This window comes from Armigeres subalbatus, chromosome 1, assembly GCF_024139115.2.
Source record: "Armigeres subalbatus isolate Guangzhou_Male chromosome 1, GZ_Asu_2, whole genome shotgun sequence".
In the NCBI taxonomy this organism is placed as follows: Eukaryota; Metazoa; Arthropoda; class Insecta; order Diptera; family Culicidae; genus Armigeres; species Armigeres subalbatus.
In genome coordinates this window covers 9,619,053-9,763,231 of record NC_085139.1, presented here as the reverse complement: position 1 = coordinate 9,763,231, position 144,179 = coordinate 9,619,053, and the positions used below count along the sequence as shown (strand labels likewise).

General features: G+C 42.0%; 1 protein-coding gene and 1 long non-coding RNA gene across 2 annotated transcripts; both read left to right on the top strand.

Annotated features, from left to right (window-relative positions):
• Nucleotides 1-35,613: 35,613 nt before the first annotated feature.
• Nucleotides 35,614-143,952, top strand: LOC134221144 (uncharacterized). Its single transcript, XM_062700337.1, has 6 exons — nucleotides 35,614-36,935; nucleotides 141,697-142,050; nucleotides 142,109-142,604; nucleotides 142,669-142,830; nucleotides 142,986-143,299; nucleotides 143,373-143,952. Exons 1-6 carry the CDS (start codon nucleotides 36,854-36,856, stop codon nucleotides 143,924-143,926), a joined length of 1,962 nt encoding a protein of 653 aa, XP_062556321.1. The 5' UTR covers nucleotides 35,614-36,853; the 3' UTR covers nucleotides 143,927-143,952.
• LOC134208078 (uncharacterized) lies at nucleotides 88,325-89,606 on the top strand. The gene is made up of 3 exons (XR_009978490.1): nucleotides 88,325-88,353; nucleotides 88,413-88,572; nucleotides 88,843-89,606. It is a non-coding gene; the product is annotated as an uncharacterized LOC134208078 (long non-coding RNA).
• Nucleotides 143,953-144,179: the final 227 nt, after the last annotated feature.

The following is a 144,179-nucleotide window of genomic DNA, read 5'->3' as shown; positions in this document are numbered from 1 at the left end:
ACCAATCTATTTTACATTTTATTTACTGCTACTAAGTAACAGGCAGCTTTTTATAACAATTCTATATTTAGAATCATACTTGCTAGCAATGAGAATTTGATTTGCAAAGAGATTGAGTTATATGATTAATGAAATTATCTAATAGGATATTGGAAAGGGCCAGGGATCAAACCCTTAATCTCCTGTTTATGAGGCAGAAGCAGTGACACAAGGCCACCAAGCACCGTATTTCAATCTATTATATTCTATTCACAAACCTTAATACGATATACATGTTAAGGTTATCGTTAATATGTACAAATGAATGACACATTAAACACTATGCTGGGCCTCAAATCTTATGTTTCAAGTGAAGGCCAACGTTTTGTATAATTTTAGTTATACAGTTGTAGCTTTGTGTAACCATACGTGCCTCTCAATGCAGATGTCGAGGGTTCGAGTCTCATGGAAATCATATGTATACTTCTTATATGAAAATCAAAAATTAAAAATTTAAAATCTTCGATGCTAAAATTGAATTTACCAAGTAGAATGAAAATTATAAAAGCTAAAATTTTTATTTTTTTTAATTATTTTTTTCATTTTCGCCAAATCGTATATAATTTACAAAAATCTTATATGAGTAATTTCATGATAGTTGTATATGTGTTTATGCAAAATCGGTGAAATTAAAATCTGTCGTGAAGTCGTAATAATTGTAAAAGATTATCGTCAATATCGGATTATATGATGTAAATGGCCTCCACTTTGGTTTGTATATGGCTTTTTGAGCAGTATATCCGATTTCGTCATAGGTATATCATGCTGTAATTTCAATTTATAACTTCGCTTTACCAACTAATTTGTTGACTGGGTTGTTATGTTCACACTATTTGGAAAGGGCACTGGTGAAAAAGGACAAAAATTGGTCTATTTTTGGTGGTCTATATTTTTAGAACTGTTAGAAAAATAGACCAGAAAAATAAAGCAGCGGTGAAAACGTCCTCAGAATGAAAACAAATAACATTCTTCTTTATTTTATTTATTTTTTGTTAATTTGGAGCAGACTGAATTTCTAGTCCAAATGTGGAAAAATTGAAACGAAAGTGTATGACAGATTCATTTATTTGAAACGAAACTGTTCGAAATACAAATTTTGACCGCCCCGATGAAAATGGTAAATTTAGATTTGGTCTATTCAACTGTCAAAATTTGGAATAGAACACCAGTGAAAACCTTCAAATACCTGAAATAATTGAAAGAGAGTTTCTATAGGAATATCTGAAAGTAAATACCACTAAGGCTAACACGATGATACGTTTATGCCCAGGGAAGTCGTGACAATTTCCAAACCGAAAATTGTCTGGGAATTAAACCTAGCCCCGTGCATCTTACCGCTAGGCTGAGGAGGGCCCCTATAGACGAATCCAAGTAAAAATAAGAAGAAGACACACGACGGTGTTAACTTTGACAGATCCTACAGCACAGCATAGGAAGATCATTTTAAAATGCTTATTATAAATTCTAGACAAATTGTAATTAAAATCTGATTGAAGTATGATACGGAAAAAGTTCCGAACTATATGATAGGTACATTTTTGGAAAATATTCAAAAAATTGAGATAAGCTTCCGAACATGTAATTCAGAACTTTTTCCGTATCGTACCTCAATCAGATTTTAATTACAATTTGTCTAGAATTTATAATAAGCATTTAAAAAATTATCTTCCTATGCTGTGCTGTAGGATCTGTCAAAGTTAACACCGTCGTGTGTCTTCTTCTTATTTTTACTTGGATTCGTCTATTCTTTATACTGACGCCAAATCATAAATGAACCAATTACGGCAAAAATGCTGGTGCCCCACCTTTACCAGAACTCTGATGCCGCCAGTGGTTACATCCAGGGCCAATATTACCTACGGTTACCCTTATCGCTAACAATAAATTATGTTACGCGTTGAGCAGGAAACGTCAACTTGCCGAACAAGGAGTTTTATTTGCAAATGGATATTTATTTTGCTTGAACAAAGTTACAGATATAATTGTGGAAATTTTACTGTATGTTTCTATCTACAGGGCTGGCTAATCACACGAATCAGTCCAATATTCGAAAGCTTCCCTGAACCCTGAACGGTATGACGGTCTTAATCAACGATAATCGCCGTTTATCGCGATAACTTACATAGGTACATACCAAGCTTTATCAAATAATGGCGCCAAAGTGGTTATCTTCGTAAATTCTTCAGATTCCCGACATTCGTACTCTCAATTAAAAATAAAGTAAGAAAGGGTGACTTTTTGAACGAAATTATTGTTATCACGCACAATCACAATCACTGCAAGCACGCGCTGCAGACGTATGATGTTATAAATGCAGGCCGACAGATATATGTATCTGCGTCACTGAAACACAACTTTTACCATTTACTTTTAGTTGGCGATACTGCCAATCAGTTTCGTTATAACTTTTGAATGCATTGCCCGATTTTGATCTTTTGCAGTGGCATGCGAAGCGACAATCTTCCTCTCTAATGCAACTTTTATTATGTCAAAAACAATTAACGTGTAATTTCCAGACCGTTTTACGGAGGTGTTCCTACGCATGCATTATTTACCATTGAAACCATCCTTCGCAGGGACGAGAATTGCGCTGGTTCAAGAAATCCACCAACCGACACTGCTTTCGAATCCGTTCCATGGCCTGCTTTGCGCCCCAAATCAACAACGACTGTCGTTGGGGCGAGTGAATGCGCTTCGTCGGTCGCGAAGGTGCGGCAAAGAACGCGATTCCCGGATTGAATGTTCATGGGAATTTAATTGTTTTACCTCCTCTTACTTATTGTGTGCGCTGCTGCGCCGTACCACGCTGATGGTTATGACGGCTTCGACTGGGCGACCACGGACGGAGCAGATCGAGCAGATAGACAGACCGCCGCGTGTGTGAGGGAATTCCGGGTCGGATGGAGCGCGTCGAACTGGAAAAGCGGATTAATGTCACATTGGAGGTTTCGTCGGACGGTTTTGGAGTGTAGGCGACTGGCTTCACCTGGAGGCAATCGGGGGAAAAAGTGGGAGGGGAGTCAGTTCATGATCTCAGACTATGATTGAATGTTTGTTTGCCGTTAACTAGCGATAGTCTGGGTTGTAATCGGTTCCCTAAGCTTATTAGGCGAATGTGCAGAGGAAAGATCAAACGATACGATGAATGGGAGAACAATGAGCACAACAAGCAATCGGGAACAAGTTCAAGAAGAACGGCAGGGTAAGCTGCGGTTTACGTAAAATAGGTAAAATGTTTATCATCTCTTCAGAGACAGAAATCGCTGGAAAGATGGATGGAGTCTTGGCTTGCTTGGATTGCGCTCGTCGGTAAATGGGTTTGCGTTTCGCATGGATTGTTTGGATGGCGAAGAGGAATGCGAGATGACGACATGAAGATATCTGTTCAATACTGCGCCAGGGCAAGGCAAGATGAACAGTTTTTTGCTTATTGGTGACGATTAGAGTATACGGTTTTTGTGGATTATTCCGGATTGAGCAGCTTCTGGTGCGGACTTCTAATAGTTTATTAAAATATTGATCATAATTCCTTTTTGGGACAATATCTACTGTTGTGAAGGTAGAGGATTGTCAACCTTAGAGAAAGTAATGCTCAGCTCTGGCAGTTAAGCCGGGTTAAGTTTCCTTTTTGTAGGATAAAATCATTGTTTGTCAACCTATGTATGTCGGTCGTGTTTTCTTGTGCAAGATCACGCACATCGATAAAGTGATACTTCTGTTCCTCCTTTCAGATTGTTAAATTTGAATCAATTGTTTGAGAAGGTTTTGTTGAGTTGAAGCAATTCAAACAGGAGATCCAATCTAAAATAAAAATCGAGACCCCTTCAACCACAACAGCAGACCTAGACAGAGCCATAAAATATCATAATTCACTCCACTTCTTTGAATTTGGGATGAACGACTGTGTAGGAAAAGGAATGCATCGAGATCGACTCAAGGTTTAATCTCTTTAGCACTTCCTCTCGACAGTAGTGCACGTCCGCCGGTCCGTATCCAATTCAATGCTGGTTCCATTCTACCGGGGAAATGCAATGCAGCAAGCAGAGAGGACAGAAAGCCCAAAATCGTCCGCTCGACTTCCATGCACAAGTGTGTCGCTCGGTGGTGCGGAGAAGAGCGAAAAGGTAAATAAGATGCAGTAAAACGATGAAAATAAACAAAAATATGAAAATTAAAAAATAACACCAAACTACCTACCTGGTGGATGATGCACCGGAGAGATCAACAGGTCGTTCGGCGCTCGCGTCCTTTTGAGAATTGAGAAAGTGAGAAGGGCTTCGCAAACAGAGGTGCATATTTGTGTGTTTGCTAACTATGGGCGACCGAAAGGAAGACCCGGAACCCGGAAAACCGATTTCTTCTAGACCAGAAGAAGATTGCTCTATCTCTTTTATCGTTTATTTCGAATCCGTTTTTTTTTTCTCATTTGCACGAAGGCACTTGATGTGTTGGGTACTTTGGTTTTGGGGTGCCAGATGCGAAGACTAGATATACTTTCAGGTCAACAAAATTCACGATAAAATTATAATATAAATTATGCATTTTTGTGTAAGGTACACCGAGGCAAGTTGAATCATATCATAAGAGTCACATGTAATTTGTTGACGATTTTGATTTTCTTCCAGAAATCAGCTTAAAATTGTCTCCTATTGGTAATCCGAAATTCATGCAGACATCATTCCGGAAATTTTGTTAAGACATTTTTTCCACAAATTTATTAAAGAATTAAATGGGAAATAGCGAACGCATTATCGAAAGAGTTTCTAACGAAAATTTTGAAGGAATTTCCAGATGAAATTTGAGAAAGAAATTCATAAAGTTACTTCCGGAAGATTCCTGAAAGAATTTCTGTAGTGATTTTCGAAAATTTGTTCAAAGGAATATCCGAAGGTCTAAAGAATTTCTAATTAAATTACCTGAAGAATGAAAGTATTCCAGGATGAAATTCTGAAGAAATTTCGAAGGAATTCCAAGAATTTCTTCCTGGAGTTTCCAAAGGGATTTCTGAAGGAATTACTGGAAGATTTTTTTTTAATTCCTGAAAAAAATTCTGAAGAAATTTCTTTAAAAAAAATGTATACAAAATTCCTAAAACAATTTCCAAAGCATTTTATAAAGAAATTTACCTAAAGTAATTTCGGAAGGTTTTCCTGGAACAATTTCTGTAGGTATTTTCGAAGAATTCTCCATAGGAATTCCAACCGAATTCCTAAAAGAATTTCCGAAGGAATTTTTTGAAGTTTTTCCGAAGAAAAATATTTTAGGAATTTTTAAAGGAATTCCTGGATAAATTTCCAAAAACATTTTTTGAAGGAAATTTCTTAGAATTTTCGAAAGAAACATCCAAAGAAATTCTCAAAACGCAAAGATTCCTTAAAGAAATTTTGAAAGAATTTTATGAATTCCTTCTTTTTTAAGTTTTATATAATTTTTTTTTTCTCTTCCTTCAAGTTTTATATAAATTTTTGAATCGATCTTCAGAGTAATTTGCTGCGAATTTTGCCAAAGACTGCGAGGAAGTTCCTAAGGAATTCTCGAAGGAATGCCAAGAGAAATTTTTTCGGGAGTTTGTTTGGAAATTTCTTTAGGAATTGGTTCGGAAATTCCAGAAGAAAATTACGGAAGCCGAGGGAATGGAATTTCTGATGGAATATCTGGAAGAATTTCTGAAATTATTGCTACAAGGATTCTTGAAGGAAATTCCGGAGGATTTTTTAAAATACTTCTTATAAAAACTTTTGAAGGAATTTCCGAAAGAATTCATTAATGATTTTTGAATGTATTTTCTAGATTCATTTGCAGAGGTTTTAAAAGAAATTCCATGAGGAGTTTTGTAATGAATTACTGGGATAATTTTTGAAGGCTTGAAATATGACTAACCGAGTTGATTCCTGGTGGTATTTTTTACGAAATAATGTCTGGAGAATTTCTCGAACGCACTTTTAGATGAAATCATGAAATATCACCTGGATGAATTAACTACCAGCTTTGTCCTCTAGTAACTATTTCTGGCTCGACTCGGAACACTGATCGGAAATACAAATACGGTCTATGCTTTTTACAAAATTTGTTGTTACTTACAATGGTAGTGTGAGTGTGTAGTGTAAGGGTGGTTGCCGGTCGGGGCGTGGGGATCACTAGTGATGGGGAAGGGGACCATGTGTTGGTGTACGTTACGACGCGGACGATCGGCTGATGCAGACGACGATAGAACTTCGCCTCTCTTGAGCTCCCAAGCTGTTCTTGGACGGAGGAATCGAGGACTGCGGACGAAAGCTGGTCCCTATAGGCTTTGGTGCACAAACCCAATTTTCTGAGCCTATGTGGATGGGGAGGGTGCGCGCCACACCTATGCAAGGAATTCGAAGATGTTCAGCTCTTCGGGTCGACTTTTCGAGACCCTCGGATGCTCGGGGCTGGCCACGAGGGCTTAGGTAGTAAATACCTATGGGTCTTGATTCTTGCTTGTTCTCTATGCAAGCAGACTTTCACCACAAGCCTATTTGAAGCACTATAACACGGCTTCACTTTGTAGACTTCCAGAAACATCTATCCAGCTTACTTGTTGGCTTGGGAAAGAAATTTCGTAGGATTGGTAGCTGACCCACGATTTCCCATCCCTTTTCCAAAAGTTCCTTGCACATACTCCGTCGTCTAAATTTCCTTTTGAGTCACAGATCCCATGTAAAGCTTGTATTTGTTTAGTGTATGTCAGACGTAGCTTATTTTTAATATGACCGTTTTATCGGAGTGCTGTTTTAAAAAATTATTAATGTCCTAAGCTAGTTGTTTATATATAGTTTAATCCTTATATAGTTTTAAGACTTAACTAAAAAATATTCATTATTCCACTCTATGCTTAATTACAGTGAACTCTCCCTAACTCGATGAAATTCAAAGTTCCTGGAAATTTGCAAGTCGATACCTCCCTCACTCGATATTCTCTAAGTAATTTTCTAATGCATTTTCACCTCGCTAACTCGATGTTGTCAGAAACGGTTCACAAGCACGATATACACAGTCTTGAACCATTTGGCCGAATTGTGAAAAATAAACTTAAATTGTGAGTAGTGAAAAGTGAGAAATGAGAAATGAAATGTTGATGTGAGAAACTCGAAGTAAAAAGTGCAAAGTTCGAAGTGGAAAGTGAATAATGAACAGCGAAAAGTGAGAAATGAAAAGTGAGAAGTATGGAGTGAGAAGTATGAAGTAAGAAGTAAGAAATGAAAAGTGCTAGGTAAGAAGGGAGTAGTGAGCAGTGAAAAGTGGGAAGTGAAAAGTGAAAAGAAGAAAGTGAGAAGTAAGTAGACGTAGTTAGAAGTAAGAAGTGAAAAGTAAGATGTGAGAAGTAAGAAGTGAGAAGTAAGAAGTGAGAAGTAAGAAGTGAAAAGTAAGAAGTGAGAAGTAAGAAGTGAGAAGCAAGGAGTTAGAAGTATGAAGTGAGAAGTAAGAAGTAAGAAAAGTAAGAAGTGAGAAGTGCTAAATGAGCATTACTCTTCTTTATTCCCTCTTCCTTCTACTTTCTTTCTTTCTTTTTCTTTTTCCTCTACCTATTCATTTATTCCTCTTTCTTTCTTTCATATTTTTTTCTACTTACTTCCGCTTTCTCCCTTCCTTCCTCGTTGAAAAGAAGTGAAAATTAAAACGTAAGAAGTGAGAAGTCAGAATTGAGAAGTGAGAAGATAGAAGTTAAAAAATGGGAAGTGAAAACTGAGAAATGAGAAATTCGAACCATGGAGTGAGAAATGAAAAGGTAAAATTAGACGTGAAAAGTGAGAAGTGAAAAGTAAAATGTGAGAAGTAAAAAGTGAAAAGTAAGAAGTAAGAAGTTAGAATTGAAAAACGAGAAGTGAGAAGTGTTAAGGGATATGTGAGCAGTGGGCAGTAAAAAGTGAGAGGTAAATAGTCAGGAGTGACGGGTAAGAGGTGAGAAATGAGAAGTACGAAATGAGAAATGAGAACATAGGACTATGGAATGAGAAGTGGTTTGTGAATGGTTTGAAGTGAGACATGAGAATTGAAAATTGTTAAATTATCCCTTATTTTTTCCAATTTACTTCATTACTCTTTTAACTATTTCCTTCTTTATTCTTTCTTATTCCCTTTTCCTTCTACTTTCTTCCTTCTTCCTTTTCGTTTACCCTTTCCCTTGTTTCTTATTCTTTTTGCCTTTCTCGTATACAAAGGCTATATGTTCGCTCCAAAAACGAACTTTTTATTGGAGGCACGGAAACCCATAGTGTTATACACCCAATATTTTTTTTACACGGTTGGTATTCTTTAATTTCCCAGTTAACCTGATTTTTAACAGCTTTTCAAATACCACTTGAATTTTCTTTGATTTTTTGTGAATTTTTCATGGGGTTAACTCATAGTTTCATCAACGCTAACGGTCGTAATCAACTAAAACCCACCCGTGTAAAAAAAGAATCAGGTGTATACCGATCGACTCAGCTCGACGAATTGAAGTGATGTCTGTGTGTGTGTGTGTGTGTGTGTGTGTGTGTGTGTGTGTGTGTGTGTGTGTGTGTGTGTGCGCAATCTACGATATTCGACGCGCAATCTGTTTCGTATTGAAAATTAGCCCAGAATCGGACTATGGGATTCGGAGTTACGGCCAAAATATTTTTTTTACAAATTAAATTGTCACTCATTTTTAGGCACTTACTTTTAGCTGATTTGCTCGCAACAAATTTCAGTCGATGCAGAATCTTGTCCCATTGTTTCATATTGAAAATTGGACAGACAGGTCTATGGTTTTCGAAGTTATGGCCAAAATTCATTTTTTACATGAGAAACACTCATAAAATTCTCACTCATTTTTAGGCACTTATCCTAAACCGATTTGCTTGCAACAAAATGCATTCGACGCGGAACTGTAGGACTATGGGATTCGGAGTTATGGTCAAATAACATTTTTTTACAAGAAAAAATCTCACTCATTTTTAGGCACTTACCATTGGCCGATTTGCTCGCAACAAAATTGGTTGGATCTGACTGCGGGAGTTATGACCAAAATATTTTTTTTTCATATCAAAAGTGTGTAGAAATTATTCACTCAAAAAAAAAACGCGAAAGGCACAATCACTGCTAGGTGGATTAATCTGGGTTTTTCCCTCTTCCTTCTACTTTCTCCCGTTATCATTCTTCTTTCTCCTTCTATCTTCCTTATCACTTCTTCCTCCTTTTTTTCCCTATTCCTTCGTCCCTTTTTCTTCCTATTTATTTTTTCTGAACTCTTACTTTATCCTTCTTCCTTCTTACTTCTTACACCTTCCTCAGTTCTTCTTCTTTCTGCCTTATATCTAACCACTCACTTCTCATGTCACAATTATCATTCCTCACTTCTCGCCTCTTGCTTTTGTTTTCCTCACTAATCCCTTCCTGCTTATCACTTCACAACTATAGCTTCTTACTTCTCACTACTCACTTCTCACTTCTCATTTGCTATTGCACACATCACACTACTAAGTACTCACTTCCATTTTTTAATACTCACTTATCATCTACGCAATCAACGTTAGCGACAACATCAACGATCTATGGGAGTCGATCCATGGAGCGGTGAGCACAACAGCACGAGAAGTGGTAGGCACTGCACAGAGGCGACCCAGGACAGGTTGGTTCGATGTGGAGTGTCAGAGAGTGACAGACGAGAAGAACGTTGCCAGAAGCCGGATGTTGGTGTCGGGTACCCGATCGAATAGAGATCGGTACAAGGAAGCAAGAGCAGCTGAAAAACGAACCCACCGCAGGAAGAAAAAAGAGTACGAAGAACAAGTTATTAGTGAGGCGCAGGAAAAATGGAGCAGAACGATATGCGGAGGTTTTACGAGTCTGTCAATGGCGTGCGGAGAAAGACAGCGCCATCTCCCGTCATGTGCAACGACCAACAAGGGAATTTGCTGACAGATAAAACTGAAGTGGCTGCCAGGTGGAAGCAACACTTCGAGACTTTGTTGAATGGAGGAAGTGACTGTGCATCGGTGAACAGAAGGACAAGCTGTGGAGTCACCTACACTAGATGAGGTTAAAAAAGCTGTCAAAGAGCTGAAAAACAATAATCCTGCGGGGAAGGACCAGCTCCCGGCTGAACTTCTTAAACATGGCAGTGAGCAGCTTTATGAAGTTCTGCACCATATTATGTCAAAAATATGGGAAGACGAGGAAATGCCTGCTAGCTGGTTGGACGGCCTCATTTGCCCTCTCTTTAAGAAAGGGCACAGACTGGAGAGCGCCAATTACCGAGGAATAACCCTCCTTAATTCGGCGTACAAAATTATGTCCCGTATTCTGTTCAACAGATTGAGACCGCTTGAAGAGTCCTTCGTCGACGAATACCAAGCAGGTTTTCGTGAGGGCCGATCAACGACGGATCAAATGTTTACCCTGAGACAAATCCTTGATAAATTCCGGGAGTACATCTTGCAGGCGACGAATACAGGATCACGATTGGAACCTTGGAACATGGAATTGCAAGTCGCTAGGTTTCGCAGGTTGCGACAGGATGATCTACGATGAATTACATCCCCGCAACTTCGACGTCGTGGCGCTGCAGGAGATTTGCTGGACAGGACAGAAAGTGTGGAAAAGCGGGCATCGAGCGGCTACCTTCTACCAAAGCTGTGGCACCACCAACGAGCTGGGAACCGGCTTCATAGTGCTAGGTAAGATGCGCCAACGCGTGATTGGGTGGCAGCCAATCAACGCAAGGATGTGCAAGCTGAGGATTAAAGGCCGTTTCTTCAACTATAGCATCATCAACGTGCACTGCCCACACGAAGGGAGACCCGACGACGAGAAAGAAGCGTTCTACACACAGCTGGAGCAGACATACGATAAATGCCCACTGCGGGACGTTAAAATCGTCATCGGTGACATGAACGCACAGGTAGGATGGGAGGAAATGTATAGACCGGTCATCGGACCGGTCATCGGACCGGCACACCGTATCGGATGACAACGGCCAACGATGCATAAACTTCGCAGCCTCCCGCGGAATAGTAGTCCGAAGCACCTTCTTTCCCCGCAAAAATATCCACAAGGCCACAAGGAGATCACCTAACCAAGAAACGGAAAACCAAATCGATCACGTTCTAATCGACGGTAAATTCTTCTCCGACATCACGAATGTCCGCACTTACCGCAGAATATTGAATCCGACCACTACCTCGTTGCAGTATGCCTGCGCTCAAAACTCTCGACGGTGTACAACACGCGTCGAAATCGGACGCCGCGGCTTAATATTGGGCGGCTACAAGACGGTAGGCTAGCCCAAGAATACGCGCAGCAGCTGGAAGTGGCACTCCCAACGGAAGAGCAGCTAGGCGCAGCGTCTCTTGAAGATGGCTGGAGAGATATTCGATCCACCATTGGAAGCACCGCAACCGCTGCACTAGGCACGGTACCCCCGGATCAGAGAAACGACTGGTATGACGGCGAATGTGAACAATTAGTAGAAGAGAAGAATGCTGCATGGGCGAGATTGCTGCAATACCGCACGAGGGCGAACGAGGCACGATATAAACAGGCGCGGAACAGACAAAACTCAATTTTCCGGAGGAAAAAGCGCCAGCAGGGAGATCGAGACCGTGAAGAGACGGAGCAACTGCACCGCGCTAATAACACACGAAAGTTCTATGAGAAGTTAAACCGTTCACGTAAGGGCCACGTGCCACAGCCTGATATGTGTAAGGACATAAACGGGAACCTTCTTACGAACGAGCGTGAGGTGATCCAAAGGTGGCGGCAGCACTACGAAGAGCACCTGAATGGCGATGTGGCAGACGAAGATGGCGGTATGGTGATGGACCTGGGAGAACGCGCGCAGGACATAATTCTACCGGCTCCGGATCTCCAGGAAATCCAGGAGGAGATTGGCCGGCTGAAGAACAACAAAGCCCTTGGGGTTGACCAACTACCAGGAGAGCTATTTAAACACGGTGGTGAGGCACTGGCTAGATCGCTGCACTGGGTCATTACCAAGATTTGGGAGGAGGAAGTTTTGCCGCAGGAGTGGATGGAAGGTGTCGTGTGTCCCATCTACAAAAAGGGCGATAAGCTAGATTGTAGCAACTACCGCGCAATCACATTGCTGAACGCCGCCTACAAGGTACTCTCCCAAATTTTATGCCGTCGACTAGCACCAACTGCAAGGGAGTTCGTGGGGCAGTACTAGGCGGGTTTTATGGGCGAACGCTCCACCACGGACCAGGTGTTCGCCATTCGCCAAGTACTGCAGAAATGCCGCGAATACAACGTGCCCACACATCATCTATTCATCGACTTCAAAGCCGTATATGATACAATCGATCGGGACCAGCTATGGCAGCTAATGCAAGAACACGGTTTTCCGGATAAACTGACACGATTGATCAAAGCGACGATGGATCGGGTGATGTGCGTAGTTCGAGTTTCAGGGGCATTCTCGAGTCCCTTCGAAACCCGCAGAGGGTTACGGCAAGGTGATGGTCTTTCGTGTTTGCTATTCAACATCGCTTTGGAAGGGGTAATACGAAGAGCAGGGATTAACACGAGTGGTACAATTTTCAATAAGTCCGTCCAGCTATTTGGTTTCGCCGACGACATAGATATTATGGTACGTAACTTTGAGAAGATGGAGGAAGCCTACATCAGACTGAAGAGGGAAGCTAAGCGGATCGGACTAGTCATCAACACGTCGAAGACGAAGTACATGATAGGCAGAGGTTCAAGAGAAGACAATGTGAGCCACCCACCGCGAGTTTGCATCGGTGGTGACGAAATCGAGGTGGTAGAAGAATTTGTGTACTTGGGCTCACTGGTGACTGCCGAAAATGACATCAGCAGAGAAATTCGGAGACGCATAGTGGCTGGAAATCGTACGTACTTTGGACTCCGCAAGACGCTCCGATCGAATAGAGTTCGCCGCTGTACCAAACTGACAATCTACAAAACGCTAATTAGACCGGTAGTCCTCTACGGACACGAGACCTGGACGATGCTCGTGGAGGACCAACGCGCACTTGGAGTTTTCGAAAGGAAAGTGCTGCGTACCATCTATGGTGGGGTGCAGATGGCGGACGGTACGTGGAGGAGGCGAATGAACCACGAATTGCATCAGCTGTTGGGAGAACCTTCCATCGTTCACACCGCGAAAATCGGACGACTGCGATGGGCCGGGCACGTAGCCAGAATGTCGGCTAGTAACCCGGTGAAAATGGTTCTCGACAACGATCCGACGGGCACAAGAAGGCGAGGTACGCAGCGGGCAAGCTGGATCGATCAGGTGGAAGATGACTTGCGGACCCTCCGTAGACTGCGTGGTTGGCGACGTGTAGCCATGGACCGAGCCGAATGGAGAAGACTCTTATATACCGCACAGGCCACTTCGGCCTTAGTCTGAATAAATAATAATAATAATCTTGCAGACACATCATCTGTTTATTGATTTCAAGGCGGCGTACGATTCAGTGAAACGGAATGAATTATGGCAAATTATGCTTGAACATGGTTTTCCGGCGAAACTGATACGGCTGATTCGTATAACGTTGGACGGATCGAAATCAAGTGTAAGGGTTGCGGATGAAATATCGACGTCATTTGTTACCTTAAATGGATTAAAGCAGGGCGATGCACTCTCGAACCTACTGTTCAATATAGCGCTCGAAGGAGCGATTAGGAGAGCTGGTGTGCAAAGAAGCGGTACCATTATCACAAAATCGCATATCTCCTGGGATTTGCGGACGATATCGATATTATCGGAATTGATCGCCGTGCCGTGGAAGAGGCTTTTGCGCCTTTTAAGAGGGAGACAGCGAGGATTGGACTTACGATCAATACCAGCAAAACGAAGTACATGGTCGCTGGCAATCAACGTGGGTTCATTAGTGGTGGTGGTAGCGAAATAGTGCTGGATGGTGAAAAATTTGAAGTGGTAGAAGAATTTGTGTATCTTGGAACATTAGTGACGTGCGATAATGATGTTACCCGCGAGGTGAAAAGGCGTATTGCAACTGCAAGTAGGGCTTATTACGGACTTCGTAACCAGCTTAAGTCCCGTAGTCTGCAAACGAAAACAAAACTCGCGCTGTATAGTACTCTGATTCTTCCGGTGGCTTTATACGGCCATGAGACATGGACGTTAAAGGAGGCTGATCGAAGAGCTCTCGGGGTGTTTGAGCGTAAGGTGCTGCGGACAATACTCGGCGGTAAACAGGAGAACGTCAAGCGAAGATAATATTTAGTAGAGAACCCGGAAGAGGCCGCAGGCTTCGTGGAAGGCCGCGTACACGATGGCTTTTTGCAGTTGAAGAGGACCTGAGGGCGCTCAATGTTCAGGGCGACTGGAAGCGATTGGCCCAGGATCGAGTCCAGTGGAGAAGGATACTCCATTCGGCGTAGGTTCATCGAAGAGCTGTAGCCCATCAAGTATCAAGTAAGTATCATCTACTCATCCCGAACATCTCATTTCTCACTTCTTAGTTCTCACTTTTAACTTTTCACCTCGAAAATCTCACTTCAACCTTTATTTAATTAGGATGCAATTTTAACTATTTGGCCAAATGGTGTTTGCCCAAATGACCCTTTCATCCAAAAATGATCCTTTCGTCCAAATAACCTTAAGCCATATTTCTACATGTTATGAAAAGTATTTGATATTTTGAGAAAAGAAAATACAAATGTGTTCCCTATCTCGATACCTCCCTAACACGATGGTCCCTTAAATATCGAGTAAGAGACTGATCACTGTAATATTCAATAGTTATAGTTTAGTAAGCAAACAATTATAAATGACATATTTTAAAAGATAGCTCATTCTCTTTAAGACGAGCAGTAGTATGCTGTTCGTCTCTGGCTCTTTTTTTGTTGCCTATCTCGCTCTGTTTCGACTTCTTCCCTAGGGTTAACAAACGTTAATAAATTTTTGGAAAAATATCGGAAGCATCTCCAGAAGTAAATTCCCAAGAAATTCTTGAGGATGTTTGTAAAAAGTATGATGATGGATCGACTGCAATCCCATTTTCTTGGCAAGGTATAAAGCTGAAGCAAGGTATAAAGCTAAATTCCACATTCGAAACAGGGATTTGTTTTACTACTTTTCAAAAGAATTCTTTCAGATGTTCCTGAAGAAATTTTTTGAAGAATTTGTAAAACCATTTCAGATGGAATTTCAGTAGAAATCTCGAATTTTTATGAAAATTCAATTTGGTATTTAATTGAAAATTGGTATTTGATTGAAAATTCTTTTGGGGTTTGTTTCAATGATTCGTTGAGAAATTCCTTCAATACTTCCTTCAAATTTATTGTAACATTGTATCGAACTAATGGAATGTGCGATCGATCGTGTTGATGCTGGGTACGCCAGCTTGTCCGGTAAAACACGAAGTAAAAAAATTATAATTTCTGCATCGAAGAGCAGAAGATTTATTAGACGCTTACCAACGTGACTTCCCATGAATCATCTTAGCTAAGCTTAGCTTGATTGACTGTACCCATCGTAGCTGCTAGTCGTGATTGGCCGAGAAACAACAAATAATGCACAGCTTACCAATTGAATAGTTTTCTCGGGACTAGAAAGCTATTCTCACTGTACATGCTTCGGAGTTTCTTTAGTTCAAGCCCAATGACGATGCCGGCCACGTTATTATTATTATTATTTATTCAGTCTAAGACCACGTTCTCATAGTCAATTAGGATAAGGGTAGGAAAATTAGTTCGACACTCATTGCTACAAGAGACCGAGGAATCCTCTGCATCTCCATGAGCGCACTGGACAGAAATACATAGCTAACATACTATTGGGAAGGAAATATATTGGAAATTGCCTTGGTAAGCGACTAATTATTTCTTTTGAACGACGCCATATTCATGATGATACAAAAACGGAAAAGAAACGCGTGTCTTCCGTATGTTCCCGAAGACTGATTCGATATCTCAACTACTTCGCGACGACTAAAATACGCACTGCCTAACGTTTGCTCGAACCAAACTGCAAACCATTGAAGATCGCGCTTGTTTCGACCGGAGCAAAGCACAATACATGCACATAAGCCACCGAAGGATTTGAGATTAGTTTTCGAATCCCAAGAAGTTCAATTGGTGAGTTGTGTACATTTGTTGTCTCTCGGCCAATCACGACTTGCAACAACGATGTGTACAGTCCCTCAAACTAACTTAAACTAAGCTAGAAAATTTATTCAGTAAAACCTTCAAAAATTAAGTTAGAAATTCTTTTTAAAAATCTATTCAGATTATTTTTTGGAAATTCCTTCAAGAATACATTCGAAAATTTCTCCAGAATTACGTTTGGATGTTTCTCCGGGTTTTTTTTAGAATATTTCTGAAAAACCTACAGAAAATATTTTAAGAACTCCTAAAGAAAATAATTTAAGAAATTCCTCTTAGTTCCTTTGAACATTTATCCAGAGATTCTTTCGAAAAACCTCCCGAAAGGCCTTTGTAAATTCTTTCGGAAATTCCTCTAGGTATTCCTTTGAGCTTTCCTTCACGAATTCATTTAGGATTTTTTTCGGAAGTTTTTTTAGAAATTCCTTCAGAAAATATTTTAAGGAATTCCCTTGTAAATTCCTTTGGAATTCTGATTGAAATTCCTACGGAAAACGCTTTGTAAATTCCTTTAAGAATACCTACAGAAATTATATCAAGGAAACCTTCCAAAATTTCTTTAGAAGAATTCATTTTTCGGTTTGCATTCCCTTGAAAATTACTTTAGGAATTCTTTCGAAAATTGAATTAGAAATTCTTTTTTTTTTAATATTTTTTTTAAATTCGTTTCAGCAATTATTTTAGGATTTGCTTAATAAATTTTTTCCACTAATTCCTTAAGAAATTCCTTCCGCAACTCTAGGAAGAAATTCTTGGAACTCCTTCGAAATACTTTTCAGACGGACGCAATGAGAAAACAGAACTGTGCAATAAAACTCAAAGGTGCAGCCCAATCGGGTTGTACGCAAAGGTGACGTTGAACTACGTAGCTGTATGAAATGTACAGGTTTTCGACTATTCTTTGCAATGAGACCAAACCAAGCGTTTTTCAATCTTTGTTGTTTATCCTATGCTCCTGAGATTGAGTGAGCATTACGAAAATTGGTGATGTATATAATTTTTGGACCAACATTTGAAAAGGAAGATAAAAATAAAAATAATTGAGGATGAACAACACGTTCACGATGAAAGCGTTCACATATTCAAATTACCAAATGATAAGAACTCGTTAGAGAGTAAGAATCGTTCGATAATTGTATCTCGATTCGAAGCATTGGTAAATTTTACTTTTGAACTTATTTTCCTACATAACACCAAAACACAATGCCAAACATCCGAACTTCATTGTTGACGTTAAATTGGTATTACATTTAATTACATTTGGTTTAAAATTTGAAAAGCACAACACTGGCTGATAGTGTACAGCTGCAACTTTCGCCGACGCAAACTGGAACAGAGACTAAGCACCCGTCACTAAGTCTGTCTAAGCCCCTGGTGGCTCATTACAAAAAAAGCCCTTCGCGAAAGCTGGGCTGTCAACGGCGTTTGGTGGTCATTCTATGCAGGAAGTCGGAGTAGACGCGACAAAGAAGTTTGACAGTTTATTGATAATAATTATTATTCCTTCACGTGAGTTGCGTCGGACTTAGCGTTTATTCCGGCAGATACCTACGAATCAGCAAAAACGAGCCAAAGAAAGTTTACCAGAACGCATTCACTGCAGCAGCGAAGAAGATTCTGGTCCGCGACGTTAGGTATAATGGACGTTAGGCATAACGGACGTTAGGCATAATGTATGTTAAGCCTAACGTTCATCATGCCTAACATACTTACTTATGCCTGACGTATTTATTCCTAACGTACTTATGCCTAACGGGGCATATCCGAAGATATCCGAGCTCCTCTATTGGCATCAATAGACGTAAGCAAGAAGGTGGCGTCAAACGCCCCAAGCTTTCAAGAGAAAACGCACGTTTAAGTTAGCAGAAACGAACTGTACCAGCTAAAAGCCCTGCAATGGCGGACATAAGAAGCTTTCAGTTAATAACTAAAGAAATGCTAATAGATTGCCAATAGAATAGTTGAAAAGCAGGCCAAGTTCCAGTTGGAATGTAGTGCTATGGAAGAAGAAGTTTGCGATGCACTTACGAGATTGACTGATTCAACTGTTAGCAAGTTTTTAATAGTAAACATTATCATATATAGATATTATAACACACTAGAGTCAGTTTTTACGCGGAGAAAATGGGCCGCGTAAATTAAAACAACGTAAAAGAACGCGTAAATCCCAAAATATGTCTGAATGAACCGCGGAAATCCAGAAATTCGAATGAAAAAAATCGCATAAAAAGCGATGCCTGTAAAAATAACCGCGTAAAAAACGACTTCAGTGTACATCGGGTATGAAGCGTTGACTCATCCTTGATCCAATGGTCGAAGAAAATTGAAAATCCATGGAGAAACGGCTGAGATATTAACGATCAAAGTCTATCATATTTTCGTGACGTTTTTCAATTTTTTGCAATCGTAAAGTGTACCCCAATATTGAAAAGACAGACGTAGTTCTACGTCAAAAATCCTATTCGACTAGATGCTGATGTCATATTAGAAATTTGGAGACAGTACTCGTCGATAGAAAATCCTTCCGCACGCGATGGCATATGAGCAAGTCAAACCACCTTCCTTTCTGTCATTGGAGATATATCAGCTTCCACACTGATATTCTTCCCTCCCCCTTCATACGGGAGCTTGGCAGAAGGAAGGTCGTGTGATAGGTGCCATCACAAATATTGCCCTCCGCTCGCTTTCAAATCGACTTCTATAAAAACATTTTTCATGCCTGTCGTATCCTAACGGAACTATCAAATCTATACTTTCGCCTCTAAATCTATCATGAACATGTACGTCTAAGTTTGGAAGATGATATTAGATTAGTATTTCCATATCACTTTTCAATATTTTTTCAGAACTTCATCCAGAAATTCTATCAAAAATTCCATAGGTTCTTCCATCCGAAATTTAATTATAAATTGCTTAAAACCTTCAATTAATCCTTTAGTATTTTTTTTTTTTTTTTTGGATTCTCTTCAGAAATTTATTCAAAAATACTTTTATGAATCATTCGTAAGTTTTTTTATGAATCATTCGTAAACATTTCTTCAGATATTCCATCTGGAAATTCCTTTGACATTTCCGTTAAAAACACTTTCGACAATTCCATTAGGATTTCTTTTTACATTTTTTAATCAAATGCATAATTTAATAAATTTCCGGAATAACCTCTGCAGGAATTTCGGAAGAAATTATGTAAGGAAGAGGAATTTCCAAAAGAATGTCCAGAATAATGTACACAGGAAGGAATAGTTCTGGAGGAATCCCTGAAGAAATATCAAAATAACTTCTTTTTAAATTACTTCCTGGAGTGAAAAGATTTTTTGAAAGAATTTAAAAGCAGAAAGAAAGAACAGAAATTTTCAATAAAAGAATTTGAAAAAAAATTCTTATCCAAAAATTCTTTCGAAAGAAACTTCAAGAATTCCTTCGGAAGTTACTCCAGGATTAATCGAAATTCTACCCCATTCTATTCCAGGTCAACTCCGCTAGTGATTATAAAAATAGGTGGAAAAGCATTTCTTTTTTTTTTTCAGAACAATTCACGCCAAAAATTGTATTATTAAATTTTAGAGATTTTTTTTTTTATTTGGGGGTCACGTGCTCCATCGTGCTCCAGCTTAACTCCACCAGTGATCAAAATTCACGCATGTACATGAGACATATACGAACGGTTATTTTATCAAAAAACCGAAATGAGGAAGTATTTTTATAACCAATTTTTTTGTTCGGAAAACTTAAATGTCGAAATTTTTACTAAGCGATGCGTAATCTATGCATGATTTCTACACAATATGGAGCACTAGTTTTGGGATGGAACAATTTGCAATTATAAGATATGGAGATTGTTCAAGGTAGATTCATAATAGAATTCCACAACTAGCATACTTTCGTACTATTCAATCATTTTCGCATGATTTTTTTTTTTCATAACAATAAATTATCTGTACGAAATACATCTGTTAATCTAAATTGTCATGACCACCTTCCCCACTAAAAGCAAGCAAAAATGAAGATTCGAAAGGAATGCAAATGTTCTCAGTGTGTGGTTTTCAACCACTTGAGCAGAAGAGAATCGTAAGAACTGAGAACGTTTCAGCACACTCAATCAAACGTCTCCCGAACCCGGTACCTGGTGCAAGCGGTTGCGCTATATTTACGGTTGACATCGAACCAGTAGCACGGCGATGGTAAGCGAAAGACTCCGGCAAGACCCGGTCACATTCCAATCCTATCCTCACCGCTGCTGTGGTCGTCATCGACCACGACGTTTGTCCTCACAAATCGCTCGATAGCCACTTAAGCTTAATTGATCGAATTCCTTGAACTCAACCCCCGCACGGCGATGTCGAGCTCGCCCTGTGTGAGCCGAGACACTGTTTGAAAAGAGGAAAAGTTACAGAACGAGGTGACACACGTAGAGATATGGCCTGAGCACACTTTGAGTGTGCGAGCAACAACAAAGTGCTATCCATCCCTTCGATGTGTGTTCCGTGGAGCGGGTCAGGTTGCTGCACATGCCGACCGGAATGAATGGGAACATCTTATCTAATCGGAACCACTCTACCCCCTGCTGCCATCTCCACCGCCGGCACCAACCTGCCGAAGGTGAGCCATCAAAAGAGGAAGTGCGTCCAACTAAACATATTCTAAGACCATGCGCTTCGAACAGCAAACAACATCATCATAGCAGGCAAGGCTAGAAAGCCATTCTCCGGCATCGACAATGCCATTAATGTGTATGGATTCCCTATCTGTCTCTTGTTTACCCAAGGCTGACTCGATCAACAGTTTCAGACATTCAGACAGACAGTCATACCTCTACAGAATGTATGCACTACTGAGAAGTTGATGATCGAAGTAAACACGCTTCGATACTCGGGGCAGGCTATGCTGCTGCTATTCAAAGAATCGGATTCCGTCCGGTGCGGTGCCATATCGACACGGCATCAACAACCGGTAACCGACAGCCGGCATTTCATTCATTCATTCAATTTGCATACACAATACCGCTAACAGAAGTACCTCGCTCACTGCACTACCCAACCATCGATTAGTGCCTTAATTGAGTCTCTAATATTTACACTGCTAGATTGGAACCCGGCAGGTCTAAAGATAGCTGCTGCCTTCTCCACATCGCAATCATCATTCTCATCGTTCATCCGCCTTGCCTCGCTCCTCCATCCATCCACCGGGTGTGTAAGTGATAAGTTCCTGCAGCAGATAAATTACACATTTATCACGCACTTCTTCCTCCCGATGCTTCGCTATTCTTATCTCTAGGCGAAAGCAATCGACAAACAGCACGCAGTTCATTCAACAAAAAAAACGATTTCTCAATCACTGCTGCTGCTGCTGCTCCACCGTCATTCGATTCTTCACTCAGCTATTCAAACCGCATACATTGTTCCCCCTCATTGCCCATTACTCCCCGCAGCAGCTAACAATCGTTCTCTGCTTACCCGGGAAGAAGCGTGATGATCGATGAAAATGAGTTTGCCAAATTGGATGCATTTTAGAAACACATTAAAAAGCGAAATTAATCCACGTAAAGATGCTGGAACTTATTTCTATCGTGGGTTAGATTGGAGATGTATGTGAGCATTGGATTTAGGAAGTTATGGTCTTGTTACGCTGCATTGTTAACGGTTGCATACTGATGGCTGTCATGTACATATACACAAAATGGAATATTCTTAGAAATTTACACACCAAATTAAAGTCATAATATTTGGGAGATAAAAGAGATTCGGAGGGCCAGCGTGATAAAGCATGAAATCCAAATTGGGAGGAGCCACGTAAGGCACGTACGATAGACATTATGCATTTTTATGAGTCATACTATGATGGTTTAATTTTAATTTCTTATTCTTCATATCAAACACAGATCTTTGGGATTTAAAATACCATGATACTCTACTCTAACAGTATATACGGACAGTACGATACCAGCACCCAATGTAGCACTCCAATGGGTCTATATAGGTCCTTAGAGTCCATGGATATTGTATATGATTAACGATGTAGATATGGGCAAATCGGATGTTCGAAGTTCTCCAAATCACCCTGGAGTTTGGACCTAAATGGACTAACATGCCAAATACGAACAGTATGATACCAATAACACCCCAATGTGTCCATTCAGTCTTTAGTGGCCATGCGTATGATCTACGATTTAGATATGTTCAAACCGGATGTTCTAAGTTCTCCTAATCATTACGGAGCTTAATCCTAAAGGTTGTACAACGTCAACTATGCTCGGTTAAATGCCAATAGCATCCCGGTATGTCTGTTTGCACTCCGGCAAAGTTTTTGGACTAGCAAGATCATGCAAGATCATGGATATTGCGGGCCGGTGGTGCCCGTTGGCCGATCGATATTGAACTGATTGGGTCAAAATAATACGATCAATTGCTGATGGTCTTTCTACCTGCTGACTATAGTGATAGAAAGGCACGATTGCCCTCTCGTTGTGTGGTAAGCTCGTTGTCCAGTCCAAACTCTCCTCAGTGTGGTGCAATCATATTCGGCATGCAGAAGGAAGGGGTACTTCGATTGTTGGATGCGATGATCATTCGTAGCTTCACCGCTGCGTATATGACAATGATTCACATGAAGGCCACAGAATTGAGGACAGATGAAGAACTTATATCAAACATCCTTCCCTCCGTAGAAATAACTATTTCTGGACGTCGATGAAAAGTAGTTACTCACATACATGAAAAGAAATAAAAATCCGGTAGGCCTTCCTACAGATTTTAAATTGTTGGACAGGTCCACACCTGGATCTCTCGAGAACCTTGTAAAGTGCATGCTTTGATGCCTGATGTTGATGCTTGTGCCTACGGTTGTAGCGATTTCCGTTGCGAACCGACGGTGTTGAACACCAAAGTTACATGAAATAATAAAAAGACCCAGTAGCCGGCTTCTAACTGGTAAAGGGTATTGGAAAGGTCTTTACCTGGACCCTTCAGACAAAGGGCCTTGAATTATAATTTCCAGCTTGACGAATCTGCTGCACAGTTACAGGAAAGATGACCACGGTGATTCTTAAGGAAACCTCTAGCTCGATTGCGATGCTGCCGATGCAGTTGATTGATCGTCGACCGTTGCCAGAATTGGCAAAATACAGATTTTCGCCGTAGCAAACCGGACATAGTTTGCCACTCGCACTACTCCATCCTTCCCTGGATGCAGCTCCTTGACACGTGCAATAGGCCAACGCATTGGCGGCTGGTTATCATCAACGATGATGGCTAGCTGATTCCTCTTTCAGCTGAACGGATTGTTTCAGCCACTTACTTCGAGGCTGCAGAGATTGTAGATACTCCACGTGTCAGTTAGATCCGATGAGACCACCCATCGTCCGTCTGACTCAGCAATCCACCGAAGGAGACGGCCGTTTCCTTAAAGCCAGACTACGTGACCCGAGGATTATGAAGGTTGTCCGGTTGTTTTTGGCATACATGAAGGACCAGTCTGCTAATGTATGCGTCGAGGGAATGACTCCAACGAGCATCAGGATGCTCCTTGCATCTGAAGGACTGCCGACTGCACCAGAACATCTACATCAAATATTCATCCAAGTACATCAGGAATACGGAATTGGGCCAGCAGAAGCTGCAGCTGATCTACAGTCATACCGACAATACCTGTCCAGCGAGCGGACACATCGCCTGCAGCAACTACGGGAGAGCACAACGAGGTACCACTCTCCTTCCCCCGGAAATTTTCGCAAGTAAGGACGCCTTCTTCGGCTGAAGAAAATAGCACTATCTTATCGACCAACGGGGTAAATATTTTAACAACCAACGTGCTTCCAACAAGTTCTTCATCAAAACAGAATGCCACTGAAGTTTTGATCTACTGTCAAAATTTCAATCGCATGAAAAGCCCAGCTAAAATGAAGGAAATTCATAATAACATCTTAAGCTCGTCCTTCTCGGTTATTTTGGCAACTGAAACCAGCTGGGATGAAAGCGTGAACAGTGAAGAACTTTTTGGAAGCAGCTTTAACGTATTCAGGGACGATCGCGATTTCTTAGAATCCAAAAAAAAAGTCTGGCGGTGGAGTTCTAATCGCAATCTCTAGCAATTTTGATTCAGAAATAATAACTACAAAAAATATAAGAACTTTGAGCATGTTTGGGTGAAATCTAACATTGCAGGAGAAACCCATGTTTTCTCCTCTGTGTATTTCCCACCGGAACATGCGCAAACAACATCTTATGAAAGTTTTCTAAAAACTGCAGAAGACATTTTATCGGGACTTCCACCTGAAGTCAAAGTACATATTTACGGAGACTTTAACCAACGTACCGTTGACTTTATTCCGGATTCAGAGAACGAACAAATTCTACTTCCAGTCGCTGGGGAAAATGAAACACTTATGTTTATATTTGACAGAACTGCTAGCCTAGGACTAAACCAAATCAATCACATTAAAAATCAACAGAACTGTTACCTGGATCTCCTACTAACCAATATTCAAGAAGATTTCTGTGTGACTAAATCATTGAATCCCTTATGGAAAAACGAAACATTCCACACGGCAATCGAATACTCTGTGTTCGTTCATGAATATAAAAAACCCAGCGACTGTGACTTTGAAGAAGTCCTTGAATACAACAAAGCAAACTATGACAACATAAGACATAAGCTAAGTAGATTTAACTGGAAGCAAATTTTAGAGAATGAAGGTAATATTGAATCTTCCGTTGATGTCTTTTATAACATTATTTTTGATATTATTATTGACGAGGTCCCAAAAAGAAGAAAACGACGGAGCGGAAATTCAAAATATCCAATTTGGTACAATAGGCAAATAAAAAATTAAAGAATCGCAAACAAAAATTACATAAAACTTACAAGCTAGACAAGACGAATGAAAATTTGGAAAAATATTTGAACATCTGCGATCAATTAAAATTAGCAATTGATGTAGCATTTGAAGAACACAACACGAAAACAGAAAACGAAATAAAGTCATGTCCAAAGAACTTCTTCAATTACGTAAAATCAAAATTAAAATCAGACAATTTTCCGTCAACCATGTATTTAGACGAACGCGTCGGTAATTGCTCGGAAGATATCTGTAATCTTTTTGGAGACTTCTTCCAAAAAATATACACCACCTTTTCGGAACAAGATTGCGACCTTGATTTTTTGCGCCTATCCCAGAATTTGCTAGGGATATCGGTGTTAATCAGATCATGGTAAACGATATTTTAAACGCCTCAAAAACTTAGCTGCATTTAAAGGTCTTGGCCCTGACGGTATTCCACCGATATTTATGAAGAGTCTGGCTAAAGAGCTGACGGTATCTTTGTCTTGGCTCTTTAGATTGTCATTGGAATTCGGAAATCTTCACAGGGTATTAAAAAACTCCTATCTTGTGCCCATCTTCAAATCAGGCAAAAATCTGACATTCGTAATTACCGTGGAATAGCCATTATCTCTTGCATTCCCAAACTTTTTAATCCATTATCAATGAAAAATTATTTTCACAACTTAAAAACAGAATTACGAATAAGCAGCATGGATTTTTCAAAGGTCGCTCTACCGCTACAAATTTAATAGAATTCATTGACTATTCTCTTAATGCAATGGATAATGGTAACTACGTGGAAGCTCTATACACTGACTTTAGCAAGGCGTTTGATCGTATTGACATTCCAATGTTACTCTTCAAATTGAAAAAATTGGAATTGAGCCAGGACTCCTTAGATGGCTTGAATCTTATCTCACAGACCGGCAACAAATAATAAAATTTAACGGAAAGAAATCCAATCCCATTCAAGTCACTTCAGGAGTTCCACAAGGCTCTCATCTTGGCCCTCTTTTATTTATATTATATGTAAATGACATTACCTTCATTCTCAAAAATATAAAGATTTTAATTTATGCCGATGACATAAAGCTATTTATGGAAATAAAAATGAAGACGACATAATCATATTCCAGAATGAAATACACATGTTCTATACATGGTGCAGAAAAAGCCTATTGCAACTGAATGTTAAGAAATGCAACATAATATCATTCAGCAGAAAAAGAATAACACCAAATACACAAATTGTATTAGGGAACAATACTGTAGAAAGACACGAAAGAGTTAGGGATTTAGGAGTGATTTTAGATTCGAAACTAACTCTTGTTGATCACTATAACACAATCATCCACAAAGCTAATAATATGCTAGGCTTTATCAAGCGTTTTTGCTTCAACTTTCAGGATCCCTACACAATCAAAACACTATATATTTCATATGTACGATCTATACTGGAATATTGTAGCATTGTATGGTCGCCTTATACAACCACACATGAAGAAAGAATAGAGTCAGTACAAAACAATTTCTATTATACGCTCTTCGTAAATTAGGTTGGACGTCATTTCCTCTTCCATCTTATGAAGCACGTTGCATGCTTATAAATATACAAACTTTGAAAGAGCGTCGAGAATGTGCAACGGTTTCATTTGTTAACGATATAGTTTCTCAACGTGTTGATTCAACTGAAATTTTATCGAAATTTAACTTTTACATACCTTCTCGGCTACTTCGACATAGAACATTATTTTTAACCAACCACTGCCGAACAAATTACGCCAAATTTGGGCCTCTCAACCGAATGATGGCCGTTTACAATCAACACTGCGAAACTATTGACTTAACAATGTCTCGGCATAACATTAGACAGTATTTCCAAAGAACAAACATTACAAATTCAGCAATATAAATTCAAAATCAAAATTATACATCACTTTTCTAAAAAAAACCTATTATTTAATTATACTATAGCATTACAAAAACAAACATGTATATGTATATGTACTAGTCTACGTTGGTTGACGAAATAAAATAAATAAATAAATAAATAAATAAACGTTTCCAAACATCATGGAGTAATTTCTAGATTTGCTGCCACGAGTGTACCCGGTATTGGTATTGATGTAAAAGTCGCCATCTGGGACGGATTGAAGCGATGAACCGACGTCGGAAAGTTTCGTTAGAGAACGTGAGCCGAGACAAGCCTCTATCTGGACGAGAAGTGTTTCCATGTCGTCGAATGGTAACTTGCGATCTCCAAAAACTCTGACAAAATATTTCTGGGCAGAGTTGATTGCCGCTTCCCATAAACCTCCGAAGTGAGATACACGAGGCGGGTTGAAATGCCAGCGAATTCCGTTATTGGAGCATTCACTGGCGAACGATTGCCGTGCTGTGCCTCAACTGCCTTCAGCTCTGTCAGAAATAAATCTTTCTGTACTACCCGGGTAGAACCCATTAGCAGAATAACAAAACATGATATGGACTTGATTGATATAAGAGATAAAATAGCAGGCAACAAAATCAAAAATTTGCACCGAAATATCATATTAATATCAAGATACGCTATGAATAAGACCAAACTAATGGCACATGATATTGATCACTTCTTACAAATAGCATAACTTGGCCTCCTCATGATATTCCAGTGCAAAATTTTGATATTGTCGTCTGATCTTTTATCTCTTCTATCAATCATGTCCATATCTCATTTTGCTATCTAATCAACATTTGATATTATTGAGATAGTTTCGTCTACTCGGGTAACCGTATCAATGCTAACTCCGCATCTTGTAGTACAACTGTAGTTAATGGCGAAGAAACAACTCGTTCGGTCCTTGGTAGCCGTAAATTAGCAAAATAGAGTAACCAATATGCGGTTATGCGAAGCATGTGCTGGAACTGGTTCATATAATCTTCGTCGAAAGTTGGCGATGGAGAAGTGGTTATGTGTGACGATTTTCTTGCTTCGTTGAAAGCTTCCTGACCGATACTGCCATCTACTGGAATTGGCCACGCATCATTAACGCAGCGAAGCCACGAAGAACCTTGCCACCACCTTTCACATTCCATTAAGTCTGCAGCTGAAAGTCCTCTGGAAATAACGTCAGCTGGGTTCTCACGACCCGCCTCTTGATTCCACTCGCAGTTCTGTGACTTGGATTTTCGACACGTGATTCCCAACGAACGTTGACCACGTTGACGGAGTAGCCTTCAGCCAACTCAAAACCGTAGTGGAGTACATCTAAGTTTGCGTTGGATGTTATTCGCAGCTCCGCTGCAACCTTCACGTAGATTTCAGCAGACAGAAGAGCACCACAGGACGTAAGAAGTGCGACTTTCACTTCACCGGACTAATTTGAAGATCGCATGTACGCTCATGGCCGCAGCGATTGACGCATCGATGAAGAAATGCAGTTCTATAGAAGTGGCCTCATGAAGCACAACGAATCGTTCAATGCGAAGCGTGTTGAGTCGAGGTAGTTCGGTGTAGTGGGCCAGCGGGGAAGGGTCTTCTTCTTCTTCTTCTTATTGGCATTACATCCCCACACTGGGACAGAGCCGCCTCGCAGCTTAGTGTTCATTAAGCACTTCCAAAGTTATTAACTGCGAGGTTTCTAAGCCAGGTTACCATTTTTGCATTTGTATATCATGAGGCTAACACGATGATACTTTTATGCCCAGGGAAGTCGAGACAATTTCCAATCCGAAAATTGCCTAGACCGGCACCGGGAATCGAACCCAGCCACCCTCAGCATGGTCTTGCTTTGTAGCCGCACGTCTTACCGCACGGAAGGGGAAGGGTCATTTGGCCGAATGCCACTAGACCAAAAGCTGTCGTTTGGCCGAAACAGCGAGAAGTGATAAATGAGGAGTGAGAAGTGAGACATCTCACTTCTCACTCCTCATTTCTGACTTCTCGCTGTAAAAAGTGAGAAGTGAGATGTCTCACTACCCACTGCGCACTACTCACTTTTCACAGTGAGAAGTGAGAAATTAGCGATGAGAAGAAAGACGTCTTACTTCTCACTCTTCATTTTATTCTTCTCACTGTAAAAAGTGAGAAGCCTGAAATGAGTAGTGAGACGTCTCACTACCCACTTCGCACTACTCACTTTTCACAGAGAGGAGTGAGAAATGAGAATAGAGAAGTGAGAAGTGAGAAATGAGGAATGAGAAGACATTGAAAAGTGATAAATGAGAAGTGATAAGTGAGACATCTCACTTCTCACTCCTCATTGCTCACATTTCGCTGTAAAAATTCCAAATCAATATCTTCCACATAACGTACATATTCACATATGAGTTTTCATAACATTGTAAATTAACGTCCAAGTCGGGTGGTTTAATCCCCGGAAATAGTCAATTAATTTTGATTGAACATTTTTTTATGTAAAAAGTGAGAAGCACAAAGTGAGTAGTGAGACGTATCACTACTCACCTCGCGAACCTTTTTTTACAGTGATAAGTGAGAAATGAGGATTGAGAAGTGAGACGTCTGCGAAGTGGGTAGTGAGACTTCTCACTACTCATTTCGCGCTTCTCACTTTCTACAGTATGAAGAGAAAAATGAAGAGTGAGAAGTGAGACGTCTCTCTTCTCATTCCTGATTTCTCTCTTTTCAAATAAACTATTCGGCCAAATGACCTATTCGGCCAAATGTCCTATTCGGCCAAATGAACCTTTTGACCAAACGACCCTTTAAACCAAATGACCCTTTCGGATGGGGTCTCCAGTAGCCTAGCGAGCTAAGGCGTGGGATTGCCAATCCGGAGATGGCGAGTTCGATTCTCGGTCCGGTCTAGAATGTTTTCGGGTTGGAAACATTCTCGACACCCTGGGCATAGTGTATCCATTGTACTTGCCACACAAGATACATACTCATGCAATGGCGGGCATAGAAAAGCTTTCAATTAATAACTGAGGAAATGCTAATAGAATACTAAGTTGAAAAGCTAAGCCAAGTTCCAGTTGGAATGTAGAGCCATTGAAGAAGAAGAAGAAGAAGAAGACCCTTTCGGATAAATGACCCTTTCGGCCAAATGACCCTTTTGGCTAAATGATTCTTTCGGCCAAACGACCCTTTCGGCCTAATGACCCTTTCGGTCAAATGACCCTTTCGGCAAAATGACCCACTCGGCCATACGACCCTTTCGACCAAACGACCCTTTCGGCCAAATGACCCATTCGGCCAAATGACCCATTCGGCCAAACGACCCATTCGGTCAAACGACCCCTTCGGCCAAACGACCCATTCGGCCAAACGACCCATTCGGCCAAACGTTCCTTTTGGTCAAATTACTTTCGGCCTTATGGTCTGTTCGGCCAAATGGTATATTCGGCGAAACAACTTTCGGCCTAGTGGTGTTCCATTCAAACAGCTTTCCAACAATTTTGAAACCACCCTAAGGAAATTTAGTTCAGTCGGAGCTAAGTCGGACCGTTTCTAGGCAAGTTGTACGACTGTTGGACAGTACATCTTGCCCACTGACGGTTCGACTTTGCTCTGACTGAACCAAATTACCTGAAGGCGAGGTCAAAGTTATACAACATGTCGAACGCTGTATGGACCCCCTAAGGATCTAAACGGATTCAACTGGGTGCTATTGGTATTGTACAGAACGTAGTTGACGTGGTAGCTCCTTTAGGTCTGAGCTCCAGAATAATTTGCAGAACCTAGAACATCTACAGGAATATTGGCAGCATCAGACATTTTCGCATAAAAACAATAATAAAAACGCCATGAGGATGCTGCTGGTTAGTGAGAGCTGCTTGTTTACCCGGATTTTGATGGCATCTAACCTGTGAAAGAGGGTTGATGGGTGGAGCAAAAAGGTGTCGTGTGTCGTGTCGTGAAAGAGTGGGGAAAAGCACCCGGAATGGAAACAAGAAATGCTGTGCTGTCCACTGGGTTAAAAGCCGTATCCCCAATTACAAAAAATACATAGATGTAGAATGCACCAACGTAAAAGGGATAACCCTTCTTCTCAAATCGGCGTATAAAACATTATTACGTATTATGTTTAACAGACCGCTTGAGAAATCAGTTAATCAGTGAATATTAAATAGGTTTTGTGGGGAAGATCAATGACTGATCGGAAATTGACCGTTCCTCGTTGGACCGTTGACCGTTCCACGTTCTAATCGACGGTAAATTCTTCTCCGACATCATGAACGTCCGCACTTACCGCAGTGCGAATATTGAATCCGACCATTACCTCGTTGCAGTATGCCTGCGCTCAAAACTCCCGACGGTGTACAACACGCGTCGAAGTCGGACGCCGCGGCTTAACATTGGGCGACTACAAGACGGTAGACTAGCCCAAGAATACGCGCAGCAGCTGGAAGTGGCACTCCCAACGGAAGAGCAGCTAGGCGCAGCATCTCTTGAAGATGGCTGGAGAGATATTCGATCCGCCATTGGAAGCACCGCAACCGCTGCACTAGGCACGGTGGCACCGGATCAGAGGAACGACTGGTATGACGGCGAATGTGAGCAGTTAGTTGAGGAGAAGAATGCAGCATGGGCGAGATTGCTGCAACACCGCACGGGCGCGGAACAGACAAAACTCGATTTTCCGGAGGAAAAAGCGCCAGCAGGAAGATCGAGACCGTGAAGAGACGGAGGAACTGTACCGCGCTAATAACGCACGAAAGTTCTATGAGAAGTTGAACCGTTCACGTAAGGGCCATGTGCCACAGCCTGATATGTGTAAGGACATAAACGGGAACCTTCTTACGAACGAGTGTGAGGTGATCCAAAGGTGGCGGCAGCACTACGAAGAGCACCTGAATGGCGATATGGCAGACAACGGTGGCGGTATGGTAATGAACCTAGGAGCACGCGCGCAGGACATGCGACTTCCGGCTCCGAATCTCCAGGAAATCCAGGAGGAGATCGGCCGGCTGAAAAAAAGCAAAGCCCCTGGAGTTGACCAACTACCAGGAGAGCTGTTTAAACACGGTAGTGAAGCACTGGCTAAAGCGCTGCACTGGGTGATTACCAAGGTTTGGGAGGATGAGGTTCTGCCGCAGGAGTGGATGGAAGGTGTCGTGTGTCCCATCTACAAAAAGGGCGATAAGCTGGATTGCAGCAACTACCGCGCAATCACATTGCTGAACGCCGCCTACAAGGTACTCTCCCAAATTTTATGCCGTCGACTAACACCAATTGCAAGAGAGTTCGTGGGGCAGTACCAGGCGGGATTTATGGGTGAACGCTCTACCACAGACCAGGTGTTCGCCATACGTCAGGTATTGCAGAAATGCCGCGAATACAACGTGCCCACACATCATCTATTTATCGACTTCAAAGCCGCATATGATACAATCGATCGGGACCAGCTATGGCAGCTAATGCACGAAAACGGATTTCCGGATAAACTGATACGGTTGATCAAGGCGACGATGGATCGGGTGATGTGCGTAGTTCGAGTTTCAGGGGCATTCTCGAGTCCCTTCGAAACCCGTAGAGGGTTACGGCAAGGTGATGGTCTTTCGTGTCTGCTATTCAACATCGCTTTGGAGGGAGTAATACGAAGGGCAGGGATTGACACGAGTGGTACGATTTTCACGAAGTCCGTCCAGTTATTTGGTTTCGCCGACGACATTGATATCATGGCACATAACTTTGAGAGGATGGAGGAAGCCTACATCAGACTGAAAAGCGAGCTAAACGGATTGGACTAGTCATCAACACGTCGAAGACGAAGTACATGATAGGAAGAGGCTCAAGATAGGTCAATATGAGCCTCACCACGAGTTTCTATCGGTGGTGACGAAATCGAGGTGGTTGAAGAATTCGTGTACTTGGGCTCAATGGTGACCGCCGATAAGCAGAGAAATTCGGAGACGCATAGTGGCTGGAAATCGTACGTACTTTGGACTCCGCAAGACGCTCCGATCGAATAGAGTTCGCCGCCGTACCAAACTGACTATCTACAAAACGCTTATAAGACCGGTAGTTCTCTACGGACACGAGACCTGGACGATGCTCGTGGAGGACCAACGCGCACTGGGAGTTTTCGAAAGGAAAGTGTTGCGTACCATCTATGGTGGGGTGCAGATGGCGGACGGTATGTGGAGGAGGCGAATGAACCACGAGTTGCATCAGCTGTTGGGAGAACCATCCATCGTTCACACCGCGAAAATCGGAAGACTGCGGTGGGCCGGGCACGTAGCCAGAATGTCGGACAGTAATCCGGTGAAAATGGTTCTCGACAACGATCCGACGGGAACAAGGAGGCGAGGTGCACAGCGGGCAAGGTGGATCGATCAGGTGGAGGACGACTTGCGGACCCTCCGCAGACTGCGTGGTTGGCGAAGTGCAGCCATGAACCGAGCTGAATGGAGAAGTCTTTTATGTGCAGCACAGGCCACTCCGGCCTTAGTCTGATGATAAATAAATAAATCGTTGGACTCTAGGATGCTATTAGAAGGCGAGTCTATTATGACGTGGTCCCAATTCAATTGTAAATTCAATTGATCATAATTTTTGAATTTCTACTTACTGCTGTCATTACTTATTTTAATCCAAAGTCCGAAGGTATTAACCCCATACCCTTTTAAGAAGCGAACATTTAGCCTTTCAGTTGATCCTGATGTCCAGTAAAGGTAAAAATCCATCTCACTATCGCTTTACGCCGATGTTGCTGCTTATGAGTCGGAAAGTAATTTGAACCGAATTTCGGAGGTTCTTCACTTTTCGACTACTTTCATCCCATTCCTCGTCGCCTGTGCACCAGAGAGCAGATTGTTTTTTTTTTTCGTCTCGTACTGAGCAGGTATTGCTCCTGAACTCAGCATTTCAAACATCGCATAAGAAAGCTCCGTCATCGCAACTAGGGGGAATCGAACGGGCGGCTCTCGATTATTCCTAGTATTTTGAAAAGCATTGAAAAATCGTATCCATCAATGAGCTCTCAAGTAGGCTTCCTGATGGATGGCGACGGCAGAGCCGGAATAATGCTGACGATGTGTTCTGGGACGGTACGGTGCAGTGGTGGTGCTGACGGGGAAGCTGGCCCTTAGGATAAACATCTTTGTGCGCCGCGATCTTGCTGTTTTGGATGCGGCTCACCGAGGTGAAAGAATGATGGAATTGGGAAGCGGAGAGAATCGGCTAACCGCTTACCGAGTGTTGACCAAGATGCTGATTACAGTTTGATGATGTCTCGCGAGGTGAGGTTTTCTTTTCTTGTTCGGTTTGGATGCCAGCATGGAGCATGGCGAGAGAAAGATCAGATCAGGTGGGAGAGTGATCGTAATTCGCTCTTATGCTGGCGAGATTTATGGTGGAGAGAAGAGCAACAGCGGAAGCGAATGGTGCAAGATGGAAGAAATGAAGCGTTGATTTTGACCCGAATGAAATATTCAAACAACACCTTCGAATCGGTAGGCTGACGTAGTAAAATAACACATGAAGGGCAAATAGAGCACAACTAAATTCAATAACCCGAATCGTGTGCCCACCTGTAGACTTCTTCAACTTCAAGTTCTATTTCGATTTTAAGTCATGTTTGTAAACTTATAAACCTCTTCGGATCCGCAATCCCATTCCAGCATATAAACTTGCTTCAGCCCTCAGATGTGTTCCGCTTACAGCACTGTTCCTGCCGGGCAACACAGTGTTTTGGTATAAAACCTCGTTATGGCCTACAAAGCTCAGTTTACAGATCTGTTCAAGGTCGATACTTGTTCCTGCCTAGGAAAGGCCTGTTTTAACGTCAAATATTACACGATACGTATTTCCACCTCTATAGTGAGGCCATCTTCATTGCTTCAAATTTGACTAATTATACAGACAACTAAGGTAATTTCAGTAAACGAGCTTTATTTCGGCACATAATGCAAGTGCACCTTTATTATCATCCTAAATATTGTCCTCATTATCATCATTACCTCTAACCATAAGCCATACAATAATTCCATAAACAAATCCAAACCCATTAGCAAATCATAGGTTAATGCATCGCAACTATCCCACGATGACTCACCCGTCAGGTCGTTTCGCAACTCAAACTACTCTACGGTAACGTTCATCGCATTAAAAGTTTTCCAACGCGAGAAGGTGCATTCAAATCAAACCACCCCATCGCAGTAGGCCTGCACCGGAATAAACCACACGACCTGACGGTATGCGCGGCTATCATTCTCCGTTTTGCTCGGTCCTTCCCACCCAATCTTCCCTGCCCTAGGCCTCTCCGCTCCTTTCCCGCGAACAAACGCAATCCCAAAATATATGACTGGTGTAGTAAGTAGTAATATGCGAATTGAATGAGCTAGATGAGCTCTCAACGTAAATGATGTACCTCGCACCAGGTCCCAACCTAACTGCACCGTTTTCCAAGAAAACGGAGCAGCCAGGTATGTGCATGCTCTGATGACGGAGAGCGGGCCCATCAGGAGAGAGGCGAACTTGAAACCACCGCCCGTCGCGTCGCCGTCATCATCGTAGTAGCACGCCATGACGAGAACAAAAAATCACTTTTCATTCATTTCTGTAAAAACTTTTTCATTCTTAAACTTGGAATTGCGCGAGCGGGAGAGTCACGGCTAAGGTGAGAGCGAAGCAACGTTGGTTGAGATGAGAGTGTGTTGGATACCTCCCAAGCAGCGGAGGTACCCGCCGTAGCTATGCGACGACTTGAGGACTTCAGTTCCTAGCAGTTCGTCTTCGAAGGTAGATTGTTGTTTGTGAACGCGAGCGTGGAAAGTGCGATCGCACGTCGACTGCGACAAGAAGATTCGTGTGGATTCTTGATCTTGAGCACGCTGGATTCTGCACTGCGCGCGCGAGAGAGTTATTAATCGGAAGCAGGAAGAGAAGCGGTGTGGTGTTACAAACCGGCACTGCACTGGGGGGAAGGTGGTACCGGCTCGCCGTTTTTCGGTAGTGAAGTGTGCGGCTTTCGTTCATTCATCGATTCGCCAGTGCGAGGAGTAGTCGTCACGGACGCCCGCTCGCAGTTCATTCATTAACCGGATCGTTTGACTTTTTGACCCAAGGCCCATCATCATCATCAACGCCTACTGCTTTTTTATCGCGATTTTCAAACAGTGGTGAAGACTTTTGCGCCCGTCGGACTGCGATTTAGAATGTAAGCTGGATATCTCAGCGGTGCTGCGTGGAATGCTCTAATCGTGATCTTGATCGCGTGCGCTTAAGTCGCGCGAAGTTGTGCAAGCATTGCGGAGGCCGTCACTTGCCGCGAGCGCACTCTGTCAGGTTATTAATTAGCCTAACGGATAAGATAAGCGATTGTTTTGCATCCAAAAGATTGCCATCTATCTTAATTAACGCCAAGCGAAAGGGGGGTGCTCTCTGCCACTGGACGTTGCATGGCGATCGCCCGATGATCAATGCAGAGAAACGATAAAAACAAACAAATCAAGTGAACGGACATTCGAGAGCTGGCATCGGCTCATCATCATCAACATCATAGGGTTGTGCGGGGAAGAAATGTATCGCCTAATGAGATTTACTTAATTTATGTATTAAGAGAGCTGGTTGTTAGAGTCAGTCATAAATATTTCCTCAATTGGCTCGGGGAGAAGCAAGAGCACAGAAGTTGGCTTTGAAGACGCGCGCGGTTTATTGAAGTGTATTCGGTGGCTAATTATTCGTTTGCGCACCCGTTTCTGTTCAAAAACTAGTGGAAACATTAATTTCCCAAGTCCCGGGAGGGACCCGAGAAAGAGTTAGTGAAGTGAACGCCGCAATAAAAATTGTGTAAAAAGTCGTAAAAAAAACCTCGAAAAGCCTAAACAAAAGCTCCGGTAACGAGCAACCGCTGCCGTTCATCGGAAGAAGCAGATAAAAACCCGTCATCATCATCATCATCGTCGCCTTGGCCGTCACCGTCTTCGTCGTCGACATTCGTCATCATGGGGACCGTTGCCGGTGGGATCCGTCAAAGGTCGCTTCTGTATCTGCTACTGGCGCTGCTGCTGATAACAATCGAACAATGTGAGTACAACATACTTTCCCGACTTCTCTGACCTACAGATCCGATTCTGTCAACCGAAAAACAAATTGTCCACTTCCTGCGGCAACTTGAGTGAGACCCTTGAGGCCTGATGTGCCGCGACGACGATTTCTCTTTCTCTCAGTTTCCAAATCATTGCATGCGTGCAGATGAAATTGCGTGAATCACGAAGTCATCTTTGCGGAGTAATTGGCAATGGAAAAGAAAAACAATACGTAAATCAATCAACTGAAACAGTAGACGCATTTTGGTTACATAGGTTACTGCAACTCATATGTGACCAGATTTAGTCACAATCAAGTTTTTTCGTTTTGTTGATTGCTGACAGCGATGTTAAATGGAGAAAATTTATTCAGTGCAACCTCAACCTACTTTACATAGGCTCATAATTTTGAATGAATCATCGTTCTAATTTTCTTCACTGCATTTCTCAATTGAAGAATTATCACCTCTATCGACTGGTTTCTAAGCAGTAGAGCGAGATGTATGACTATAGTTAGATATTCCGGGTCCAGAGTGCAACACTTTGCAATACCTTATCGGGATATGAGCTCAGTCACCTGCGGCTTGGTGGCATTCAAAGTGGCTTATTTGGCTTTGGATTTAAAAAATACCGCATGTCAACGAATTCGCACATATTCAATGATGAATAAATAATTGGCCATTGTCTCAATACACAAATTTATATTGATCGATTTGTTATCAGCTCGATGGCACGCAGATTATGCGTACCAAATGAGTATCTTCAAATAAAATAGGCTTGGAATAATTACACTGGAATATGGTCTGGTCATACATTTGAATACAGTGAACTTTCCTTATTCGAATTTCTTTAACTCCTGACTACCTCGATAGGGGTTTTTAATAATACCTAACTGTCTTTATTCTACTGTTTTACTCGTCATCATCCCTTACCTGAATTTCCATATCAATTTTACACATATTTATCGATTTATGTTTTAGTTTTAGAAAACTTTACAAGCAAACTTTTTGAATACCAACCAGTAAGAAATCCCCTATCCTCAAGTACGTAACACCAATTTAGGTATCACGCCATAACTTGGTGTTAATGGCTACTCAACTCACTCATTATTCCCAATAAGAAGCAATTGGTATAGCAATAAGGCAAACCAACATAAATTCGTCTCTTTCCTATTCTCCAATGACTGTATTTTAAGTGCGCTTTATTTTCGTTTACAAGAGCGAGTGTCACTCCCTGCTTTATTTTTAAAAAAAGTGAAGTGGGGAAAGTGCAAAAGAATGACAAATGATTGTTAAAATTAGGCCAACCATTTTTTTTTATTAATTATGTATTTTCCTCTTTGAGATTTTAATTAAAGGGCAAAACGTAAAATATGATAGAGACCCACTTGACCAACCCAAAAATTACAAGCCGTTCAAATATGTTTGTCGTAAAGTGATACAAGTGCGATACAATTGCATCTTATTAGTCGGCACTTATGAATTTTAATATGTAGCTAAACATGCTTAGAAGTTTGCCGAAATCTATTAACTTGAGGACAAGTTATTAGGACAACTTCACAATGTGCCCAATTTGTGCAATAATTTGAATAATTTCATCTGTAGGATTTGTGATTCAAAAGCGTTTAGTTTGATACGTCACAAATTGGATTTCTAAATCAGTCGAAATTTGTACACTACCCTCCTGAGGGATTTCCGAATATAGGAAAAAAATGTTTAAAACTATCGAAAATTTATCTATTGAACTTTCACAATCGTGAGGATTGATGCGCCGAAAGGTGGGCTTCGAATGTAATCAAAATTTTGTCCACTTCCCAAAGATAGCCAGGTTCTCAGCAAGGTGTGTGTGTGTTTGGTAAATGTGTCCAAAAACTTTCAAAATTCCATCTGTTGGGCTTTTTTAATACCATGAATTTTGTTGTGTCGCAAGATGAGTTTCGGCACGTTTCGGAGCTATTTGAATCTTATCCACTTCCTTGAGAGAACCTGACTCCCAAAAACACTTCCGGACTTGGCCAATGAAGAAAGCTGTCTGTAATAAAGCCAGCCCTAGCCCGGGAGTTAGAAGGTGCTATGTCTACTGCAGCTCCAGCGACCCATTTCAGACTGCCTAATAACCCACGTCCAGTCCGAGGTCACTTTCACTTCCAATTAGCCTCGCCTGTTTATGCTACCATTTGAAATGGGAAAAGGATCCATAGACAAACTTTCGGATTTTGAAATCCAACGCGCATTTAGTTTGGGAATCATATAAAAAACATATTGATACAATCTCACCAAATTAATCCAATTTCGATTAAATGAACTGAGGAAGCAAAAATCACTTCTAGTGTCCACGAACAATTCACTTCACTCTTCCAGAGCTATTCTGAGCAATTCGTTATTCATCCATGTATTTCTGATATTATCATACAGTCACACATATTTCACCAAAGACTTCCCTGTATACAAACTGTTGAACTTTAAACTTTTAATAGATCACTTAAACTTGTTTCTTAAACTAGGTTTTTCCTACATATGCAAAATATCAACATCAACCGAATCTATTTCTTGCGGGAACGAACAAAAATGTAACAGCAAACTCAAATGCAACCATCCGCACGCATGGCTTGCTGCGATCCCTTCCGGACTTTGCCAATGTGTCCGGAAAATACAAAAAATGCGTCTTTTAGGCCCGCCTTTCAATCCACTTGTTCCAAAATAGACTTCTGATGCCAGATATTGATAAATTGAGCACATTTACGTTAACCGCACCTGATCCTGGAACCTTTACCCATTCTCACTAAATCCGACCGGATGTGCACCACGATCAAATCAATGAATGTGGTGGCGATTCTTATAGGAAAATTTCATTGAAATCGAACGAAAAATGCCCACACCCCGTTTATTTCGATATCAATTTTAAGCACTGACCGAAACGCGGTAAAGAGGAAAGATTGTTTATATTCGTTCCGTAATCGACCTGGTAGCCACGTTTATCGCTCTGAAGCCAAAGCAATAAATATTAAGCTATGATGACATTCCCGTTCTTATTAATTTTTCTATCGGACTTCATAACATTGCTACTCAAATAACATTTATCAACTTTTATAATACATCCGCGATTTCGCAAGCAAGCCGTCAAATTGATGCATTTGATGCATTCGATACATAGATGATAAGCTCCATGGAAAGTTCTGTACTCGGAATGAATCATACGCAGGGCTGACAATAGTTATTCTCGTCGTATGAAGAAAGCGCAAAAAAATATAGTCTTCGTCATAACATTGCACGACGCAACGCCTAGATTCGGTGTCTTTGCGCCACATGCATACCACGAAGATGCAGCGTGCAGTCGTGCAGCGAAAAGTTATGACGATTTCCGTCGTCACTTCTTCACATAGGGTTACTGCTCCTGGACTTCATCTCATAGCTCCGATATTGGTCTCACGAAAAACAAAGCAATGGAAAGGTATTTGGTTTGTTTATTATTTTTGTGATTTTTTTCAGCAGTGAGCACGCATGTTAGCAAAAAAAAGCGACGAGATTGGTGCCGTCTTTCTTTATTTCGCGATGAGATGAATATATGTTCAGTGAGATGGAAAATGGAACAGTTCCCCTAATTGATTGCTATTACAGACGAACTGGCTAAAACCATAATGGCGTCTAAAATAAACAAATAGAAGGAACTTTGGTAACATAAATGTATCGATAATCGCCTTCATACTTTACTTCAGATCCATTATTGCAAAGGATTGATAAAAATCTCGATTCCAACTGATTTTCATTAAAAACGGGACAACCCAAAATTTGAGTAAAAGATACTACTTCAATAAAATGACGACTGCACTTAAACTAGGAATCTGTTTACCGTAAAATGCACTCAGATACATAGATAAACTTATTTCCAGTCAAAAAATGTAAAAATGTAAATGTATCAAAAAATTATGAAAGGCCATTCTTAACTTTCATGAAATCATCATTTTATGGAAGCAGTATCTTTTACTCAAATTTCGAGTTGTCCCGTTTTTAATTAAAATGAGCTGGATTCCACTCAATTTTGAGTAGTTCTTTTTTAGCATGTTCGTTGTTTGATGAAGATTTGGTTGCGCGACGAGAGCTAACGTCGTGCGCGTCATCGACGATGCGTCGAGTAGCAATGAAGATGTCGAGTAGCAATGAAGACACTACAACTCGTCGCTACTATGACATTGTCAGCCCTGATAATACGCTCCATAATCTGACATTTTCTATGTCCTATTCATGGAATAGATTTCAGCTCCTGTAGCCAAAGATTTTCGCATAATACACGGATCGCCCAACTAGCAGGGACAGGGACTAGCCCATTAGAACCAGCAGCGACAGAGTTCTCAGCCGTTTCTTCGTCGAATAGTGGTTGAACAGTTTCATTTCTCGCTGCTCATATTGTCTCATTGTTTGATCAGGCATGCAGGCATGTTTGATCGTTGAGAACGAACCAGAGCAATATGATTTGAATATCAATTGATTATCCAAAATCACACCGAGATCTTAGACTTTCTCCAGAGGCCTCACTACTCTAGTCATACTGAATAGGAGATTCGGGTGAGTTTTTGAAAATGAACAACTGTTGGAGTGAAAAAACTTCGAACTCGCGCTCTTTTTACATTCAATTACTTCACTTTATGACATTTTGAAGAAGTTCAAAATAGCTTTCGAGTTGTTTTTCTCGTAAAAAAGACAGTTGTCAGCATGACAGCATCTTTTTTTCTGTCAAAAGATGCATACGGATACCCACGACCGAACCACTTCTAAATTAGATTACTCTAGTCAACAGTGTTTCACTTCCTTCAAACATTTTCACAAAAGTACGTATTTTCATAGAGATTTGGTTTCTCTACTCTGCAAAGCTGAATTTCGGCTTTTCACTTTGAAAATAAAGTTTGAGTTTTGTAGAATGGGCCTTGTAGAATGCATGTGGGTCAGGGATTGAATCCTAAAGAGAAAGAACAAATCTCTCACTTATCATCTCTGTATACATATATGATATGTAGCATAACGCGAGAGACTTTTTTCGCAAGCTGCCATGATAGAGAACTGATTCGGGATGATATACCCCATGATAAATTTCTTTTAGAAAGCTCCAAATTCGAGGAGCACTGGCTCTAATGATTCATTTCAACTTGTTTTACACAGCTGTGCAGTAACCAACACAAAGGGAGCGAAAACAAAGCGAGAATAACCATTTTTCTGTGGGGGCTGCCTATCCGATTCTGTTTTTCGCATTTGTATACAAGTTTGATAAGTTTGTAATCATGGCTTGTTATGATTCGGAACAGTTTCTGCCTCTCTTTTATCATTGTTCGTTATCTGTTGAGAGTGATTTCTGCAAACCCTGATGTGGGTTGTTAGGTTGTGCAAGGTTTATTATACGAAATTCAAACTGTATTCTATAAGTGAGAAGCCGAAATTCAGCTTCGCAGAGCTTGGAATCCAAATTTCTATGAAAGTACGTACTTTTGTGAAATAAGTTCCGTTATTCACATCGTGTCAAATAAAATCCAACAATTCACATTCCTTCTACAACTTCCATTCTACAAAATTTAAACTTTATTCTCAAAGTGAGGAGCCGAAATTCAGCTTTGCAGAGGAGAGAAACCAAATTTCTTTGAAAATACGTACTTTTGTGAATTAAATTCCGTTTTTCACAACACATTGACGTGCCAGATTAAACTCAACAACTCACATGCCTTCTACAAGGCCTATTCTACAAAATTCAAACTTAATTCTCAAAGTGAGGAGCCGAAATTCAGCTTTGCAGAGGAAAGAAACCAAATTTCTATGAAATACGTACTTTTGTGAATTAAATTCCGTTTATCACAACAAATGAATGTGCCAGTTGAAACCAGACAACTCCAATGTATTCTACAAGGCCTATTCTACAAAATTCAAACTTTATTTTCAAAGTGTCAATCAATTATCCAAAATCACACTGAGGTCTTCGACCTTCTCCAGAGGCTTCTCTACTCTAATCGCTCTGAATAGAAGATTCGGGTGAGCTTTTAAAATGATCAACTTTTGGAGTAAAGAAAACTTCGAACTCGCGCTTCTTTTAATTCAATCACTTCACTTTATGACATTTTGAAAGAATTTTATTATAATCTTTATTAACGATAAAGGGTACAGTGGACCCCTAACCAATAGTGGACCCTCAAACCATTTTTGCATTATTACAGCACAACGAAGACATTTTGCTATGGAATTCCATCGGGAGAACCTACCCTACAGTCCTATGATTTGATTACATGCATTGGAAATGCTATGGAAAGTAAAATTAGATGATTTTTTTACAATTTTACAACTATTAAAAATAAACACGAGAATGTTCATTATAAGAATTTTGGAAGGGGGTCTATAATTGGGATGAAGAACGTCCTGAACCGGAACATAAAAATCAAATAAAGTTACAACTATAGGGAAGCAATTTCCTATTGTGGACCCCCAGGGGGTCTACTATAGGGCGAATTCAGTCAGACTTTAAAATGTTAATTTCAACAAATACCATCGTGTATTTGAGTGTTTTATAGATGTATCATGAAGAGAAGATGCAGAACTTGGTATTAGATATCAAGCAGAATTAATATGTTGAAAATGTCTACTCCTTATGACTGGAAAAGCAAAATCCCGCTACTAGGAGGTCCACTATTGGGCATTTTACCCTATTCGGCCCTTGGCCGGTTCATCTCGTAGGATTTTGAAATAAGTTCAAAATAGCTTTCGAGCTGCTATCAGAATAACACAAACAGTTTTTTTTTCCAAAAGATGCGACCACTTCCTTTTATTCGTGACTCTCTGATGTTAAATGAGTTTGGGTTTCATTACTACTTCCATTCTCACAATCGCTAGAACTTGAAACGGTATTCCTCCAATACAGTTTTCATCTGTTCTATCCTTTATCCACTTGATGATTTCTTACTCAAGCTATACTGGCTGAGCAAATTACCTGCTTCAGAACGGCGCTCCAGGAGTTAACATTTTTGAATGATTATTGCAAAAGACATTCAAAGTGAAACTCACCAAAACGAAACAATTTCATCGGAAAAACATTCGGTAGTATTATATGTTTACGTATGAGTTGATTAATCATTCTCCTAAGCAAAGAAATTTGATTCGGCGAATTCAATGAATTCAAACACGTAGAAATCATGCAATGATGTAAATCGTGAGAAGAACCACGAACGATTCTTGATTTGAATCGTAGATGAGATTTGAGAATCTGAGTTTTTTCCAACATTGGTACTGTTGGCGACATTCGATCACTAGCGGTAGCATGTGTGATATCCAGCATTTCGCGCGTTGTAATGGTTGCCGTTTTTTGACACTTGGCTGCCTAAAAAAGTATCAAAAAACGGCAGCCATAACCGCGCGCGAAATGCTAGACTGGGGAAACCATCGACATAGGGAGAGATATCGAGATATAGAACATCGAGATGTGGAGAGTCGACTGTAGATGAAAATGTATGAAATCCAAACTATTAGCAATCTCAAAACAAACTCGCATTTGCAGCAAAAAAAAAATATCAAGAAAGTTTCGATGAATCCCTTGTTAATGGTTTGGAGAAAACATTTGTTATGTTAAAAACTTTTAATTACATCTTTATATAAAGCAAGCGAACCTGCCCGATCCCGCTCGGGTTTTATTTATGTTCGATCTGTCAATCATTTAGTCGCACTCTAGATCGATTTCAGTTCGAGCTCGATGGTTTGCTTCAGACCTAATGAAACCGTTGCATTTTGACAATTTCCCAACTATCCCCGTCAAATCAACACAGCTGATCCCAAGACGAATCGATCAGTGGGGGAAATCTTGAAAATAGGTCCATCCGCTCGAAAGTTAAAATGCGTCATAGGAAAATCTTTTTTTATATATTGCCTGGACCTGCCCAATATCGCTCGTGGTTTTATTTTATCTAATTGTCAGTCATTTGTTTCATTGTAGCGTCGTACTCTGGATCGATTTAAATTCGAGCTGATGGAAGTCTTCAGAACCTTTAAATTCGTTGTATTTTGACCTGAGTTTCAACTTTTCGTTTCAATGACACCAAGCGTTTTTCGGGCCAAGGGAAAATCTGTTTTCGTTGTTTATGTTGGGGATCATCTTTCACCCATCAATCTTTTCTCTAGAATCAGCCTTGAAAGATAAACGAAAATCTTGCTTATTAGATGAAAATCCTTTTTCGTTTCATCACTTTTACCGCTCATTCACTTTTCCCGAGAATTATCGCAGAACAATTATAAAATTGTATGGCCGCGCCGGGATTCGAACCCAAAATAGTAACAATAATAGCTGTGGGGATGTGCTTACTCTAGCCACACCACCACGCTATCTGTATGAAAATGATAAGTTATTTGTTCCACATAAGCTACTACCATTTGCATTTATGATGCCACGAAAAGACTCGAATATGAAAGAAAAGAGCAAACCACCGTTTGGCGGCAATCGAAGTGAGCGAAAAATGGTTATCACTCTCCAGGCAGTTCTTTCCAGAAAAGTGATTTCTCCCCGAAAATTTTCGTGATGGAGCATCCTGTGCTTCTGAAATTGAGTGAGCATTACGAACCCTGATTTTGACAACTTTCGCTTCCAATGCACCAACTTATTGCATATGTAAACATTAGAGTGGTCAGTTTTTCAAATCAATGGTTTTTCGAAACCTTCGGGGTCCCAACTAACTGTGCAGAATTTGGGACCGATTAGTTGCTTCCTCGCTTTCCGCATCGCGTTAGAAGTTTGTATGGGAATAAGTATGGGAAACGTACATTTTTGCATTTTTACTCCTAGTGGTTTCAGTTCATCGTAAACCAGGTGGCACATTGCGGTAATTTATAACCCAAACAATGCCGAAGAACTTCGCTGAAGACGTTGCTGGAATGTCCACAAAAAAAGTTATAACGCTTCGAAGCTTGGCTGCTTCAACCATGTGCAAAAAATCTTTTATTCTGCCAGCACTGCCGAACTACGTGGAACAATAGTTTAACAAGGTTTTTCAGCAATTGTATGTAAGGAAGATGAGCCAAACGGAACGAAAATGCAAATTTCCCGGGAATTGCGATAGAAATTCCTTTGCTCTGACGCAGTTCGAGACAATTACTATGCAAAATATGCCATTTGCGATAGCCACACTGCTGCAAGCAACCACAATGCGGAAAATATTTTACCAGTCGTTATCCAATACTTTAAATGGAAATGCGGCAAAGTAAGGACCAAATTGATGAAGAACTGTGATAAACCTGGTATCTGCTGGAAGGGTATACCAATTGTATGTAAAATCTGTATTCGAAAACAGTAAAGCATACAAAGATGGTTCCAAAGAAAGGGAGGATGGGCCGTTTTACCGAATATACCATTTGGCCGAACAGATCATTGATAATTAATTGCATATTATTTGGCAACTCGGCCGTGCTGGGGGGCATGGAGTGCGATCCTCTCGTTTAATAAACAATGTGCACTCGCTTGACTGTGGATATACAACAGTAAAGCACATGTGGAGATTGGACAAATCAAGCATCCGAAAGATATTCAATTTGCAAAAAAGAGAGCTAACCGCGGTGGAGGTTGGTACTCGGATTCTGATGGCTTTTCCGCAAACGAGACCTTTAAGTGGTCTTGTTGCCTATTTAGAGAGTAGGAGGTTGAGGGTTCGAGTCCCTCCAAGACACGTGGATTCTTTTTCGCAAATTTCATATCAATTTGTCCATTTCGAAACATATGCTGTGTATATGCACAGCCAAGATATTTAACAAAAGATCATTGATGATGATGATGATGATACTATCATCTAATGTGGCCGAACAGATCATTAGGCCGAAAATCATTTGGCCAAATAGGTCATTCAACCGAATAGGACATTTGACCAAATAAGACCCTTGGCCAAATAAGACCTTTGGCCAAATAGGACCCTTGGCCAAACAGGACATTTGGACGAATAGGACATTTGGTCGAAAGGTCATTTGGCCGAATGGGACATTTGGTCAAAAAGAACATTAGGCCGAACAGGACATTTGGCCGAACAAGACATTTGTCGAATAGGTCATGGTAGTGAGAAATGAGGTGTGAAATGTGAGATGTCTCACTTCTGATTCTTTATTTCTCACTTCTCACTGTAAAATGTGAGTTGTAGTGCGAAGTGAGAAGTGAGACGTCTCACTACTCACCTTTCACAGTGAGACGTCCTATTCGGCAAAATGTATTGTTCGGCCAAATGTCCTATTCATCCAAATGTCTTATTCGGTCAAATATCCTTTTCGGCCAAATGTCCTATTCGGCCAAATGTCCTACTCGGCCAATAGCCTTTCGACCAAATGACCTATTCGGCCGGATGATCCGTTTGGCCAAATGACCTATGTGGCCGGATGGGTTTCGGCCTAATGGTTTGTTCGGTCTAGTGGCTTTCGGCCGAATGGGTTTCAGCCAAACGACCCTTGCCCCCGCGGATAAGAGGCAGTCGTCCCGGCAAATTTTCCCGGTTTTGGTACCTGTCGGAATGCTAAAGCAAGAATGTTTCTGTAAATGCGTCCACTTTTTTCAAAAAAAAATTCTGAGGTAAGGTCCACCTTGTTGTGGCAACGTTAAACTCCTGCCTCAAAAACTAATCTTATGCGCTTTGGTGTAAGTCTAATATCGTCCTTCATTACGACAACTCGATAACCATAGACTGTTAAGTCCAACAAATATGAGAAGTGCATTGCACTTTTTGTTCATTTCAGTCAAAATTTTAAACCCACTTAATTTCATTTGGAGAAAAGTGAGAAGCAGGCAACCAGTTTTTCGGTGGTATTTTATATTATTCTTTCGATTTATCCCCTTTATCGACTGAACGTTTCTCAAGTGCTCATGATGATTATTGAGAAAGTTAAAGTTTCAAAACCACGTGGATGAAAACGAAAACGAAAGCTAGAAAAAATAAAACACAATGTCGTGATTCACCTTAAACATCGCGTGTGCTGCTGCTGCATCACATCCCGAGAAGGCCTTGAGCTGTTCCATCATCCAAATCCAATAAGCAACTTTACGTCACCCCACGATTCGTCACACGTTGCATTTTTTTTTCTTTTCGCCCAAATATAAATGATTTCGATTTCAAATCCAAATGATGCGGCAATCGCCGGGCCGATTCTCTCCGCTCTTTATGTCCATTTTTATCGATGAAGTAACGACACGAAAATCACTGTTTAGTAGAGGATAGGAGCCAATTACGGCAAATCTTTTTACGGTGTAGAAAAATCATTTCAATAAAATCGCGAACCAATGATACGATATTGTTTTCGCTTCTCGACTGTCATCGTTTGGTTACGGATTTTTGAACAGTAATGCCCCCCGAGGTGTGTTCGTCGCACTGGAACAGAAATAAGGCTGAACCACAGATTGTCAGACGGCTCAAGTATTATTGAAACCGTGAATAATTAAGTGGTCCCTAGGAAGCGACAATACACAATCGGAAAAAGGCGGATGTAAACGTTGGACATCCGCTTGTCTGTGCCCAAAACTACCAAAGGGGGGCAATCATCAGGCAATTCGCACACAAAACTATTGAAGAAGCTTATTTTCCACGCGCCGACCGACCTGTCGTCGTCGTCATCGGCAAAAGTGAACGTGCGACTCTCACTCCAGTTGATTGCACTGCGCCGAATACTTGCGGCAGTTATAATTAACGGGCTCATTGTTTTCGGCGGGGTATGGGAGTCTGCTTTTTTGTGGAATTTTATAACTATGCCACAATAGTGGATTTATGAGTTGAAGAATGGCATTCGCGCGACGAGCAAATGTTGGTGCTTTTGATGACGCTTTGTTGACGTTTCGAGATGTGATTATTGAGGGGTTTACTATGGCCCGAATTTAGCTCATTATCTGCTAAGATGTAACAGAGATTGAGGCAGGAAAACGAATAAATTTTCCTAAAATCACGGCTGCGTAATTAACGTTTGGGGAATTTCACCTGATGCTGGTTCACCCAATCAAATTCCAACGGTTGTTCATCATTCGATTCGTCACTACTGCCATTGCTATTTCCATATCCTCAATGACCGGCACGGAAAGCCCAACACGCTTACCTTAGCGGCGGAACACTAAATTGTCTTCTGGTTAGTCATAATTGATGTGTATAACCGCGTGCTGAACGCGACGTAGTACTATGTCTTATTCATAGCGCCTCTTAATCAATTAGCCATTCCGGTCAATATTTACACTTCCCAGGCCAGTTGGGCCTTGTCTACGTCTATGAACTGCTGCGCCATTGAGTGCTGAATGCTGATACTCTGCTGCTCACCAGCTATCTTGGATCGAACGCACGCCGACCAGCCACTCGCCTACTGCGTTTTCTCCCTATTCAAGCGGCTCTAACTCAATCACGCCACGTGCTCTTGCATATTGCCGCTCGTTTGTGCATCCACATCAGAGGAGCGACATCCAATTTTTTTACTATGGATTTTGACAGGTTTGCCTGTTCGTTCTTTTTTGGGGGATAAATTTATCCCCCAGTGTCAAATTACCCCAATACTGATTTAATTTGCAATAGTATGTGCGTGAATTTTGAATGTTTACGTTTTTACAGGAGAATATGATGCAAAACGCCCATACCACTCAATAATGCAACATGATACAATCATGAGAAAATAGAGAAAATTTTAACGAATTATTAATTAAAACAATTTTACACTCGATTCCATGCTTCAAACGTAAGAATGTTCAACTTATTTGCTCAATTATTTAGAATGCTAGTTGCACAAGGTACTGTCTATGCCTTTGTTCGTTTTATATCATTTTCACCCTCGCAATTGTTTATGTTGCATTCGCAGTGCACTCTTATTGGTGATTCAGAAAAGATGTGACAAAGATGGCGTAGCTTGTCATCCCCGTGATCCACATCGACTGAGCAAGTGAGTGGTAATCTAATTATTTGTAGAAATAATGTTTTAACATAAATTTTGCGCCCTAATTACCGCCGGTCGCTTCGGAATGTGCCCATCCAAGCGAGCTCGTTTTGCTAATTAGATTGGCGCCGTTACTGAGATGGCATTTACTTCAGCTTCACTCACTGACTCGCTTGCTTTATACCTTTCCAGTGCCGAAATATGAAGACAGCCGGAGCGCTTTCGCATCGGGAACTGAAAATGGCATTAATTTCGTTGCCCCCTCAAAAGTGCACCAGTTGTCTTCGCTTGATAAAGGTGTTCCTCCTTTTCGCGAGGAATGCAATTAAGGCGACAGACGGCTGTTCGCCGCCTACTCGGTTCGATATTCCCACGCGCGCTTCGCTGGCTGCGATTGCGACCGAGCGCAGCGTGCGAGGACAGCCACAAAATGTCCTTTCTTTTGCGCGAAAGCTCGTTAACAAAAAAATAATAATAAATGACAGACGCACTCCTGGAGCAGCTCCGACCTGGTCCCGAATAAAACGACTTCCAACGCTGATAAGTCCCAGTCGTTGCAGTTCGAATCCAAAGCGTTGCAAATAAAAAGAAAGAAAAAAAACTGTCGAGGAATGTGCAGTCCGCCACCGCAAAATACGCCACCAATGAACGTCTGCTGTCTGATGCTGCAATCTGGCGGTCTTTGGGGCTGGGTACCGATCCCTGGCCCCATCGAGATCGAGCAAAACGGAAAATTGAACCCACGAGAGCTGAGCGGAGGAGCGCAACTCTAACATGACACTTTTCTCAATTGCAATCTCATTTATCACACGCCATACCGCGCGGCACAGTAGTTCGGTGTGGACGAAATGTGCGGTCATAATTCGATATCCACAGATGGAAGTTAATCAATTTCGTTCTAAAGCTAAACACAATCCAAATAACTCGAATGAGTGGAAAAAATCAGTTGAACTCCTAAACAGTATCTAATTAAACGCCTGAATTATTTTTGTGCGATTTTGAGAAATAACTACGCCCAGCTCTTGCATTCCAATGCACGGAAATGGCAGTAAAATGCAACTGAATGCAACTCTGCTCATATTTCTGTATGGAACAAATTTGCATACCAGATTCATCCATTATTCCAATTGGGGATATTGATCTCCCCTGTCAATTCGTTTTATATTTTCCTAATCGATACCTTTATTTATTTAAAGCCAACTTGCTTTCTTCTCCACATTTGTCAAAATCTTTAACTTCAAATCAAAAATGAACAAAAGTTATACATTTCAATTTTGGATTGAATTTGGGCTGATTTCTATTCAAATCTCTGACCCGATTCGTACTTCAGTTTTTGTTTTTAATTTCCAAAATTACTAGAGACGTCAAATTCATTGATTCTGCGGGAAAGTTGATTCCAAAAATAAGTTAAATAGGGCAAAACGGTTTTTAATAATTCGGAAAACACTTTTTAATAATTCGGAAAAAAATAATAAAAAAAAACTTATCTCGAAAATTATTAAAACTCAACCAAATTCGCATAAAACTAAAAGTTTCTGTCTATTCTGATAAACTATTACTTCTAATGGCTTCATTCTAACCATCATCTTCTAGTTAGCTCGCGTGAACGCTGACCAATAGTACCTAGTCTCAAAATCGTGGAAAACAGCATTGTTTACAACTAGGTGTTAAGCCTCAAAAAAGCCGTCACTATTAACATCCGGCGATTATAGAACACCGCGCCGTGGTTTGTTTATTAAGGCTCAAACATTTTCTAAAAACTTTACGGAGCCGAATGCTATAGTTACAAAAATATCATTTATAGTTCAGACGAGAGCTTTTTCGCCGAGGAACATGTTCGCTAGATCCTGTTGAAGCAAATTGGACTCGACATTAGCCTGCCCTCTAGCTACCGTGTCATCTTTTTTCATCACGACTTTGAAATCATCCACCAGCCGTTAGGAACGTCCATCTAACCCAGTGAAAACATGATCAAACCTATGTTTGCAGGAGACCTCTCATGAATAATGCATTTTAACTTTTCGTATTTGTTAACCACCAATAACAAATCATCATCAGCAATTTCCGGTGGGAGATCGAAATTTCAAACGTGGCGAATACTCTGTCCAGCAACCATAATGCACACTTTCACTGTTTTTCCATTGGCATAATTAAAATTTCTAGGCTTTGCATTCTTCCGTGGTAATTCAATCATTGCTTCTCCCGATTTGTATTTGATACAATCACTCCTGTTTTTCGAAGTTTTGTAGACGAGTTATCACATTCAAGTCCTTTAGTGAACTCAGCCATCTCACTTTTTTACAGAACATTAAATAATTAAACTTTCCTTCCGAAAGAAGCTGCGGATACACATTTCTTTTGAAATAATTTTAGCGGACGGACATTATTCTTAACAGTTTGCTGCTGGCTTTGAACTTCAAAAACTGGTACTGAATCTATAAATAGAAGAAGTCAGAAGTACTACACACTTAAAATAAATCGTCGAATTCGGTAAAATTTTACCGAAATCTCAACAGCAGAACTGTTCGGTAAATAATTTAACTGATTTTCGGTGATTTTGACAGTTGAGCAATGGAAAAAATTACAAAAAATCTGTAAAATAAATTACCGAACAGTTCTGCTGTTGAGATTTCGGTAAAATTTATCGAATACGGTGAAATGAGTTAAGTGTGTAGAGATCCAGGAAATGGTACAGAATCAATACAAATAGCTTTTCTACTAGGCTGAAATTCCTTAAGAGGTTTTGTTACCCGCTTGGAGCCGCCACAAATTTTACTGACTCTATGGATACTGACTCTATATTGGCACGGCAAATGCTGGGTAAAGCGTACCATTGGTACTTCGCGTACCTGAAGGAATAAAATAGACCCCATCTCGCGGTCCTTAGCCTCTTACCCAGCAACTCCTATCCCTACCTCCCCGCGGTGCTGGCCGGGATACGAGCAACCTTAGGGAAGATCGGGTAACCAACCCCGGTGAGAACTATGGTCGTATGCTGACAGGGAAGGGGGGGGTTCGCTCCTCTCCGGAGGTGCAAATCTTATTGAGCGTCTGTTCTCCATGTCAGGATCGGCTTACAACAGCGACTGTGCTCCATGTTAGGGACGGGTGATCTTCGTCTGAGTGCCAGCGCGGGACTCTAAAGTGAAACTGTGCACCATGGTCCACCGGAAATAAGGAGGAATGGTCCTCCGGAAATTTAGGGGTTTGGTGTCAGGCCCTGCAAGCCAGCCTTTAAAAATCATAAGCAACGAACAATCAACAAGAGAGTACGGACCGGAACCATCGGCGAAGACCACTGCGACGAAAAGGGACTAGCGATTGGAAACTCGGTTCGTGGAACTGCAAATCTCTCAACTTCATCGGGAGCACACGCATACTCGCCGATGTGCTCAAGGACCGTGGATTCGGCATCGTAGCGCTGCAGGAGGTTTGTTGGAAGGGATCAATGGTGCGAACGTTTAGAGGTAATCATACCATCTACCAGAGCTGCGGAGCTGGAACGAGCTGGAAACAGCTTTCATAGTGATGGGCGACATGCAAAGGCGCGTGATCGGGTGGTGGCCGATCAACGAGAGAATGTGCAGGTTGAGGATCAAAGGCCGGTTCTTCAACTTCAGCATAATCAACGTCCATAGCCCACACTCCGGAAGCACTGATGATGATAAGGACGCATTCTACGCGCAGCTGGAACGTGAGTACGACAGCTGCCCAAGCCACGACGTCAAAATCATCATAGGAGATTTGAACGCTCAGGTTGGCCAAGAGGAGGAGTTTAGACCGACTATTGGAAAGTTCAGCGCTCACCGGCTGACGAACGAAAACGGCCTACGACTAATTGATTTCGCCGCCTCCAAGAATATGGCCATTCGCAGCACCTACTTCCAACACAGCCTCCCGTATCGGTACACCTGGAGATCGCCACTGCAGACAGAATCACAAATCGACCACGTTCTGATTGATGGACGGCACTTCTCCGACATTATCGACGTCAGGACTTATCGTGGCGCTAACATCGACTCTGACCACTATCTGGTGATGGTTAAACTGCGCCCAAAACTATCCGTCATCAACAATGTTCGGTACCGACGACCGCCGCGGTACGACCTAGAGCGACTGAAGCAACCTGATGTCGCCACTGCATACGCGCAACATCTCGAGGCAGCGTTGCCGGAAGAGGGTGAGCTCGATGGGGCCCCTCTTGAGGACTGCTGGAATACAGTCAAAGCAGTCATTAACGACGCAGCGGAGAACAACGTCGGGTATATGGGTCGAAGTCGACGGAACGATTGGTTCGACGAAGAGTGCAGACAGATTCTGGAGGAGAAGGACGCAGCGCGGGCGGTCGCGCTGCAGCAAGGTACCCGGCAGAACGTGGAACGTTATAGACGGAAGCGGAGACAGCAGACCCGCCTTTTTCAGGAGAAGAAACGCCGCCTGGAAGAAGCGGAGTGCGAGGAGATGGAACAGCTGTGCCGTTCTCAAGATACACGCAAGTTCTATCAGAAGCTCAACGCATCCCGCAAAGGCTTCGTGCCGCGAGCCGAAATGTGCCGGGATAAGGATGGGAGCATCTTGACGGACGAACGTGTGGTGATCGAAAGGTGGAAGCAGCACTACGAGGAACATCTGAATGGCGCTGAGAGTACAGGCAATGAAAGTCAAGGCAGCGGAGGAGATGACTACGTCAGTTCAGCGGACGATGGAAGCCAACCAGCCCCCACCTTGAGGGAAGTTAAGGATGCCATTCAACAGCTAAAGACCAATAAAGCAGCTGGTAAGGATGGTATCGGAGCTGAGCTCATCAAGATGGGCCCGGAAAAGCTGGCCACTTGCCTGCACAAACTGATAGTCAGAATCTGGGAAAACGAACAGCTACCGGAGGAGTGGAAGGAAGGGGTTATATGCCCCATCTACAAGAAAGGCGACAAACTGGAGTGTGAGAACTTTCGAGCGATCACCATCCTTAATGCCGCCTACAAAGTGATATCCCAGATCATCTTCCGTCGTCTGTCACCATTAGTGAACGAGTTTGTGGGAAGTTATCAAGCCGGCTTCGTTGACGGCCGCTCGACAACGGACCAGATCTTTACTGTACGGCAAATCCTTCAAAAATGCCGTGAATACCAGGTCCCAACGCACCATCTGTTCGTTGATTTCAAGGCGGCATACGACAGTATAGACCGCGTAGAGCTATGGAAAATTATGGACGAGAACAGCTTCCCTGGGAAGCTAACCAGACTGATCAAAGCAACGGTGGATGGTGTGCAAAACTGTGTGAAGATTTCGGGCGAACACTCCAGTTCGTTCGAATCGCGCCGGGGACTAAGACAAGGTGATGGACTTTCGTGCCTGTTGTTCAACATTGCGCTAGAAGGTGTCATGCGGAGAGCCGGGTGTAACAGCCGGGGAACGATTTTCAACAGATCCAGTCAATTAATTTGCTTCGCGGATGACATGGACATTGTCGGCCGAACATTTGCAAAGGTGGCAGAACTGTACACCCGCCTGAAACGTGAAGCAACAAAAGTTGGATTGGTGGTGAATGCGTCAAAGACAAAGTACATGCTTGTGGGTGGAACCGAGCGCGACAGGGTCCGCCTGGGAAGCAGTGTTACGATAGACGGGGATACCTTCGAGGTGGTCGAGGAATTCGTCTACCTCGGATCCTTGCTAACGGCTGACAACAACGTTAGTCGTGAAATACGAAGGCGCATCATCTGTGGAAGTCGGGCCTACTACGGGCTCCAGAAGAAACTGCGGTCGAAAAGATTCGCCACCGCACCAAATGTGTCATGTACAAGACGTTAATAAGACCGGTAGTCCTCTACGGACATGAAACATGGACAATGCTCGAGGAGGACTTGCAAGCACTCGGAGTATTCGAGAGACGGGTGCTTAGGACCATCTTTGGCGGTGTACAAGAAGACGGTGTGTGGCGGCGAAGAATGAACCATGAGCTCGCCCAGCTCTACGGCGAACCCAGTATCCAGAAGGTAGCTAAAGCCGGAAGGGTACGATGGGCAGGGCATGTTGCAAGAATGCCGGACAGCAACCCTGCAAAGATGGTGTTCGCTTCCGATCCGGCAGGTACGAGACGACGTGGAGCGCAGCGAGCGAGATGGGCAGACCAGGTGCAGAACGACTTGGCGAGCGTGGGGCGTATTCGAGGATGGAGAGATGCGGCCTCGAACCGTGTATTGTGGCGTCAAATTGTTGATTCAGTGTTATCTGTATAGATGTAGACTAAATAAATGAAATGAATGAATGGATGGAAAAATTGCCCCACAAATTTGCGATGTACTGCAAATTACATAAACAAAATTACCTTGGTTTAAGTCAGCAGTCCAAACTAAATTTGCAAAATAATCAAACTAACAGACACGGACAACAAATCTCCGGAGAATGTAGATGAAGATAAACTGAAGAGGTCAAACAGGAACCATTCATTGCTGATGGACTCTCTGATGGTGCATGAATTAACCCTCAAAGACCCAGGATGAACAGATTTTTTTCAAATGTCTCGCATTCGGCACCCGTAGGAATTCCTCGCGGTTTTGTTTGTGCTCAATGGGAATAGCTATTGTTCAGATTCGAATGATTGCCAAAAATAAGTGTGTGCGGGGGTCTTTTTTCCTATAATTCGAACATCACCTCAATGTTCTGGACGTGTTCACGCCCGAAATTTATCAAATCAACCATCAAAATATATTTGTAAAGATTTGTGGTCGATTCAGATGGTTTCACCATTTGAGTAGGGCAAAATTGATTGAATTCAGGGCCGGATTCAGGGGTCACAATGGTAGAGTATGGGCTACAAAATCAATTACAATGAAATATGCATGCGGAAATGGGCATGTGGCTGTTCAAACTTTACAAATCAGGAGTTTTAAAAATTTTATTTTCAATTGACATTGACCTTCTGAAATTCTTACCAGGGCCGGATCCGAAAGTCAAAATGAGGGAGAGCAGGGCAACAATTGCAATGAAACTGGGCATGCTGCTGCTCAAACTTCATGAAAATACATCAGGAGCTTAAAGAATTCTGTATGCAATACAAATTGACCTTCTGAAATTTTGGTTAGGGTCGGATTCAGGAGTTAGGATGGGGAGAGCAGGAGCCATAACATCAATTACAATGAAATTGGGCATGCGGCTGCTCAATCTTCATGAACTCGCGTGAGGAATTCAAGGAATTCTGTTTACAATTGAATTTGAGCTTCTAAAATGCCAGCCAGGGCCGGACTCATTACAATAAAACTGATCAAGCTACAGCTCTAAATTTATGAAAATACATCAGAAGCTCAAAGTATTCTGTTTGCAATTGAAATTGACTTCCTTAAATTTCGACCAGGGCCAGATTCAGGGGTCAAAATAGGAAGAGCATGGGCCATAACATGCATGCCGGACATAACATGAGGATATAAATGATCTCTTCGGATTCCTCATTTTCTATGTGTATATTTGGTCGGGGTTCAGCCAAATCGCACCAAGCGCCAGTGAAAAATTACCCATTTTCTTGCACATATTTCCGTGTAGCAGATACAATTGATCACAAATCGCATCGGATATCCTTCTACCCTATTACTGAGGATATTCTTCAACAAATGTATGAATGAATTGGTGTGAATTACTTTCGGTTTTCATTCTACGAACAAAATATCATAAGTCAGTCAAAAAGGGCGCTTGGTGCGGTTTTCTGAACCCCGACCATTTATTCTTGTATATATTGGACGTTTGGCATGGTATGAAAAGGCTCCCGATACAATCAAACTTCCACCCCCAAAGTTTCGTTCAGATTCGTCACTTGGCTTTCCATTCCATGTATTTTCTCGCGAATTTGAGACGGTTTTCTTTATGGGACTTCGTCAATTTCGGCTTCCTCTTCAGTTTCGCCCATTTTATGTTCGCCAATTCGTCCATAATGCGAGTGACGTATCTGGGCGTTACTGAAACATCCAACTTTTTCTTAATTTGTGAGCAAGCTTTTGGTTGCTAAGCGTCCTATCTACTCTTTAAGCCGCAGATACACCTTACTTCGTCCTTTTGTGTGGGGCGTTTTACGCCATAATTATCACCTTTTTCAAACAAGTTTCGAATAACTTTTTCGGAACATTTTTTTTATTGCAATTGACCGGTTTGAGTACTTTTCATTCTTGAACAGGGTTTTGATTGCCATTCCTCCTCCTGATGAAACAGGTTCCTTTTGCTATTTCTGTAATATATTCGCAGTAGGGGAAATGACGGCTTTGGCAGGTTTTGTTCTATTATTGTCAGGGTTTTTTTTATGACTGATTATGCTCAAATTTGGCCTAAACATTCTTTGCATATCAAAGAATATTGTGGCCAAATTTCATAAAACTCGGTCGACAAAAACCCCCCTGCCAATAATAGAACAAAACCTGCCAAAGCCGTCTTTTCCCCTATATTAATTTTTTTTTATACTGCGTCTAAACGTACCGTTTTGACTCAAATCCCAAACAAACTCCTATTCCGAACAATTGTTCCATGGTGTTTATCTGAAACACTTCGCTATTATTACATAAATGGACAAATTTCCTCGGCAGGCGTACAGATCAAGGACATTATAATTGTTCAACAATGAGACAACGTTGAAATTTTGCGTTTTAGTGCTTTTAAGGCGGTGTTAGGAAATTTAATTAAAGTTTTCGGAATTTGAGACAATTTTTACTATGCATGTTCGACGGTTTGGCGGTTTGTTTTAAAACCTTTTAAAAACTTTAAAGTTTTTCTGTTTCCATTTTGTAATTGTCCTTGAACTGAAACAAACTAAACAAACGAAAGATAAAATGTGTAATCATTTGATTTCTCGAAAGAAAGAATAAGTTTTCAAAAATTTTCCATATTTGGTTTTTGTCTCAGTTCTGTGAAACGATATGAAAAGAAATAAATAAGCCAGTTCAAAGCGGCCCATTAATTCTCGAGGTCGTAGCAACATGTCACCATATGGCTACTTCTTTGCTTTAAGGTCACTCCTGACGGAATCCAAGTTTCAAAGTGCTCGCGTTTTCGGGGGCACACCACTCGATACGGAAGCAACGCACAACTGTCATTTTTATTTTTTCACGCATGCTGCGACGCAGCAAAACTAAATCAACAAAAATGGCAGTTGTGCGTTGCTTCCGTATCGAGTGGTGTGCCCCCGAAAACGCGAGCACTTTGAAACTTGGATTCCGTCAGGAGAGACCTTAAAAATTGTTGCATTGATCTCACCACGATACGACTTGTTTCGGCGCTCGTAAGATCTAAACAAAACAAAGCTAAACAAAAAAGAACAGACATTTTAAATATCTTAAAAGTACTTTTGATGATGGATAAAATTCTCAGGAAGAAAATTGAATAAAAATACATTGTTAGACCTATTGTGTGATTTTCAATCAGCAGTAGACGATAGTCGTTTCAGTTAAAAAAAAAAAAAATATTGGCTAGCGCTAATGCCTTGGAAAGACAATATTTCCGATATGAAGCGTCCTCATATTTACGTGTTTTGTGCCTATCGTACTGATATTGACAATGATTCGAAAGGCAAAAGTACTCTAATAATGCATTCTAAGTCAATTCTCTCAACGAAAATATGTTTAAACAGATAAATATCTCAAATTCATTGGATAAGAAATGCATCCTACGGAGATTGTAAAACTGTGTATTTTGGAAGAACAAAATTCTTCCGATAAATAATTCACTCGATTTCCCAATATGTTATTCTAGGAATGTAAAAATTGTTAGGAAGAAAATTGGAAAACACTGTACAGCTGCAATGCATCAGCAAAGATGTTGAATCTGCAGGGCAAAAGTTTATGGAAATCGCCTTCCTAAAGAGAAAATTTCTAGTCTGGGATGGTGACAAATTTAATATATCCTAATCATTGGCCGAAAATTTCTTTAAAAGTTTCTTCTGGAAAAACAGATAATTATACTCGAAAAAAAAGGCAGACAAAAATGATCACCAAAAAATTTAATTTAAGTAAAAACATTTTAAAACGCTCGGAAATGAAGAAAACACTTCTTGAAGAGTTGGTCATTCAACCTCCTTTGTGCTACCCATCAAATCAAGTGAAAAAATTTCTTACACATTCTCATCGGCTCTTTCTTCAAATTCTTGTCGTTCTCGAAGGACTTCCCTGTTTTCCGACGCTTGCCCATCATAATCGCCCAGAATTTTTCTATTAGGCGAAATTCTGGCTAGTTTGGCGAATTTGCCTTCCTCGGCACAAAAGCAACATCGTTGGCTTCGTATTACATCGTCACCGGTCACTTCGGCCAATATTTGGCCAATGACCATAGATGGTACCGGTCCTCATGTATGGCTTGCTGAATTTGCCTCATCCACAGATCGCCTGACACATCAAGTGCTTCTGGACAAATATGTCGACCATCTTCTTCCGGAACTTCTTCGAAATATTCAGGTGGGACTAGATCCGCTTCAATGTACGCCGTCCATATGACGATGCATTTCGGTTGCACCAACCACTCGCAGTACAACTTCCTGGCGTGGGATTTGGCCACCGTCTGTGTGGCAATTCATCTTTGGGATTGGCCTAGATTTTCCACGTCCGCGCTCAAATTTTCTTTCTTCTTCCCTCTAAGTCATCTCGGTAACCACTTCACAGATTGTGACAAAATGTTGTACTTGTAAACATTACACTTGAAACTAGTTTTACTCAAAATTTCTACAATAGTTCCTGTTCTTTTTGCGAATCCTCCTCGGTGATTCCTTCGAGATTTTTTTTTAGGAACTCATTCGAGAATTCTGTCCGGGATTCCTCCGGGAATATCGAGAATTCCTCCGAAAATTCCGATGGGAATTTCCGTACGGAATTTCATCCAGGATTCCGTCGGAAACTCTTTCAGGAACTCCATCGGTTAATTAATCCAATGAGAATTTTGACGGGATTTTTCCGGGGATTGTATTGGAAATTTCTCCGGAAATACCGTTGAGAATTCCTTCGGAAATTCGGTCAGAATTCCTTCGTGATTTACTTCCAGAAATCCATCGGCATTTTCATAGGAAATTAGTACGGTATTCAACCGGTTTTTGACTTTCTCGTACAACAAAGTTGTACCAGAAGGCTATAATTTCACTCCAAAAGCCAAATTTTGATAGGAGGCTCGGAGACCCATAGTGTTATATACCAATCGACTCAGCTCGAAAAACTGAGTAAATGTCCGTCTCTTTGTGTGTGGATATGTGTAGCCCCGGAATTTTTTTTTTGTTAAACACGTTTCATATAGAAAGACTTGACCGATTTGAGTGCAACTAGTTTCATTCGACGGAGAAACTTTCCTAGTTGGACACTATTGTTTTTGTTTGCTAATAACTCATTTTTCTTTCAACAAATACGCTGTTTACATGCATACTTTAAATCATTAATCCATTTAGCCGTGACGCAATCCATTACTCTCATAGTTGAGTAATTCTTAAGGAGCGTGATTGTGATATAATCGCATCAAAGCTTTTAACCGCCAAAATGTAGGCAATTTACGTTGCATTTACCATACTAATACTAATTATGCTACGTTTAGACAAGGCAAGTGAATTGAAATAGTCGCTTGAATCGAACGCGAACTGAACGTGTAAACACCTTAATTCAATTCACTTGAACAAAAAGAAAGTTGAACATATTCAACTTTTGGCAAGTCAATTGATTCAACTGAGTTGTTCAATTCACTTGCCCTGTCAAAACGTAGCATAATTCGAATTCAACACATTCAATCGAGAAAGGCATAATCACCACTGGTGGATAAATTTGTTTTTTTTTTGGGAATTCGTCAAATTCTCTGCCAAATTTCGTTCAGAATTCCGCTGAGAACTCTTTCGGGACGTCGGGAATTTTGTCGGGAATTCTTTGGGTTAAAAATTCGAAAATTCCGTCAGTTATTCCTCCGAATATTCCATTCAGAATTCCGTCGGGAACTTTTTCGGGAATTCCAATGGTTATTCCTTCAAAAATTTCATCGAGAATTTCTTCGGAAATTCCATCGGCTTTTCCGTTGGGAATTCCTTCAGAATATCCGTCGGGAGTTTCGTCCACATTGTTTTGGGAATAGTTTCGTGGAGAAAGTTACTTCAGGAGCTACATCGGGAAGTTCGTCGGGAATTTTGTTAAGAATTCCTCTGGGAATTCCGTCGGGAACTTCGACAATAATTCCTCCGGGAATTCCGTAGGAAATTGCGTCAGGAATACCGTAGGAAGCTTTTCCGTGAACTCCGTAGACAATTCCTCAGGGTATTTCGCCGAGAAAACCTTAAGAAATTCTTTCTAGGAATCCGTCGAGAGTTTCTTCGGGAATTCTCGAGCAGCACACATGTTACACAAAGATAACAGTAACTTACATATGATGAGATTTATTCACAATTAATTTGCTGCAACAAAATTTTCTAAAGAAATAAAAGAAGTCGACCGAAATCTAACCTGGCAACAGGTTAAAGCCAGAGTCTATATATAGAGTTGCGCAAAGAGGATCTGCTTACACTGATGCTGAATGATGCTCATGTTATTATGATGGCAACTTGCATTTTTGTTCAACCCTCCAAGTGACTTCATGGGAGTGTTCACTTCTAAGGCTTTCAAATTCGAAAATCAGGCTTCCTACAGAGGGCGAAGAAGTTAGTTTCTTGTTGCTACTTTATTAGGGGGTATATTGAAGTGTTTTTACGCTGCTTTTAAAACAAACCTAATATATTTTACTTCTTGTGTTTTAATTTGCCATAATAATCATTAGGCGATAACAATACTTCCGCCTTACCAACTAGCATTTGTTTACTTTGCTCGATAGGTAGACGGTTTGACAGTTCAATAGGTAGATTTGGCTTCACTCTTTGCGCAACTCTATATAATTGACTCTGGTTAAAGCGATAGCCGGGCAACGCTCAGGATGGAGATCTTTCAAGTTGGCCCTTTGCAATACCGGAGGTGTACAGGATCCATAAGTAAGTAAGTAACCAAATTTTCTCGGGTTCCGTCGGGAATATCATCGACATTCTATCGACAATTCCTTCTAGAAGTCCACAGGGAATTTATTCCGGAATTTCGTCAAAGATTCATTCCGGAACCCTGTCTGAAATTCTGTAAGGAAATCAGTCTGGAAGTCTTCTGGACTTACTTCGGAAATTGAATTTCGTCAGTAAGTCCGTCAGTAGTTCCGCCGGCAATTTCCTCAAGAATTCCGTAGAGAATGCCTCCGGAAAGTCAGTTGATAATTCATTCGGGCATCCCGTTGGGAATTCCTCAGATATTCCGTCATGAACTTCTATGGGAATTCCAACGGGCATTCCTTCAAGGATTTTTTTCTAATTCATTCTAGGATTCCGTCGGGAATCTCATCGAGAGTCTTTCGGCAATCTTTTCGTTACAAACTAATTACGAAATCCTTTCGAGAATTTTGTGGGAAATTCCGTCTGGAAGTCCGTCGGGATTACCTCCGAGAATTCCGTTGGCAATACTGCCAGTAATTCCGTCGGGAATATCTTCGATAATTCGATAGAGAATGCCGTCGAGAATTTCGTCGGGATTCCCTTCGAAAATCCCGTTGGGAATTGCTCCTAGCAGAGATGTGCCTGCCTAGAGCTGCAAGTCTCTTCAATAAAAACAATCAATCCTTCTGGAGCTCTGTCGCGAATTCCTTCAGAAGTTCTTCAAGCATTACTCTTGAAGTTGTGAGATTTTTTTTGGTTTTTATGGAACTTTCGAAGTTAATGAATGAATGATGGATAAACCCCGGTTGAACTTCGTCCACATCTTAATTCGACATTCGACTGTTGAAACCAATAATAATATAACAGTCAATCTTTTTGAACCACAGTGCAGCCATAGAACCCTTCCTCGTCGAAGCCGCAGCCAAAACCATGGCAACGAAGCACACACTTTGGCATTCCTTTCGTTGCCTTCGTGGTCGTCGTCGTCGTCGCCGGTGCTGTCGTGGCCGACTGCGATATTCATGTGAGGAGTAATGTGCGCGCGCGCTCGCGTAGGTGTCACAACACGGCTCTGCTCAAGATCAAGAAGTCGCGATGACGATGGCAAGACGACGACGAATGCTGGGTTGGGACCTCTTCTGGATCTCGTTCACCATCGTTGAAGTACCCCTTCGATTCGATTCGAGATCTCGAAAAAAAAATTGCTTTTATTTCGAACTGTACCAAAGTCGATGTTCTCTGGGGGAAGATTTTTTATCCATCCATTTGGAGATTGTCTCCTGATGACGATGGGAACGGGTTCTTCGGGCTGTGGTCCCGCAGAGTGATCATTAGCGATTTGCGCGATCTCTTACCGCGAGGTAGCCGCCGCGTGGTTCGGTTCGGACATCATCTTGCGGTTTCAGTCCCCACCACCGCACCGACCGCGCGCGCCGCTTGATGGCAATGTTATTGGTGGAGTGGTTTTGCTCTGTCAGCCTGTGTGTGGGGCTGTTTGTCATCGTAATGATCGGGCGGGAGAAGCGGCGATCGAGTGCGGCTATGGCTGACTGCTTCTGGTGCTGCTCTGAACGTAAGAAGTGAAGACCCCTTAGAGGTAGCAATTTAGGTGCGCTTATTAAATCGTTACCATTTCGTGTGCTGAGGGTGTCATTTAGCCGGCTCGAGAGGGAATTAATCACACGCTCGGAGTTGTTCGTGCGGTTTCCTGCTCGTTTTTCAGTTGACAAATGCCATTGGGGGAATGGGATCCGGCAGACGCGACACAAAGCTTTCGAAGAGTGATTAATGCGGGTGCAAGCTTTATAATGGCTGTATTTATCATTGGATATAGGAATTACGGCAAATTACAGTAGATATTGGTTCAGCAAGAGTCATTAGATGATTCAAATGTAAATTCATTAGTGATGAATGCACAAGTGATGGAGAGAACACACATTTTTACCACGAAAGGTTTATTCACGTCTCATTGTTTAGGTAAAAAACCATAATCGATTCACGATAGGCAAATTTAAACAAACAAATCAATTCCGTTGTTTGACATATTTATTTGATCTTTTATTAGTTACTAGCAGAACGTACCCTGCTCGAGTTCGTAACATTTACTTTCCAAATGTCATGTTTTTTTACAGCGCCGCACTGCACAATCCTTCTAGATTTCATCACAACTCATAAACTTTTTCGCATTTTTGTGGTGGTCGAACTTTTCGGGGAAATATTTGTCTTTCTCAATATACAAGAAGAATCGATTAGTAAGGAGATCTCGCAAATCGGTCCATCCGTTCGTGAGTTATATTGTTGCAATGGAAATCATTTTAACTCATTTTTATACATAGAGATAAAACGGCTCCCTCTTATCGGCAACTGCTGACTTTGTTACGCTTGTAAACATCCACTGTTTGTATTCATATTTACCGGAAATCTTATCGAATTGTGCTGACGAGGTAAAGTTTATTTTCTTTCATGGGATAGCCGATGCCAGCAGCGATTAGCAAAGGCGTTAAATCGCCAATCCAAAGATTTCCAATTGTCGTTCCAAATCAGAGATTAGAAACTTGCTAAAATTTGCAAACTTGGTTATGTGACGAGTTTACTTAAGTTTCATATTCGTCTCATTGGCCAAAGGAGATCATGTCAACATTTGTAATATTATGAAAATTCCAACCGACTCGATCAACTAAATTCTATTTCAAATTCCATATGATAGACTTTTCAACACTCACCTAGTTCTCCGACGACGCATTGTACGTCTTCCCTTTTCAGAGACCCTTCCGCCTTATCTACCATGTGTTATCTTTCCACCACCGACCGGGATGGAATTTCATTCGGTGCGCGGTTGGACTTTCAACTGGTAGCAGAGCGGCTCGTTGCCACGCAACCTATCGGACTACTTGAAAGCGCGCTCACTTCGATGGCTTCTTTCCGATAATGCAAAACCCGTAACACCAATCAGTAGGCGGATGCCTCCGACGACGGAGACATTTAACCCTCGTAAAAATCCTTGAGTTACGACGGTACTGCCCGCTGCTCCGGTGGATTGGGACGCACGCGTCGCTTAATTGCGTCTGTCTTGTCTTGGGAAATGGAATACAAGCAATGATAGGAATCCTGTTCAGGACTGTGTTGTGCGACGTCTGGCTGGGCAACGTTTAATTGCGGTTTAATTGACTGTCCACCTGTCGCCTGTTTGTCGTCCTCGCCGAGACAGGTAGAGGCTCTCCCGGCTGCGAAACATATGGTTCACGTTCCAAGACTGAACGCCGACGACGACGACGGTCGGCTGAAGGCTTAGGAACGATTCCGAAGAACGACTTCTCGGTTTCTCGCGCATTGGTCATGCTTCTTCGCATTCTTCGTTTTAGACACAGCCGTCTTTTGTTACCAATACTGTCTGGTCTGCAAAGAGGGGAATAAGAAATGGAAGCCAGGAATTTCTCATCACTCGCTACTACTTATTTATACAACACTCCAGCTCCGGAGGCGCTGAGAACGAAAAGATGAAATTTAATCAATCTTCAATGGCTAATGATGCCCGTTCGCGCCCGAGACGGTACTTGCGCTTCGCTGTGACCGAGAGGGGCTTAAGTCACCTCGCTCGCTAGCGGTCCTCCGCCATTAAAAAAAAGCCCCGAAAAATGTAGCCGTCTTGTGGAGCAGCAACAAAAAAAACGTACACCGGGTGAGGTGTTCCAGATCAATGCTCCTGACGTTGCCGGCCAGACTGAACGCAACCATTGCCGTCATCATCAAAGCAAGCGGGGGCAATCATGTTCTAACTTCGAATCGGGATGCGCCGGGGTGCCAGAATAAGTCCTTTCCTAATGCTGAGATTTTGCAACGATTGCATAATTTTTAGAAATTTTGTAAAAGTGTGACTTTTTGAAAAATATGAAAACGATTTTTTGTTGTTGTGAAGATTTGTGATTTATCCTGGCATCCCTGGTGAGCAAGGCAGCAGCAGGGAGTTACGCAAGTGAACGCGGCGAAGCTAATTTGGAGCTCTTCGTAGAAGAAAATTATCGTTATTAAAAAATACCTACCTCCCGAAAAAAAAGAAAATAAGCCAAACACGCACACAAGCGATGACCAGAGAAAGATCTGAGATAGGCATCGCATCAACGCCGGAGGGGGGCCATCAACAGCTCCGGCTGGAGACCGAGAAACGGACACGTGTGTGTAAAAGCTAATCGGTTTCATCCATCTGCTCATGCCAACCGCCGCCGATGTCTACATGATGACAATTGTCAACGCGAAACGATGCGAACGAAGTGGGCCATGACGGCTTCAGGCACGGGCAATCAGCGTTTTTTGATTGGATCCTAATCCAGCGCAGAAACCAGGAGTAAATCCACTAGCGGGAATATTATCTGTCTCGAAAACAAAAACAGAATGAGACTCACAGATACCGATTCAAAAAAATTTTTAATAATAATTGACAGAATTTCTAAGAAAATTATCAAGCTGTTTTAGATGAATGTTTAGTACTGTTCCATTATATTCCATTATTACAATAATACTCTATTGATACAACAACCTTTCTGCAGATCCTCAAATTACAAACAAAAAGCATAAAAAAACGATACTGCCGAAATAATAAGGCGAACTGATCATAATGATATTTAATGACCGTAATCTATTTGCCCGTCGCGAATGCCCGAAATGGAATTCCCCGGTCTCGGCGCTGATCGCACGGAAATCGCGTGCAGTGCGCGATCAAGCGGAGCGAGAATTAGTAGAACAAACGCAACCAAAACTACGCGAATTGTTTTGTAAAACCTCGGTCACTGCTGGATCGACCAGCAGTTCCCGTGCGAGGTCCCCCCTGATGCGATAGACAACAAAAAAACAGCCAATTCGTCGGAGGTTAAACCAATCGAAACCAATCGGTGATTGGATTGGACGACGACACGGGCGGGAGGAAGCATCGGGGGCAGCTTTGGGCCCCCAAGGAGCCACAGATTTCGGAAGTGACTACTTTGGGGCATCACCACACCGAGACAGCCCGAGAGGTCCGTGACTAATGCGAAGATTTGAATCGATTTGGGTACTTTGTTGGGGCCCTCACTGTGGCAGGAACCATGGCAGCAGAACCGTGGGATGATGTTTGTAAACGAAAGCGATGAACCGGCCCCGAAAGCGAGGCACAAACAGTAGGCTTTGTGTTGTGAGAAAAATGTTACAAACTTTACAACGGCACAGAGAGGGCCAAGCGAACGCGAACGGAGGGCAATCTGCGTTCGTTTATGCGTTCATCATCGAGCGTATATTATTTAGCTAAACTGATGTGACGAGCGATCACTGCGGGTACGGTGGATGCGGAATTTGGAAAGTGGCGGAATAGGTCCGAAATTCCAGTTTCACGTGTGAGATCGACGATGAATGAAAGCAAGCGGTTATTATTGCGGAGAGATGCGTACGGCAGTCAGTCGGACCTATTCGTCACGGTTTCGATATCCGCCGGTTGCTGTTGCCCGTGGAACGTTTCGAATTTGAGTATCAGTCAAAACCAGGCTGCACGGATGAAAAACACTAAATTGTAAGAGAAGCCGTTTGAGCGAATGCCATTTGTTCGAATTAAACGTTTGACCGAAACGGATGGTCGAAAATGTTTTTAAATTCGCCATTTACTTTATTTATCCGCCATCTTTCCAAACAATCCATACGGTTGAAAATGTCGTTGGGCCCTACGTGTAATTTACCCAAAAAGGCTGTTTGTTCGAAAATGCCGTCTCTCGCCCCATTTCTTGCATTTTTTACTACTGTCGCGATTTGATTCGAATCTCGACGGGGTTCCATTCGAATCCTGTCGGGATTCGATCAGAATCCTGTATGGAAGCGATTCGAATCCTGTTGGGTTTTGATACGAATACTGATTCGGTCAGAATCCTGTCGGGATCCGATCAGAATCCTGTCGGGATTCGATCAGAATCCTGTCGTGATTCCATCAGAATCCTGTCGGGATTCGATCAGAATCCTGTCGGGATTCGATCAGAATCCTGTCGGGATTCGATCAGAATCCTGTCGGGATTCGATCAGAATCCTGTCGGGATTCGATCAGAATCCTGTCGGGATTCGATCAGAATCCTGTCGGGATTCGATCAGAATCCTGTCGGGATTCGATCAGAGTCCTGTCGGGATTCGATCAGAATCCTGTCGGGATTCGATCAGAATCCTGTCGGGATTCGATCAGAATCCGGTCGGGATTCGATCAGAATCCTTTCGGGATTCGATCAGAATCCTTTCGGGATTCGATCAGAATCCTGTCGGGATTCGATCAGAATCCTGTCGGGATTCGATCAGAATTCTATCGGGGTTCGATCAGAATCTTGTCGGGATTCGATCAGAATCTTGTCGGGATTCGGTCAGAATCCTGTCGGGATTCGATCAGAAACCTGTCGGGATTCGATCAGAATCCTGTCGGGATTCGATCAGAATCCTGTCGTGATTCCATCAGAATCCTGTCGGGACTCGATCAGAATCCTGTCGGGATTCGATCAGAATCCTGTCGTGATTCCATCAGAATCCTGTCGGGGTTCGATCAGAATCTTGTCGGGATTCAATCAGTATCTTGTCGGGATTCGATTAGAATCCTGTCGGGATTCGATCAGAAACCTGTCGGGATTCGGTTCGAGTCCTGTCGGGATTCGGTTTGAATCCTGTCGAGATTCGGTTCGAATCCTGTTGGGATTCTGCTCGAAACCTGTCGGAATTCTGCTCGAATCCTGTAGGGATTCTGCTCGAATCCTGTCGGGATTCTGCTCGAATCCTGTCGGGATTCTGCTCGAATCCTGTCGGGATTCTGCTCGAATCCTGTCGAGATTCTGCTCGAATCCTGTCGGGAATCTGCTCGAATCCTGTCGGCATTCTGCTCGAATCCTGTCGGGATTCTGCTCGAATCCTGTCGGGATTCTGCTCGAATCCTGTCGGGATTCTGCTCGAATCCTGTCGGCATTCTGCTCGAATCCTGTCGGGATTCTGCTCGAATCCTGTCGGGATTCTGCTCGAATCCTGTCGGGATTCTGCTCGAATTATGTCGGGATTCTACTCGAATCCTGTCGGGATTGTGCTCGAATTCTGTCGGGATTCTGCTCGAATCCTGTTGGGATTCTGCTCGAATCCTGGCGGGATTCTGCTCGAATCCTGGCGGGATTCTGCTCGAATCCTGTCGGGATTCTGCTCGAATCCTGTCGGGATTCTGCTCGAATCCTGTCGGGATTCTGCTCGAATCCTGTCGGGATTCTGCTCGAATCCTGTCGGGATTCTGCTCGAATCCTGTCGGGATTCTGCTCGAATCCTGTCGGGATTCTGCTCGAATCCTGTCGGGATTCTGCTCGAATCCTGTCGGGATTCTGCTCGAATCCTGTCGGGATTCTGCTCGAATCCTGTCGGGATTCTGCTCGAATTATGTCGGGATTCTACTCGAATCCTGTCGGGATTGTGCTCGAATTCTGTCGGGATTCTGCTCGAATCCTGTTGGGATTCTGCTCGAATCCTGTTGGGATTCTGCTCGAATCCTGGCGGGATTCTGCTCGAATCCTGTTGTGATTCTGCTCGAATCCTGTCGGGATTCTGCTCGAATCCTGTCGTGATTTTGCTCGAATCCTGTCGGGATTCTGCTCGAATCCTGTCGGGATTCTGCTCGAATCCTGTCGGGATTCCAAGGGAAAAAAAATCAAATTCGAAAAAAAACACTTTTCCCCAGGATGCTGGCAATGCATATATGTAAATAAATGCAAAATGATAGAAAAAAAATGCGATCTAATCCCCTAAAGTGCTTTTTTTCACATTTCTAATGTCAATACATTTTATGATGCACGAGAAAGGCATTATCGCCGCTAGATGGATTAATCCGTTTTTTTTTCTTAAAGCTCGGTTTCTATGGTTCCAAAGCAGCTTGGGGTTAAATGATTTTTTGGAGTAGACTAAACCAGACTATAGATTCGAACTGCTTACTCTGTTGCTGCTGAATACATGATTGGAAAAGAAATGGAATGACAAAATTACGAGTTGATTTTGTGATCTCACGGCACCAATAAGAATACCCGGATGACATCGTGGCGACGACGGTGATCTGCGCGGTTCAAAAACCTGCCAACTGACACTTGACATATCCCACAGCGCGCGTAATCCGTGAGCGCTCGGGGAGAGGTCAACAACAATCATCCCAAAAACGAAGACATTCTCGCCAATCGTGCGTTGAAGATCGTTCGAAGTGATCGCCACCATCCCGGACGGACGCAGCAGGGCTTCTTCGAAAATAAAAATCCAACGAATCCAGCGAAAACGAGACGAAACGAATGGGAACCGCAATAAAAACAAAGTCATGTGAACGTATGGGAATCGAATGGGTCCATAAAACTTGCGCAGCCGAGTACCTACTTTGCATATCATTATCGAATCGGTGCGGCTGTGTGTGAGGCGAAGTTCTGGAGACGGGTTTTGCGGTTTTTTCGGCGGACTGCTGACTGACTTCGAAACTGAACCCGGCTGGGTTAGATCATCATCATCCTAATTGGATTGGATTTCGAAACACGAGAAACGGGTGCTGCTGGCACGCGATCGTTGAAACCAGTAGGCGCTGATTGACCCTGCCGATTTTCTCCCCGATTGCTGCGATTAGTCTCATAAGCGACTTTCTGCTGTTATGTGGATTAGGACCGATCAGTGTTTTCCCCCAAATCTCGATCACAGCTTTATCCGATAATTGAAATCTGTAACCCAGAAAAAAAGAGCAAGTCATCAAAGTCGTCAAAGTTTACCCACATGGGAAGCAGCACTCTCCGGCGGACCCCCCGCTTTGATGATTCGCTCGAATCGGGGTGTGCCGCCATTGTTCACATTGAGGTCCACCGCATCCATATTGTGTTCGGTTCGGTTGGTTTTATTTATGCCTTAATCTGGACCCAGCCAGCAGTGCGCGCCCCGACTCGACTCGTACACACAAACAGGATGAGCGACTGGAGACGCAAAGTGACGCGACGGCGCGGCAAAGACATAAAAATTCCTTACCCATTGCGGTTGTTTATTTTAAGATAACAATGTTGTTTTTCTCCTAAGCCATTATTGCACTGTGATTCACGTTGCCGGTGTTGCACTTTCAGCTCGCCATCCGCTCTAAACTTCTCGCTTTTTCACTTGGAAAACAGGAAAAATGCATTCATCCGAGAAATCCAGAGGCGGCTCAATGTGTCGGCGGGTAAGAACACTCAATGGGCTCCTCCAAAGAGAGCTCAAAGTATTGATCTTGAATTACAAAAATCTAAAATATCACGACTCAGAAAAAAATTTCAACATCGATGTCATCCAACCAGAAATTAATTCTGTCCCCAAGTCTGGTCAGAAAGCGTAACTTAATCTGTACGGCGAACATGTTTTTTGCCAACTGACGCAACCCACGACGACCGGTAATTTGAATTGCTCGCGCGTCAAAATCTGTGTCATATTACCCGGGTACCGAAATCTGTCAACTTCTTTTAAATTAACCCCCTTTTGTAAAGCGTTCCCCCTCGAAAGCGGATTGCAACGAAAAAAGAAAAAAGCGAAAGCGAACAACTTCCTTTTGGCACAAATATGAAACCCGAAACCTTTTGCATCCAAAACCCGAAAATTCGGTTCCAATTTCCACACTTTGCGGTTTACCGGCCAACTTTGTGTGCCGGTCCCGGTCCCCCCGGTTCGAAGCAACGCTCTTTCGTCGATAAATCAAACTAAGCTATGCACGATGATCCTTTTGCGGGGCCCATTCGATATCGCTTTCCGGATTGAGTCCATAGGAAAGGCGAAGGGATGACACCCCCATATGCCGAATAAGAAAGAAGGAAAAAATGGAACCAAGAATAGGAATCCCCATATTTCTCGTTAAAGGGGAAATCACACAAACCACTGCTGATGGAAAATGGCTCCGGAACTAGATCCTGGCCCACCACCCCGGGGGAAATGGCTTCTGTTCGATCGGACGACGACGTACATAGTCGTCGTTCAACGGCACGGCAATAAATAATAGGAAAAGGATATTGAATAATCTGAGCCGGGTTGGTAAGTGCGTTTTCCTCGCGTTGGGTCAGTTGAACCGGGGAAGTGAAGGATGCCCCACGTGGCGATGAAAAACTTTATGAAAAAGGGTTTCGTGCATGAAGAGTCTTTTTTTATGCTTTGAAAGTTGGACTTGCTTTCTTATCGTTAGATTGGCTTTGAACTCGACGAGGTTTTGCAGCATGGGTCAAAACGTATGAGATCCAAATGAACTTCTGACAGCTGACGATTAAAATCCTTACAAAACTCGATGTGATTGTCAATCCTGATAGAGTTTGATTAGAATTCTGATAATATTCGAGTCAAATGTTTAATTCAGACTTATTGGCTCGGACAAAATCCCGACAGGTTTCGATTCTCTAACAGAACCCTTACAGCATTTGACGAAATCCCTGATTGACTTCGAACAGAATCCGAATATGATTCGAACAGAGAAGAGTACGAATAGGATTCGAATAGAATCGAAAATAATCCGGACAGGATTGGAACAGAATGCCGAAAATATTTTAACGGAATCCGGACAGCATTTGAGCCGAATACGAACAGAATTTGAACCAAATACGAAAAGGATTCAAACCGAATCTGGCCCAGATCCCGACAAAATTGGAACCGAATCCCGACAGGATTCGAACAGAATCCCAACACGAATCGAGTAGAATCACGACATAAACGGAGCAGAAACCAGACATGTATCGAGAAGAATCCCGACAGGATAAGAAGATGATACTGACAGGATTCGGACAGAAGCCTGACAGGATACCATCAGAATTCCGACAGGACTCAAGTAGAATCCTTACATAATCCGAGCAGAATTTCAACATGATTCGAGCAGAATTCGACTCGTATTCGAGCAGAATCCCGACAAGATTCGAGTAGAATCTCGACAGGATTCGAGCAGAATCCAGACAGGATTCGAACAGAACCCAGACAGGATTCGAGTAGAATACCGACAGGATTCGAGAAGAATCCCGACAGGATTTGAGTAGAATACTGACAGGATTCGAGTAGAATACCGACAGGATTCGAGTAGAATCCCGACAGGATTCGAGTAGAATCTCGACAGGATTCGAAATGAATCCCGACAGGATTCGAGTAGAATCCCGACAGGATTCGAGTAGAATCCCAACAGGATTCAAGTAGAATCCCGACAGGATTCGAGTAGAATCCCGACAGGATTCGAGTAGAATCCCGACAGGATTCGAGTAGAATCCCGACAGGATTCGAGTAGAATCCCGACAGGATTCGAGTAGAATCCCGACAGGATTCGAGTAGAATCCCGACAGGATTCGAGTAGAATCCCGACAGGATTCGAGTAGAATCCCGACAGGATTCGAGTAGAATCCCGACAGGATTCGAGTAGAATCCCGACAGGATTCGAGTAGAATCCCGACAGGATTCGAACCAAATCTCGACAGGATTCGAACCGAATTCGGACAGGATTAGAACCGAATCCAGACAAGATTCGAACCGAACCCCCAAAAGGTTTCCAACCAAATCACGACAGGATTCGAACCGAGTCCGAGATTCGAACCAAATCCCTACACGATTAGAAAAGACCCCCGATAAGATTCCAGCAGAATCTCGACAAATACGATCCCAAAGAATTGGTTCAAGATTCGATTGAATCAAATAGTAAGTTAATAGACATTTGATAGGTTTCGAGAAAAAATTTTAGATTTCATTGGATTCATAATTTGAATAGAGTTTCGAAGGAATTCGGCTATTTCAACAGGATTCAAATATAATTCAGACATAATTCGAATAAAATCGAATCCAATTCCGACAGATTTCAAATAGTGAATTAGAATTAGAATAGGTCACTAATAATTAAGAATTAAACTACGAAAAAGAGGAAAACTTTCCAAACCTGCGAGTGAAAATGAAAAGGCAAAAACCCCATTAGAATTGGTTCCAGATCTATAATTGGACTCCATTGAACCATGCGAAGTCACTACTGATAATGCAATCCTATCAAGTGGACTGGAAAGTCATAGCGACAAAAGTGCAAAAAAGGCAGCATCTTCCATCCGCTGAAAAACACACTCGGGCTGGAAGAGAGCAGCCGCAAATTAAAACGTATAAAACCGCAGGGAGCGCACGCAGAGAATTGTTCCAATCCACCCGGACTGACTGGTCTTCAATGCAGAAAAGAGTCCCCGCTCCGCGAATATCATTATGATAATTAGTTCGGTTTCGTTCTCTCCACGTTGTGGCACTGCCTGCCGTTGCGTTGGTCTGCCGGCTTCCATGGTCCATGGCTTGCTTGTGTGTGTGCCCGCCCGGTGTTTCATTCCGAGCGACCGATTCTTTTTTGCTTTTCCCCCCTTTTGGTCCATCGCAGGAGGCTGGCTCATCGAGCGAGAGGTTGAATGTATCCTTTACTACTTCGTTTTAATAACAGTAATTACAGGCGGTCGAAAAATTTTATATTCGTACTATTTCTGCTGCCGGTTGTTCGAAAAAATGGCCATCTCTCGACGAGTCTAAAACAAAAAAAAAGCGCAAACTACACGAAACTCGACCGCAGAAAACACGGGCAAGCTCGTTGCTTATAAATTTTCGAGGAATTCATCATCAGTCGGCGGCGGCTGCCCGGTCCCGGGCCTCTGTCATTATTACCTTGATTTTGTTTTGCTCTTCCGTTCATCTGCACGAGCGATTTCGGCTGCTCGTTTGCTCATTTGAACCAACTGGACCGGGACCGGCTCGATTGGCAATAATTTTGCCAATCCTATCCCCGTCTCCCCCTTCGGGTATATCCAAATTGGCCGTAGCTTCCTGTTTGAAATTTGAAATTATTCTCCGGAATTCTTCTTCCACTTGAGCAAACGTCACTTGCTCGATCCGTTGAGCGATTTTCCACTCTCGAGAAAAGACCTGCACACCGGTGCAAGTGACGAACCTGTTACGGCGATCGTACACCTTGCGCTCGCTCGTTGCACTCGATCTTTCTACGCGCGGTCAGATAACTTGGCCAACGAGATCACGAACGATCATGACTCACATCCAAGACGACGACGGACGAGACCGGCTTCGACACGAATGTCGATGCCTATCACGCACCTTCCCGTCGACAACGGGCAACGCAACGCAAGGATCGGTGCTGATCAGCGGACCCAAAGCGGCGTTGAAGGGTTTTCGCAAATGAAGTTCATCGCAGGAGGCGCGTGTGGATGGCGGTCGGTTGCCACGGACACGGACAGGCAGCTTGATTTATTTTAAACTCGTTCTGGCTTTGCAGCTGGCGTGCGCGGACGAATGCGAGAACGCTGGCCCGACTCCGTCCTGACTCGCAGGAAATTGGAATGTTATTAATTGCGGTTCTTCCAACTTGCTCCCTCCCGTCAACCATCGCGATTACACGAACACCCGGTCCAGGTAGTAGCCCTCGGGGGCCGGTATACCGAGCCGCAACAGGACATTGACCAGATATCTTACAAAGCGATGGCCATCGGTGGAAGCAGATGGTTCTCTGCTTCAGTTGCAAATGAAATGGGCAGTCGATTCCAAACTGAAAGCACAGCAAGGGGTCGTCCGATTGCGAAATGGCATTTTGTGGTTGTCGTCGTCGTCGTCCTCTGCACCGTGAGAACGAGGAAGTCCGAATTGGGGCCACTAATTAACGAAATGACACACACGCTCGGTTCACCTCCGTCAAGCGAGGTGCCAGTCAAACGATGATAAAGTGCCGTTTCCGGTCGCGTTTTGTTGGACGAACGTAGGGCGCGTTCCTGCCATGCATGCGTTTCAACCGCGGGGGGAGAGTCAACGGTAAATTTACATAAGCAAATGCGACAAGTTGAAAAAGTAAACAGATTATTGTTCCTGCACCGAGGCGGCAGCGGCAGTTGTGTAGTGAGAAACGAGAGCTCATAAAACCGTTTTGTCGCTTTTTCGGCACGTCTCGTTTGGAGTATGGAAGTTGCGCGTTTGCTAGCAGCAGCAGCATTTCCACCGCCAGCGAACGGCGTGACAATGATGACGCGAAAGGCATGGCACGAAGACGTTCTCTTCCGAGGCAAATGTGTTGTGTGTCTATTATGCCTATTAGAGATATGTGAAAATGATGGAGTGAGAGCGGTTGATATCATTTGCATAAATAAATACGCAAACAGTTGCCGTGGCATCATCATCGTGGTGTGATTGCTGCTGTCTGACGCGCGCGCCACATAGATTACGGCTGATGGAAGACTCTTGTCGGCGCACCTCAGCAGGCCGTGCGGCGGTGTCATCTTCAGGGTCGCAGCAAGGGTAGAATATGAAGAACAAGTTTTTGAAAAGCTATCGATTTTTTGTCATGATCAAGACAGGTCTTTTGATAATCGATTACTTTGATCGGCTGCGACTGCCTTGACCTAAAACGACAGCCTGATATCAACTGGGACGCGTTCGAAATAATTCAATTTGTTTATGCTGGACGGAAAATGATATTCTTCTAAGCTAGAAAATGTAACATTTTAAACAAAAAAACTGCATCGATGAAGGATTTGAATTGAGTGACGTAGCAGCTTTGCAACTCAAGGTTCTTCCTAACTGAGTTCACAATATCAACGATTTATAATCGTTTTGGGCATTTTTTTTTCTTTCTATTTTTAATATATTTTTTAGCAAATATCAACTTCCTCCACGAACTCCCATTCAAGCAAACATCGCAACGCAAAAGTAGTAATTTGACTCTGGACCGCCTCCCTACACTTCCACGCTGATAATTTATTCGCCGCTAAGGAACATTTCTTCCGCTTAAGCAGGTGTTGAACGGTTTCCCATCTAAATCCATCTTCCCTTACACCTACCGCGATGAAAAACAACAGATGCGTAAATAGCCCCTCATTCAGCCCATTCATTCATTCATCCATTCAGTAAACCGCTGCCATTCCACCTTCCAAGCTCGTAACTTCACTTATCCACTGCTCAACTGACGTTTACTCCTCGCCCCAATCTCCACGCGTGATACCGGCGTGGCACCAGCAGTCCGCTGTTGTTGCCGGTCGGTCGGCACCGCCTGTCTATCATCTTCAATTTCCATTACCACCACCGTCGTCGTCGTCGTCGCCGTTGTCAAAGACCTCGTTGCAACAAGCGGACTAACAAATTGTTTCGACATACACACATGCCGCCGCGCGGCGTGCTTGTTCTGTTCACATGCATGCCGCCGCGCCGTTCGACAACGCCAACGCGCCAACACCCGCACACCGTCAGCGTTATGCAAAGGTGGGATGGGGTCAACTGCACGCGAGCTAATTTGACAAGGGCTCAGGCACGAGCTTTTCCGGTTGGGCAGCGGAAAAGCCTGCTAAGGTTTCGAACGCTCGCGCCGTAAGCCCCGCCTTCCGCTCCGCCAAATCGGGCTCTCATGTTACCCAATCGTTCGCCGCCGCCGCCACCACGTTGAAGCTGAAACTAAGACACGGAGTTATTGATAAAGTGTTTGCGCGCGAGGTATAACAGCTTTAGGGAGCTCATCCATCAAGAAGGATCGTTTTTCCTGTGGGGAGCAACCAACAGCTGCTGCCGGCGAATTTTCCCCACAAGTGCTATTTCATATATATTTTTTTATTTTGGTTCAAAATTTGCACCGCTCGGTTCAGCTATTATCAGCTCTACAGGCTCACATAAACCGGCGAGGCGATGGTCAAATGGATTGGATGGTTGGGGGTGCAATTTGTTCATTTCCGACTTAGCTACATGCTCACTTTGCTCAACAGACGGAAATGAAAATTGGCTTGGCTGCCAGCGCGCTACTTTCGGTTCGATCACGCAGAAGGTGTATACCTACCGAAGAAAAGTGCTTCCAGGTTAATGCCTCCGGTGTAGAACGGAGCGCGGGCGGAAATTGCATTGCACTTTGGGGTTTTTTTCATCGAATTTCGCTAATAGCCACCAGTTGGTGAACGTACGTGGAGAGCGGGCGATTAGAAACGAATTTATGGTCTTTATCCCTCTTACGCCAATTGTTGTTTCACATCATGACGGGGAACGAATAGTTATTTTTGCAACAAGTTATATAAAGTAATATGTTTTTGAGTAAGTGTCATCGTATTTTCAATTAAGGCAAAAGGACTGCATCTTCACAAGTGTTCAAACCTGTTTATTATTGCTTCATCGACAACTCATGGCCAACTACCTACTCAGTCTTTGACTACCAGAATCAAGCTTGCTGCTGGTTTGCGTTCAAGGTTCTGAGACAGATCGCAATCAACCCGATCGCAGAAGGCACATGCAGTTGCGTGCACATGATTTTGTCATCCCTACCGCCTCATATCAGAACCATTTTTCCAACTGTCCATGCTGTGGTCGGTGTACATCGCCTTGGAATCCAATTCCCTCAGGCTAGTTCCAACTGCTGCTACTTTAAAGTCGTAACTTTTCCCGCTGTCATCCTCACCGTCACCTGTTTCACGGGTGCTACAAGTGCGACCGCAGCGAGAATCACCAACGACGACGACGACCGGCCACCGTACCGTAACCATCGATAAACTCGGCCAAAGTTTACACCGTGTAATCATGTTTACGTTCTCGAATAGCCAAACCACTGATTGAGGAGAGTGAGGCGGTTTTTTTTCTGTGTCCAGCCGGCCGGCCGACGGTAGTAGTTTGGTCGTCCGCTCCTCGGCCGCATTGTTTTGGTGCGAACACTGCAATTTGATTTGGTGGTCGCGGCGTCATAGCCGCCGCCACCACCACGACCTGCAGCCAAGCAAAAGCAACAACCGCAGAAGTAATATGCACCGTGAGCAAGCGATGGCTCATTGTGTTTCTTGTGCAGCTGAGGTGTACCGAAAGGGTTTCGATTCACTTCAGAAACAAATCTTTGGCTCAAAATTTGGACAAATCAGATTGCAAACACTTGCTTGATTTTTTACAATCAATTATTTCGCCAACTCAATAAAATTTTTGAAGTGATTTCGTTGATCGTTATTTGTTATCTAGTCTATAAACTAGATAATAATTTCTGATATCTCGACAAAACATCTAGGGCCTCATTGTGCATCTCCTTTCGACAGCTCTTTCGTATGACAGTTTGCATGGATTGCTCGTTTCGAGTCGAGGTGCGCAATGCCACCCCTGATCTTCATTACGATCTTGACACACGTGTGGCATTGGTCAATTAAAACGACCAAAAATTCAAACAGTTTATCCACAAATTTCACCGAAATGTTTTTGATGGTCGTTTACTTCTTAATACTGAGACGTCTCACTTCTCACTCTTCATTTTTCTCTTCTCACTGTAAAAAGTGAGAAGCGTGAAATGAGTAGTGAGACGTCTCACTACTTCCTTCGTACTACTCACTTTTCACAGTGTGAAGTAAGAAATGGGGAGTTAGAAGTGAGACGTCTCATCTCTTATCACTTCTCGCTGTAAAAAGTGAGAAGCGCAAAGTGAGTAGTGAGACGTCTCACCACTCACTTTGCGCTTCTCACTTTTGACAGCGAGAAGTGATAAATGAGGAGTGAGAAGTGAGACGTCTCACTTCTAACTCCCCATTTCTCACTTCTCACTGTGAAAAGTGAGTAGTACGAAGGAAGTAGTGAGACGTCTCACTACTCATTTCGCGCTTCTCACTTTTTACAGTGAGAAGAGAAAAATGAAGAGTGAGAAGTGAGACGTCTCTCTTCTCATTGCTGATTGCTCACTTTTCAAAAGAACTATTTGGCTAAATGACCTATTCGGCCAAATGACCTTTTCGGCCAAACGACCCCTTCGATCAAATTACCCTTTCGGCCAAATAATCCTTTCGGCCAAATGACCCTTTCGACTAAATGACTGTCGGCTAAATGATGCTTTCGGCTAAATGATCCTTCCGGCCAAATTACCAAATGACTTTCGGCCAAACGACCCTTTCGGCCAAACGGTCCTTTCGACCAAACGACCCTTTCAGCCAAATGACCCTTTCGGCCAAATGACCCATTCGGCCAAACGACCCATTCGGTCAAACGACCCATTCGTCCAAACGACCCTTTCGGCCAAATGACCCTTTAGGCCATACGACCCTTTCGGCCAAATGACTTTCGGCCAAACGACCCTTTCGGCCAAATGACTTTCGGCCAAACGGTCCTTTCGGGCAAATGACCCATTCGACATAACGACCCATTCGGTCAAACGACCCATTCGGCCAAACGACCCTTTCGGCCAAATGACCCTTTCGGCAAAACGACCCTTTCGGCCAAATGACTTTCGGCCAAACAACCCTTTCGGCCAAATGACTTTCGGCCTAATGATTTTCGACCAGATGGGTTTCGGCCTAATGGTCTGTTCGGCCTAGTGGCATTCGGCCAAAGGATCCTTTCCCGTGTATCTCAATTAACAGAATATATTTTTTTAATTGACACGGCACGGAAAACGAAAGGGGCTGAAAATGGCTGCCAAGATTTATTATTTATTCACTAAATCCCATAAGAGCGGCCAATGTACAAATTTGAATTTAAGATGTTTGCTTTAAGGTGGTCTTAGTTGATTGTTCGCTTAACTGGGGGCGGTCACTCTACTTAGGTGTTCACAATAGATCGAGTGATAGTACAGTATAGCGTTTATTACTTTTCTTTTCTTCATTTCAAGGGGAGATTTTATCGATTTTATCACGTCCCGTTTTGTCTACCTCTGATTTCATCACATTTATCGACCCAATTTTATAATTTTTTTTTTCAGATTGAGTGACCATGGAGGTTTTTTTTTTGTTTAGAACCAAACATCATTGTTGTTTTTCATTTAAATGTTTTTGACAGTCGATTACTTCTAAATCCTGAGTTTCTCCAAAACTCTTCTTTTAGAGCATTACGACGTTTCCCTTAGGAAAATATTAGAAATAGCTTGGGAAACTTTCATAGCGATATCCTTTGACGTTCCTCAATAAGTTTGTTAAAGAATTTCTCTCAAAAGAATTAAACTTCAGGAATTGTTTCAGAGAGATTAACTTCTTTACATTCGACCAAAAATTTAAGCGTAGATTAATTTAGCCTTAAGAAAGTTTCCGCAATGTGGTTACGACTCTTCTCTTATGTGTTCCTCGGAGAATTCTTGTGTATCAGGTATCAGGTATCAGAACGTCGGCTCCAGGGGCACGTTCACCTCAATTTGGGAGATTTGTGCCATCGCCTTCACAACCTTTTTCATCACACACCTGACGGAAAAGGAAGTGAACAAAAAGGAAAGGAATGTGGATGGGAGAACAAAGGGAATGTTTGGAAAAGGGCCCTTGAAGAGGGCATACAACGCATAAGCGTACAAGAGCTTATAGCTCCTTACCACAACGGGTTATGAACAACAAAATACTCTGAAGGTTCAGGTTTCTGAAGTCAATTTCACTAAGTAAGTGTTTACCAAATATTTGGAAGTGCAATTGTGCATAGACTGGGCAGTTACATATTAGATGATAAGAAGTTCCATAATCGGATTCACAACTATCCCAAACAGGTGATTCAACGCGTTGAATATTTTCCATGTGATAGTTCAGTCGGCAGTGACCTGTCAAGGCCTTGACTAAGACACTGCAATTCTGTTTAGACAGATTAGCTAAATAGCTTGCTACTACCGGAGATGGCTCCCGGATGTACAATTTTGTTTGATGACATGAATCAGATGACAGACTACTCCAATGCCATTTGTGCTGAGTGACAGCCCAAGAGTTGATCAAAAGCTTCACCCAACACTTGGATATTGGAATAGCTGACTCAGGACCAATCAAGTCATGCGATGCTCCATTACGAGCTAACTCATTAGCCAATTCGTTTCCAGCTATGGAAGAATGGCCAGGTACCCATATAAGGTGTAAAGTATTAACTGAATTCAGTTCCTCAATTTGAGTTCGACATGCGATTACTAACTTTGACCTTGAGTTGGTCGAGGCGAGAGCTTTAATAGCTGCTTGGCTATCTGAACAGAAGTATATTACTTTGCCCATAATGCGTTGCTGCAGTGCAGATTGCACTCCACACATGATGGCAAATATTTCCGCTTGAAAGACAGTGCAGTGTGTACCCAGTGAGTGTGACTGTTCCAATCTCAGCTCACGCGAATAGACGCCTGCACCTGCTCTACCTTCGAAGTGGGAACCGTCAGTGTAGCAAACAATGCTGTCCAACACACTTCTCTCCAAATAGCCAGATGTCCACTCATCCTCCGAGGGAAATTGTGTTGAAAATGTCCTATAAGGAAAACTACTAACGTGTGTGAGATCACTTGGAGCAAGGAAAAAAAAAATTGTCCCAATTAACCATAAGCGGTAACAACGAAGTGTGTGTAGAACTGCGGTTTACAGAATTTTCTTCCATAAAACCGAGTACCCATAGTCGGTAAGTACAAGAAAATCAAATTTACAAATTGGACGCATAGTCAAATCACTCGCAATCCTATGCGTCCAATTTGGGAATCTCGAGCTCGTTCAGTAGCCGCTAGGTTGCGAAGGCCGACGGAGGTCCTTCGTAGCTTAGTTGGTTAAAGCACCAGTCTACCGTACTGTAGGGTCATGGGTTTGAGTCCCATCGAAGGGAAAGTGGTTACCTCAAATACATTTGCCAAATCAATATCTTCCACATAACGTACATATTTACATATGAGTTTTCACAACATTGTAAACGATTTGGGACGATCTTTTAAAAGATCAGTTAGTGGTCGTACAATTTCACTAATATACCCCAAATACGGTACTTCAGGCACACAGAACTTAGATTTTTGTCATCGAGATGAACAAACACGTTTGGTTCCAGTTCACTGCTACCTAGAACCCGGTCCATCAGTCGCGCCAAGGTTACCGGACTGTTTACTAGGCCAAAAGGCATGCGAGTGAACTGGAACAGCCCTCTGCCCAGCACTGAAAATGCTGTGAACTTCCGAGAACGTGGGTGCAGGGGTACCTGCAGCAACGCTTTCGAAAGATCAATAGTTGATATATATTTGCTAGGGCCAAGCCTACTGAGGATTCTGTCAGCATGTGGAAGAGGGTAGGAGTCCCGTATAGTCCGCACATTCAGTTTGCGGGCGTCGAGGCAGAGTCGAACTGAACCATCAGGTTTATCCACTGGGACGAATCGAAGTGCCCAGTTACTATACGAAATTTCAATGATTCCGCATTTCAACATAGAATCTTATTCTTGATTATTCTTATCCTGTCGAGCAGGGGAGGTTGGAAATGGGTTATTCCGCACAGATAGAAGCTTCTTAGCTTCGTCGGTTAACTCGATTCGATGGAAAAAAAATATTTAAAGCTCTTTTAGTGGAATGTATTCAATCGTCTAAGACGAGTTAAGTAATTCTATTTAATTCCACCAATTATTTCGATATCTTTGCAGATACGTATTTCGACCACAACTGTGTGATCGTCTTCAGTGTCTCGTACTTGACTCGACCAAGTCTAGTCAAGTACGAGACACTGAAGACGACCACACAGTTGTGGTCGAAATACGTATCTGCAAAGATATCGAAATAATTGGTGGAATTAAATGGAATTACTTAACTCGTCTTAGACGGTTCGATTCGGTGGTTAATCATTGTGGTGGTTTCTAAACGTCCTTCCTCGACGGGTTTGAATAAAAATTTGATCTCTTCTAACTGTTTTGACTGTTCGTCGGTCAATGTGGACTGCAGAACTTCTTCACTTAATTCTTCTACCCAAGTCGGACTCTGTGAAAAAACAACCGTGGGCACAATTCCAAACGATTGTCAGAAATCTGACCCTAAGATCAGCTGTCGTTTAACTGATGGAATTACTGTTGCCGATACCATTTTTGTAACTAAGCCAAACGTGATGGGCAACTCTACACAGCCCGCCACATCAAGCTTTTGGCCACTGGCAGTAGTTAAATCCATATGAACAGGGCGTAAACTTAATTTACATGCTCTAATAAGTGCTTTCGCCCCGGATCCTAAAACGCTTCTGTTGGCACCGCTATCAAGTAACCCTATTCGTGGAATTCCTAAGATTTCTACTTGAACAAACGGTCTGTCGTCGTTCGCCATTTTCAAAAAATGTTCACTGATCTCAACTTCCGATGTATGTATATATTACTCACTCTCTACTTGTCTCAAATCCGGTAGTACAAAATTTGAATCGGTTTCCGGTTCTCTGAGGGGCTATCCATCACTACCGTCTGCCCCTCCAGACGGCTGCCTAGGCGTTTTTTGTACTCCACGGACAGGACTTCGTGTCGACTTGGTAGAATCCACACTTGTAGCAAAATTTGTGCATGGGGGCTCTACACTCGGATTGGTGATGGCCTGGAATGGCCTGGAATGGAATGTTTTCAGGTCCGCCAGAATATCAATCTGAGCAGCCACGTTATGCCCTTCGTAATCGGCTCGAAGATTACGAAATACTATCTCAAATTTCTTCTTCTCTGAAATTGGTTTCGTCAGAGAATTGAAAATTTTCTGGATATCGAAAAAGAAATCCTGGAATTTTTCGTTCGACCGTTGTTTCCTGTCAATTGCTCTGACCTCGCTTACATGGTCATGATCAGGACTCAAAAACTCCTTTTTCCTTTCCGCCAATAGCTCTAGCCATGTAGTAAAATCTTCGGATTCTACTCCAGACATAAACCATAGTTTTGCTAGTCCACTAAATAAGTGTACAGCTGAGCGGAATAGTTCCTTCTCGGAGCCATTTTCCGACTTGGCATAAAATTCCACTTTCCTAATAAACTTCATTAAATCTCTACCCCAATCCCTACCATCATAGCGCAAGTTCCATTCTGAAACTGGTCTACTTCGCCTTGTATATGACCTTTTTGGCATGGCCGTCTGTGTCTCTCTAGATATTTTTTGAACTTTGGGTTGTCCAGTCTGACCTGACTATAGTTGGGATAATGATTTGGATATCTGTAGCATTACCTCCTTTCGGATCTCTTCGATTGGAGTAAACATGGTAAAGTACGTGTTGTACAATTGACGAATATTACTGAGCAGTTTATCCAAATCCTCTAAGTCTTGATCTTTCTCTGCAGCGGTTTGGATAGTCAAACACCGGGCGAAATAGTGCACCAGACGTGTTTTCAATGCGTCTTTAATTCCCTCGAAATGTTTCTTCTTCTCTAAATAGTCACTGATTTCCTTGACCGACCTGTCAATCAAAGTAATTTCAATGTCCACATTCCGTCCCTCGTAATTTATAAAGTCTATTTCGTTCGGATCGCCCTTTTTTCAGTATCTCCCTAAGACGTCTTCTAAGTGCTTCTACACTTTCGTTTTTCTCAAACGATACTGCCCGAATCTCCAGTTCAAACTCGACCTCTTCCTTCTCCAAGTGTTGGACGATACTTTAATCTTATCTTAGATTCCATATCAGGCAGTGTTTCGTATGCTGGGAACTTTTCGATGGTAATGAGTGTTCGAACCACGGCCAGATCAACGTCTGTGCCCTCTTCAGACTCACTCTTCTATCCAACAGTACTAACCCTTCTCAGTCTCGATTTTACAATCGGACTCCAGGACGGTTTTCAAAACGGCCTGTGTGGTTTTAGGGCTCACTTATTACCACCGAAAAGCTCAAAACATTACGAACACTCCACTGATCACCACCGAATAACATTCAATTGAAAATGATACAAAATAATGCCACCGAAACAAATCAGCCTGTTTGTTGTTAACGCGGCCAGGGGCTTCAACTCTCAATTTGATAGCCTCTATTGAATAGCAAGCGTTCTAATTTGACGTTCGACGAACGCAAAGAAAACCTTAAAATAGTTTTATGCTGTTTTTCCTCCCTCTACCGAGTACGGAAAGATCTGTAGCCGATTTGCAAAAAAGTGAATGTCAAAACCTTTAATGTGGGCGCCAATTTATAACTCCTTTATAACGTTCCTTGTTCCAAACGTGGCTAGGAAACTCACAGGGTCGTTTTATGCGAAATTGTTGACAGTTCAGTATACATGCAAACTCAGCATAAACGCAACATAATTTTTGAATGAACTTAAAGGGTGTTCATTTACCAGGGTTGGAACTGAATAGCTATCACAATCTAAAGTTTTCGAACTTTTGGAAGACGTCATGAAGCGAGGGGTGAGAAATTATCTCTTAACGAAGTTTGCATCGAATTAAGGACGGTAATTAGCAAATTGTGTGCCTTCTAAGAAATTCTAATTTCTATTTCCAAAGATAACTAGGTTTTTCTGGGGTAATACAACATGCTGACAAACATTATTTATTCGAACTATTTTTACCTAGTTTTGTCCTACTTCCGTGATTACGAATTTTCTTCTCATACCTCTGATACACAATTTGGCTTCCCGGATAAAAATTTACAGTACCTTGTATTGCTTAAGCTATTAGAATACTATAGATTGTATGGCAAACAATACAATCTTCTGTACATTTATTGTAGATTGTTGACGGTTGAAAAACACATATATTGTACTCACATTAAAGCTACAATAAAACTGAATGTTACCAATACATTCTTTAATATTTTTATTGTTCGCAAGCATTAACAAAAATCTGATCAATTTTCAAAATTATTCTATTTCTTTGATTAGAAAATCATCTTTGAAGTTAATAGTAACATGAATTTTAAGATTTTTATTATATTGAAGCAACAATTGAAAACCATAAAATAACAATAACTTTCATTGTTGAGTAAAAAGTTATTAATTTATTTTTTTATTTAATATTTAATATCACAGATCATAAAATGTTCGTATTATTATGACAATAGAAACAAAAAAAAAATAAAAAATTTCAATTAAAATTTTTACTCTAAGGAAACTAGTTCCATTTCAGCGTGTAATGTTTTGTTTTGCAGTTGGTAAAAATCAAAAGAAAACAAACATGCAGGACGCTTCCTTTTTGCTGCTTTCCGTTTCGTTAACGGATTCTGCTAGGGGATTTAGGGTGGATCAATGGCCGCTGTGCCGTGTATTGAAGGTAAGTATTTTGTAATGTTATATAGCACCGGAAGATTTCGAATCATTCCTCCTTAGGGAAAAGCCTTTTAAGAACCTTCCGAGGGCTCCTTGATTTTTTCCACCGAAGCAACTGGGTCCGTTTTAGTTAACTTTTTGTCTTGTTTCGTTTCCGATTTAAGCTGACTGAAAACTACAGCCTGCCTTAGCATGCATCTCATTGATATGTGAATACAGTATACCCCCGCTGATCCGACAAATGTATGGCCGGACTATCGGGGTTTCTCTCGTTAATCCGACTGTCAAATCCATACAAATGAACCAAAACAAAATCACAGCACAAATTTGAAAACTGACAGCATAATGTGTTTAAATGGGTGTTGATACTTTTTAATCCGGAAAATTCCGAATTAGCGAGATCCGGACTAACGAGTCGTCGGACTAGCGAGGTCCGGATAAGCGGGGGGATACTGTATCCAGCTTTCCACGCTCGGTAATGGCGGCTTGTCGGTATATAAAAATCAATCGGTCACTGTACTGTTTGACACTCGCTGGAGGAAAGCATACTGGCGTTCCTGGGTGAGGGGAAGGGAAAAAAGGCCTTTTCGCCAGTGAGTTTTCCTCCAGCTAGTGTCAAAAAGTACAGTGACTGATTGATTTTTGCACACCGATAAGCCGCCATTACCGAGCGTGGAAAGCTGGATAAGCAGCAGGTTTCAGAATTCGTAATGGTAAGTAAATACAACTTCATGTTTTGTATCCTAACATTTATTATTTTACCCATTTATAGAGAATGGAACATATCTCAGTCTGCAGAGGCACTCAGCAGAAGCCGAACATCTTTATTGGAATTGACCGAAACTTAGCAGCTCATCCTGCTCCCCTTGCCAGTTATCGAGTCGGGCTTCCGGGACAACAGCAAGCTAATGGAATAACAACCGATATTCATAGTAAGAAAAGATTTGATTATTCTCAATTCAGTCAAAAACCGACTAGGGAAGTTGGTTTTCACCCGCAATTTGTACGAATTACTTCAGGAACAGTGTGCTTAGTCTCCTTTTAATTCAGCGCTATGTAATGTACCGCAGGACGTTCAAGTTATCTTACGAGTTGTGAGAAAAATAACTTCGCTAGTCGTGGATTCCGGATTACCGTTGAATTGAGTATATAATCATTATCTCTACTTCAATAGTAACAAATATTTCCTTTTTCTTTAACAGAACCAGGTGTTGAACTATGGAACTTTATACCACGCACATCATTCACCAATGTAAGCAAAGCAACAAAATAGGAAAGAGCAAGTGGAAATATACGGCAGCATGCTAACCGTAATGCATTCCCGATGCTTGCCATCTGCGCGAAGGATTTGCAAGAGTAGTATAATAGCGCATAATATTGAAATTTGAAATCATTCCGACGATAGCGCTCGAAGATTTTATATAGTAGACATGAGGAGTGATCTGTCGACATTATCCCAAGAGGTCCGTGATATTCCGATCAGGATTCAACATGCAAGCAGAAAATAAGAAACACCAGATAATCGTTTTATTGGTCCGACTGGGAGGCCTAAACAAAACCTGCCACAAGAAATTAAAAAAAAAACAAAATAAATTAAAAAAAAATAAATTATATTGTATTTCTATTGTAATACTGCAGTGGTTTTTATTCTAAATCCTATTGTACTTCCATGGTAAAACAATAAAAAAAGTAATAGAAAACATTTACAACACATTGTTTTCTATTGTTTCGTCCATAGAAACCATCCCATAGAAGAACCGTAAAGTTAATTGTTTTGCTCTGAATTTTGTATGGAAAATTTTCGAATTTTTTATTGTAAAGATACATAACAACCCCTATTTTATATTGTAAAAGTCCAATTTACCATTCATTTTATCGTGCAAAACCATACGTTCTAATGCAATTTTATTGTAACATTTCCATTACATTCAGTGGTAATTATTATGTAATAAATGGTGCTGTACCAGTAAAATTTATGGTTTTTCAATGATATTTTTTATCCGGGTTATTACTACTAAAAATAACCAGCGCGACTTACGGTTTTTTCCGAATTACTGTGGGTCGTGGACTAACTTATGGAGCTGCTGGGGAACCACTGAATGGTATTGGGGATCGTCGATATCGCCCGCTCGACTGGCGTGTCAGATCGTACCAGCTCGAAGCAATGGATTGTTCCTTTAGATATTGATGAGGAACCTTTGGCTCGGCCTGCCGCACCGGAAAGTCGAATGGATGGATTGGGATTGCTGATTCGATTATCCGTTTCGCCAGATGGGAATTCTCTGGATTTCTTTGGTGGTCCGGAACCAGATGGCGTCTTCCACAATGGCGTCGAATACAACCGCTAACAAAAGAGCTAACCGCGGTGGAGGTTGGTACTCGGATTCTGATGGCTTTTCCGCAAACGTGACCTTTAAGTGGTCTTGTTGTGTAGGGGTTATCACGCCTATCTAGAGAGTAGGAGGTTGAGGGTTCGAGTCCCTCCAAGATACGTGGATTCTTTTTCGCAAATTTCATATCAACTTGTCCATTTCGAAACATTTTTTTTCCAAGTTTGTTTATTTGGTAGGCTCAGGCGTGTATAACACTTTACGGAGCCACGTTTCTTTGTGATATGTACAATCGACATAATCTTATTATTAAATTAGTAAGAGAGGGAAATAAGCCAACGTACTCGTGGTGACTCGAGGTTAGGTTTACAATGTTTAAGGATGGATGGGGATTAGGATTCGGAAATCAGGGAATCATCATAATCAAGGAATTTCAGCAGCTCATCCGGTCATTTGGCGTCGGGGACGATGTGGTGTGTCGTCGTGCTCGAAGAATGGTTCGCATGGGAGCATCTTCCGGACGGCCAGAGCTACGGCGCTCTACGGGACAGAAAGACAGAGACAAAACAAACAAAAAAACTTCGAAGAAAAGAAAAAAAACAAAAGTATTAGACTTTTATGTCAGAGGAACAAAGAAAACTATAAATGGCTTGCATATAGACCACATCACGATTCACCAAAACACCTCTTATCTCCTGGAAGGGTTGTTTACCTCGGGCCACTAGGGTATCCAATAATTGCTAATTTCTCATTTCGAAACATGTGCTGTGCATATGCACAGCCAAGATATTTAACAATTAACATTTAGTTTACCTTTATTTTTAATTTCACTACTAACAACTAGTTTTATTTTTAACAATCGTAATACTTTTAAGGACCTAATAATCTAAAAGATTTAGAAAAGCATATTACTAAAAACAGCACACTTATTTTTCAACTTCTACTACCTCGAATTATAACACGCGCCGCGCACTTCTAACTTCTTCGAAGTCTTGAGCCAGAAAGAAGGAATTAGTTTGGTCGAGATAGCAAGAAGTCCCTTTTTCTATATATCTTTGTCTACATCATTACTTTGACAATCCCTCTATCATCCATATCGAGAATCATATTGCATTTTATGAACTGAGATTTCTGTATACGGTTCACCTTAAAATAAAAAGGTAATCACCATGAACTTGATTGGTAATCAGTTGAAGCATTCGAAAGATACGAGACAAATGATAAAACCGAACGACAAAGGTTGATGTCATAATCAATTCCTAGAAAGACGCTATCGCAATCAACACTAGGTGAATTAATCCAGAGAATTTGGGCTTTGCCAATCGATGCCACCGGTCGCGGTCGTCGTCGTCACCGTCGTCATCGTTGCAAGCGGTGCAACGCAGTGCGAAGAATTTGGTGGGCAACTGTTTTGTAAAAACCGAAACCGAATGAGCTGGAAGTGGCAAATCAAACAGAAATTTATGATTGGCTTCAGGTTTTTGAGCCGCATGCAATAAAAAGCGCCGTAAGGTGCTCCGAGGAGGGGGAATGTGGTGGTCGAGATGGTTTGATACATGACTACATCCTCTTATTAGAGTGAGACTTTTTTGTGCGTCAGTCGGTGTCAGCCGACACGGGACGACGAAAACCGATCGGAGCGGAGCGTTTGTTTTGATGTGGTTTTTGTTTTCGGGGTCCCACATGTTCCGCTTAGTTTACAGTGAGAGACCTCCAATAATGAGATCTCTCGACCGGCGACTGCGGTTGATGATTGGTTGATCGATTCGGAAGATAATTGGAGCTTGCACTGATTATAGCTGAAGTCCGGTCATTCTGACTGGCAATGACGCTTGATGGCTCAGTAAAGGCAAAAACAGTTCTTACCAATTTTTGGGGGCAAATATAAGTCGAACTTCTACGGAATTGTCTATCTGGATTTAACAGACGGATTATAAACTTTTTTTTACCGAACCCGTTCTTGTTCTTTTCTGGGACCATATTGTGCCGATAAATATAAAAGAAATGCGAATCTAATTCTATAAATAGCCTGTCATTTGCAAATTCAACGGCTCCTTTTAATCCAAGCTGTCGTAATTCCCCATTAAAACGGTTGTTTAAGGCAGGGACAAGCCCCAAATACTACCTCAATAATTATTACTATCAGCAACGCTAAACTGCCCGGTGAACGGTCAGTCAGCCAGATACCAATCTCGATAGGCCCTCTCGTCACAACGAAAACGAAAACAACAACAAAATCGTCCGGTTTATGTGGCGAGTCATCAAAACAAACGCCCGAAAACTATTCGCTTGGCGAAAAGTGGCCGTCGCTCTCCGTCGGAACCATGCCCGCCCGTGCATGCTTGGGACTTGGGAGTGTGCGCCGCGGGGAAAACGGACGATAAGTATTTATGTAAATTTCATTATGCTGTAAACCCTCTCTCGCAAACAACAACGGTGCCGTGCCGTGCGGAAGCCCCAACTCAACTTGCGAAGAGAGAGATGGATTAAATTACCCAAAGTCCAGTTTTGCGTCGAGGTTCGTTCATCCGCTTGCCCTCGCCGTAGTCCATCTGCTTCGTCTTGCGCCCGTTGCACGGTCGGTCATTCGATTGTGTCGTCAAAGAATGCTCAGTCTGGATTTGAATCTTGGGTCCAAGAAGGCTGGATGCTGCATAGGGTGGCTCAAGTTTGTAAAACAAATAATCTGTACCACTAACAGAATTCAACTACTTCGACGATCACAGCAATGGCCATATTTTGAAGTTTGTGTGCTAAAGTATATTCAATCTCACCTTCAAATCGATAAGTGATGGAAAGATTCAAAATGTTGTCTTCTTGTCTGGGCAAAGGTTGTCCACCGGTTGAATATCATCGCTCGCGCCACCCTAATGCTATCGTGTAGTGGGCCCCGATTATGATGGGCAAGATGATGATGTTATTTCGCTTTCCTAAATTTATTTGATGTGTTCATATTATGATCATTGAACGAGTAGCCGTACCGGTGTCAGTCTGGTACCAAAGTGATGGAGCAACTCTGGAGTCTTTTGCTGTTGCTTTCCCATTGAGTTCGTTCCTCTGGAGAAGTTTTCATTCGAACTAAGCATTTTGGTGATTCAGCAAGGTTCACATGGAGGTTGCAATTTCTATGGAATCGATTAAACGGCACGTGGGAGACTGCGACCTACGAAGACGGCTCTTTAAGTCTGTCAGATTTCAATAAAGGCGGAACATGAAATCATCAAAATATTTACCAGTACGTATTAAAAGCTGGGAGTATCTCGCATAATCAAAAATCTCAGCTCACTTGGAATATCATTCGAAAAAACAATCGCGTTCAAATCGGCCACACGCCCCGATCGCAGTAAGCTGAGAACTTTCCGAAAAAAAAAGAATTCCAAAAATAGATGGGCTCGACGCAAATTACCTCTAATGGTCAATTTTCCCAAAACAAAAGCCCAAAAAAAAACGGAAAGAGGCAATAATTGTTTGTTTTCCCGCAAGTCGATCGTTAATTCTCCCAGAATACATGTACCCTTTCTTCGGGATAGATAGCACCGGGTCCCGTAGAGTTTAAATTTGAATTGTTCCTAACCGTACGCCCCTGTCGCCACCCACCACCTGCCAGAAGCGTCGAACGCGCGCTGAACTCGCGTAAACCGGCAAGGGACCCCAATACGAAAGTTAGGAGGGGGCCAGCAGCGGGTCATTAAAATCGTTAATCTTGCTATAAGTGCTTCCGGAGCGCATAAAGCGTACAACAGCGGCAGCAAGAGATCGCAGCAACCTGTTTCCAGAGGGACCGCTCGCTCGCGCAAAAGCGCCTACTGTGTGCGCCTGGCGTGGAGGGCCGGCAGGGTCCCTCCCGTGTCGTGTCGTGCCGCCCGTAGTGGTCAAAAAGTTCTTGCATTGGAAAATACCGGGAGAAAAACGCGAGCATCGGTGGAGCATCATTTCTTATCCCAAGCGTTCGTTTAGTACCAACAGCGGCAGATAGCAAATAGTGCGGCGGATATCTATTTTCAAGAAACCTGTTAAACGGCTGCGAGCTCCGTTGCAGAAATTTACAAGCACACAAGCACAGAGGATAGAGGTTTTCCGTTTAGCATCCGCTCCGGTGCAACAGTTGGAGCAGCTCTATAAAAATGATAATAAATCTGCTACACATATTTCTTGCTTTCTTTGGCTCCTGCCGGGTGCAAATCTGTATTTTGTGCAGCTTGGTCGCATTCCGTTCTACGGTATCTCTGTTAGAATGGAAGAAAAACTTGTTCGCATATTAGCAGCGGAGCTTCAGGTGGAAGCAAACAGGGTGGTAACTAGTGGAATTATTCAACAATACTTTGGCATATGATTACATATCTATAATCTATGCCTAAAAAGCGCAACTGAGAATTGTTGAAGATAGTATATTGAGACTTTTTTTATAGGAAAAAGCTTTATAACAGAACGGTAAACAGCTTTTACCTTGGAATAATCCAAAACATAAAAAATATCAACAGTTTCGATCCAGGCTGTTGTCAATTGAGAAAAATTGTAATGGTTTGTACGATTCTTAGGTTAGATTTCTTTCTATTTATTTATTTATAGTAATAAGAGAGTTCGCTTATATACTAAAATGTACACAGTAAATAGTTAAACACGAATGTTTACTAATTTAACTTTTTCTTGTTTCTTTACAGGTAAGCAGTCGGAATATTATAATTGAATGGGATATAGCAGTAAGGGTAAGATCTGGCATGTGTCGTACCTCAAATACTAAGAATCCACTTTGTTTCAAATTATGCTTCAGTCTATAATGATTTTAGAACCATCTTGTTGTCCACCCATTCAACAGATCTCGATTAATTTAATATGAAAGATCATCAGATCGATAGGAGTTTTTCAAAATGCAGCCATGAATGCCATGTAAAAATATGATATAGAAAAAAATTAATAATACTGACCACCAGAATTTCGGCAAAAATTTGATCAATACTATCGCTCTGAGAAGTAGCTTCCAGGGATACAATTAAAAAACAATCTTAAAGAGGTTCCCAAGATATTTCCCATATTTACGAAGGACTACGTTTCTGTTGCTTTTGATACGGATGATAAAATACTGCCTTTCACAAATTGGAAACATGTGTGCGTCACGAAAACATGACTGCCATTTGGAACTTTAAATTATAATCCATGCACTTCCTCACCGATTTTCAAGATCCTTTCATTAGTTTTTGGAAATCTTTACACGAACCTATTTTAAAAACTATCATTTTGAAAATGAGAATTTGCATTGTTATCAAACAAATATTATAAAGATGTTTGATTTATCTCTCCACAATCAGTTACGGGCCAACCGGTGGATCATTCTCATTCTCCAGTTTCCTGAACAACATGATTTCCTTTTTTCAATTTCCGCTGTAAATGGATAGATGGGTAAAATCTTCTTCAGTATATAATTTTGAGAAATTCTTCCTCCAAGGATCTTGGCGAATAAGTCTCGTAAGTCTAACTTTCGGTGCTACTAGAGACACAGGAACACCTCTGCATCTCCACGTTTGTGTCGGGAATGAATATTGAGTTAGCTATTAGTTAGGATATTTTATCTGAATTTACCTCGATTAGCTAAGCAGAATAAACCGTTTCGAAACAGACCACTGGCGAACGAAGCATAATAAAACACGCCTTCTGTTATACGAAATACGACCAATCCCATTTTAATTAATTTGCTAACCGATCACATAAAATAGAACAAAATCATCCAGATCTCGAAAAAGTTCTGCTACCTGAACAAAACACGACTGATCGTGCACTGTCGAATTATAATGAAATCCTCCCATAATAATGCAGGAAAAATCCATCTCCACGTATTCTGGGCAATTCCTTATACAGAGCTTCTGGGAAGACCAGCCTCCAAAAATTTCAGTGAAATCCTCATCCGAGGTATACTTTGAGACTATCCAAAGGGCGAGTCAATTTAAATTTTCCCTATGAGGATTTATTATTAAAATATTCATCTTCATGAAGCAACTTCGGTCCTAATTTTGACAAACATTGCATGATTATTCAAAACATAGAATGACATAGTCAGACGACTACTCCATAAAGTCATTCATTCGACTGTCACTGAGTGTGCTTACTATGCGCAGAAAAAAAAACATAATTTGCATTGTGTTCAGATTTCTGATAATTTCTCAATTTGTAGAATGGGCATACATATTCAATGACTAATATTCAACCGAATATTGACAGTCCAGAGCCGACTATGAATAGGCCGAGCATATAAAATGTTTCTAAAGGAGGACAGTTCCTCCAAATCGTGCCGAAAAGGAGGACATTTGGTTGAAAAGGAGGACATGCGAAAGACAATACCAAACACAAAACTTCCTGTATTTGGTATCAAATTGCTTATTTTTCAGTCAGTTGAGTCAAACACGACATACAATTTTTTTGAAATAAAAAAAAGGAATGATCTCACCATCCTTATAGTGAGATTCTATTAAAGAAGCTTCAACCTATTTAAATAATGGTAGACACATATTTGATATATTATTAAGCTGGCATTAAGGCCATTGCACAAAATTTTAGCAAGAAAAACTGACATATGATTATTTTTGAATGGCTGAACCATCGCATGCAATTCGAAACGTTGAGCAACAGATAACTGATAGTATATTATTAGAGACACCTAGTAGATCTGCGAAGATTATTCCTGGCATGGCATGCGAATGAATCTAGAAGGCTTATACCGTAAGGCCCCTACGCAATACAACGAAGCGGCGACGGAAACGGCAGGGTTGACACTTAACCCATATATTTTCTGTCAAGTTTTCCGTTTCCGTCATCGTTCCACTGAATTGCGTTTGGGGCTTTAACTGTATGACCACGAGGCTTTCAACAGTTGTTTGTAGAAATTAAAAATGTTTTCAGGGTGCTTACAACTACGGAGACTTTCATGGCTACTTTAAAACTTGGTGGGGTGTCATTTCCAGATAATTATAAAATGATGAATCCAAGAAAGATTACAATTTATTTTTCATTCAATGTAAGCCTGGAACCTTATGTTTAATTGGAGAATATTGTTGAGTATAGAATTTACTTTTGCAGCCGTTTGTGCACTGGGTTCGGTTGCAAGTTCATGTCTCTAACACATTTTTTTAAACAAATATTCCGTATTCTGTAAGTATACATAATGAGCTTCCAAATATAGTCCACCTTGAAAAAAGAATAGGCATTTAACTTTGATTGAATTTTAAAATTCATTATTGCAACACTTTTCGATTTTTCTCGACTATTTTGGAGGAAACGTACCGAGTGTTGCGATCCTAATATGATTCAATTCTCGTTGCAAACCTTGAGACGCATTTGAATCATTTCATTCCTAGCTCATTAATCACAATCAATTAACAATGGAAAACATTAATTTGACATTTTCTAATTGAGTCATTTGATGTTTGTTATTGACATTGAGTTTAATCGAAGACTCGATGAAAATGTTCCAAGTTGGAAAGCATTTGAACGCAAATGTATACAACCGTACGTTTTATTTGCAAATGGAACTATGTTGTAATATTTTCTTCAGCAACGATAAGAAAAAGCTGACAAGTGAAGATAGGTGGACTTCACCAAAAAAAATCGATTATTTTACACTCTGATTTATGGATCGGTCCAGCCAGCAACAACGAAACGTGCCAAATTGGGTCCACTCTATCTTCACATCAGTAGGGTAACGGCTGTATTTTGGACCGGGCTCATATTTTGGACCACCTTGCTGAATTTTGCATTTATTTCACACAAAACTAAATAAAACATGCAACATTTAAATTTTATTGCAAAAAGAAACTATCCATAAGGTATCTCCTACACTTGTTTCTAATAAAATATAGCCATTATTAAGAATATTTTCACATATTTACCCATTCCGGCTAGATTAGACCAAAACCAAGACGACATTGTAAAATGGAATTCAACTTTAAAGAGCTGTAAGTTTATTTGTACATAGTTTTAAAACATGTGAATGATGTTGTTGACCTATTAGAACCTAATTGAAGCAGTTTCAGACCTGGAGCAACACATTCCAAGTTTAAAAACAGTATTCTGAGGCATGTCAAAAATAGGTTCATTTTTCATTGAACCGAACATATTTTCGACATATCTTCTTTTTAAGTTCCAGATCTCTTAAACTTTTGCCTTTTTGCTACCAGAGGTGAGCCAGCCAAGGGCTGAAAGCATCTTAAATGAAAACAATAATAAAAAAACTCATTATTTTCATAAGAAAATAGTTAAGAAAGCTCCATAACAAAAACCAATCTTTGCTAGAGCTCGACGTCCGTGCGGCTTGGCAGTGGAACAGAGTTCCGTGTTCTACGATTATGTTTCGTTTGGAAAAAAAAAGAATGCGCAAGGAGCAACCCACTACTATCAAGGACGCAAATGTAACAGATCGGTAAACTACATAAAAATATGGCAGGGTAGGAGTGACCAGGTACATACATCACGACCATGGGCCGCACATTTGTTTTCCTTTGAAGATGCTGTACCGAGTGGTATTGAAATTGATTAGTTTCAATACCCTTAACTATTGGTATTGTTCTAAGCTTTTGAGTGCTTATAAAAATGTATTGCTTACAAAGACTTTAAGGATGAAAAGATGAATTTAATCTAATAGTAACATAACTTTGCAAGCAATTCAAAATTATTCGAGTGGTCCAAAATATGTTAAATAGGTGGTCCAAAATAAAAACAGGTGGTCCAAAATTAAATCTAACATATCTTCAGAATTTATGATATTTTGATTCTTTCGGTGGGATTTACAAACATTTTTAGCTACAAATCCTGCCTGCATTCACCACTTTTTACTTGCTTAGGGAATTGATCAAGAATTATTACAAAATCTAACTTTTATTTGAAAAATTGTTCGTCCATCTCCTAAAGTGGTCCAAAATACCTCCCTTACCCTACTTCACATCACACCCACATCATATGCTCAAAAAGAAGGTGAGAGCCCACCAGTATCTAATACAATCGAAGCTCTCATCATCGGTGGACTCTCTCCTCTCACCAACGACCATCAATGAGCTGGATCAATATCGCGCTGTGACGTTAACCACAATAATAATTATTAATGAAATTGAATTGCTAGGGAAACGACAGAGGAACATTTTATGTGTCTAACAAAGACATCTTTATATACTAATACTAACAGAGTCGCATGTTCTTTCATAGTTGCTAAGCATAAGAAGGTTTAATCATCAGAATACTAGGTACTCCGGGCTGTACAGTTAATATATTCGGCTGGGTTCCACTTGGAACACGCCGGATATATTCAATACAGAACACTCATCCCGTTGCTTATCTCTTCTATCCAACTCTGCTTCAAGCTCTTTAAGGTGGTTATACAACAAAGCCACAAATCGGCCATCTTGGAAACCACGTGCTTTTCTTTTTCTAGTGATTTTTCTAGAGCACGAATTCAGAGAAACACAACGCTATTGGGGATGGAACATCCGTAGATCGTTTGCTTACCTCTGCTAAACAATCGACTTTAATTTCAGCATTGTACGAAAATTATTACGCTAGATTTGAGTCATAGTTTTCTGATTTTTCTTCTCGTTCTTCAAATGATCTCGAAGGCTTCTCCACCTTCGAGAATAGGTGGGATCGTCGTGGATCACTATCGATCGGATATTGAGCCCAAACTCGAGCTCATAGGGCATTAAATGGTCCACCCTAAAGGAGTGATACCATTCTAGAATTTTGTTGACTGCCTAGGAATAATCCATCAGTGCTTCGGCCATTTTCGAAATCGAAAATGCTCTAAAAATATATTAAATGCAAAAATATATACAAAAAATTCTACCAAATAATCTGAAACTACAAAAAATTACCCCTAATTAGCTACTGTTCTCAAGAAATGTGAGAAAAAGTAGCCTAAATAAAAAAGGAGGCTGAATTCCAGCCTATGATGTCGCATAAATTATTCGCAGATTAATTTTCTAAAGCCGAATTAAAGGCGACAATTATAAAGATTTCTCATCATCCGAACCCATACCAGAAAATGTATATTAGACTGGCCCAGATTACTATGGGGAGAAAAAAATGTTGTCGAATTCCACGGGGCACCCCCCAGAATTGTGTCTTTGGGTGAGAAAATCAATCTCTGAAAATTTCAGCTCAATCGCTTGTTGCATAAGCTGGCGCATTTGATTTGAAGTTCGTATGGGGATTTCAGTCAAAATGTATAGGAAAATACACCTCCGTCACACATTCGATCTGGAAATTGGTTCTGATTGCTCGATTGACCTCAGAATTGCAAAAACGGCAGTTGGTATGCTACAGAACAATTTCACAGAACATTGCATGATGATTAAATGAACTTTTATATCATTTTCGGCTGGTTTATTAGGAGCTGATTTGTGTATTTTTGGGTTTTTTGATCGAATCGCATCAGCCGAAACCTATATAAAAGCTCATTTAATCATCATACAATGTTCTGTGAAATTGTTCTGTAGCATACCAACTGCCGTTTTTGCAATTCTGAGGTCAATCGAGCAATCAGAACCAATTTCCAGATCGAATGAGTGACGGAGGTGTATTTTCCTATACATTTTGACTGAAATCCCCATACGAACTTCAAATCAAATGCGCCAGCTTATGCAACAAGCGATTGAGCTGAAATTTTCAGAGATTGATTTTCTCACCCAAAGACACAATCCTGGGGGGTGCCCCGTGAAATTAGACAACTTTTTGTTTCCTGGACCAGTCTAATGTATATTTGGTGAATACAATGATTATAATGAGCATGAATATGAGCATGAGCAGGATAACCGTACAATTCGTAGTTGCTACTCCGTGATTGATTAGAACTTGCGAAATTGCACAGAGAACCAATTGAATGGAGCTTGGGTTTTAGCTATCATTCTCAATGTGCAAATTTCGGAAATTCAATGCATTTTACTAAGTCAATTACGGCACCGGCCACGTCCTTACGGTCATCAAGGGAAGGAAGGATTATTAGTTCATCTCTCGTTGATACTAGAGACCGAGTATACCTCTGCATCTCCACGATAGTCTTAGGATAGGATATTGTGTTAGTATGAAGGGATATATTATCTGGATTCACTTTGATAAGTGATGCGATCTATGGGATAGGCATATATGAATGAGAATTAGAAGTACTAGAGTAATGAGAAAGTATTAAAGTGAATTCTAATGGGATTCATTTTTTACAATTAGAATTTGAATGCTATTGGATTCTAATACCACGCATACGTCTACCACACCATCGCTACCCGCACATCAACCTCACACATTCTTACTTGTATGAGGCCTGCACGAGCATAGCGACCGTATATAGCATTCGTATGCGGGTACAAATGAATATCAATCTATTTTTACATTTTATTTACTGCTACTAAGTAACAGACAGCTTTTTATAACAATTCTATATTTAGAATCATACTTGCTAGCAATGATAATTTGATTTGCAAAGAGATTGAGTTATATGATTAACGAAATTATTTAATAGGAAATTGGAAAGGGCCAGGGATCAAACCCTTAATCTCCTGCTTATGAGGCAGAAGCAGTGACACAAGGCCACCAAGCACCCCTTGTATATTTGGTGAATACAATGATTATAATGAATACAAACCTTATCACTTTATAAGAACAATTGGAATAAAGGATTCTAATTCCTCCCGGAGCTTACTTGAAAAGGGTTCCACCTTAAGGTTAAAGTGGAAATCTTTTCTTTTTATTTTGCGTTGAGCGCCAATTGTTATAAAAACTTTGCTGGGGGACTTTTGTCTGCCCTTCAGCGATCTCAGGGTCGTTTTGCCGGTATCTTTTTGGGAGAAATTGGGGATTTTAGGTGGAAATACTTCCCTAAACAAGCCGAAGTGGACCAAATAATAGATAGTGAAATAGGATAGTGTAAAACCAATAAACTCAAATGCTAAATAGTAATACTTTACAGAATCATTTTAATTTGCTTTCGGATCCGTTTCCGTTATAGGTTTTTCAATAATATGCCTGATAAGATAGGAAAATGTAACTTGGCACTTTACCGTGATTTCGTTGAATGTTGAATATTTGCATCGGGGTGGGGGCCTCCGGGCTACGACGAGGTGGCGGCCAGCGATCTTCGATGAGGTGGCAGCCAGCAATCTTCGACGGAGTGGCCAGCACAACGGTTATCAGCTTCGTTAGATAGACCAGCCGGTGGCCGGGCCCGTTAATATCGTTATTGCTCCGGCGGACGGGCCGGTAATCAAGCGAGGTCCCAGATTTCCTATCACTGTTAGCCGCATGGTCGGTGTGCCAAACGCCAAATGCACTGTCGAATACCACAAAATGGCGCGCCTCCGGTGTCGGGAGGTAGCTAACTTTGGCTCACACACTCGAGAATACTGGTGGTTCGACTTTTCCGATGCCTTGTAGCAATTTCACTCCGAATATCGACGGTACCGGAAGATGCACTTCCAGCACCTTCTCACAGCACTTCAGACACAACGGCCCATACAAGGACACCACGCCCGACATTGCGATGGAGAAAATGGCGCACTTATTAAAATATCGGAAACACAAAAATTAGATACGCGCACTACAATGCGGTGATGTTGGTGGTACATAGTGCGTTACAGTGCATTACGAAAGGAGTGGGTAAAATGGGACTGTCCATTATTTGGACAGGATAAGTTTTCGATACAGTTGTTTTTATCAGTACTTTTCTGTTTCATTCAATTCATTAGTGTTCGAAATTCAATTTCATTAAACTTTCCTTAAGAAAATAGAAGAACTATTCAATCAACTATGTACAAACTATTTACTGCCATCTCGTCTGGATACTTCTCCCATTGCAACAATCCGCATTACTGTATTCTTTACCTTTTTGAAGTGCTTTAAGGCAATTATTGGATACAAAATTAGTTTTTTTTTTCTGGGGAGGGATTCAACAACCTTCACATTACAAAGAGCTTATAGGATGCTGCATAATATCGGATTTATTGTAAACTTCACCGCACTGTTGGATCTTCGTTCCCTTATGACTATCAACTAATTTTATTTTTGAGAAACTTGCTTCCCGAAGGGCAATTTTACTCCAAAGAGCTTCTGTCTTCTAATGGCTTCTACGATCCATACGCGTTAAGGACATAGTTGCAAGAGTACCACGATGGCAGTCAATATGGCATCGGACCTTCCACGGGTCAACCCCACACCTCCCGCACTCCTTTCCCACCAACCCGTGAGCAACTTGACGGCTCCAGTACATTGTCAGTGTACCCCGAAAAATTGGTTCAGGTGGTTCTGTCAAACTTTCTTATATCGGGAGCATCTCTCGATTATGGCGTAAAAGGTTGAAGATAAAACTTTTTGCCTTTCTCGTATACTAAGTATACGGTAAAGGCTATATGATCGCTCCAAAAACAAACTTTTTATAGAAGGCCCGGAGACCCATAGTGTTATATACCAATCGACTCAGTTCGACGAATTGAGGTGATGTCTGTGTGTGTGTGTGTATGTGTATTTCGGGCACTTATCCTCAACCGATTTGCTCGCAACAAATTGCATTCGACGCAGAATCCTTTCCCATTGTTTCCTATTGAAAATTGGCCAGGTCGGACTATGGGATCGGAAGTTATAGCCAAAATACAAATTTATACGCAAAAATCGCGTAAAAAATGTCACTCATTTTTCGGGCACTTATCCTCAACCGATTTGCTCGCAACAAATTGCATTCGACACAGAATCCTTTCCCATTGTTTCCTATTGAAAATTGGCCAAGTCGGACTATGGGATCGGAAGTTCTGGCCAAAATACAAATTTATACGGAAAAATCGCGTAGAAAATGTCACTCATTTTTCAGGCACTTATCCTCAACCGATTTGCTCGCAATAAATTGCATTCGACGCAAAATCCTTTCCCATTGTTTCCTATTGAAAATTGACCAAGTCTGACTATGGGATCGGAAGTTATGGCCAAACTACCTTTTTTGCCTTTCTCGTATACTAAGTATACGGTAAAGGCTATATGATCGCTCCAAACACAAACTTTTTATAGAAGGCCCGGAAACCCATAGTGTTATATACCGATCGACTCAGCTCGACGAATTGAGGTGATGTCTGTGTGTGTGTGTGTGTGTGTGTGTGTGTGTGTGTGTGTGTGTGTGTGTGTGTGTGTGTGTGTGCGCAACGAACCAAAAAAAAAAATGTCACTCATTTTTCAGGCACTTAGCCTTAACCGATGTACTCGCAACAAGTTGTATTCGACGCAGGATACTCTCTCATTGTTTCCTATTGAAAATTGGCCAGATCGGACTATGGGCTCAAGAGTAATGGCCAAAATACTATTTTTATAATGCACGAGAAAGGCACCATCACCGCTAGGTGGATTAATCAGGGTTTTTTTTATTATTATTGTTAATAACACAATTGCATTACTCATTAGTTATTTTGATATTGGCTCGTATATTCAAGCACTACGGGGCTAGGTGCCTAAAAATATAGATATCATTACAACGTGTGGGTGATTCGAAACAATTATTTATAGGGGTACCAAACCGGGAACAATTTGACATCTGTAGTACGATGTCACTGTACCCCGGAATTTTGGTTCAATAAGTCCAGTACAAAATACCGTGACAACAATCATTCAAACAATAATTAATACATATTAGGAAAGAGGTGATAGCTGATGATCCTAAGATGATCGACTAAAGGTTGTAGGAGCGATTGCCAAAACAAATCTAATGGCAGAAATTTATAAGGATTTCGCAGATAGAATATGTTATGTGAAGTATTATTGAGTAAACTGCGCTGGGAATATAGAAAAGGAAATTAACGTTATTGGATAATCGGGCACGGAAGATGTCTCTTTTTAAAATAGATTATAAAAATCTAATTCAAAATGGGTGATTCATCCTTTTCATTTTTAATTTAAAGGAAACCCCCGCGAAATATTTCTCTAGTTAATCCGATTGTCAAATCCATACAAATGAACCAAAATAAACCCACAGCCATTTGAAAACAGACAGGATAATATATTTAAATTAGTGTTTGTAATTAATATTCTGGAAAAATCTGCCGGACTAACGAAAGGCTTTCTTTGAGGTTTAAGTCACCTTGCATGTGCTTACATCTCGAGAAAAATTTCCGCCGGATGTTGGTCCCCCCGTTCCCGTGTGTTATAAATGGTACCGGGATTATAATTTTTCATGCCCAATTTTGAATAATTCGTGCCCAACATCGCATAATATGTAAAAACACGCGGGAAAAAAAAATCGCGGACCAAATTCCCGACTTTCCTCACGCAAAGAGATGTTGCAGTTAAAATTATCGTACCGAGTGTTAATTTAAGAATATGCACCGACAATTTTCTGCAGGTAACAAACCCGTTTGATTTATCATTACGCGCAGCGAAAATAAACTGTGGTGGTTGTTTATTTAATTAAAATGACACATCGATTTAAATACTCTACAAAACAAAGTCAAGAAAATATCACGAAGAAATATGTATAATTTTATGAGAATCAAGTTACGAAGCTGTATGACAAAGAATAATCATTCATACAGCTATTAAATTTAACTTCTTAGATTCAACTATTGAAACTTCAAAGATCAGCAGGAACTCGTTGTCTATTTTTTTTATTAAATGGGCGATATATAAAACAAATTTCGTTTTCCAAAGCGACAAATTTCAACATATAAAGCATTGGAAGTTTTGTTCAGTATTTTTTCATTAATTGCAATTACCAATTCACCCTATCCATATGACGCTCCTGTCCGTTCTTTGGTGACAACAAATGACGAAACAAAAAACATGGTTTCAATGGAGAAAAAGTGTGGCGGTGGTGTAGGATGACCCATTGTTTATGTTTCGCAGCGCCATCTGCGATTTGCAAGTTGGTTCGCGAAACTAATGCCAAATCTCAAGTTGTGGGGGGGTTGATTGGAACAATCGATTTGATAGCAATCGCGCCGTTCTAATTTTGACATTGCGTCTCTTTGTTATGAATCCAGCCTCGTTAGTATAGCACCTTTTCTCATCCAGCAGAATTTGGTGCCCTCATCTACTAGACTATTTGAGGTCGCACATTTCCTATCCTGGAAATATTAATTCACACAGATCTACTCCTGTGGAAGAAGCCAGAAGGAGAAGGCGGAGCACTGAATCGAATCTGGATTTGGTTCTAAACTGTAAACAACAGGTACCGTCATATGGGGGGAAGATGATCATTGGGGCGAAGATGATCATTTGATGTGTAGTTCGTGGAAGAGAGAGATAGTCATAAATGACTCCATTTCGTTTCAAATATTGACTTCGTAGACTTCCTTACGTGATTCAACATCTATTCAAATAATCTACTGTATCTTGACGGCTAGGTCATAATGTTTTTAATAAAGTTGTCTTGATCAACTTCACCCCAAACCAGATAACTCAAAAAATTTGTGATAATTTAATTTATTTTAATCAATGAAAACGCATTTCAGGAAACTAAATATGTTGATTATTGCAACGCAACGTATAGCAGTACATGTTTTGAAAATATTTGTTTCGATTTAAAATGTAAACACGCATTGTTATTGCATGTGAGCATCAAAAAGTGATCATCTTCCCCCCAGATGGCGGTACCACCTTTCTGTTATTGCGAGTCAATTTTTATGCACACTTCTGTTTTCAATATTTTATCGAAATCAAACACTCAATCATACAGCAATATAATGTTGTGGTATGCTTGAAATACCTGCTTGATTATAAGGACTCGAAAAAGAATTTATTTGCAGTAACTAACCGAATATAAATCTGTTCGCATTAACGATCGCGCCCTAACACCGGTTCTAAGCTGCGATGCAGAGTACAAGAGCTTTGTTCACCAGTGACACGCGTATGGAGCCCTGGAAGAAGCGAAAACCCAACACTAAAACCAATTGCCAAGTTGTTTCCAGATTATTCCAAAACGTTCCGCGCCGTTCAAAATTGATCAAAACTGGAATGTAGCGGATCAACCGTGCCGTGGACAATTTCAACATGCAACAAGTGTCAAGTTCTATTTCCCACATGGAAGCGCACTCCCCTGGTACCGCGCAACATTATCATAAACGGCATAAACTACATTTTAGACACATTTGCAATTTCCCTCCCTGGACCGAAACAAATGCGCAACCCACATGCGCGGAACGGACGGTTGGTTGCCGCGTGTTCCCGAAGACCATGTAACCGGTAATGTGCAACTTGGCAACACGAAAACCGATGGAAAAGCCGCCCGGTCGGTCACTGCCGTGCGAATCTGTCACGGCACAGCCTACTTTCGATTTGTTTTCTCGCGGCACCGAGTCATTATCTGTGCTGGCGCAAATGGAAGCATCTGCCGCGCGCGAAAAAAAGGCTTTAATTTTATGCTCCGTTTGAGGTTTGAGTCATAACATATTATGGTTATTGTCGTCTTTGCCGAAGTGTGCAAAGATTTAGATTAAGTTGCGATGTTTCTCCTGAAAATAAGCTAAATTAAGTTGTCATGTATTTGACTGAAAAACCATCATCTGTATGCACTTTTTTCACTCGAATGGGCCACGCTCTCTTTAGTTTCAGCATTAAGTCGATACAGCTTTCAACAGACGATCATATCGGAAATGGTGTGAAATATTGCCTTCGCTTCGCCGAGAGCCGTTGACCCTTTTCGCGGGATGGCGTCTTCGGCACTTCACAGCCGACACGGCAACACGACAATAACTTGTTGCGCTGTTTTGCTCCCCCCCTTCGTTCCAGTTCCCTGCGGTGTGGACCCGATTTCAATTTCAGTTCTATTAACCTTGAGAGAGGTCTGGAAAATGGTATCTCACCTCACCACCAACGACCAACGACGACTTCTAGTGCTGCTAACCCAACAATCAACGTCAACCGGCGATGATGGCGCGACGGCCTCCCCCGAGACGGAACTAATTTTCACAACACGTTAGTGTCTCTACTCGGGCGGTTCTTTGGCGCGACCACGACGACTACAGCACGGGTGTCACAGTCGGTTGAATTTCCACAAAACAGAACCTTGACTGCCGGCAATCCAATCTTCTGAGTTCTCATAGTGTTCGCCTCAACCCGTACCGCGCCGACCGACTGTGTTCTCCACGGTTTCCGTCCTCGGTGTCTCGGTTCAGGTTGATTTACTTCTAGGAATTTCCCGGTTCTGCAACGCCACCTGCGCCATTTCGCTAACATTGAAACATCTGTTGCCGAGCTCGACATAGTCGGCTGATGGAGGGGCGATGAGTACGTTGGGCATCCCACACACGCAGCCTACAAGTCCATTAAAATCATAATGCTTGGTAAGTTTGGAGGAGAATATCTCAATTTGACCGAAAATAGCAGGTAATGGGTTTTGGTTGAGAGACCGACCATTCCGCACCTCAATTAAGATCTTTCGTCGGGGCGTGTGCTTCATTGCTCTTTCACCGAGGCTTCAAACGCCGTTCGCTGCGGCGGTGCGGCAACCACACCGGTCCACTGGAATGATAGGAATGGGAAAAGGTTTCCATAACACACGCACGCATGTAGGGTGTCTGACGCTCGGCGGGTTCGGATAGATAGGAAATGGTTTCCAAATTGTACTGTCGAACAAAAATTATTAGTCGACGGGAAAAATGTGCCGACCGAGTCCGACCCCGGCAATTATTTAATCGATTGGTCATCATTCTCCTGCCGCTTGCCGGAGCGGTCCGGGCCGGGTCGAGAGAGCCGGGTTTTGTCCCGTTCAGGTTTGTAATTAGGCGCGGAAATCCGATCCCGATAGTGGGCCGGTATCGGTTTGTGATGGAGGTGGGTAAAGGGAGACCACCTCGGATTGCGTGCACGCTAAACGGAAACCGGTGAAATTCTTCCAAAATGATAACTGGTGAATTTGTATGATTATAGGGTGCGGAATTGTTTTAGCTGCAGCCCCAGTTTCCGGTACCACTTAAACAAAACGGTAATGCTTCGTTTTAACTTGATTTCTTTTTCAGTAATGTTGAATGCTTTTATTGAGATCCTCATTCTAACGTGATCTTGATGTTCGTTGCTATTCCGAATAATATTTTTAAATTGAAAAACAGCTTAAAATGTATTTTTTGTCAAATTTTTAGCATTTTAAGTTGCTGAACTGCTGTACCGAAGTATTGCTGGATTACGTCTTTCATATTTAGATTTTGTAGTTGAGATCAATTTTGGGAACTTTTACAGTAGAATTGTGAAAAAACAATGTTCTGTTTAGCTCGTCTAGTCTAGGAATACTATTACCTGAAACCAATTTTCTGTGTTTTCAACCTTCAGAACCATGCTTTACATATTTGAGAACATTTTTATGTGATCTCAATTTTATGCAGCCATGTCAGTAAAACAATTTGTACTCTTTTAGATGAGCATGCAACTGATCATTTCATTGCCTTTAAACAACCATACAGAAATTCCTGAGCGAAGCCTTTCGCAAATGGTCACCTGGCACCATTCAACAAGTGAACAACCGTCCCCTAGTTATTCGCCAGTTACGGCTCAGGATCCGTTGGCCCTTCTTCCGATGGTGATGGAGTGCAAAGAACCGGCGCATCCCTCCGGGCAAAAGAAGACGATCATCGTCTACCTCTACTCCAATTTCCTGCACGGTAAAGCGGTTGGCTAAGCCGTGTGTTTGCGTATCGAATGACAGGTTCTACAGTGCAGCGCAGCGTTGAGCAAGAAAAAGAATCGGAATTGCAACAAAAACCGCACATTCCAACCTTGATGTCGATGCCACTGTGGATGACGAGAAGTTGAGCAGGATGAGAATGCCCTTCGTTCCCTCCCTCCGTTCACATAATCTGATCTTTGTGAAAGACCCATCACCTATTAAAAGTGTCGACAAAAGGTTTTCCAATCGTGCGGACTTTTGCATAAATTGTTGAATCGCCAAATTACAAGTAACTCGTTGCAAAATCTAGTCCAATTACTACTTTGGTACTTTTGAAAAGTTATTCAAGAATCAAATAGAGAGGGGATGGTTTTGATTTTCGTCTCCTTTCGCTCCTGCTTCTCGACTCCATCCGCGCAGAACCTAATAAAAACCCGGCCTGCTTGGTTGGATCGTAAAAAGCGGTCGGCTGGCGGTCGGCAGTGGTGACGATGATGATGGGAAAAGCAAACTCGGCACTTAAATTATATGGATCCGTTGTCGCGAAGCATCTTGGAACCAATTCTCATCGCATTGGTGGAACTGGATCGGGTCGACGATAACCCGAACCAATGGGCTCAAATGAAGCGAATAGCCCCGAGCAACAGAAGCACATGAAAATATTGTAAACCGACCGGAAATGGATGCATATTTTCCATTAATGAGCCCAAGTGGTGCAACTCTTTTACATTTATCGGGTCGAGCAGGCGTGAGCTTTTGGGATCAGGTTTCGATGATTCCGAAGCGCCGCGCGCCGCCAGTATTGCGCGAGCACTTTTCTGAATCGCGTGTTATCGCGCGTTGCCTTTGGAAATGGAGATCGCTACTCAAATGACTGAAACCGATCAACTGCACGCGTTTATGCCGGGCCGGCTTCGATTAAACTGGGCTTTGTTTGGAAAACTTTCCCTTGTGCGAGCGTGCATGCGCTGACACTGCAGGGTGCGGCCGATAAACGCACAGCTGGCACTGTTTACCATTGGAAATGGGCTCCATTTTTGGGCTATTTTGGTCCGTGTGCTGATCGGTAATTGGCACGAGAAGTGAGCGGAAGGCGCTGAATTGTTTTGATAATTTGGCATTGCGCAGCGGCGGATCGATAAAGATCGATTGATCGGTAGCCCCGCCGATCGATCGCAACAATCAAAAGTCGAAAGATAGAAACCAGTCAGTGGTAATGGTTTGCGATTGTGCGGTGCAGTTAGTCTTGCTGCTAATGGATTGGTCGAAACGTGATGCGGTTTTGGGTGTTTACGCCGCGTGGGAAAGGATTTTATGTATGATACGAAACAATGCAACATCGATTATCTCCTAGGCAGGGAAAGATTAACTTTTTTACATAACCACATCGAAATGCATAACCACTTGTGAAGTCGGTTGATAATTGGTTGAGGGAAATTTTTACGAATGAATTAGATGAATTAGAAAATAGACTTAAATAGTCACAATCTTGTAGACAATAATCCTAACCCTCATCCTAATAATCCTTGTATGTGTAAAAGTAGCAAATTTCTAAAATTCGTTAAATCTGGTAGCACAAAAAACACTTGAAATTTTTGATGGGTCTGCGTATTCCGTTTTGTTTGGTGCCATGATGCTCTGGACAAAATTTTAGTCAAATCGGTCAACGTTTGGGCGATGCAAAACTCATTGGAAGTTCTTAGAGTAGTTTGGAGCTAGAGTGAACCTTTTACGATGAAGAGCTTTGATAGTCAGTCAGTTCATGCAGAATTAAATAAAGAATGTTATGCTGGAAGCCGCGAGAAGATAAGAGTTTTTCAGGTAAAGTTATTAGCATTTCACTGAAGTGTTGTATGGGTGAATCTGTTACTTTTGTAGTGCAAAAACTAAAACTCAAACTACACTTCAGAGAAATGCTAATAACTTCGCCGGGTAAACTCCAATCTTCTCGCCTGTTTCAGCATAACATTTTGTACTTAATTCTGCAAGAACGGAATGAGTACCATAGTTCTACATCATAAATGGTGTACTGTTTTCGATGTTTCCCCATACATTTTTCCAAATAAGTTTGGCAAACGTTGAAACGTTCGCTTGAATTTATTTCCAAAGCATCAGGGCGTCAAATAGAGTGGAATTTGCGGTGACCCATCAAAAGAATTGAAACAAGTTTTTTTCTATACTAATTCGAACCACCCTATTGACTATACTTCTCCGCGATTGGCCAGAACTGATGAAAGCTGCACTTCGATCCAAGTGAATTGACGTTGGGATCTGTCACGTATTTTCGAAAAGCACGTTTTTGCATCTCTGAAGTGTTATTCAATAACTAAACTTCTTATCATCAGCTATGAAAAAAGGAAATTTAGTTTGTGATTATTTGGCCACTACCAAAACGCAGCTTGAGATTTCGTCGTTTGTTCACTCAAAACATATCATGGGACATAGGGACTAAGCCATCAGTCACAGTCGAGCTTCTGCGTTCGCCAATTCCTGATGTCGATTCCAGTCATACAAGTCGTTCCGTTCCTGTGCTCGGATTTGATGATAGGGTGTCCCACCTTGCTGTCCTAGGACATTACGGACGCTGGTATTCGTCCCGTTTGCAGTTATTCCTCGTTTAATAGTAGCAGCACTACGGTACTTCAATCCGTGCCTCTGAAAATCCTGTTCGCTACAATGCATCGTTAGCAACAAGTATATCATGCAATGTACCCCCGACAGCCTCGGCTCTGGAAGGCTGCATTGGAAATGTTAGCCTTTCCAAGCAGTCTAGCGAAATCCCTCTGATTGGTTCTAACGGTCTCCTGGTCTACTACCAGACTGTGCGTGGATTACGAACCAAAGTTGATGACTTCTTCACGGCTGCTACGGTATCGGAATATGATGTTTTGGTTCTCATTGAAACTTGCCTCGATGACCGAATACATTCCACACAACTATTTGGTAATCAGTTTAATGTATTTCGGAACGATCGCAATTCTTTAAATAAAAAGGAAGACACGTGGAGGTTGCATTTTAAATGCAGTATCTAAGCGGCTAGATTGTTGCTTGGACACCGCTGTTATTAGCACATCAGTTGAGCAACTTTGGGTAATGATAACAGCATCCAATCGTAGGAATAGTATCAGTGCAATGTATCTTCCTCCAGATCGTAAATATGACACTTCCTACTACTCGACTTAGTTTTGGTGAACGATGTTGCACAATTCCTAACATTACAGTATCCAAAGCTCCTGAGCTTTTAATAGGACTTGATGCTGATCATCCGGTTTTGGAAACATTTGTTGATATTTCCATCCCTATTCAGATCGAAAACATAGAAGATCCTGTGGAAGCATTGACGATGCGGTTGAATTCTTCACCCTTACTCTAAATCAAATCATCTCGGACTGCGTGCCTCTTCGTCGACCTGCCCCTAAGCCTGCATGGGGCAATGCGCGGCTTCGCTATTTAAAACGGTTAAGCGCTAAATCGCTTCGAAAATACAGCCAATCCAAGCGATCCTTCGTTCTGACAAACAATAATTGTCGTATCTACAACCGTTACCTTTACAAACGTTACACCTGGCGTATGCAGCAAAAACTCCGTCGTCATCCTAAAACAGATTTTAGTCATTCGTGAAGTCAAAAAAAGGAATGAGGGAGGCCTTCCTGCTAAAATTTTTCTGGGAAACAGACGCGCTCGATCTGCCGTTGACAAATGTAACCTTCTGGCGGATCGCTTCAAGCAAGTTTTTAACGACACTAGTGCCTCAACTTCTCAAGTGGAGGCGGCACTCATTGATACACCCAACGATGTAGTCAATTTCAACAACTTCGTTGTAAGCCTGGATATGGTTGAATTGGCCATCAATAAGCTAAAATATTCCAGCCGTGTATTCTGAAGAAATGTTCTGCTGAGTTAATATTGCCGCTGTCAAAGCTCTTCAATCTCTCCCTGTGTCACTGTGTCAGAGTACATTTCCTGAAGGCTGGAATTTTTTTTTCATGTTCCCTGATTTTAAAAAAGGCCACAAGCAAGACGCGGAAAACTACAGAGGAATTACATCTTTGTGTGCTTGCGCAAAAATTATCGAAATAATTGTGAATGACGCACTGTTTGCTGCCTGTAAATCGTATATATCACCTGATCAGCATGGATTCTACCCTAAAAGGTCGATCTCAACTAATCTCGTTCCATTTGTATCGTTGAACCTGCGTAATATGGAGCTAGGATTCCAAGTGGATGCAGTTTATACAGATCTAAAAGCTGCTTTCGATCGAGTTGATCACAGTACATTGCTTGCGAAACTGATAAAGCTAGGCGTCTCTCCAGATTTAGTACATTGGTTCGGCTCGTATCTGAAAAACCGCAAACTCTGTGTAAAATTTGGTTCGGCACAATCCGAACATTTCACATGCTGTTCGAGAGTACCCCAGGGTAGAAATTTAGGGCCGCTGTTGTTAGATTCGTCCGTCCATCTGGATGCAGGGTATTCTATGCCGACGATGTCAAGATATTTGCTATTATCAGACACCATCCGATTGCCTGTAGTTACAGCAGCTCATTAACAATTTCAGCGAATGGTGCAGCAGGAACCTCCTTACGCTGAGTATCTAAACATTCAATTTGATAAGCTACCACCGAATGCAAAACCCAATTCATGTCGATTACACAATTAACAATCTAACACCGCAGCGTGTTGATACAATACGGGATCTTGGTATTATGCTAGATTCAGCTCTTACATTCAAAACGCATTATTTGGATGTTTTTGCTAGAGCTAATAAACAATTGGGATTTATCTTTAAGATCGCCGATGAATTTCGGGACCCTTTTTGCCTGAAAGCACAGTATTGCTCACTAGTTCGATCGATTGTAGAATTTGGGTCAGTTATTTGGAGCCCGTATCAGAGAGTTTGGATAACTAGACTGGAAACCGTACAGAAGACATTCCGTACATTCGTTCGCTACGTCCTACGTCATCTTCCTTGGAACGACGCTGTTAACCTACCGCCCTATGAACACCGTTGTCAGCTAGACACTCTGGAGCGTAGTAGATCGATAGTTCAAGCTGTTTTTGTCGCGAAAATTCTTGTAGGTGAAATCGATTCTCCTGAAATGCTTGCTGCTCTTCAAATGTATGCACCAGAACGACCACTACGAACCAGAAACATCCTGTACCTTCCACCACGTGTTACTAATTATGGACTGCACGATATTACGATATTTTTGTGCCGCACTCTACATTTGCTTTAGAATATGTACAGCCCTGCAAATCAATCGCACGCAAGGCAACCCCAATCCTCTCAACGAGCAAACTCTCACGATCGCACAATCAGAACCAGGGAGACAAATATTCCTTACCAGACGTTTGCTGCTGTCCGCCTGTGTAGTCGCCATCACGAAATCTCGGTTAACTTAACACGTGTGAAAAGCGAATGTTAAAACCAGCGAAGGTGACAAGCGGGACAATCTGTGGCCAGGCGAATAGACGCCATGCTTAAATGATTACTATAGTGCTTTCGACTTCAACTCCACTCCCAACGCCTTCCGACTACAACTGGTGCGTATGTTACGCAACGAAATCGGGTGAGATGTCGCCCAATTTAAATATTCTGAAAAAGTTGGTATTTTTTTGGCATTATTTTTCTCAGTCTACGACATGGATACGACACCTGACGGAGTACTGAACGATGAATATAAAGATGTGTCAACGGGGAAGTCAACGTTAAAGCATCTCTTCACCAGTCACAAATTTATATGTGAATTTCAAAGAATACTCAACAGAAACTCAAGAGGAACTTTCCGTGGATATTCGAATATTTTCCTGTAGAAATTTGGAACAACTTCCCGTGAACTTCCGTTAATACAAAGAGCTCCTCTTAGTAAATCCAAAGAGTTCTCAAAACTTGAAAGTAGAAAATAATTTTCAAATGAATATTCTGGAAAAACTTGAAATCATTCATCAAAACTTTGAGGCGAAATTCTAAAAATTCTCCCGTTATTGTCTTGAAAGAATCCAAAACTAGTCAAACCTGCCCTTTATACAAAAACAGCAGATCCTAAGACGAATCGATTAGTGAGGATATCCTGCAAATAGGTCCATTTGTTCATGTGTTATATTGCCTCAAAGGAAACGTAAACTCATTTTTATATATAGAAGAAGAAAAAGCTCAATTTAGCCGAACGAAACATTCGACCGAATATCCCTTTCGGCCAAATGGCCCTTTCGACCATACGACTAGTTCGGCCGACCAAATGACATTCTCGGCCAAATAACTTTAGACAGATATCATAGCAAAGTCTGAAAACATAATGAGATCATATAGAAAACATATTTTGATTTTGACATCAAATTGATTAATAATTTGTTTTCAAATATGTGTAAACCATCATGATTGATTACATATTTTGATCTCATTTGTCTGTAGATTACTGAATTGAATGATATGACATCAAACTGTGTACTTATTTTGTTATCGAAAAACAATATCAAATTTAGTTTTTGATTTCCTCTCATCGACAGCAGGAATAGTTTTTGATTGGATATCACAGTAAGATATTTCAGCTATTACGTTTTGTTATTTCAACCGTTAAAACGAAAACATTAAAACAAGTTATTGTTTGCTGTTAAGCTTTTCTCGGGTAGGTTTCTACCAAATAGTCTTTCCGGTTAAACGACATATTCGTCCTAATAACTTTCAGCCTTGTGGCTTTCGGCCGAACGACTCTTTTCTGTTCAAAAATTCAATTTCAATTAGATTTGTTTTGGATTTCAACGGAACTCCTTCGCAATTTTCACGCTTAGTATTCACGGAGAGCTCTTCAAAATTTTAACAAGATATTGTATGGGATTTTCTCTGGAGATTCAACTTGATGTTGTAATGATCTATCAGGAAATGATACGAAAATTGCACTGAATCTTTGGAGCTTCCACTGAAAATTTGCATCGGCGTGGAAAATTATAGATCAGCGGCGTGCCAAATTTTGAACGGCGGTGCGCCGATGCAAAAATATCGGGCGGCGGCATGCCAAAAACTGTCGGCGGCGGTGGCGTGGCGCGGCGGCACACACCTCTAGACATTTGGCTGAATAGGAAATTCGGCCAAATGTCCTGTTCGGCCAAATGTCTTATTCGGTCAAATGTCCTATTCGGCCAAATGTCCTATTTGGCCAAATGTCCTATTCGACCAAATGTCCTATTCGGCCAAATGTCCTATTCAGCCAAATGTCCTATTCGGCCAGATGTCCTATTCGGCCAAATGTCCTATTCGGCCAAATGTCCTATTCGGCCAAATGTCCTATTCAACCAAATGTTCTATTCGGCCAAATGTCCTATTCGACCAAATGTCCTATTCGGCCAAATGTCCTATTCGGCCAAATGTCCTATTAAGATAAATGTCCTACTTGGCCAAATGTCCTATTCGGCCAAATGTCCTATTCGGCCAAATGTCCTATTCGGCCAAATGTCCTTCTTCGTCTTCTTCTTCTTATTGGCATTTCATCCCCACACTGGGACAGAGCCGCCTCGCAGCTTAGTGTTCATTAAGCACTTCCACAGTTATTAACTGCGAGGTTTCTAAGCCAAGTTACCATTTCTGTATTCGTATATCATGAGGCTAACACGATGATACTTTTATGCCCAGGGAAGTCGAGACAATTTCCAATCCGAAAACTGCCTAGACCGGCACCGGGAATCGAACCCAGCCACCCTCAGCATGGTCCTGCTTTGCAGCCGCGCGTCTTACCGCACGGCTGAAGAGGGCCCAAAATGTCCTATTCAGCCAAATGTCGTATTCAGCCAAATGTCCTATTCGGCCAAATGTCCTATTCAGCCAAATGTCCTATTCTGCCAAATGTCCTTTTCGGCTAAATGTCCTATTTGACCAAATGTCCTATTCGGCCAAATGTCCTATTCGGCCAAATGTCCTATTCGGCCAAATGTACTATATGGCCAAATGCCCTATTCGGCCAAATGCCCTATTCGGCCAAATATCCTATTCGGCCAAATGTCCTATTCGGCCAAATGTCCTATTCGGCCAAATGTCCTATTCGGCCAAATGTCCTAATCGGACACATGTCTTAATCGGTAAAATGTGCTATTCGGCCAAAATTCGACCTATTCGGCCAAATGTCTTATTCGCCCATATGTCCTATTCGCCCAATGGCTTATTCGGCCAAATGTCCTAATCGGCCGAATGTCCTATTCGGCCAAATGTCCTATTTGGCCAAATGTCCTATTCGGCCAAATGTCCTATTCGGCCAAATGTCCTATTCGGCCAAATGTCCTATTTGGCCAAATGTCCTATTCGGCCAAATGTCCTATTCGGCCAAATGTCCTATTCGGCCAAATGTCCTATTCGGCCAAATGTCCTATTCGGCCAAATGTCCTATTCGGCCAAATGTCCTATTCGGCCAAATGTCCTATTCGGCCAAATGTCCTATTCGGCCAAATATCCTAATCGGACACATTTCTTAATCGGTAAAATGTGCTATTCGGCCAAAATTCCTATTCGGCCAAAAATCCTATTCGGCCAAATGTCCTATTCGACCAAATGTCTTATTCGCCCAATGGCTTATTCGGCCAAATGTCCTATTCGGCCAAATGTCCTATTCGGCCAAATGTCCTATTCGGCCAAATGTCCTATTCGGCCAAATGTCCTATTCGGCCAAATGTCCTATTCGGCCAAATGTCCTATTCGGCCAAATGTCCTATTCGGCCAAATGTCTTATTCGGCTAAATGTCTTATTCGGCTAAATGTCTTATTCGGCTAAATGTCTTATTTGGCCAAATGTCCTATTTGGCCAAATGGCCAAATGTTCTAATCGGCCAAATATCCTATTCAGCCAAATGTCTTATTCGGCTAAATGTCTTATTCGGCTAAATGTCTTATTTGGCCAAATGTCCTATTTGGCCAAATGTCCTATTTGGCCAAATGTCCTATTTGGCCAAATGTCCTATTTGGCCAAATGTCCTATTTGGCCAAATGTCCTATTTGGCCAAATGTCCTATTTGGCCAAATGTCCTATTCGGCCAAATGTCCTATTCGGCCAAATGTCCTATTCGGCCAAATGTCCTATTCGGCCAAATGTCCTATTCGGCCAAATGTCCTATTCGGCCAAATATCCTAATCGGACACATGTCTTAATCGGTAAAATGTGCTATTCGGCTAAAATTCCTATTCGGCCAAACATCCTATTCGGCCAAATGTCCTATTCGACCAAATGTCTTATTCGCCCAATGGCTTATTCGGCCAAATGTCCTATTCGCCCAATGGCTTATTCGGCCAAATGTCCTATTCGGCCAAATGTCCTAATCGGCCAAATGTCCTATTCGGCCAAATGTCCTATTCGGCCAAATGTCCTATTCGGCCAAATGTCCTATTCGGCCAAATGTCCTATTCGGCCAAATGTCCTATTCGGCCAAATGTCCTATTCGGCCAAATGTCCTATTCGGCCAAATGTCCTGTTCGGTCAAATGTCCTATTTGGCCAAATGGCCAAATATCCTATTCAGCCAAATGTCTTATTCGGCTAAATGTCTTATTCGGCCAAATGTCTTATTTGGCCAAATGTCCTATTTGGCCAAATGTCCTATTTGGCCAAATGTCCTATTTGGCCAAATGTCCTATTCGGCCAAATGTCCTATTCGGCCAAATGTCCTATTCGGCCAAATGTCCCATTCGGCCAAATGACCTATTTGGCCGGGTGACCCTTTCGGTCTGATGGATTTCGGCCAAATGACTTTCAGCCCGAATGGGTTTCGGCCAAACTACCCTTCCCCGTGAAAGCAGGTCAATCGATTATGACGATTGCCGGAAGTCAGTTCGACACCATTTTTCAATCTAACTAAAATCTTCATTCCGAGAAGGACCTAGTATACGACTTAGAATCATTAGTGCAGTGTTTCTTTTTACTTAAACCTTTGATGAGGGAATTCCAAATTTTTAATCAGCGTGACATGTGATCCAGAGATCATCACAATTTTTGGTCCAGTTTCGAAACGGCTCTATCATTACTTTAAAGCGCATGTCACAAAGTTGGCGCCTGAGAGGTCCTTATGACGAGGCTTACAGTTTCGTGTATCCAGTCATGACTATGGTCTAACCACCGAGTCACCAAGCCAACAATGCCATCGCCGAAGCCGCCTCATACTACCGTTTCACCGCCAAGCTGTCTCCCGCTAGTTCAAAACTCCTTTGCATCTCAGGGTGCCCACAGATGTTTGTGGTTCGATCGAAAGCTTTTTTTTCGTAGTCAATGAATATCAAAGACGAATTAGTTGATCTATTGTGGATGATCGGAGCGTAACAATACGGTCTACATATGATCTACCGGGGTGGAGTCCTACCTGCCACCTTCGAAGAGTCGTGTCTATTTTTTCCTGTATCCGATTTAGGATACTTTTGTACAGAGCTTGGGAACAATGCACAGTAACATGATTCTGCACCAGTTGCAACACAGTCAGATCCCCTTTTTCGGGACCGTCACTAAGATGCACTGCATCCAGTCGGCCGGAAAAGTCGCGATCTCAGATATTGAAGAATTGATGATGCAACATTTACGCAGATGGCATGGGGTTAGATTTGATCATCTTTGCTGATATGCGATCGACCCCGGGAGCCTCATTGGTTTCTTGTTTCGAATGGCTGCTTCAATGTCCTGCATTGACGCGGCTATAGATTTGACACTTGTAATGCGTTACATACTTGACGGTTTATGATCGTGGTTGGTCGCTCGTCGCAGCTTGAAGAAGGTGCTCGAAAAGCAACGTTTTAGCTGATCAGTTGAGTTCGTTAGCTACTGATCTGTCGCATATTTCCTTCGATGGTGATGGTTTGAGGCTATGAATTTAATCGAAGAGGCTCCGTCTTCATTTTCGGCTTTTGCAAATGTGGTCGATTTAATTTTCAATATGTCCAGTGTTTTTATACCCGTTTTGTAGTTTCTGTATGTCTTTTTTAAGCGAAAAATGCAGCACCGGAAGCTGTGGAATCCAAAAAATCGCGTTTGCAACGATCAATGATATCAAAATTATGTCAATCATCGGTAACACGGACCAGGTGGGGGCCCAACATAAGATCATTCAACTGTGTCCCATACACACTTCATGATTGCCGAGAATCCAAGGCGAGATCCCTGAATTTCTTCCAGCGAATATCGGTAAAAAAGAAAAAGTGTTTGATAAATTGTTTGTACTTTTGGTTATCATTACTGAAATCTTTGACGAAATTTTGGCAAAAAAATGGATTTCGGTAGAAAAATCTACAAAGATTGCGGAGATGGCTGGTTTTTTGGTGAGGTTGGAAAAAACATTTTTATTTGCACTGGCTCCCGTCCATAACTTTTATATAAGGAAACTGTTCCGTTTTTCATCTCACGTTACATCTCATCGCAAAACAAAGAAATACAGCACCAATCTCGTTGCTTCTTTTTGGTAAAACGCGTGCTCACTGCTGAAAAAAATCACAAAAATTAGAATAAAAAACAAATTCCTTTTTATTGCTCTGTTTTTGATGGGATGGAAATAGGAACTATGGGATGAAGTGACGAACCGTTCCCCTATTATCTTGTGTTCAAATTCCAAATGAGTCAATACATCACAACTTGATACTCTTCCGCATTTGTCATTCATATTTTACCTTTTAATGGATATTGAACATTTGCCGAATGCTTTGTGCTGTAAATTTGCCTTCGGAGAACACGAATTAATATTCAACCGATATCGCCAGCCGCGGTAGTGATTTTCCCATGATCACGCATCCAAGAACCAGCTTGCGCGGTTTGCTCACGTTCACTAGCGAAATCCGGTCCAAATGTGGCCATTTAGAAACTCGAACCATCTTCGACGGACTCTCGGCTCTTCATCGACGCAATAAAAACGACCAAAAACCGTGTAATTATGGGGCTCTCCATTTTTCCTTGCTTTCGACACGTTCGTACCGCTGCTCGCTCGGCCCAACCATATAGGACCAATTTGGGCCGTATATCTTACCCCGCCGCGGCGCGCGGGTTGGAAGAAAGCCCGGGCTCGCGGATGATTTAATTGTTCAATTCCGCAGCTCCATTAGAGCAACCGAGGCAACGAAGGAGAACCGTTTTCACCGATTCGATTCCAAACATCTCCTCGGACTGACTCATAGCTACCTAACTATGCCTCTTCGCAAATGACCAGACCGGGGCGCTCCGTTGAAAGCTTCGACGTTGTTTGCGGGGAGTACGTATTGATTTCTGGTTTCCTTTTTCAGCCTGAAAATTATAGATTAGGATCAGTGCGAAGCGCGAAAGGGACCGTTGGCTTTCCGCTTTTTATGCGCTTTCGAGGTCACATTCCCGGGGAACCGGAGCTGCTGCACGGCGCGATACGGAGCAGCGACACATTCGAAACCTGTCGAATTATGAAACTATCGTTCTCATCTATGGCGTCCGACTTTTTTTTTTCCTATGTTTCTTCTGCACATCGTTCAGCGTGATCCGCGCACGGAGGCCCCGTGGACGTGGAATCGCGAAAGCGAAAAGGAGAAATACATCAATTATACTAATCATGACATTCGCTATGGTTTGTCAATCTATCTGTGGTGATGTTGGGTACCGTTCCTCCCCTTGATCCCGCGGATCAACCAAAATCCATACAAGGCTATTGGCCGGCCAACAAGTGGACCAGATTTCAGAGGAATCAACCGAACGCGACCAACCACGGTCGATCGGTGAGCTTGTCCAGATCTAATCTACGCTCGGGCATCCAGTGAACTTTTTGTCTTCACCTCCACTGCATTGCGCGTTGCTCACCACACACCGCACCGTCCTTTGCCTCGATCCAAGTAGGCACGCCGCGAGTGCGAATAGCTTCGATTGGATCGGGTCGGGCTACTTGGATCGCGGGCGAGTCCGTGGACCTTTTGTCCGTGATTGATGATTCTAATCGGTTCGCTTAAATCTAACATCAAATTAAAATTAATCGTATCACAATAAACCCGAATCGAGTTTTTATTTTCCCCTGCTCGAATGTAAAATATATCGTAGGTAGTCGGTGTCAAAGCGATTCTCCGGAGGAAAGTCGTTGATGTGGGGGGAATGTCGGTGAAAATTGAGCCATTGGAGAATGCAATGACCGTGCGTCATCATCGCCGGCAGGACACATTTACGACAGTTCCCGGAGGGGGTTTTGATGAGTCTGCAAACATGAGGCCGCGAGCCTGTTTAAAAGATCGTTAAACTCACCCATCTGCTCGGTAAGTTGCATTATGTCTGTAGGCAGTAGGAGGCCTGCGATAAAAGGCGGCAGGTTTATGATCAATTTGAGTGAGTATTTTGACTTAATTAGCAGCAAACGAAATAGCCACTTGAAATGATGTTTGACTCCAGTGTCCGTAATTTCATATGGTGTAATAAGTGACATTTTTATCAAGTTCGTATCAGTTGCAGTCAATTTTGTATTTCCTGTTGAATTAATTTTGTTGGAGATTCCAGAAAGCGATAGCAAGAAAGCGATGCAATAAATCTGAAAATCTGCATGGTTAGTAGAATATGTTCGCATTTCCGGAAACAAATCCAAATGCTGAAAAGCATCCAAACCGAAATATACAACTGAGGTCAAACTCTCCTCCATGTGCAATTCATCCAATCAACCGTCGCTAATGCACCGAAGAATCATCTCATCCCGGAATCCACTCAAATTAATAACAACTCTTACACAGGTCACTTCCTACTTTCCCTTTCCTGACCTGATCTGACCTCCTCTGCTTTACTGCACGAGCCGGGACTAGCCACAACCAACGTTCAGCTTAATTCGCCCAATCGAACCAGACACAAGGTTGCGGCTTCTGCTACCTTCCCTGTCGCTCCTTTCCATCGCCCGGCACACATTCGTTCAGGATGATTAGGTTGAGGAATGGAGTTCGTCCCTTCCCATGCCGCCTCCGCATGGTTATACCTTCTCGTAGTAATCCCTCTCATCTAATTCCCATCAATCGAATGGGTCGACTACGATGGAATTCCTCCAACCGACGACCACCGGCAAATCGAACACAGAGAGTTCCCATAAACACATTAAAACGTTAGCATTTAGACCTCTAGCAATAAGGCAATAAGAGCCTAATCTTCTTGATTCTCTTTTCATTGCACACCTCTAATTTCCTTTCGATTCGACCGTTCATCCTACGCCACAAAGATTTTTAATTTCCTAACTGATCGTTCGCACACACTCACAGACAAACCAACTGCGACTTACAAACGAAATTAATCCGCAATGAAACAGAAATCAAAACACAAATCGCCCAACTCGGGCGGGTTTTGCTCGTACGCGGTCGCTCGTGTGGCAAAGTTCAAAATAATTCGCGTGGCCCAGTCCCCGTCGCCGATCTGCGGCGCTGCCACAGACTGACACGGTCGGGTATGGCCCAACAGGTCGACGGATGATGGTCATAAATATGATCGATTGCTGAAACTGACTTATAGAATAAAGAAATGCACTTGGACGTTAGGCACAGAATTGACGAAATTAAGCCGGACAGTTTCTAAAGTTCATTATGCCAAACGTCCTCATACCGAAGCTCGTGCATCCCACAGATAAAAAAAATGAAAAATAATCAGCGCGTAAAAATAAGTTTTCTCTAAATGCATGAAATTTCTATAGCATTATGTCCCTAATTCTTATAAATAGTGACATAATTCATGATTCAAGAGATATTGCATACATCCAGGCGATAGCATCGTTTAAATTTACGCTCTTTTTGGAATGGAGGAAGGGAAATTCATTCGGCCGAAAGCCATTTGGCCGAATGCCACTAAGCCGAACAAACCTTTCGGCCGAAACCCATCTGGCTGAAAGTCATTTGGCCGAACAGTCATTCGGCCGAATATGTCATTTGGCCAAATCGGTTATATAACATCTCACTTATCACTTCTCAACAATCATTTCTCACTGCGAAAAGTGAGAAATGAGAAGTTGGAAATGGTGAAGAGTTGGAAGAGTTGGAAATGAGAAGCGCGGCGTTTTCTTCTTACTTCGCTCTTCCTACTTTTCACAGTGAGAAGTGAGAAGTGAATAATTATTAGTTAGAAGTGAGAAGTGAGATGTCTCAATTCTCACTTCGCACTACTCATTTTTACATTGGGAAGTGAGAAGTGAGATGCCTCCCTTCTCACTACTCACTAATAATTTCTTACTTCTCAATGTGAAAAATGAGTAGGGCAAAGTAAGAAGTGAGACATCTCACCATGCACTTCGCGCTTCTCACTTTTCACAGCAGAAGAGAGAAATGAGTAGTGTGACGCGAAAAGTGAGGCGACTTGATTTTCACTTCACACTAATAATTTCTTTCTTTTCACTTCTCACTGTAAAAAATGAGCAGTGCGAAGTGAGAAGTAAGACGTTTGACTACTTACTACGCATCACTATGAAAAGTGTGAATAGCGCTTCTCACTCATAACTTCTAACTTCTCATTTCACACTATTCGCAATGAAAAGTGAGCAATGATGATTGAGAAGTGAGAAAATACGTCAAATGACCTATTTGATCAAATTACTTATTTGGCCAAATGAGCTGTTGGGCCAAATGACTTTTTCGACCAAATGACCTATTCAGCTAAATGACTTTATGTGCATTACTTTTTTTTTGTACATTCCAACAACCTTTTCTCTCTGTGTCGTCTTCAACTGTTGTGCCATACAGACGGCCTAGACGACCGCAAAGCCGGACGATGCCTCACTGCCTTGAACTCCACCTCGTCTGGATCGGCCTCGTGCCTACCAAAACAGACTCGGAGCAGTCGTTTAGCAGATCCAAGAAAGCTTTGACTAGGGCAGGCTCGATGAGCGCGAGCTCGCTGTAGCGAGTGTACTTCGAAGTTCAATATTTTTAATTATATGCTTCGATAGGCTTTAATAGAATTAAATTGGACGGACGAACGCGCTCGCTGGCCCGGCTGCTGACTGCCGGACCGGAGATAGTTTCGGTGCTGGCACACGAAATTGGAAGAAATGGGATAAAATGAGCCATTTACCCCTCCGTTTAGGATGGTCTCTGCAACTCAACCGATCCGGCTGATTAAGATGGCATTCGGAAAAGGAAGCCCCAAGTTGGAGAGAAAATATAAAATCCAAAAATAATAAGCTAGCACAAAGTGAAGAATTTGAAAACAGGGATTTTTTTAGGATGAGAATGTCGGTCGTTGGAGGAAACATGAAAACTAAACATAACAAATATCAACCATGTAATAAAATAAAATCCTTGTAATTCGGTTGGAATGTGACCAAATAATAAACATCGGAATCCAAATTCAAATTCAAAGATCTCTTCCCAATCCCAATACGGCACTCAGTTGAAAATCTCTTGCAGGTCATCGTAGCAGGCGGGAACTATGCGATTTTTGCTTACTGGAACGGTGCGGGAGCGGAGCAGCTTAGGCTGTGATTGTCGAAGGAGGAAATAAAGCGCAACGGCGAGCCATCTCCAAGCGAGGGAACGAATTTCAATCAAGTGAGCGCAGCAGGGCCTCCCTTTGCCGAATCGGACCGGATTTGGCGAATTAGATTAGATGAGTTGTGTGTTTTGTGCATTGAACCGTGCATTTCGGCGGGCCGGCTGAACTTTTCTTGTACCTAGCTGCTCTGCATGCTGGTGGGGCGGAAGACAGATGAACGCGATTGTTTTACGGACCTCCTAGAATAAAACATGTCGTGTACCGGAGCGACAGTGCCGTAGCGTTTTTACGAAACTTGAGTACGAACGGTTGTCGTTGAATACTGTCAACTGTTGAATACTGAATTGTTCAAATTACTTTGGTGTGCTTTGGTAACACCCAACCCACAAATTGGTGCCTAAAACCGGGACGGCACTGTAACATGGACCCATTTCTCTAGGCGAACCACCAATTCCCCAGAAAAGGGTGATCTGTTCCCGCTATATAAAGCCACCGCGCTGCTGCTTGGACCTCGATTTGGACTGTGTGCCGCTGCGGCTGTTGTTTTGTTACATGTTTATTTATGTTGCCATTATTGTGTACATGTTGCTATTTCTTTTCTCGTCCAAGTAGAGGCAATGGGAAGCGCGTGTGTGTTCACATATTCGCACCGCCACCATCCGCCGCGCAGCGAGGGGTCGTCCGTTGGTTTTATGCTGTCTTGTTCCAGCGCTCCCCGCCCGATCGCTTCCCGGGAAGAGCCCAGCACTGCAGCATTCGAAGCGAAATTCTAACTTCTTTGGCGAACAAATAGTGTAATTGCAATTTTTACATTTGCTCTCATTCGTTGGTTGTTTGTTAAATGCGAGTAGTTGTTGCAGTTTTTCCACGCGTTTTCCCCATCATCTTGGGTACACCTGTGCTGTGAGGTATTGTGGAACATAGTGAAAGAGGAGTTCCGTTTTTAAGGCATATCTCCATTTAAATGGTATACTACATCGTATTTTAACCGAACATACCATGCTCAGCTGATTTGAAAGCACAAGTTTTAGGTATTTTTTTCATAATGCTTAGAATTGTTCATAACATTTTGGTATTAAGTGACCAATACACCCGGAATAGTTATTCTCCTACTCTGTTTATACTTCCACAACTGTGAAGCATCTCCAGCTTATTAAATGTTTGATCATTTAAAATCATTTATTTTTTTAGTTCAAGACAGTGATGATTGTCAGCAACTCACTCAATACCACACTAATTCAAACAGCCGCTGTCGTTCTGCAGTAATATCCCGATTTTATTACCCCCTGAAAAATTTTGTGGTGATAAAACAGGGCATGTGACAAAATTGGAAGAAAAATATTTTCAATTTTTTAATTCATTTCACAATTATGAAGCATTTTATAAATTTTACGCATTTGAAGGGCAAAATACGTGAACGGTACCCGATATTTCTTGTCGAACATGCTTACAGATTCCTTAACAAAAACTCAGTTCATAATAAACTACAGGTGGTGAAAGTTATTTCATGAAAATCATTGTTTTTTGTGGTATTACTTACGGAAATAAAAAGAATGACTAAAATTTTCAAAAAAAATTGAAGGGACAAAATTGGGTCGAAAACGTGATAAAATCGGGTCAACACTGTATAGCCCCGTGTTCCAGTGTGACGTCATCTTTTGACGTAGGATTACGTTATTCGGGAAGAGAGATCGTCACGAAAAATGGTTAGGGAGTATGGGCTAATAACTCAGCCATCTTTCATCCGAATTTTAAGATTATGGCACAGAAAAACAGACGTCTCACTTAGAACAAAATTCAATCAAAATTATCGTCACGAAAACACTATAGCCCAAGATTGATTCCATGTGTATGGTCAAGCGGCAACTAGATGGCGGTGGTGTGTAAACGTCAAACACAAGCAAAATCAACTGAAGCGCCATCGGTGGCCAATCGACCACCTACAAAAATTGAATCCACCGTTAAAATGATGAACGAGGGAACATGTTTTAAGTGAGACGTCTGTTTATCTGTGATTTTGGTATTAATCGATCGACGAACTCTTTAAGATTTTGCTCAACTATCGAAAAAAATGCATTCAAGGTTCTAAACTATTGAAAAATTGAATTTTACCAGGCACTGTGAAAAATCGGTAAACTAACCAATCGCGTATGTGCATCGCAAGCACAGACATCAAAATCGTGCAACTTACGGGCTGGACTCTAATCCTCAGTTCAATTAAGTTTTCTCGGAGAGCGGACACAACGATGACACCCGTAGGAGCAGAAAGCGGATCGTCAATAGGTCGTCGCCAAAAGCAGCAATCTTCGGACTATCGTTTAGTTGCTGTTAGTGCAGCATTGTATGTAAAAGAAAATCGGTTCTTCTCAGGACCACAATTTTATTAGAAGAAAGGGTTGATTGCAAAAATGGCGTCGCTTACGGTCCCCGGATACTAGTGGCGTCACTGAAAATGTTTTCTTTATAGTGGCTACTTAGCAGAAAATTATCGAATGACTGTTCGACAGCAGCAGCAGTCAAGTGAAATTTTTACGAACTATCGTTCGTTTGCTATGAGTGATTAAAAAGGCGCATTGTAGATCAAAATCGATTCTTATCAAATCTATCATTGTATTATCAATTCAGTAGAAAACCGAATTATAGCCGCTAACGACGTTGGATTTTTCTCACAACCTTGCAAGGTTGCTCCTTGCAATGTACTAGAATGGATGACGTCTATCGTGTTCCAGCGGCTGACAGTGGCTATGAAGTGGAAATCCATTTCAAAACTTTTATTTCCTCCGTGCGCGGTACGAAAACTTTTTTCCTCTTTGAGTGGGACTGGGGCCCTGAAAAGGGCCGTTATAAGTGGAGCTACGTCCTCGTTCATTCACTAGGAGCTGACTTACTTGATGACGACTTTGGAACCCTCCGAGACGGCGGGCTTGGCCAGCTCGATACGCACGAAGGTGTCGTTTACGAGGCTGTTTATGATGCTCGACGCCTTCGATGAGACGCCCTTGATGATGTTTCTCCGAGCCTAGCTGCCACCGCTCGCTCGTAGTCTGGGGCTGCAATGCAATTGTCCTGCCGATTCTGTCGAGAAACCAGACTTCGGCTGGTCAGAACACGTTGTTTGCATGGAGACCGAGGCCCCGCCCCTTTGGGAGCCGTATCATTGGCACCGGCTGGCTTGCTCCGCCTTTCGTTCGTTTGATCCCAGTGCTTTCGTACATAACCAGGGCCAATGCATTTTCTTCTTCTTTTACTTCTTCAAAGTGCAAATTTTAATCGCTTGGCGTCGGCAGCAGCGCAAGCGTTCTTCGGAGGGAGATGCTGCGAAAATTGATTCGCATGGATGGTATATCGCGTTTTAGCGGCAACTTATCGAGTGGCTGACGTTATGGTCAGTAGCAATGAAATGAAATTTTCTCTTGTTTCTGCTTCGGTTTCTGTCGCTATTTGTGATTTGAAAGATGCATTACTGAAAACAAATGGGTTCTTTTCAGAATCATAATTTTACACGAGAGAAGGTTGAGCCGAGACAAATATTTTTCAATGTTCAAATCATAAGCTTTGTTGCTGCTTGTGATTGGATAGGCGAATTGTGGAAAACAATTTGGTTTTTATCAGAACCATCATATGACATGGGAGAAGTTTGAACTGACACGAATTTTCTTCAAAGTGCAACTCATAATTGCTTGGGAAAAAATTATTCACATCATTCATACAACAAGTCTGAAAATTGCTACCAGTTGAGTAAATTTTCAATCGAATATCGCCTTTTATCTCAGCACCAGCACCAGCAGGATACAACCTTCTACTTTTTCCCCGACGAACCTTTTTCACTGGATGTGCGTTTTCATGAACTTCCTACTGCTTATGGTTTGCTATTGAAAACATCTTTCAATATATTTTTAATATGGAAGGGTCATTTGGCCGAAACCCATTCGGGCGAAAGTCATTTGGCCGAATGCAAATAGGCCGAAATTTGTTTGGCTGAAAGTCATTTGGCCAAATGGGTCTCTTGGCCGAAAGGATCGTTTGGCCGGAAGGGTCATTTGGCCGAAAGGGTCGTTTTCCGAAAAGGCCTTTTGGCCGAAAGGGTCATTTTGCCGAAAAGGTCATTTGGTCTAAAGGGTCATTTGGCCTAAAGGGTCATTTGGCCGAAAACGTCATTTGGCCTAAAGGGTCATTTGGCCGAAAGGCTCATTTGACCTAAAAGCTCATTTGGCCGCCTCTCTTCTCATTCCTAATTTCTCACTTTTCAATTTACCTATTCGGCCAAATGATCTATTCGGCCCAACGACCCTTTCGGCCAAATTATCCTTTCGGGCAAATGAGCCTTTCGGTCAAACGACCCTTTCGGCCAAACGAACCTTTCGGCCAAACGACCCTTTCGGCCAAATTACCCTTTCCGTGCAATGACCCTGTCGGCCCAATGACTTTCAGTCAGATGGGTTTCGGCCTAATGGTTTGTTCGGCCTAGTGGCATTCGGCCAAATGGCTTTCGGCCAAATGGGTTCCGGCCAAACGACCCTTCCCCCAATGTTGATGTCTTTCGATATTTACATTTTGAAGAAATAATAATTTTGGGTAGGTCTACTAATCACAAAAAAAATTATGTGAAGTGTAAAATATGTACGTTACAAACAGATCGTTATCTTTTCTCAGCAAAGACATTTTCTTCAACCACCGCCGACGGCCATCACTGATGTTACTTGGGCCGCTATCGGCGACGACAGCGTCTCAAGTTAATTCAGAAAGCTGTTTTCCAGCATGCTTTTGCGGTTTTGCTAGAAATCACCGTGCGATCGTCATCACACTCGGCAGGGCTCAATAGAATTTGCTTAAAAATCTTGGTAAAGCAGATTAGTCGGCAGCGTGTGAGCAATAAGAGAGGGAATTGCACTTGCACAATTCTGCTGTCACCGCCGACAGCCACGCAATGATGTACCGCCTATTTGCTATAGACGCCATTTTTATGAATAATTCTCTGCAGCAACTATCCGTCGGCGATCGCCTCTGGCGAAAATTTCTCTCAATGCTTCTTTCCAGCCACTAACAGCAGCAAAACGATAGTAAGAATTCGTGAGAAAATTTCACAGGTGCGACTATTTTCAATACGTCAAACAAAAACTTTTTCTTCGTAAAATAATGGTCTTGAAAAAGGACCGATTAAGTGCGACATTTACTATAAGTATGCGAGAAAATTTCGCTTTAGTAGTGCATTGACGACGAGATTTCTACAGCAACCACCACCGACGGCCATTATTGTTGGATGGATTGCGAAATCTTGATGATGTTGCTGACGACGGCCGTATGATTATTTACAGCAAACCGGATCTGCAGCATCCGACAATTGCGCGAAAGAATACCACTGATGTCGATACTGGGACCGCTCTTCAAAGAATCTCGAACTTAATAGCTCGCGCGTGCTAAGTAGATTGAGCACTCGTTGAAGGCAACTTTTTTTCTTTTCTTCTCTTCAAGGGAAACAACTAGAAAAGTATTTTTGTAAAAATGTAGTGTCTTGAACAAGAAAATCATCCCGGGACAGCTTGTTAGTCGTCAACTAACTACGACCTCCACAACCACAGGTCAGATTTGTTTACAACTTTAACCCAAACTTAAATTTTAAGAAGGGCCGAAGCAAAAACACCTAAAACATTTTTATTAAAATGGCTTGTTGTCCGATCGTTTTGGTGTCTTCGGCAATGTTATAGGTAATCAATGGGACTGTGTAAAAAAAACTCAATAAAAAAAGTCCTTACGATGTTTCTATAACCCTCCTCGTTTTGGAAAATGGGACTTCCCTACAAATGAAACAGAAATTGCATAACTGCATAACTCGAGAACTAATTCCCAAACGGAACCAAATTTGGCATGTGAAGGTTTTCGAATATGTACAAGAAATGTTTATATGGTGGTTCGAAACCCCTCCCCCTTTGGAACAAATCAAGTAAATGGAACGTAATTTGGTGTATGTTGGTATTTGAAAGCAAGAAATGTTTCTGAGATGGTTCGAAACCCCTCCTCCTCTGGAAAGGGGGCTCCCATACAGATGAAACATACATTTCTGCATATCTTGAAAACTAATCAAGCAAACTGAACCAAATTTGGTAATTTTTGAAGACAAGATATGTTACTGTGGTGGTTCGAAACCCATCCCCTGTAGAATCAAATGATTAACCGATATCTAAATAAAATTGCGAATGTAAAAGAATCAGAGAATCTTAGGTGAAACGGAGGTCTACTGGTTCACGAATAAATATCATTTAAACAATTGTAACAAACAAAATAAAATGAACCACAACAGGTGTTTATTATTAAACTTTCTATTCTTCCCAAGCAGCACAACTTGTTTCACTGCTGCACATTTCCCTGTGTTGCAACTATTCGGAAAGAGACAGTCTTTGCGTATGTGCCATCAAATATAATTCTCTTGCAATCTAAAAAGCACAAGAGGTGGAGCCTACGGAAACATCCTTTGATTGCAGTAAAATTGCAATAATGTTGCAAAATACTACAGCGGAAAAAAATATAAAACTGGATTCGATTTATGGATCTTGTGATTGATAGTCCTTCACTGTACCTCTACCACAGCACCATTCAACATTTCGAAGGGACTGCAAGTTGACTCACCAAAAAATCCATACGATTATGAAGTTTTGTGCTCGGGTTTTCTGTTACTTGATTGCACTATCATCGGAAAAAAATGTGTCAAAACGTTGAACGATGCCAAATTAAACATGAAGACACACTCAACTTATCTGCAACTTAATTTAAACAAACAAATAAATTTTGAAAGATGCATTGAAGTTACATGTTAAAAAATTTGCAACTTGATGATTTTGTTTCATGTTTGCAACATAAAGTGCAGTATTCTTTGGTTGTTTGTTTCCAAATTTCAAACACGTACTTTATTGCAATGTTAATGAAACATTGATCACAACTCGAACGTTTTTGACATCGTGATGCAACTTTTCCGTGCTTTGATGTATTTCCAATGCCTTTAATAAAACTGAATAGAAACAAGGTGCTTTTTGGAAGATGTTGCGTGTGCTACTTGGGTTACTGGTTATGAAGCCATCTATCACGGACTGAGTCGTGTTTAAGTCAAAATAAGCAGAAGGACTGCAAATTTTAGATTTAGAATAGGATTTTTTTTCAGTGCTATGTTGAATGGTACAGCCGAGGAAGCTAAAAGTTGAAAGGAAAAGCTGATAACGTCGTTGACGCAAAAAAAATCCGAATTTCATGAATCTTAATCTATACAACAGTATTTGATCATGAAAACAAAATTTTCAGTTTTGCTCGATTTCCAACAACACATAGAGTTACTACGATCGCAAACTTCGGAGTCACTCAACCTTGCAGATTAGAAGGCGCATCTTTCATCCAAGCAAGCGCAGCGCGCACCACCCCGAAGCCCATTACCCGTAGTGAAAGGAAACCACCGCAATTATCATAAAAGCATCAAAATGAGCACGCCACCACAGCCTCAGCCCCGCAACACGAGAGTCTAGTTTTCTCCGATTCGCGTAACAAACGCGACGGTCCTATGCTCCAGCGGTGAAGGGCTAACAACATAAATGGGCATAATGCATCAACAGCCACCCGACACAATCTTCAACACGGCTTGGTCGCCCAATGTGCTCCTCGGCTGCCCGACACCCACCGGCACCGCACAGTTGTGTGCATTATCTGCCGTCCAGAGCCAACCGATCCAGTTGCATGCAGCCGTGTAATCACACCAGGAGGAGCCGGGATCTGGCACACACTGGCTCGCAATCACTCCCAACATGCAAAACGCTATGTTCAACATCGCTGATGAGTTGCGCTTCGGCGTCCGATCGGGCCGAGTGTTTTGAGCGAAAGCGCGCTTATCTGGTAGGGTCCTAGCCGCGCAGCATAAGCATCCATGCGGGCGATGTAACGACCGTGTAAAGCGCACTGTTTTACAAAACAGTGAAAACGGTAACGGCTACTGCGCGATCGTCTGCGAGATGCAGTTTAACGGGACCCGTGCAAGCCGCACCTGATCTGTACCCACAGGCCTGGGAAATAATAGTAATTAGGACCGGGGAGGAGCTGCCAGTGGAACTAGTCCGGTGGTCAAACCATATGGGCGCCGGTACGCGCATCTCGCTAAGCAGCTGTAGATTGGATTTTAATTAAATTCCCATCCGTCGGCGGATTTAATTATACACATCGGAAGGGAGCAGACGATGACTAACCAGCGCAGCTCAATCTGTGCGTGCGATGAGGCATTTGCCTACAACGCAACGCAACGGGGAACGGGTTCGGTAATCGGGCGGACCCCGGCAGGCAATATTTCACCACCACGTGATGGGAAAAAGCCATCGCATCGCCGCGTCATCGCGCAGGGGCTCAACTCAAGTATGCACTCGTCTTTCATTTGTCTGGTGCGCGTAGGTTTTGCACAACAAAAGGAGCAATCTTGATGGGAGTTATCCACCCGGCAGGGTCTCCCCATCCAGTAGGCGCGGCGACACTTTTCCGCAAGAGAACGAACCCAAGCCTACTCCGCGTGGCCCTGCTGGTTCACATCGCGGCAGAGGGTACTTCGAGCGAGCAATTCAATTGAAGCCACAGACACACATGCAAAACGCTCGTGAACGAAGACTCGACCGCCTGCGTTTTGGAAGAAGGAATTTCCCGCGTGGGCGCTCGCCGAGTGGAATTGGATGGAGCCAGAAAATAAAAACACCGAGGTGTATCTCTCCATCAACCTCCCCGAAACCGAATTGTACGTATGTACGTACATGAACTCGCGCCGAGAATAAAAATCAGACAGGGACATACCCACACGTTCGACTGCTGGTTGGACGGTTTGGGGTCTGAGGGCAGCGCCGCTCGCTAGACGCCTATCTTTCATCCTCAGTGCCGCCGTGTTCTTTGACTGAGCTCGAATCGAACTAAACCATGTTTGTTTTCCAAGAAACGAGCCCAACATTTACCAGTCGTCTGTGCTTGGAGGGATGTGACCGCTGTTGACGAGCACTGGCGTAGCGAGATGGGGTTTCTCCTACAAAGTTCGCATTAATCAGCCTCATAAGTTTGTCCGTTCAAGATTGTTCTACACAAGAAACGTATATTTACTACAATTTTTCAATAATAGAGTCAATTCATCCAAAATCCAAATCCAATTTAAATCTAATCCAAATTCAACCAACATCCGATTCGAATTCAATCAAATATCAAAATCTAATCCAAATCCAATCCAAATCCATTCCAAATCCAAACCAAATCCAATGCAAATCCAAATCAAATCCAATCCAAATCCAATCCAAATCTAATCCAATCTAAACTTAATCCAATCAAAATCTAATCCACATCCAATCCAAATCGAATTCAAATCCTAAATCCGAACCAAATCCAATCCAAATCCAACCCAAATCAAATCCAAATCAAGATCCTAACTCAAATCCAATCCAAATTCAATCCCAATCCCAATCCAATCAAAATCCAATCCAAATCCAATCCAAATTCTACCCAAATCCAATCCGAATCCAATCCAAATCCAACCCAAATCAAATCCAAATCCCAATCCAGATCCTAACTCATATCCAATCCAAATCCAATCAAAATCCAGTCCAAATCCAATCCAAGTCCAATCCAAATGCAATCCAAATCCAATCCAAATTCAATCCAAATCCAATCTAAATCCAATCCAAATTCTACCCAAATCCAATTCAAATCCAATCAAAATCCAATCCAAATCAAACCCAAATCAAATCCAAATCCCAATCCAGATCCTTACTCAAATCCAATCCAAATCCAAATCCAATCAAAATCCAATCCAAATCCAATCCAAGTCCAATCCAAATCCAATCCAAATCCAGATCCTAACTCAAATCCAATCCAAATCCAAATCCAATCCAAATCCAATCCAAATCCAATCCAAACCCAATCCAAATCCAATCCAAATCCAATCCAAATCCAATCCAAATCCAATCCAAATCCAATCCAAACCAATCCAAACCAATCCAAACCAATCCAAACCAGATCCCAACTCAAACCAATTCAAATCCTAACTCAAACCAATCCGAATCCAACCGAACCAATCCAAACCAATCCAAACCAATCAAAACCAATCCAAACCAATCCAAACCCAATCCAAACCAATCCAAACCAATCCAAATCCAATCCAAACCAATCCAAATACAATCCAAAACCAATACAAATCAAACCCAAATCAAAACCAAATCCAATCCAAACACAATCCAAACCAATCCAAATCCAATTCCAACCAAACCAATCCAAACCAATCCAAACCAATCCAAACCAATCCAAACCAATCAAACCAATCCAAACCAATCCAAACCAATCCAAACCAATCCAAACCAATCCAAATCTAATCCAACCAACCAAACCAATCCAAACCGAATCCAAACCAATCCAAACACAATCCAAACCAATCCAAATCAAACCCAAATCAAATCCAAACCAATCCAAACCAATCCAAATCTAATCCAAATCAAACCCAAATCAAACCAAACCAATCCAAATCCAATCCAAACCAATCCAAGTCCAATCCAAACCAATCCAAACCAGATCCCAACCTCAAACCAATTCAAACCTAACCCAAACCAATCCAACCAAACCAATCCAAACCAATCCAAACCAATCCAAACCAACCAAACCAATCCAAACCAATCCAAACCAATCCAAACCAATCCAAACCAGATCCCAACTCAAACCAATTCAAATCCTAACTCAAACCAATCCGAATCCAATCCGAACCAATCCAAACCAATCCAAACCAATCAAAACCAATCCAAACCAATCCAAACCCAATCCAAACCAATCCAAACCAATCCAAACCAATCCAAACCAATCCAAATCCAATCCAAATCCAATCCAAATCAAACCCAAATCAAATCCAAATCCAATCCAAATACAATCCAAATCCAATCCAAATCCAATTCCAATCCAAATCCAATCCAAATCCAATCCAAATCCAATCCAAATCCAATCCAAATCCAATCCAAATCCAATCCAAATTCAATCCAAATCTAATCCAAATCCAATCCAAATCCAATCCAAATCCAATCCAAATCCAATCCAAATCCAATCCAAATCCAATCCAAATCAAACCCAAATCAAATCCAAATTCAATCCAAATCCAATCCAAATCTAATCCAAATCAAACCCAAATCAAATCCAAATCCAATCCAAATCCAATCCAAATCCAATCCAAGTCCAATCCAAATTCAATCCAAATCCAGATCCTAACTCAAATCCAATTCAAATCCTAACTCAAATCCAATCCAAATCCAAATCCAATCCAAATCCAATCCAAATCCAATCCAAATCCAATCCAAATCCAATCCAAACCCAATCCAAATCCAATCCAAATCCAATCCAAATCCAATACAAATCCAATTCCAATCCAAATCCAATCCAAATCCAATCCAAATCCAAATCCAACCCAAATCCAATTCCAATCCAAATCCAATTCCAATCCAAATCCAATCCAAATCCTATCCAAATCCAATCCAAATCCAATCCAAATCCAATCCAAATTCAATCCAAATTCAATCCAAATCCAATCCAAATCCAATCCAATCCAAATCAAACCCAAATCAAATCCAATTTCCAATCCAGATCCTTACTCAAATCCAATCCGAATCAAAATCCAATCCAAATCCAATCCAAGTCAAATCCAAATCCAATCCAAATCCAGATCCTAACTCAAATCCAATTCAAATCCTAACTCAAATCCAATCCAAATCCAAATCCAATCCAAATCCAATCCAAATCCAATCCAAATCCAATCCAAATCCAATCCAAATCCAATCCAAATCCAATCCAAATCCAATCAAAATCCAATCCAAATCCAATCCAAATCAAATCGAAATTCAATCCAAACCAATCCAAACCAATCCAAACCAATCCAAATCAAATCCAAACCAATCCAAACACAATCCAAACACAATCCAAACCAATCCAAACCAATCCAAACCAATCCAAACCAACCAAACCAAACCAATCCAAACCAATCCAAACCAATCCAAACCAATACAAACCAATCCAATCCAAGCCAAACCAATCCGAACCAATCCAAACCAATCCAAACCAATCCCAAACCAATCCCAATCCAATCCAAACCAATCCAAACCAATCCAAACCAATCCAAACCAATCCAAACCAATCCAAACCAATCCAAACCAACCAAACCAATCCAAACCAATCCAAACCAATCCAAACCAATCCAAACCAATCCAAACCAATCCAAACCAATCCAAACCAATTCAAACCGATCCAAATCAAGTCCAAACCAATCCAAACCAATCCAAACCCAATCAAAACCAATTCAAACCAATCCAAACCAATCTAAACGCAATCCAAACCAATCCAAACCAATCCAAACCAATCCCAACCAAACCAATCCAAACTCAATACAAACCGAACCAAATCAAACCAAAGCCACATCCAATCTGAATCCAATCCAAACCAATCCAAACCAATCCAAACCAATCCAAACCAATCCAAACCAATCCAAACCAATCCAAACCAATCCAAACCAATCCAAACCAATCCAAACCAATCCAAATCCACACCAAATCCAATCCAAATCCAATCCAAATCCAATCCAAATCCAATCCAAATCCAATCCAAATCCAATCCAAATCCAATCTAAATCCAATCCAAATCCAATCCAAATCCAATCCAAATCCAATCCAAATGCAATCCAAATCCAATACAAATCTAATCCAATCCAAATTCAATCCAAATCCAATCCTAACTCAATACAAATCCGAACCTAATCAAATCCAAATCCAAATCCAATCTGAATCCAATTCAAATCCAATCCAAATTGAATCCAAATCCAATCTAAATCCATTCCAAACCAAATCCAAATCCAAATCCAACTCCAATCTAAATCCTTATCCAAATCCAATCCAAATTCAATCCAAATCCAAATCCAACCCAAATCCAAATCCAAATTCAATCCAAATCCAATTCAATTCAATCCAATGCAAATTCAATCCAATCTAATCTAAATCCATTCGAAATTCAATCCAAATTCAATCTAAATCCAATCCAATTCAAATACAACCAAAATTCAAATCCAATCCAAATCCAATCCAAATTCAATCCCAATTCAAATCCAATCCAAACTCAATACAAATCCGAACCAAATCAAATCCAAAGCCATATCCAATCTGAATCCAATCCAAATCCAATCCAAATCCAATCCAAATCCAATCCAAATCCAATCCAAATCCAATCCAAATCCAATCCAAATCCAATCCAAATCCAATCCAAATCCAATCCAAATCCAATCCAAATCCAATCCAAATCCAATCCAAAACAATCCAAACCAACCAAACCAACCAAACCAATCCAAATCCAATCCAAATCCAATCCAAATCCAACCCAAATCCAATCCAAATCCAATCCATATTCAATCCAAATCCAAATCCAACCCAAATCCAAATCAAAATTCAATCCAAATCCAATTCAATTCAATCCAATCTAATCTAAATCCATTCGAAATTCAATCCAAATTCAATTTAAATCCAATCTAATTCAAATACAATCAAAATTCAAATCCAATCCAAATCCAATCCAAATTCAATCCCAATTCAAATCCAATCCAAACTCAATACAAATCCGAACCAAATCAAATCCAAAGCCATATCCAATCTGAATCCAATCCAAATCCAATCCAAATCCAATCCAAATCCAATCCAAATCAAATCCCAATTCAATCCAAATCCAATCCAAATCCAATCCAAATCCAAAAACCAACCCAAATCCAATCCAAATCCAATCCAAATCCAACCCAAATCCAATCCAAATCCAATCCAAATCCAATCCATATTCAATCCAAATCCAAATCCAACCCAAATCCAAATCAAAATTCAATCAAAATCCAATTCAATTCAATCCAATGCAAATTCAATCCAATCTAATCTAAATCCATTCGAAATTCAATCCAAATTCAATCTAAATCCAATCCAATTCAAATCCAACCAAAATTCAAATCCAATCCAAATTCAATGCAAATCTAGTCCAATTCAAATTCAAACCGTATCCAATCCAAATCTGATCCAAATTCAATCCAAATCCGGTCCGAATCCAATCCAAATCCAAAACCAATCCAATTCAAATCTGATCCAAATACGAATCCAGTACGAATCCAATCCAATCCAATCCAAATCCAATCAAAATTCAATCCGATCCAATCCAAATCCAACCGAAATCCAATCCATATCCAATCCAAATCGAAATCCAATCCAAATCCTAACAAATCTAATCCAAATCCAATCCAAATCCGATCCAAATCCAATCCAAACCCAATCGAAACCCAATCCAAATCCAATCCAGATCCAATGCAAATCCAAATCCAATCTTAATTCATTCCAAATGCAATCCAAATCCAATCGAAATCCATTTCAAATTAAAATCCAATCCAAATCTAATCCAATTCTATTCCAAATTCAAATCGAATTCAAATTCAATCCAAATACAATCGAAATCCAACCCAAATCCAACCCAAATACAAATCCATATCCTAATGTAGATCCTAACTCAAATACAATCCAAATCTTAATCCAAATCTTGATTCAAATCCTAATCCAATCCGAATCCAGTCCATGTCCAATTCAAATCAACAAACATTTAACGTGGATAAGGCGCTAAAATGGTCTTCTTCTGTTGGGTCGAGATCTGTCACAAAAAAACGATAAACAATTTCTTGGATGCTCTTGTCGGCGAATTATTCTTTTTATCTTCCTCTGTAGTTTATAGCCTCTTTAGCTGACACGAACAAATAGAGTTGAAATGCTCGATCAAAGTATTTGATAGACTACATTCGCAATAAAATTCAATCAGAAAGGAAGGTCATATCGCATTCAGAAGGATAATAATAATTTTGAATTATTCACCTGATTTTTTTTTCATTTAAACTATGTCCACTACACCCCCCTTCCCCCTAACTACATAACTGGTAGATCAGTAGAAGAAAGCCGAAAAAATGCTGGTGGGTCGAAATAATCACACTACATGAATCTTTCAAAAGTCTTCATATTTGTGCTTCGTTCTTTTGTCTTGCCCCAGCAGGCCGTGATCGATCCGAATTCCTCGCGTTGTTGCTATGGTTCCGCGTGGCGCTCGGGTCGAATAGTTGGCAGCGAGGTTGGAAGCTGTGAAATTGAAACACTTTGCAGTTGACTTGTTAGCACCTGTCAACTTTGGTCTCTCTGCGATGCGAGTTCGTTCACACCTTCCGTTGGTGCCGAGAAAATTAACACACAGTACGCAGCTCAATCACACGCCGTGACTAATTCCCTGGTGTCTCATAGAGCGCACCACCATGACGCGTCGCCCCTTTTGATTGCCACAGTTCTCGCTGCACTACAAATTACTTAAGACAACCAGCTTACCGCAAAGACTAGCGTTGCATAGTTAGCTGCCATTACCATCACTAGCGTCATCGATGCACAATACAATTTCCTCTTCCTAAACGGTAAAACACCCAACAGACCGCATCGAGTTGTGCCATCTGACACTTCTTGCTGGGTGTGCCGCCAAGCGCGAAATTCCTTCCTGCCTGCGGCCCCATTGTGCAAAGCTTCTACATCTATGACGAGCAGCAATTGAGCCAGATCTTTCCTTTAACGACCATCCCTCAGATTAAATTTCCCCACTTCAAAAACATTAGAAACAATTACGTTCAATCGACACCGTTTCCTTCTCGTTCCATTCCAGCGGCTGCATGTTACTTCCCGATTGAGTACCAAGGAGAGTACATCACCCAGAATACCGTCACAGATGGGTCGGTTCGGTACAGCCGCATCAACATCACCGAGAGTGCGATCCCGATCTGGGGAAACTGCCACAAGCGGCACGACAATAACGTTGTCCTAAAAACGGGCACCGAAGAGGCCTCCTGCTTTCGGTGCTTCCATCTGAAATTGGTTTCCAAGAACGTGCTGCGAGTGCTGACCACCGATAACGACTACATCTCCAAGTGTCACACCAACGAGGAGAAAGCACTGGCATCCTGTCTGGGGGACGACGCCCTACAGGATGAAGATAAAAGCACTGAAATTATTCTTTACAGTAAGTCTCACTTCAAGGTTAGCGTAAACTCCATATTAATCTTTCTCCCAATTCGCAGAATTCCGTGAATGGAACAACGACGAGGTCCGCCAGGAATACTGCCCAATCCACGGCCGTTACAAGCTAACCTACAACATCGACAACGGAACCGAAGATCGCGTCGAATGTGAATCCCCGGAATCCGAGGTGGACAACTGTCCATCCGGGTCGGCTTTGAATCTCCGCTTTCGCAACTGTGCCTTCCATGATCAGGAAGTCACCTTCGAGTGCCTCGGCCACTGGCGGGGACTCCGCAAACAGAACTACCTAGCGCTGGTCAACACCAACAATGACGCCCGCCTCGGGCCAAAGTACCGATGCGCCACGTGGGTTGAGAACCCCAAAACAGGCGAGATCGAGATCTCATTCAGCAAGGACTCAACTTGTCGATCGATCAACAAGTACCATCGTAATGCGAACTCTTATGGTAACAACATCAACAACGATTATCACAGTGAAGTCCTCGCACTGACCCCTATCCCGCAGGAGTTCGGACAGATTAGCCAGTACTGCAGGTAGCTTTCACCTCCAAACTTTGTTTGGCAAAACAAATTCTAATCGTTGTTTTGAAAATTTCAGCTTTCCCAACTGGTTGATCGGAAAATGGGAGCACGTGATCGTCAGTCAGAATCAGCTCATCTACAAAGATCACACTTCATTTAAAACCTACACGATGAAGTGCGTTAAAAACAACACCAGCTACGATTCGGACAAGTACATCGTTTACAGTCAAACGCAATGGTAATTATTGCACATTTTGTTTGTGTACGATCGCTACTACAGCGATGAAAGCCTATCAAGTCCGAAAGAAAGTTTAATTATTTTGATCGCCCGTCTTGCATAACCAATCAAACACAAACACAGATGTCCAATTTTCCGTTTCTTCCTCCTTCCAGTGGCGAAGAGAAATATCAATGCCTCAAGATCCAACGACGGGACGAAAACGTGTTCGAGTTTCAGATCAGCTCCCGGTCGGAGCCTAACTTCACCAACACGATCTGCAACGAGTTCTACTTCAACGACGACCGGTGGCTAACCCAGGGACGGCTGGACAGCAACAGCATCGTTTCGCCCTGCCCCATTGTCGGAGAGTTCGCCGGCGTCATCCCGGACGACGAAGGGCTGTGCGCCAAGCTCTCGTCCGAGTGCGTTTCACCGGACATCATGTACTACCAGATTTCGGCCTGCGAGTTTAACGAAATTTACGAAGGTATGTGTAGTCGCCATAGAATTTCAAATTAATTCTACGAAACAAAACTAATCAATTCTCAACATTTTTTTAGAGCGGGAATATCGCTGTCTGGGACAGTGGACCCACCGAAACATCGTCTACACATACACTCAGCGGAGAGACGTCGGAACCTACGAATGCTTCGTAGGCACGATGCTCTCCGATCGACAGATCTTCATCAAGGAAGCCGGCGAGCACTGCCAACGGGACGTTAACCCGCACCGGTTCGGCATGGAGCTCAACAAGGTCGCCCACTGCAGTGTCCCAGAACCGTTCAAACCGTCGAGCCGGCCAACACACAAGTACTCGGAAGTGCCCACGATACGGCCGACGACATCCAGTTACAGCAACAATCGGCACCAGCACAACTCATCGCCGTCCGTGGTGGCCAACTCGACGCCATCATCGCCAGTGGTCACCACCGGACGGAATAGCAACCAGCACACGGTCTCGAATTCCCAGCCGAAGCAGGAGCAAGCGACGGTCAAACCCGGCGTGCCCGGCTCCGGTGCCAGCAGGCACACTGTACAGTCACAATCCTCGTATTTATTATTGTTAGTAACTCTGATCTGTGTTATATTAGGTTGTAATAAATTTAGGTGTTAAACAATTTTTTATTTAAAAATGAAAAATATGTTTTAAAGTGATTTTTATATCCGAATGCCGCATGATTTCTTTATCCTTCCCCTCGGATATGTTACCTTGCCGTGGTGGGTCGGCTTACGCCATTAGCACTGAGATGGCAACCAAAGACATATCCTGTCGTGGTGGTATCACATGTCGACTATTTTTGTTTGGTGCCGCGTTACATATCTGGCATTGACGCACTAATTTACGGCATTTGCATGTGATCCAACGG

Bases quoted from the DNA above. Each gene is read 5' to 3' on its own strand.
- LOC134221144 (XM_062700337.1), top strand. From the start codon at position 36,854: ATGGGGACCGTTGCCGGTGGGATCCGTCAAAGGTCGCTTCTGTATCTG. The intron at 142,051-142,108 runs GTAAGTCTCACT...CCCAATTCGCAG, and splicing joins CACTGAAATTATTCTTTACA to AATTCCGTGAATGGAACAAC. The intron at 142,605-142,668 runs GTAGCTTTCACC...TGAAAATTTCAG, and splicing joins CAGATTAGCCAGTACTGCAG to CTTTCCCAACTGGTTGATCG.